Genomic DNA, 117106 nt, shown 5'->3' with positions numbered 1-117106 from the left:
TGCCGTCACATGAAGTCATCCTGCCTGCCTTGGCTTTGAAGATTGGCAAAATGGAGATCCTTTCAAGAAAATTCTCGTGTTGTAAATAATGCCTGAAAAGCCTATAGTGCTAGATTTAACTGTATTTGCAAACACCGCATCCTTCCCAGGCATACTGACATTCCCTACCAGGGAGCAGTCTTGGGTCCTGTAGTTGGAAATAGTTTTGGGGACAGGGTACAGTTTCTGAGAAGACTGCTCAGTGGGGCCAGGTGGATGGTGGGTTTTGGTCATGTGGTTGTCCAAAGTGCCCCAGAGAAGAGCGAGCAGAAGCAAAGGGCAGGGGAAATCCCTAACACTGCAGGGAAAAATCAAGAGTAGGCAGGGCTGTGTTCAGACCTATAAACAAGGGAAGGCCTTCCTGGTCAAAGTTCCCCTACAACTCTCCTTTGAGGTGCTCGGGTGTAGACGTATCATGAGGCAGGTCACGTTTCTAGCTAGTAACGTAACACAGCAAGTTAAGCCCACAAAAGAAAACTAGTCAGGCCCCAAGACTCTCGGAAGGCAGGGGTCAAGTATGTTTGAACTCCAAAGTCAGGTGTGCCAGCCCCAAGCCAAACTTGAAGGAGCTCACAGTTGGATCCCAGGCAGCCAGACAGCAGCTGAAGATGGGGTGGGGGAGTACGCCCAGGGCCTGGAGCTGGGAGAGCTTCACAGTGATGTGACCCTTGAAAGGAGGGGGTCCAGTACCCAGCCTCGATGTGGTGAAAACCCAAGGTGCTCCTCTGACAAGGTCTGGGGGAGGAGGCAGACTCACTAGAGGCTGCTGGGCTGGGAATTGCCTTAGGAAGGTTAAAATCATGCACTGGATGGTTAAATAAAGAAGCAGTATATCTTCAGTCTGGTGCTGATAAGCATTTGATGTTTTCATCCCACGTGACGCAGGCCCCTCCGGAGCCCGGGAGGCCGCAAGGGGGTCACTAGTTCAGGACTTCTCTCTCCACTAGCTCCTCCAGGCCATTGTGCTTCTTCCGGAACCATACCCTGTGGTGTTGGAAAGTCCTATGGAGCTGTTGGACCTGGGTCTCAGAAGCAGGAACTGACCTCTCCCGAGCTGTTCAGGAAAGAGCCACACTGCCAACAGCAGGCGGGGTTGCCCTCCCCCTCAACATGGCGTCACCCAGCTGGATGAGACCGTGAGAGAGGATCTGCCCATTTCCTTTCACTGCCCCCGTCTCTCCCTCAGCCTCTACGAGGGTATAGTCTGGAAACAACCACCAGGGATCCGCCCTCCTCTCTGGATCATCCGGCACCGGCCTAGAATCAGGCCCTTGGACGGCCGACACCACTGCCCGCGACACGGCCCACGTGTGTGCGGCCTCACCTGGCTCCATCCCAGAGGGATCTGTATTTGTGTGGTAAAGGGAATGAGGAAGGAAAAAAGCAAGTATTTTAAAACATCTTTATTGTGGGGGCACCTGGCTGGCTCAGTATAGTGTGCGACTTGATCTTGGGGTTGTGAGTTTGAGACCCATGTTGGGGGTGGAGATTACTTAAAACTAAAATCTTAGGGGAAAAAAGTCTTTATTGTAAAATAATATGGATAAGAGCTCAAAACTTCCTTATAAGCACCACCTAAGAAACAGATTTTCCCAGGAGCCTGTCCATGTGCCTCTGCCAATCACAGCCTCCCCTCCCTCAGAAATGAGCCACTACCCTGACTTAGTCCCAAGGGTCACCCCAACATTAAGGCTTTGTGCTTGGGAGTTTTATACATCTGCAGGATCCCCCTCCCGCCCTGTTGCAGAGCCCCCTAAGGAAACGGAGTGCCTGAGCAGCTGCTGTGTGCTGTCTTGCAGTTGTCTCGTATTTCCCAGGCAGGGAACGGGGAAGGACGTGTCTTCTCAGTTCCTAACTACTACCTGGGCAAGCATGGGATGAGAAGATGAGGCAGAAGCAGGATTCACTCCTCAAGCCTAGTGTTCCTTGCACACTCCTGAAATTTCCACTTCAATAACTAGTCTCTAAGGTAAAGCTGGTAGGAGGACAGGGCTTCCTTGGCAGGAGACCAATGCAGCCCCACCATGTGCTGTGTGAGGCCATGTTCAGCCCCTCCCCGGGGCGAGGCACGAGCCAGAGCGAGCAACACGATGACTGCGCATAGTGGCCTGAGTCCCTCACGACACATTCTCCTGAAAACACGATGGGATTAGAAGTGTTCCTGGAAAGCTTTATCAGGTCTCCTGCACAGGTGAAGAGGGCAAGATTTGAGAGGCCATAAGATTAGGTTCAAGGTCACCAGTGAGGCACTGGAGGAAATGAACATAAGCTTGGCTGTCCCGGGGGCCTCATGGCACCTAAAGGGCCCAACGGCTCCTGAGACCTCTGCTGGGCCCAGGCTGCTTCTGCCCATCTCCCAGTGCTCCGGAAAGCCTTTCCCTCGGCCACGAGGTTTCCTGTAACTTAGGGTGATGCTGGAATTTCCCCAGCCAAGCCACAATGCCTTCTAAGCCTTGTGACTTTGCAAAAACGTGGCCCCATTTCAGAGGGCCGACTTGGGAGCACAAAGTCATCTGGAAGTGGGAATGCCTGTCATGTGAGACCGGAGTGATGTCAAGGTGCACATAAGTCTCTCCAGAGCTTCCACAGTTCTCTAACGCTCTCTGTGAGGTAAGAACCTTCCTCAAGAACAGCCATCCCACCAGGGGCACTGAGAACAGTCCCCATGTGTGTGCTGCCCAACCCGGGGGAGCTCGCCCCCACCGATGACACACCTACACAACTGTGTCAGTGGCCCTGGTCTGCACTTATCCTGTCTAGACACTGGCAGCATCCGGGCCATCGGCCAGAAAACTCAAGTACCTGAGGTAAGGCCTATGTTCTAGGCAGTGCAGAGTGGTCAACCCCCATGTACTGGGAGGTGTGGAAAAGTGAGCGGGGCTGTGGGAGCAGCCTTCAGGAAGAGGGAAATCAGGCTGGGTAGAAGGGAAGGAGGGGAAACGTGGAGGCCACTCGGCCTAGTGAGGGAAGTGGCAGCCGGGACCTGTGAACCAGGGTGGAAAGACACCCCCACCCCTGCCGCGTCCTCAGGGACTTCCATCAAGGATCTGTAGGTGCCTGGAGTGGGGCCTTGGAAGGACTGGTGCCCAGGGTCGTGCTGCACCTGTACGAGAAGCACTCCTGGAGCCAGAGGGTGCCCAGCCGGGGAGGCCATACGAGGCCTATCTATGAACTCAAAAATTCTGTGGTAACTTTTCTTGGGGGGGACAGACTGGCTTCCAGCAGATAAGTCACTGGGGCCCCTAATGTAAGAAAGTTCCAAGAAACACTATTTACTGGGGGCTTGGGATGGACCTGGCCCCACAGGGCATCAGCCTGGCCCCTTCCCCCTCCCAGGTACCCCTCCAGGTCATCTACTGGTAGGCCCACCTCTAGCCTCGGCCTGAAACCTTGAGGCCCTGTGGAGGAAGAGGACACACACACTTGCAAGGCTGAGGGACACACTTGAAGGAACAGGCTTAAACTGCACCTGGAGAGAATTTCCGCTGGTGAGCACTGTGCTGTCCGTGAGAGAGCCTCTTGGGAGGTCTAGTCCTCGCGGATCCCAAGCCAGATTAAAAGCCGGTCTAGAAAGTTTACAGCTCGAGACAGCCAACTATTGCTGGAAAAGGGAGGAGATGGACAGAATTGTATTTATGACACCAGAACCTGTCTTGGGGGGTCAGTGGGTGTGGCAAGGACTAGTTTAATACGCCAGCTAGAGAAGAGACTACCCAGCGCATGCCCTCAACTCTTTGGTTCACTGCAAAGCAAACTTGGCTTGGCTAGAGCAGAACCACCCTGATCAAGAGGGGTCCCGGGCGGCGATCTAGGCCCTGCTCTGCCCTGTCCTAAGAGCCCGCCAGCTGCTGGCCTGCCTGCACTGCTCCTGTGAGGCATCCAGCTTGGTCACAACAGACCCCTCGCTCTCAGGAATGGAGACGGCCTCTCGGTGGCGGCCATACGATGAGATAAGCCAGGGCCAGGCAGGAAGGCAGTTCACTCACGGTCTCAAGCCTCCCCCCCCCCCAGTCTCACAAATCCTCATGTACCCCATTCCTGAGGACTGAGAACCCTGGCGCTTTCTCACCAAGTGAAACCTTTCCTCCAGCCCCTTCTTTTGCCCACTGGGGCTTGGGCCAGAGCAGAACAGGGTGACAACTTTCACTTCTAAAAGGTCCTAAGAGCAGCCATTGCTGTTTCCATGACGCTGCCCGGGGAAGCTGTTCCTGACTGGGGAGTGGGGAGAGGGCAGCACTGCCCCCTGAAGGTGGCTGAAAATGTGCGGGGTGCCTGGCTTACCCAGTGGCTGGGACTATGACTGGCATTTCGTGGGTGGAGATGCCAGACTGGCTGCATTCTCCAGAGAGTCCTACGCAAGAACTGTCCCGCCTGGAAAGTCATCTTGTTTTACATGAGGAAACACACCCGTGAGAAGAAACCATTGTCTTTCTCCAATTAAAAGAATTCACAAGCCATTCTACCTCCTCCATGCTTTCTTTTCCCACTGAAAGCTTCTCCCTGTTTAAAAACAAGACACGGGGCCAGTGTCAGAATCCCAGGGACATGGGCCGGTCCCTGGTGATGGCCAGCCGACGTGGGGTCCGGCCCTGCCAGGTGAGAGGCCTCCTTACCTGGGCATTTCAGTGTGGACGGAGCACCTGTCATCCAGGAGCATGTCAAAGCCATGCAGACTTGCTAGCAAAGAGATGAGACACAGTTAGACAAGGCCAGGCTGTGGGGGAGGCTCTGCATTCCTACAGGGGCTGGGCAAGCACCCCCAGTGAAGAGGCAAGAGGTGTCTGGGGTGGCCTGCTGAAGGGTTTGCCTGGAGTCCATGTGTTCCCCCCGGTAAAAGTAGTGAGAAAAATAGTGAGGTTGTGATAGGTATACACTGTGCCAACCACTTGGAAGACAAAAGGCCCCGAATCCCAGTAAAGGGGCAGTTACAAGTTCGGACCCAAAAGAGCAGGGAGTATGGTGATCGGTGACCTACAGCACTGAGGCTGGTGTCCTGCTCTTCATTAGCGACCTCAGCAGGGCCCTGCCAGCTGCTGCTAAGGGAAGGAATAGAGGGGACTCTCCACTGCCCCAGATCTTTGGGAGAACCATTTGTTTTTGTTTTTGTTTTTGTTTTATATTTTATTTATTTATTTGACAGAGAGAGGTCACAGTAGGCAGAGAGGCAGGCAGAGAGAGAGGGAGAAACAGGCTCCCTGCTGAGCAGAGAGCCCGATGCGGGGCTCGATCCCAGGACCCTGAGATCATGACCTGAGCCGAAGGCAGAGGCTTAAATTGCTGAGCCACCCAGGCACCCCAACCATTTGTTTTTTAAATAAAACACAATATGTATATGGCTCTTGGTATGTGCCAGGCACTTGTTCTAATTAAAAATACCAACTCATTTAATCCTCATAGAACTGAAGCAAAGGTTTGCACCCAGCCTGGGTCCAGAGTCAATGCTCTGAACAATTATACCAAGCTGCTTTCTGAAAGAATGTACAACGAAAGCTTTAAATCACTGCACATTCTCGACCCAGTAGAAATGCCTTTGGTAAGAATTTATTCTCAGGAAATAAGCACCAGCACCCAGGAAGAACCCACAGACGACAACGTACATGGAGCCCTGCACTAGTGCTGCTGGCAGCAGCCCCGTGGGTAGCCACGGGGAGACGGACTGCTGACGTGGGACACTCCACGTCATGTTCGTGCGGAACACCCCCCCACCCTCCACCTTCCCAAGCCCCAGCACCACACTCAGACATGTGGGGGGAGGGAAAGCAAGCAGTCAACAGGTGGGACGCTCGGTGCTTTGCACTAAGACCTGTGATAAGGCACCAAAAATACCAGCTGTGGAGCGATCAAAATCGATCAGTCTTTCGTTACCTAAGTATCTATAGAAAATCACCTTAAAATGTATGAAAAAAATTAATTTATTAAAAGCTATGTGCCAGCACTGTTTTGCTTTGCATAGATTATCTCATTTAACTCTCATCCTGATGGAGAGGAACTGTTTTTCTTCCCATTTTACTTAACAGAAGGGGTTTAGCAGGTCATCAGCGTTGCTGACAAGAGAGAGCAAGAATCTACAGGACTAGGGTCTCCGGGGCTCATCACCACACTGCACGGCCCTGGAAGATGGGAGTTGGGGTTTTCCCGCGAGTCTTACAAGAGCCAAGCCTGCCCCCTTCACAGCACTTCCGTACTTTGTGCAGTTTGACCCTTGCCTATCACCGGAGCTCTGACTGGTGAGCAGGAGGGCATGTAGTGCAGGCCTCAGGGCCAATCGCGGAGGGCAGGTAGATGCTGTGGGCTTTCAACAGAGGACAGAGCCTGAGAATCACACTCTGGGGGTAGTGGTGCCTGGTGGGAGTTTGGATGCGGGGAGAAGGCAAGTCCCTGTGGTTTGTACTTCGAAATCTGTATCCTGGCATGAATCAAAGCTGAGTTCTTTTGGGAACAGGACAGCACTCCTAACAGAACAAGCTCCTCCGTCCCTGACACAACTTGTGCGTGATGGTGCAGGCATGAGGTCCTCGGGGTTTGGGCCAGCAAGAGGCCGTCAGAGAGGAGGCAGGAAGATGGCCTTGTGATGGCATCTGTGCTTGGACATCAGAATGTGGGCGCCTTAGCGCTAGTCCTGCCCCTCGCTTAGCTCTTTAATCCTGACCTTCGCAGGTCATGTGAGGGGAATACAACCCACGAGACTCCAAGGGCCTGATTTTTGTGTCTTATCCTCAGTAATTTCTTCAATCAAATCTTTGCATTCCTTGAGCTAGTGCTGGGTGTGTCTAGAAGGAATTCATAAGAGGAGCCCCTCACTATCTTAAGGAAGGTTCATCCCCCAAGTTCTTACGCTGAAGCCTTAACCCCTAATGCCTCAGAATGTGACCGTACTTGGAGACAGGCCTTTAAAGAGGTAATTAGTTAAAATGAACCCATTAGGATGGACCTTATTGCAATCTGACTGGTGTCATAAGGAAAAGAGAGGACAGACAGAAGGACACCAGGAACTGGAGTGCACAGAGAAAAGCCCAAGGATGGAACCGTACCAACACCCTGAGCTCGGACTTCCAGCCACAGAACTAGAAGAAAATAAACTGCTTCAGCTGCCCAGTCTAGCGAACTGATACAGAAGGTTATATCCATTTCATACTTTGACCACTCCCTACCATGATTCAGAATGGCAAGTGAATACAATAAACCAAAAGGCTGTTTGGTTAATACTTTTAATTATATGATTATAATTATACAATTTTCACTATTCAATGTTTTGTATAAAACCAGTTACAATACACAAGATTTTCAAACTCGACAATACGTACCAAACTACATGGATATGCAAAGTTTACAGGCCATTATGAAGCTTTATCTTAAAAATACCTTCAGGAAAATAAACATTCATTCAACCAGTTCTCTTGGCTTTATAAAATATGATTAGAAATATACATTTTAATAAAAAAATCAAGACAATGATTGATCAAATATTGATTAATCAGTTACATTTTAAAACTTTTAATAATCTGTACATGAGTGCAGGTTAGATAAAAGTCTGTAAGTTATTAATATAAAACTGCAGTACTATAATCAGATGAACTTATCTGCTGCTGACAGTTAATTCTACTGGGCAATTAAGGAGGTAATTTCCTACACAGTATAGGTGAATTGTCCAGCCTTTTGGACATATCTGTAGTATTTCCACTTAGCAACACGAGGAATACTCAGATTGAGGGGAAATGGAAGAGCAGCAGCTAGCCTTACCAGGACAGCTTTTAGCAGGAGAGACCTATTAAAACAATTTTTTAAAGTCGTGTTTGATGAGCACTGCTTTCCAAAATGCAATAATTACTTGTAAAAATGTATGAAGAGAAACAGTTAAGCTACTTTTAGAACAAACATCAAAAGAGCGCATTGCTCATTTGTCATGAATGGTGGTGACTGAAGCAAAGGAAAGCGTCCAGAAGCTCTTGGCACGACCCCACTCAGAGCGCCTGATGGTCTGCAGAGTGTGCCGAACCGGCCATCAGGCTCCAAGGGCAAGCACATTTGCCTCGTGAGAACACTTGGGAATTCCTCTAAAAAATGTCTGGGCTCAAGAAAAGAGGTAGAAATCACCCCCGTGAGAGGGGAGGAGGGAAGAGAAGGAAGTGGGTGGGTGAAGGCTAATGGGGCCAAGTTTAGAACAGAAGAAGGCTGGAGATGAGAAGAGCAGCATGCCACCCAGAAGCGGCTACTGGGACAAGGAAGGCTACTTGTTTTAGTGAGGCACAGCTCAGGATTTACCCCTCTTCACGGACAGCTAAGAGAGATTTCTAGTTTTTCTTTAGCATTACAAAAGAGAAGTCTGTCTATACTTCTAGATACCCGGTTTTGCAGACGCCCTTCCTTTGGACTGTCTTTGACTTTGGACATGAGTCCCCCAAAAGCTTCAAGAACACCTAAAAATATTCATTTCTAATTTTAATCCCAGCGGAAACTATCTCAATGTCCTTTCAAAGCTATTTAAGGCTTCAAGTTTGAAGGAATCTCTCCATCTGACATGCCCTACTTCATATTCCATAGCAACAGGGTACTTCTTACAACAAGGGACTTAGAATCTCGGAAGACTCTGGGTGTGCTGAAGTTTCCGTTAGGGGAAAAAAAGAATCCACTCTTATTCATAGCAGGAAGAACTTTCCATCAGTCAGACCCAGAGACTTCCTGGATTCTACATACGCCCCCGGTAAATTTACTGGTGTGCTATGAAGTCGCCCTGAAGCACTATTCCAACTCCCTAGTGCGTTCTACGGAATGCTTCTTTATCAAATCACTAGTTTCCCATGACTCATTTCAGTGGGCCTGTTAAACACAAAGATTTTTTAGAAAGAGCCACAGTGATAGCAATTCTAGCTGGAAACTTGAGCAGCCAACACAAAAAGGCAATTTGTAAAATAAAAAAGTACTGTGGTTAATGCTGAAGCCCAGATTTTTCACTCTTAGCCAAGACACCAAATGGCTTATTCACTGTGAGGGAGACAGCACATGTAACTTGTTCTGATGTAGTAAAAAGCCAAACCAGGGACAGTTGAGATGGAAGTTTGATTTTCATAACTACCTGGATTATTTATGCAGGAGATGGCCTTTAAAATTGTCAAGGGAAGAATTGCCCTGAGAAGTCAATGTTTTATGCAAGGGCACAGTCTGAATACTTAGTATTATCTCTGAGACAGCAAACGGAATGTTTCTCCTCCCACCCAGAGCTTAGCAAAGAGGGGTCTTCCCATCCAGTAAGTGGGTCTTTGTGTCTCGTCACTTCCAGAGACAGAAAGCCACCTTTTTTTTCTGAGTCCCCAGTGCTCAAAAGCCGGCATGACCCATCCCTTGACGGGGAAAGGCCGCTTGTCTGACCAAGACAGTGGCACCTGCCATCTCCCCTCAAAGCCAGTCAACCTTATAATTTACTCGAAGAGAGTAAATAACAAAATGCAGCCATGGTCTTCCAGTAACTTTCTGCATTAACAGACTTTAATCTGTTTATTCCAACCACTTCTTACCACTCTAAGTTTTGTTAAAAAGGCAGCTTTTTAAAATGGAATTGCCTGCTCACCTGGTTCATTCATCTTGCAATGTGCCTTTCCATATTGTATCCCCTGTTTTCCAAACCAGGACAGGCAAAAATTGGTTAACAATAACTAAAGCCATTCACTTCTTATTATGGAGGTAACCAAAGTGACTGCAAAATATTCTTGTATTTTGGGCCCCATTTTTTTGTTTTAGCAGCAAATAAATTATTTTTGTGATTGCTTTGTATCACAGATCTGCTGTGTTTCTGTAGGGGGGAGGGGCGAAGGCACTCTGCAAAGAGTTAGTTGTATTCCCTAACCAAAGGCAACAGTGAGTCTCTTATTTACAAACAACTGAAATCCAGACGTGAATAACTGTTACTGAAATCAAAGGGTATGTGAATGGCCTTAGGCAGATCACATTAAAAAAAGAAATCCACAATGCTACAAAGAAAGACCCTAATAAAGCAGTAACTTTTTTTTCTTTTAAGCCACCATTATTTGGGATGGCTGTTTCCAAGGGAAAACACCAACAGTGCTGTTTTGGTTTTGTTTTTTTTTTAAATCATGTGTGGAAGGAAATATGATTTTAATTTGTAGGACTGGGCAACCAAACAGTGGGCAGCCTTGGCATTCTCCAGTTCCTCAATGACACACAGAGGAATGACTTACAGTAATCTTCCAACTCTGAAGCCAGTTTCCCCTCCCGAGTCTTCCTAGAGCTACTGCTCATATTCTCTTACCATTTAAGGTTGCCAAAGTACCACTTTTTATCACAACATCCAACAATCTTCAAACAGGGTTTTCACAGGTTCTTGTTAATAAAGCACTCTTTGGTGGAAGACAAGCAGCTTGGGTACTTAACAGAGATACCATTACAACCATGTTACAAATGTTTAACTGAAGATGGTTAAACCAAACAGTATTAAATTACACAGAGGATCATTTCAGTAACGCCTGTTTTCTCTTTATAAATTTTGACACAGGGTGAACAGAAAATAAATACATAAAAAACCTCCATCAGATCCTCACTTCTTCTGAAGGCCAGCAGCTAAAATGATTGCCATCACAGGGACACACGTACACCACACAAACTGGTCAGCTCTCCTGACAGCAGAGGGCTTTTGATATTTACACCTGAGACTAAATTTACAACAGCTTTTTTGTCATTAAACTCGAGACGTTTCTACAAAAGGTGAGCCGGGCCTTCTCCAAGTCACTGCTTGTGCCCAAACTCATGTAGTTATTTAAACTCCAGTGGACATTGTCTTCCTTGAATAAACTTCTTAGGTGGAAAGCAGCTAAGGCTTTTTGCAATTTTGTTTTGTTTCCAAATAAATTGTGCTAAGTCCTGCTGTAGTTTTCTGTTCCTAGAGTCTTCCTTCAGTTCTGGTCACAGGTTTTTACTTAACGCAAGACTGTTTTAGTCCTTGAAATGGAGGGACTACAGGGGGAGAAAAAAAAGGATTTTACCATGAAGGTTTCCAAGTGTCCCATATGTAGTTACCAAAAGACAAGGAAGGCAACATAATAAAAGTAGTGACATGCTAAAAAGTATACACTTTGTATAATTTTTTTAATGACAAGTATTTTGGAAAAGACAGTACAGTACCAACCATAAAGTAAAGACAAACGGGAGAGAAAGGCAGAGCAGAAAAAGGTTGAGTTCTGCAAAAAAATAAAAAAAATAAAAACAAAGAAAACAGGAAGGGTGGGCAGAAGCAGCAGAGCAATGCGAGTACCATAATGCCATTAAGGGCATTTGTTGCAAAGCATTCCTTTTCCTTCCTTCCCTCTGAGGAACCAGGCTGTGGGAAAGGTGGAAAGAATGAAAAGATAAAGAAGTGTTACTTGATTATTTCCAAAGCCAGAATTTGGTCACAGAAAAAGCTCTGGCCCCTCAAGCAGTTTCCAGTACAGCTCAGGCCTGCTGCCAGCAGGGCTCCCCCCCCCAGGAAAAGCTGCCCCGCTGTTGGAAACTGACCTGGACTGTCACCCCACCTCCTTCTAGCCTCCACAATTTATTCTGTCAACTTTGAACTCAACAGCAACTTTCAGAGAAGAAACTAAGCAATGGGTAGAGTCAGAGAAGCCAGTTCCCATCTGGAGGTGCCCTCAACTGGGTGCTGATGGCGCTCTAGGAGAGTAGCTTGTGTGAATCCATCACTTAGTCTCTGGAGACCCCAATGGAAAACACTGCGTTTCTATAAGGGTCCAGGTCAACTAGTGCACCCAAGTGGGAAATGTCTGGAATTTCAAAGGGGAATCAGTATCTCAGAAGATCAGAGGAAACTGACATTTTTTTTTTAAAAAAAAAAAAAAAGGATATTTAGCGACAACATTCTGGTGCTTCTAGGTAGATGTACTTTCAGAGATAATGACCATAACAGAAAGACAGGAGCCCAGAATTGGTGGAATGGACACTGAGATCTGAGACTGTAAGAGACAAGAAGCAGTGGCAGGCATGATGATGACAAAAGTCACAAATGAGAAGACTTCAAAAGCCCAAGAAATCCTGAATGTGGTACTCCCAACAGAAGGGCTCATGGAAGCACTCACGTTTTTAGAGGCCAAGGAAGGCACCCTAAGCATTTATCTTCCCCCACAATATAGATAATTAGCTGCAAAATACCTCAAAAGTCATGAACATTAGGTTGGTTTGACAGGTGGAACAGAAAGTGATGGTTCCCAATGACATAACGGAAAAAAAAAATTGAAAAAAAAATCACTTGTTCATGACCATTTTCTCAGAAAATGAAGGAAAGAAAAAAGGACTTCTCCAAGGAAATAGCACATGCTTGTAGAAACATGAACTTGATGGTACTTTTGTTGGGTCAAGACATAAACTGAACTGGATTGTACCCCATGAGATGACTGCAGGTCCTCAATCAGAGGCACAATGATGGAACTTTCAAGACTCTAAGAGAGCTCGTCCAAAATAAAGAGCACTGGAAAACAGGTCAATTCTCCACTGGATTTAGTCATTCTTAAAAGAGAAACAGCAGAATGATTTATAGCTCTAACAGCAATTGGGAGAGGTGGAAGCCCATTGATTTACTTCTTCAGACGTGAGAAAGGGCATGAGGAAGGTGCCACACGGAACTCTCTCTGCCCTGAGGGTCAGTGTGCTCCATCTACCACCACACACTCCAGCGCTCCAGGCCCGAACCACACACTGGGCCATAGCAGAGCCTAGCACCCGGGAGTGAGGCTCAGATGAGGCTTGTGTTCAATGGTTACAAGAGGGAATGAGCATCTGCCAGGAGAGAAACATGGGGGCACTTCTTCCCAGCAGCAAAGATTTATGACACCACGTAGTTTTTCAGCCTCCAAATAACCGCTCTTTTAATGTGTTTGTGGAAAAGTTGTCCCAAGTCGTACAGCCTCTCAGTAAACTGTCAAAAATCGAAAGAGCCAAATCAGTGGAAAGTGAGCTTAGGTAAGGTCTCCATCCCGGAAGCCTCTAGGAGGGAACAGAACATGGTCATGAAAGGTCAAGTTCCGAAGGCAGGACAGATAGGGCGAGGGCAATCATGTGTGAACATCAACCTGCAAAAAGAAGGCTTCCGAGGTGGGGTAACAGCAGACAGGCAACGCTGGCACCTTGGAGGTATTTATTTTATACTGAAAGGTATACTAGGTTCATCCTCGTATTGCTGTCTAAAGCAAAGTTTTCTATTCAGTACTTTACTCAACAATCTCATATTGCTTTGTCCTGAATCAGACTATGCACAAATGTGTCAATTCCCTCATTACTTCCAATGAAAAATGAGTATTATTCAGTAGGATAAAAGCAGCAGGCTACAGCTTGGCTATCTCAACTCTATTTCCTAGAAGCAGGAAATGGAACCTGTACATAACGTATTTGCCTTTGTTTCATGAGCTGTAGGTGGCTCACAGTTAAGGTGATGTGAACACAGGTTAAAGACCCAAAAGAGGCCAAGGAGACCCTGTGTGAAGGGAGGTGGGAAACACACTCAAAACCCAATTCTCTCTCATTGGTTTATTTCTTCATCCTTCCCAATCTCTGAAAGCCCACTCTGAGAATTTAGAAGAAGCCTTTTGGTTTTTGGCACTATCCCAAATGCCTGGAAACTGCTTTGGGTCATTTCAAAATTCAGTCAAGTGTATTCAGTCTGAACTCTACTTTCAACCCCTCAAAGCATCCGGTGCAGGGACCTCAGGCAGATGCTCACTGCAATCAGGAACCACCTCTGCTGAGAAGCACAAGTTTAGACCACTAGACAAGACCTAGATGGAAAAACTGCCGCAGGGCCACGCCCCTCAGAGGAATATGGTGTGACTAGGCATGCGTGGTCCCGGCTCCTGGGCTCTATTCCTCTGTAGCCTGAAGAGCACAATCCAGAAAAGCAGAAAGCAGAATTAAATGTGCAAGATACACTCAATTGTAATGGAAGCCTGAGTAATTATACCTAAAAAAAAAAAAAAAAAGGTCATTCAAAACATGTCTAACTAGTCCCGACTGCAGGCTTTTTATTTGAACTTTTAATAGTTTAATTCACCTAAAATGTCAAAGTTAAAATGCTCCCATTTCCCCCTACTTATTGTAAAAAAGTTGGAGAAAAAGAAAATGATAAAAAAGTAAAACTCCCTAACTGTCCTACCAGCTAGAAGAACTGTTAATATTACAGCATATTTTTCCATTACCTTATTTTCATACATGCATAGAAATGTATGTATATATATTTAAATATATGTATAATATACATAAACTTACATATTATACATAAATAGATGTATACATTTCTATACATAAAGTATATTGTACTTTTACAAAACTAGAGTAATACTTCATAATTTTTATGTGTAGCTCTTTTCACTTATTGCTTCATGAGCATTTATCCAGGTCATTAAGTTTTCTTTAAAAACATGACTCTTGATTCACTTGGCATAATTCAACAATCTTCAGCCCATCTCCTTTTCCTTGTTGTTATAAATACCATATTGGTATTATGTTATAATACCTAAATCTTTGACTTTCTGTCAGTATTTCTCTAATATTCTTCTCAAATAGAATTAGAGAATAAAAAATTTATGAATATTTGATACCTTTTAATGAAAAATTCAAAATCCCCAAATTATGAGTTGGTGTCTTCAACTACTTGAACTAAGGCCCTATCACATTCTTGTGTAAGTAAACATATGTAGTGAAATTATAATGAAAGAATGAGCAGAGGGGGAGAATGGCAGAACTGAACAATTCCTTAAAAAAACAAAACACACAAACACACGCACAAAGACACAGAGCTCTCCCTGTGGGAGAGCTAGTCCCTCAGGACTAGCAAGTCCCTCAGGATGCAGGCTGCTGACACCTGCCCGGAGACTAACTCAGCCAACCCAGAGCCTCAAAGATATGAGGGCAGAAAGTTAAAAAAGAAGCAAGGAAAATCATAAAGGATGCTTTAAAGTCTGGTTCAAACTATCTTCAGGTCGCGTGTGGTCTATTGTAAGAGAGGCACTGGGCCATGAGCACAGGACCACAGGTGTTGTCAACACCAGGCAAAGATGCACAAACACAAAAAGGGTGCCTGCCTTCCTCTCCTGAGATGACAGTAAGGTTATTTGCTCTTCCTTCAAAAGCGGACTGCTTCTGGAATATGCTAAAAGTGATATGTCTGCTTTCAGTTCATGATTAACCACCTAAAACAATAGTGAATAATGGATTTGGGTCATGGAATGCGTGCATTTTCTTGTCATAGTCTGTAATAATGAAGGAAAGGAAGATGCTGGGCTCCAGGCGAAAGCATAAACCCCCCTGGGTGTGTACTGTGGCTAAGAGACCAGGCCCTAGGTAAAGAAGGGTTCCAGACTCACTGACGTTCTCATATCCCACCATCACACTTATTTGCAGCTAATTCTCCAACAATTTTGCTGTATCTGATATACAAAAAAATTTCCTCCGAGCCTAACAGAGAGCTATGGAAATACAAAAATGTATTGAGTACGACCCTCTCAATTTTCCCATAATCTGACCCCGAGACCACATTTCCAGTGTTGAGAACCACCTCTGAAAAACAAAACAAAACAAAACAAACCCTTCATTAGCAATGGCCCAGATTTTCTTAGATGATGAACAAGTCAAACACATTTGATTAATTTCCTGTCACAGGGACTCTGCTTTCTCCTCTCTTTCTCTCTCCATTTCTATCTCCAGAAGATTAAACTGGAAAATCAATGCTTGGAACTTTTCAGAAGATTAGGATTCTTTTCTCACCTTTTAAAACTGCTTTTTCTTGAAGCAGATCTGGTGGTTCTTTTAGTAATGCCTGCACTGCCAGAAATGTTAGGTTCAGATGTTTTACAGCTCTGAACACTGGACTGAAGAATTACTCTGAAAACAGTTGGAAAAAAATAAGATTATATTCACTGAAACAATTTTCAAATACTTGACGGAGAAAGGCATCTTTGCACTTTAGTGCAAATTATTTTATTGAGAATTGATAGGATTTTCCACAAACACATTTGTCAAAAAAAGATCTGAAACACATTTTCACATCCAAGTCTTTTTCATTTCCCCATGAAGGTTACACAAAGATAACCAGAATTTACTTTAAGGAAACAAATCACCTGGCATTTTAACCAATTCCCACACCAAAGAAATCAATCAGTGAACAAATCTTTGTGCCCCAAAGTAAAAGCAGATTCTCAGAATTCTAGTCATAAAAACAAGAAATCATTTAAAAGCCCCAAATTCTAAAGAATATGAATATAAAAATCTATAAAACAGTCACTCTTCGGAGGTGAAATTATGGGCAATACACCCCAAATCAGTACTTACTTTATATAACATTTCGATTTTAAAAATATGTTCAAACAAACTTGAATTTTGTCTAGATTATAACTACTCACTAAATCACTAAGTACCATTAACATGAAAGCAAAATTGTTTGCATTTTGTGAATCTTGATTTAATTAAACTCTAAAATAATCTCAAGGAACTGATGCCTATGGGTGTAGGTTGCCCAGGAGGCAAATTCATGAGTCAGAAGAACACCCTCAGATAAAGCCCACATAAAGCACCTTGCTCAAAAGTAGAGGGTGTTTTGTAATTCCTCATTGAATGGTCACAGGAAAAACAGCAGAAAACATTAGAAGATTTTATGTGCAACCGTTTTCTTCATCAGATAATGACCAAAATGCTGAACTGCATACACACACATTTATATATACACTCAACTTTTATTTATCTGTAGGAGAAAACACTGCCTTAAAAATAAGCTTCCTCCTCTCATGTTCAAAGGAAGGTGAGAGTGGATAACCACTTAGGAGGACCCAGCTCATGAAGAGTAAACAGAAACCATGACAACTAACTAATACCTGTCTCCTATGCCTGAGTTACTGCCATGATAATTAATAACCAAAGCCAGGTCCTCAAAATGCAGCAAAGATCTGTAAATTCTGCGTATTACCCAAACCAAAGCATATTCAGCATTTAGTAAAATGTTTAACTTTTCTCATCACTTTAAAAAAAAAAAAAAGCAATGGGTGGCAGTGGACCAGAGAGGCAGCCTGGAGGCCAGCGCTTTCCAACCTATTTGGAGGGGGGGGGGGGCACTGCTCTCTCAGCTGGTTTGCTTTATCCCCATGGTCTTTCTCAAAGCCTACAAAACAGGCCTTCCGTCTCAGAAGGAAACTGAACCTGGGTAAATGAGCCAATGGTTGCCTTGGGATTTCTCACAAAGCTTTATCACTCTAACAACACAGAAAAGGTATATGCAGACAGTTTGATCAAAGAAGGCAACCAACTATATGATTTCCACCTCTGAAAACAAGGATTTAAAATTTTTTCTGATCATATCAAATGGGGGGGCATGAGAATATTTAATGGTCTCTACTAACAGGATTTGAATATAGAATTTCTCATAAAGCAAAACAAAGTAACCACCAAACTTCCACCACTATTTCTGAAGCCCAATCTGGGGGCCTTGCACCTGTTCTGCGAGGCTTCCGGGTTTTATCTCCATTTAGCCAAAGAGAGAAAATAAGACTCCTGTTGGCTTTTTTGGAAATACCATACCAACTTGTCAAATAATTTGAGGCCACTGATGGCCAAAAGTTTAGACAATCCCCACCCTGTAAAATCATTAACATAAAAACAAGAGCCAATATATTACTTGCTTTAGGAAATTTAAATCTTCATTTCTTAAATTAATTACTACTGAAATATTCACTATTTGAAAAAAGAATCGATGCTAAATTAAATTTCAGGCTGGCAGGAAACATTTTAGAAAGCATTTCTTTCTCTATAAAATTAATGTAAGTAATTCATATGGCTATTTTGAAAATAAAAGCATGACAGAAATCTGGAATGTATTTAATCACACCAGTAGAGATTCAGGTAACTAGTTATTTGCATGAACAACACAGCAGTTACTGTATCTGTAAGTTATGCATCAGTAAACTGGAAAACCCCCCAGCAAATACACTTAGATTATTACCTTGGTAAACTCCCACCACACCAAACGGTAGATCCACCCTCTCCCAAGGCATGTGGGAGGCCACTGCTTCTCACCTTGTGCAAACCAGGCCAATCACATGGCTTTGCAGAGCAATATTCTACATAAGTATTTTCTCCTTTCCCAGTGCCCCTAAATACTTCCCTCAAAAATAACTGTAAGGATTAAACCTGTTTACATCATTGTTACTGCTGAAGGCTTTTTTTTCTGTAAATTCCTTTCCATCTTTTCCTCAATCCGCAGTCCTCCTTTTTATGTCTTGCCTACACAACAGTTCACCTTCTTTTTGGCAACCTCTTTTGAGACCCAGTATTTCCAGACCGAGACTTGCAACTTGAGGCATATAGCAAAGCAAGTAACTGACAAGCCAGCTCTCTTACCTCTCAAGTTACAAAATGCCTTGAACATAAATGTTCAGTTCCAAGAAAAGAATCCATCAGTGCGACACCACACTATTTACACTTCGTTATCCACCAACACTAAACAAACTTTCCAAATGATGGGCCTGAGGCCCTATAACCTCACCTTTGCCACTGTCTCAGAGATCTGATGCAACCAACTGTAGTGTGGGATAGGCTGTTACCTGGCATGCCTGGAAAATCAGACTATCAGGCCATGCTATGTCATCAGCCAATAGAGGTGAATACCAGAAACAATACCCATAAGTAGTCCCCTCACAAGATAACTACAAGGATTATACCTGTTTACATCATTGTTACTGCTGAAGGCTTCTGTTTCTGTAAATTCCAAATTAATCGGGCAAGCTAAACTGAATACTCTTTGGGTCTACCTACAAATGCAATGGAAAATATCAGTAATAACAATAAAAAAAGATTATATCTTACACAGAATATTGAAAAGAAAGGTGTCTGATAGAGACCATTTTTAAACTCACCCTGGGAAAAGTAATACAACTACAAAGTGCCTCAGTATTATTAGCAATGATTCCACCCGTTTAGAACTCCACGTATCCGAAATACCTTTCCCACTTAGAACAGTCTGAGAATAAATCTATGTAGTGCATGGTGTTCTTGAGTCAGAATACACAGAAACCTAAGCTTAGTAAGAGGAATAAAGGAAAAAAAAGAAAAACAAAAAGATCTGTATCAGAAATATTGCATATCTGTCTACGCAATAATAAACTTGGGATTAATAAGATACTTGAGAAAATGTCATAATAGGAACATGTTAATTTTGAAAAGAATGGCATCTGCTGGATTTTTAAATCTTTTCTAGCCATCTGAAGACACTCCATGAAGCCATGAAGTACAAAGTACGAGAGTTGGTTGCAATGGAATTCCACTTTGGAGGAGATCCTAAAAGGAACTTTCATACTCCTTTACAACTCCCAAGTCCAAGTTGGAACAAGAGAATAAATTCTTGAAATATGAGCTAAAGGAAGAGTTTCAGAGAAAAAAAGAATGCAGCCTAGACATAAGAGGGTAGTGGTGAACCACAGTCTCACAGGACACACCCTCCTTCCTATGCTCTTAGTACACTAAGAGCAGCTGCATGGTGTTCCCCAGGGAAGCTTCCTGCCACACTCTACTGCAAAACAAAAAAGTCTGTTCACTGTTAAGGTATTCATTTCAGGGTGAAAGATAACAAGAGAATATAAAATCTGCTATAATCACATAATAAGGGCATTTTGATTACTTCTGGGAAAGGAAAATGGGAGAAAGTAAGCACAGGGGCAGTCATGCAAAAGCACGAGGCTGAACAAGGGACTCCAGTCTTCTCTGTTGTTCTATTTCCATTTAACATGATTTCTGAAAACTGTACTAACTGTATTCCCTACAGGGAAGGATGTGAAATGAAGCCAAGGAGAAGATTCTGCTTACTCAAGGCAGAAGACTTAGCAGGGAAGCAGCTGCGGCTAAAAGCACTGACTGCAACCAACGGCAGAGTCGGAGGGGAAACACCACACAACGCTCACTAGTTGCAAAAGCAAATGTCTACCAACAGCAGGAAATCAGTGGGCAAATTCTTTTTTGCTAGATTGAAAAGGATATGCTGAAGACATTTACTCTGGAAATTAGAGGAAATTGACTGAAAGAAAAACACCCCAATTATCCCTATTTTTGACAGGAAAAAGAAACTATAAATTGCTATTTCAAAAAATGCGTTAAGAGTAAGCACAACTTAAAAACAAAATTTTAGTATCCCTATAGGAAAGGATCAGGGAAGGCCTCCCCCCGCCACCATCCCATTAATTAAGAAGTTTCAGAAAAAGAACCTTTGAAAAGAGGCAAACCAACAAAGCTAGGAGAGCTGACAGTGAGAAAAACATGCACCATGAGAAACACACAGGCCACCAGAGATGACCGTATAGAGAAATGGAATGGGACACTTACACAGCAGCTATCTGTCAAAGGGTCCCGACGGCTACTGTGTTCTGAAACCATCAAGACAGAATAGCAGGATGGGAAGAATGTAGTCACAAATAATCCACCAGATGACAACACTACACAGTGCAGAGGTCAGCACAGCTAGGGAACATCTGGAAAGGGGTGAAGGGGAAAGAACAGATGTTCAAATTGGGAAGCCAAAATAAATAAAATAATAAATAAATAAAGCATGTGTGAATTTTAGACACCCTGTGATAGATACAAAGGGATGGGAAACAAGGATGGAATTTTGTCAGTTTATGTTGGGGAGAAAATGCTACCTTCAGTTTTAAATTGATTTGGTATTTGGCAACAAAAGATTAGATCCAATCTCTAGCTGGATAACTGGCCCTTGTTAATTTAATTGTATGATACAGAAATCAGAGTTGTACTTACAGGATTGAAATTCTTCGAGAAGCACAAGATATGCACACAGAAAACTAATCAAACCAGAGGATAAGGAGGGAAAACCAGCCAAACAACATGCAGCCCTGGACTGATCATTAACAGTGATTCAAAGGAGGCACAATTATAAATGAACACAGCACAGCAGCAGTGATCTCATTTCAATGCAGTCCCACACTGGATCATCTAAGAGTTAAGGCAAACGGCACACTCTGAAAATAAGGACTAGAGAAGCACCCCCAACCTGGGCAACACAAAATGAGGAAAATTTCCCCTACAAATCAACACAAGATAAATTTCCTCAGTTGTTTTACTCATTCATTTTCCTCTTATGGCCAAACTTGGCTTTCAGCTCAGTATTTCTTAATCCAGTGGTCTAGTTTTTGGCAGTGAAGAAGGAAACCTCACAGTCTGAAGAGTGGTGACTCCGTCCAGCTACTTCTAAATGGTCACCAGGATATATCTGTGACCAAACATAAAAGGCTCTATTGAACATTTGCTCTGTGCGAGTATTGGGCTGATCAAAGTCATAAATGACTCATCTGGCTTACTATGAGACCTTTATCAGTGTCCTTGTCATCTTAATCACTGAACAGGTACCCTATATGGTCTCTAGTGACCAGGGATTTCACTAAGGACGGACCTGAAATCCAATCTAACCTCACCCTGCAAGATATACCCGACAGCAAGTTACAGCTCATTTACTCCTTCCACAAAAACACAAACCTACTAATATATGTTAAGATTACAGGGGCTTAGTATTTAGACAGAATAGAATAACTGGCCTAGAAACACTAGAGGACTCTCTATCCACCCCAAGTTTCATTTGCAGTTACTGATTTAACAGTGATCTTAAAGGCAGAATGGTCTGAATATCCAAGTGTCTCCATCACAGATTTTTTACCGTTCTCCTAAAGTTCATGGCATAGGAATTATTTTCCAATGATGAGAGCACACCCATCCATACTGTGCTGCTAAGGAAGATTTAAAGCATCTGTATTTTCACCTTATTATTAAAAAAATTTTTTTCACCTTATTAAAGATCTGTATTTTCACCTTATTCCCAGGTAGGCTACAATGGACTCTTTATGCACCATTTCATTTAACACTGACAGAAATGAGCACTATGCAGAAAGGCGGCACGGATGAAGTTATAAAACCTACCAAATCTATTTTAGCACAGACAACAATATACTTGCCTTCACATCCCACAGATCCTGTCAAGGTCACAGTGCTACCTGATTTACTGTCTTCGTGGTAGTCGGGATCAGACAGACTCTCTGAGAAAAGGACTACTTTACAGTATCTAACAACTTTAACTTTCCCCCCTCACCTCCGAATACTGTTTGTAAAATAGAAAACAATAATTGGAATGCTATTTTTGAGTACTATAAACTTGTTTTTAAGAATCACCAGTACTAAGTATTTTTCACTAACTTTCCTTCTTATACGTATTTTCACCCTGGGATACCTCACAAGCCCAGGTGAATGTGATCACGTCTAGTGTCGCCTTCTGGTTTCCGATGGTATTTAGAATTTTAGGCTTCATTCATTGTTTTCTTTTACACTGCCACAAACCTGTCAGCTATGAAAGGGACTTCAATGGTCTCATCTGTAGAAAAGAGCAGCAATTGACATGAACTCTCTGGAACACATATTTACAACGTAGCAGACTCAGAGTCACTGAAGGAAATTTCCTAGAAGCCCTATTTAACAGGAACTTTTGACTAAGCAGAATTCCCATCCCAACTCCCAACCTGACTTTTCATCAGAAGCTTTTGAGAAATAAACTGATGTTGCAGATTCATAAAAACAAAACAAAAAACCTGAGCATGACTAAAAGCAACCCACAAATCACCCATTTTCTAGGGCTTATGACCATAGCAAAGCGCTGGACCAGCCGTGCGGGCGATACCTGGAAGCCTGCTAGCAGTGCTGTCACAGACCACACCCCTGGCCTAAAACCATGATCTATAGTCTGACAAGCTCCCAGGAGACTCAAATGCTCGGGGAAGAATGAACATTGCTTGAGGTGAGTACCTATACCTATCACGCCTCCTCTGGCCTCAGGAGGATTATCTGGAGGGACTATAATATTTCTAAATAAAAAGAACCATCAAGGCCTTGGATAAAGATTTTCTAAATTGAAATCAAAATGGCATCTGGAGTTACATAAATGACACAAAAGGCACCATTCTGAAAGCTTTCTCAGTAAGTGCAGCTGCCCCACACTGGAGAAGGCCCGGTGAATGCCTATAGTCCACACGGACACGTGTCCTTCACATGGCCCTTTTCAACTGCGTTCTTTTCTGTGCGTCTTTTAAGAACATCTCAAGGCAGGGACCCGTGACGACACATGCCTTCTGTGTAATTCTACTTTAGATAACAAGGAGGTGCCAGTGAAGAACCATTGTGAATTAAAAAGAAGGCCTGTTCTTCTCTGCCATGAACGTTTATGATGTCATTAGATGATTATTGAACAAAATGACATGTCTACATCACCCCCTCCAAAAAATCAAATAAAACAAAACAAAACAACAACAAAAAAAACCCCATAACCAGAGGGGTGCCTGGGCGGCTCAGTCGGTTAAGGGTCTGATGCTTGATTTTGGCTCATGTCATGATCTCAGGACCATGACACTGAGCCTTGTGCTGGGCTCCATGCTGGGCATGAAGCCTGCTTAAGATTCTCTCTCTTCCCCCACCAAAAAAAAAAAAAAAAAAAAAAAAGACATAACTGGAAACGATACCCCACAATGAAAAGGAAGGTTACTATAAGGAAGGAATACAACAGCATAAATGAAAACATATACTAAAGAATACACTAGAAAAAAGTACAATGCCAAGTCTTTAAATTCTACATATTTTTCTAACAATCCTAGATGGTCCATGAGGTTGAATCCCAACTAGCACTTACAGAATCAAGTACAGGTGAGCATATTATACACACTAAGTATAAAACTTCCTATCCCATACTAAACCTTCTTCTGTAACTTGAAAATAACTCCTCAAATGAAAAATTGATACAAAATTCTTATTTAATCTAGTTCATTATTGCCCTAAAATAATAGAACATAAAGCTACAATGTCATCCCTGATTAAATGCTACCATATCCAAACAAATGGTGTATAATAAATGGTGTATTTAAGGAAATACACAATTTCAGCAACTCTGGACAAATCTGTTATTCTGTGGTTTATATCTGCTGCCTCTCTCCTGAGGATGGCCCGTGGTGATTATCCATGGAGAAAAAGCATTCCCAAAACTGCTTTCCTGTAGCATAGAGAGGTTACAACACAAGACAGAGATAAAGGCAGCCAAGAGCTTCCTGGGCAACAACCCTGGGTTTTAAATAATGTCAATAACCATTTCAAAGTAGCATAATGGGCGTGCGACTATGGAGAAAAACAGACAGGAAAAAATGCTCATGAAGGACCTCATATACATATTACATAACATCAACCACACAAAGGAAACCAGACTCACGTGAGGGGAATAGTGTTTGTTTTTGACTGTCTTCTGCTTTTCAGGGCCCGCAGTCTATCACCTTGTGTCACTCCATGGATTTCGTCATCATCACTGTACTGTGTAAGTAAAGAAACACTGAGCTAGTGACTTAAGTTGCACATAGTAAGGCAGTAAAGCACAGCACCTACATTTATCCACATAGACACATACAAATAAACTGCTGAACTCAAAAAATTTTGCTGCTTTCAAAATAAAGCTACAGGTCGCATTTCAAGACAACCAACAGTTGACTTTACAGACACTAAACCCAACAGCACTCTTGTTATAAAACATACTGACTGTAAGGAGGCATCATGGGTTTTCAATAATGAAACAGTCTTCATAAAATTTCACAATCCACGTACCACCACTCACTACAGTACCACTACCCCCTAAACTCCTGATTCTTTAACATTTCCCAACTGAGAACAACTAGTTCCCTAAATTAACTGTCGCAAAATGGGAAGGTGGTGGGGAGGCACATGCAGAAGCGTCACTAGGTTCATCTAAAGAGCTGACTTCACATACCTCATTTTTCTGGTGCCTACTAAGCAAACAAACAATTTTAGTTTTATGGACATATGACCTATTTTGAATAAAAAGTTTCTAGAAGGGCTATAAGTATAAAAAAAAATGTATGACGATAATCCCTCAAAATGTACTTTATTATTTTTATCTACAATTTTCCCCATGCCCTATAAGGTCCTCAACAGCACTGAAAACAATGACAACAGCGTGATGGGGATGGTTCGATTACCAGTTCAGGTTCTTGCTTGTCTTGATTCTCGACCCCATTGATTGAAATGTCATCAACAGCCAAGAGGAGTTTTGAGACAGCTGCTCTGTGTTTTCCATTCTCCTGACCCCTTAACTTTTGACGAAAATAGTCACCATCCAACCAGAGGCTTGCTTGTTTCCTAGAGCATTTAAATAATATCATCAAAATATAGCTTTTCCAGAAAGACACATGCAAATGACTCTCTCCTACAGACTATCTGTTGTTACTGGAGACTAAGAAAAATCCTACTTCCGATAATTTTTCAGACCCAAGTGTCCTCTGAGGAATTACCAAAGTTCTCTACTTACATCACCAAAAATTGTTGCTGTGGTCCAATCACTGAGCCAGGTCTGCAGATTCTGACCCAAGCAATGGTTTCAGCTGCTGTCATCCTGTAATGCTTCATGATGTAGCAGGCTATTAGAGTGCCTGTTCGTCCAAGGCCAGCTAGAAAAAGAAACAAACCAAAGGGACCTGGTCTCATGTACTCCAGAATTGTGTTAGGCAGGTACAATTTTTTAGAAGGCGTCCCATGATTCTGCTTCCCTCAACAGCAGTTCTCAAGTTTGGATGCACACAGTAATTACCTGAGGGGTATTAAAAAAAAACACTGGGTCCAACCTCCAGAATTCTGATTTAATTCGTATGTGATACACCTGGACATGGAGATTGCTAACATCCCCCAGATAGTTCTATGTAGTCAACAGTGAAAATCACTTTTTCCAAGTAATGATTCTCAATGAGTACACTGTTTTCTACTCTGGGTTTTCTGTTAATGGTACCACCATCTTTCCAAATGCATGAGCTTAAACTTTTACACTTTTTCCCTCATCCAACAGTTTTTTCTACTCTACTTTTATTCCCATTTTCACATGGATTTCTTTTTTACCTCTATTTCTGATGTCCACCTTTACTCTCATCTAGACTATGATCATTATCTCCTGTGATGGTTAATTTTGTATGTCAGCCTGGCAGGTTTATTTGGAAGAGACTGACATTTAGATCTGTGAATAAGCAGATTACCCTCCATAATGTGGGTGGGCCTCATCCAATCAGTTGATGGTCTGAAGAGAATACAAAGACTGGCTTCCCTAAGCTAGAGAGAATTCTCCAATAGCCTGCCTTCAGATTTAAGCTGCACCTTTGGCTCTCCTGGGTCTCTAGCCTGCCAACTCACATGACAGAATTTGTACTTGTCAGCCTCCATACTCACATGAACCAATTATTTATAATACATCTCTTTCTTTATATATACAGCCCATTGGTTCTAATTTCTCTGGAAAACCCTCACTTAAGATAGATTTCAGTACTGCAAAATGCTGTGCTACTGTAACATATGTAAAAATAGAAAGGAGTTCTGGAGTTGGAACTGTAAAAGTCTGGAAGTTTTAAGGCACAATGTTGGAAAAAACAAGACTACATTGAAGGGGCTGTTGGTAGAAATATGGGTGTTAATGATGATTCTGGTTCTGACTCAGATGGGAATGAGGAACATGTTACTGGAAACCTTGTTAGAAAGTGTGTGTTGGGGGACAGGAGGAACCTGATTAAATTGTTTTAGTGCTTTATGTAAGGTAGAACTTCTGAGTGACAACCTTGGATGTTTAGAAAAGAAGATTTATAAGCAAACTATTTTTTTTAAGATTTTATTTATTTATTTGACAGACTGAGATCACAAGTAGGCAGGGAAGCAGGCAGAGAGAGAGGAGGAAGCAGGCTGCCTGCTGAGCAGAGAGCCCAATGCGGGGCTCGACCCCAGGATTCTGGGATCATGACCTGAGCCAAAGGCAGAGGCTTTAACCCGCTGAGCCACCCAGGTGCCCCTATAAGCAAACTATTGAAGTACAGCCTGGTTTCTCCTTATTACAGTAAAACGTGAGAGAAGACAGATGAACTGAAGAAAAAGTTGTTAAGAAAACCAGAAACTAAACATTTAGGAAATTCTAGGCCCATTCATATTGCAAATAGTGAGAAAGTATGTTCTGGAGAGAACACCAAGGGATGGTCTATGACCCATTCCATAAAGTGATTACCTATGGATCTAATCAGCCATCTCAGCAGAAACCAAAAACAGAGCTGGGATTGATTTTACCAAGCAGACACGCTGCCGGTCTGAATTAAAGGAGATACACACAGGATGAAATAAAGGAAGGCTTTCAGGTTTCTGGAATTCTAACAGGACTAATAGAAATATCTCACTGAAAACATGCCTCATCCTTGAAGAAAAGTGAAGCATGGCCCCAAGGGACCAACAAGGCTGTCACTGCCACTATAAGCCTGGGGGCAAGGCTGTCTACTCCTGGGTTTCAAAGGGTAGGGCCGGATCCATGGTCAGTGGGTCAGGCTGTTCCTGCCCACCACCTCAGGAGCACGGCCGCTACCCAACAGGGCCTGCCTAACAGGGAAGGAACCAGAGCATTATGTCTCGGCCTTAAGATCTAACAGCATTTGCCTTGCCAGGTTTTGGACTTGCTTGGGACCTGTCAGACCTTTGTTTTTCCTGATTTCTCTTATTTGGAATGGGAATGCCTACCCTACTGGTGTCCCACTATTGTATTTTAGACATGCTTAAATTGTCAGGTTCCACAGAGTGAGTTAGGGAAGAATTCATTGCCAAATGTCTGTTGGTGGGTGCAGAACCACCCTGAATGAGGGTGCGAATAACCTCAACTGCTGATTATAATTTAAAAAATGAAATAACCAGTGTTGGATTTTATTTATTTTTTTAAATTGTGGTAAAGTACACATGACATAAAGTTTACCACTTTAACATTTTTGTTCATGCATCATTTTCCTGTTTTTTTTCTGTGTTTCCTGTTAGCTCACTGCATTTTTAAGTTAGCTGTTTTAAATTCTTTGTTCAGTAATTCAAAGATCTCAGTTTCTTTATGGTCAGTGTCTGGAGATCATTTTAACCATTTTTAAGTGTACATTTCAGTGATATTAACCAGCTCACTGCTGTGCAACCATTACTACCATGGCCTCTGTGTACTTGAGACAAATGTGTATTCCCTCGTTGGGGGGCAGTGGTCTAAGGTGTCTGTTATTTCTAGTTGATTTATCGTGTTGTTCAAATCCTCGATTTCCTTACTGATCCTCTTATCTGGTTGCTTTTTTCCATTATTAAGTGGGGGAGAAGTTAAATAAACCCTAGTACACCACACAATGTATTAATACACAATCATTTATTCAGTAAATACTTACTAAGTGCCAAGACACTGCTTTATAGCTGCTGAAAACATAGGAACTTGTTTATAAGCTCTACAAAGATAGGCTCTCAGAGTCTGCTCTTCTCACTGACAAATTCTAGATCATATCAAACAAAAGGCACTGAATAGGTATTTGAGGAATAAATGAATTCATGTCTCTTTTTTTAAAAGATTTTGTTCACTTAAAGAAAGAGTGCATGCATGTGCGAGAGCAGGGGACCTCAAGAGAGGGAGAAGGCACGGGACTGACATGGGACTTGATCTCATAACCCTGAGATCATAACCTGAGCCAAAACCAAGAGTTGGACAATTAACCGACTGAGCCACCCAGGCACCTCTAAATGAATGCATTTCAGTGTGATAAGGTTGTGTAGGGTTACCAATGAATATAATTTAGATTATACTTTTCACATGAAATTAGGGTTTTAAAAGCATTTTGTATATGCACAGCTTTTTAATGTCAGTCGTACCTCAATAAAGTGGTTTTAAGAAAAAAGCAACTTACTTAAAGTACAAGAAGGGCAGCTTCATGTATCCTGGCTTATAATCTAAATGGGGATGGTGTGTTTCTAAACATACACACATGCACATCCACCATTCTTTAACCAACCCTGGAAACATACCTTTACAATGTACAGCAATGGCACCCTCTGCATTTTCACAAATATCTAGAAATTCTTTGACGATGGCATCGGTTGGGGTGCTACCATCCGCAAAGAAAAGATCATAGTGATCGAAACCAGCATTCGTAAAGCGTTTGGCGTCATACATCCTTTTATTCAGACGAATAATGGTAGTAACGTTGTGATTCTTAAAATATGAAATATAAGCCTCGGGAGAATGTTGGTGGTAACCTACATAAAGAAATTCACCAGATGCTGTCAAATGCAGAAAGAAAACAACAGATAACAATTTTACTTATAATTGGGTGGAAAGTATCAGGACTAGGGATTGAATACCAATTTGATTATAACTGGCAAAGCACTAATTTAAGAAGTTAAAAGCCAGGCAGAGTGATGTACTAAAATGACCAAGTTTATTTAAATAATTAAGACAGACAAGCATGGTTTAACTCTTTGGCCTCTTCCAAAGGAAAATACAGAATGGATACTTCTTATAATAACAGAATTATACTAGGTCCCCTATTTTCACATACCGCTTTCAAGTCTGGTTCTTGAATGAGGTCCACAGAAGGCAATAAATCGGTCTGGTATTATCCAATTTAAATCTCCATTTTCTGCTTTCTGCAAAGAGAATATCAGTACAATTCATTTTTAGACTTAATCTCCTGTCCACATCCCTTCTCAATACTGAGTGTCTGAAGGACTTCAAATCCATTTGTTTTAGCACAAAACTGTATATAAATGACCAGGAGACAAGAAAGTTAAAATTAAGCCTGCTATGAGTATTCCCAGGGAACAGTTAGTTAACTTCTCCTCGTCGTAATCGCTTTTCTTAAGACAGCATTTCTTTGGGATAGTCAGCTTTGGAAAATAGAGCTGACTGCTGCTACCTAAAATATAACTACATATTTTGGTTATTTTATCCACATAAATTCTCATGTGGTTACCGCTACTTAACAAGAAAGCGATTTTTTTTTTTTACTATGAGTGAATCCAGAAGCTTCCCTATTTTCCTTGAATGACTGTCTTCCAATATGAGCAATCTTGACTCCTTCAACAAAGGGAAAAAAACAAAATTCTTGATTTCCCCATATTTACACTTTACTTATAGAGAGACACACTTCCATCATTTTGTTAGCTATTTAGTAAGAGAGCCCATGAGAAATTTGCACTAACTCCACCAGGAAATTTGAAATTATAAGTACAGTAAGATTACAGTATATCTCTAGAAAAAAACACAAATATAAACTGAAATTTAAAACACTTTACTTCCTCTTATTAAGTCCTTTCAACTAAGTTACCATAAAAATTATTATAAGATAAATATAGCTAAACTTTAACAATAATAGAAATGGATACACAAAGATTTAAGCAGGAAGGGGAAGACACTTGATAGTGGAGGAGGAGAGAACTAGCAATAAGGGGCGCCTAGGTGGCTCAGTGGGTTAAGCCTCTTTCTTTGGCTCAGGTCATGGTCTCAGGGTCCTGGGATTGAGCCCCTGGGCTCTCTGCTCAGCGGGGAGTCTGCTTCCCCCTCCCCCCGCCTGCCTCTCGGACTACTTGTGATCTCTGTCAAATAAATAAATAAAATCTTAAAAAAAAAAATTGCAATAAAAACAAGATCAATTAGCTTTGCAATTGGGGTATACATATGTGCACTCAAGAACAAGGAAGAAATAAACTGGGAGTTGCCTGAGTATTTATAGGCCAGTCAGGTAATACAAATCCAATTTACTTGACTTAATTATCATTGAGGGGAATTAATGAGCCCATGTTCCATACTAAAAAGGCCTAAGCAGGAATGAGAATGGGCCCAGATATTTCAATTTTGAAAAGAAACCAGAAATCTGGAGTTTTTAATGAGAAACTGTTATTAGATTTCATTGAATTGCAGACATCACAGATTGTATTTAAGATGCATCCTGAATTCAGAGAAGTTAAAATGGGGAAAAAATAGGCATTATGGAATCAAAGAAAGACACTAATCCAAAATTTTTAAATACACCAGAAACTGAACAAACGACCCATGGTCTGTAGCTACGTAAACAGTTCCTTGGGTCTCAATGCAGTTTCACTGAAAGTAAACAGCTTTTGTCGGCAACCTTGCTATTCCCCACAACACTGCAATTTCTGCATTAGTGAGAGGGAAACTAATTAGCACCTATATTACTCCTTAGTAACATAAAGACACCACTCTGCTCCACTGAAGGATACCAACTGGCATTCTTACTAGTTTTACTTGCCTAAAAAGAGAAAGTATTTTTTATTTTAAATGTTTAATTTTATGAGGGTAAGCACAAAAATAATGGTATTGTTATATTTACTAGTTTAAGATGCAAATTACATATATATTGTACTTCAGATATGTACTCCCATTCCAGAGAAGATATGGTTGGCCTGAATGAATCAACCTGAGCTATGCTTTAGAACTTTGTACATCACAGTAGTGACTAATTGTAATTATTAAAACAATTCGGTTATACCTAACAGTTTAAAATAATAGTTACTCTAGAAATCAATTGAGAAAGGGCAGTAATCCAAGGATTCCAGATACTGCTGCACAGAGTGCTATCTGTGGAATCCCTCCATTATGAGTGAGAAAGTCTGCTCAAGGTAACCACGGTAGCATAAAGAGACAAGATTCCATGAGGACTCATGGTGAAGAGACCTTTAGCAAAGCATCTTACTATCTATTTAAAGGGCAGAATGGTAGAACCAAATTACTTATTCTCTTTTTTTTTTAAAGATTTTATTTATTTATTTGACAGAGAGAGATCAGAAGTAGGCAGAGAGGCAGAGAGAGAGTGAGAGGGAAGCACGCTTCCTGCTGAGCAGAGAGCCCGATGCGGGGCTCGATCCAAAGACCCCGAGATCATGACCTGAGCCGAAGGCAGCGACTTAAACCACTGAGCCACCCAGGCGCCCCCAAATTACTTATTCTTAAAAAAAAAAAAAACAAAAAAAAAAAACACTACATTTAAAAATGTAGAGGACATCTATTGCTTTGCTTTCCTAGACTTTCTTCTCTCTCTTTTTGTTTGGGTGGTTTGATAGGGTTGATCCCAGCACTCCACTCCCACTACCAAGATGGCCTACCTACCAACCACCCTCATCAGGAACACAGTCTGGTTTAGGGCTAGGTACACGACCTAGGCAGGCCAATGAGGAACTTGTCTTTTCTGATGACTTTGCCAAGAGAATAAATCAAAGCTGCTCATCACCATTTTTATCACTACTGGGCAGCTTTACCCTAATTTCAAATACTGGAGTACATTAATCTGGTCATGCATGAAGTTACACCTGCTCCTGGACGTTTTATTTATATAAGTCAATAAATTTTCCTTTTTTAGTTAAGCCATTTCTATTTACTTTCTGTAACTTGCAACCAATACCGTCTTGACTTCATATCAACAAAAGATTATGATAAAAATATTTTTTCCAGAGGTAATTAGATATATAATGACTACTCATCAGATCCTATGTTAAGGGTTTTATGATTTTCTCATTTACTCACTATATGAAAATCATCAACACTAAAAAAAAAAAAAAGAAAATTAAAGAAAAATGCCCATAAGTACATTCATGCAACTCTGAAAAGATGCATCAAATGCAGAAATCGCCATTAAGAACTGGAACTATAGAACTGGGGGTAAGAGGATAAAGACCTGATTTTTTTTTTTTTTTTTTTTTTTTTTACTCTATACACATCTAAATCATTCACTTCTTTAAAAAACAAGAATATTATCTCTGTAAGTAAAACATGAATAAAGGAGTTAAAAGCAATATCCTTGAAAACTTACTTCATAGTGTTCATATTCATCAAGGTTAAATGAGTTGAAATTAAGGAAGTCATACTGCATTGCCTAAAATCCAAAGGAAAGCTTTTAATAAAGATGTAAATAAGAAAACAATTTCCAATCCAATTTCCTAATTAAAAATTTCAGGAGGTACCCCAAAAGAGCATTAGTTATATTTAGATTTTGTTCCACATACTAGTTTTCAAAGAAGATGGATTATGTGTTTTAAATGCTTCCATTATCTGGAAAATTAGTTATAACAATATTTATTTTAATGAGATTTGATTTTTTAAAATTTTCCTTTATCAACTATCCTATCCATGCAGAGATAAATAAAACAAGTTTTCAAAGTAATGCTACAAAACTTATTAGCTCAACACCACTCAGCCTTCAAATCTAATGCCCAAGCAATGATCCCTAAATAAATAAAAAAGGAGGAAACTGTAGGTCAGCTTATTCTAAGTAAATCCCACCACTTCATAAACATTTTCATTTTCAAATTCTTTTGAATTTGGATTCAAAGATTTAATGTTCTTGATACTACTCAAAATTCAAAATTTTGAAAAAATTCTTCTTTCAATAAGAAGAAAAACCATAAAATTTCTGTTCTGTGGCCTCACTCTGAATTGCAGTGGGCAGATGACACTAAGCAAAATAAGCAGAGTATCTAGTTTCTGACACAAAGACCAGCTGGTGGCCCCTGAGAAGTGTTGTCCTTGGTTGATGATCTCCTAGCCAAGCAGTATATAATCAAGAATTTTTAATTGAAGTATAGTTGACATAGAATGTTTTATTAGTTTCAGGTGTCCAGCATAATGATTTGACAACTCTGGGTATTACCCAGTGCTCACCACAGGAAATGTAGTCACCATTGGTCACCATACAACGTTATTATATACTACTATTGACTACATTCTCTTCACTGTACTTTTCATCTCTTTGTATAAGCAAGAATTGTCAATCAGCAAAGGATCTTGGTTCATAAGGGGTGACTCTATAAACTTAACTTTCAAAATTTAAACTACTGAAATACGAATGAAAAATAAGGCTACAATACCAAACAAAAAACCCGTTTTTAAAAAGTTATTTAAATTCTAAGACCATGATGAATTATATTGCTTTGAATTCAAAATACTCAATATATGTCATGCTATTTGAACTACAGTATAATTCCTAACAGTTCCTAACAGAATGATACAAGAAAATGTAATTTGTAGGCAATTTCTATTCATAAGGAGAGCCCATTAGAAGCTGCATTAAAATTAAGTCATAATTATATTTGTTTTATATATGCAGTAACATTCCAAAGAAGCCACCAACAAAAAAATGTTTAAATTGAAAATCAGAAGCCATCAAATAAAATTAAATGTAGACTGAGGGGGGCGCCTGGGTGGCTCAGTGGGTTAAAGCCTCTGCCTCCGGCTCAGGTCATGATCCCGGGGTCCTGGGATTGAGCCCCGCATCAGGCTCTCTGCTCAGCGGGGAGCCTGCTTCCTCCTCTCTTTCTGCCTGCCTCTCTGCCTACTTGTGATCTCTGTCAAATAAATAAATAAAATCTTTAAAAAAAAAAATTAAATATAGACCAAGAAAAACAAACTTGGCCTATAGTTCCTGCTAATTAATTAGACTTTGGATGTAGTATCTGATTAAAAAAAAAAAAAAACTAAGCTGAGAAATAATGTAAACTGCTATAGAACGTTATAATAGACCATTTCCAAGGCTCTCTAAGTTTTTCACCTCTCCTTTTAAAGGAGAGAAGGGAGCCCTAGGATCAGGACAGTTATGCCTGCCTACATTAGCAGTTCCCAGGGGCCCATCTGGCAGGAACTGTAACTGCAACCGGAAGGGGTTCATTTCCATTTGCTGTCCCTCCATCTCTTGAGCACTTCCTCTGAACATTACTTGCCTAATCTGAGACCTGATGGAACTGCCTCAAGCCCATAGTAATGAACCCAACCAGCTCCATTTATCACTGGACTCAAACCCCCCCAAAAAAACCATTAAGTTCCATACCTTGTTGCCTAAGATAGGAAAAAAAGGTATACTAATTAATCTCTGAATTTGTTTACTACTTAGTTCTCAAAATTCTCAGAAAGCCACCTGTTTCATTATATAAGAAAGTAAACCCAGGTTTCTTTTGCCTCTGAAAATACAAGTCACATAAAACTTGAGATGTTGTTGAAGGCCATGAGCAACCGATTTGTAATTCTTGTTTCCTGTGCTGCCCTGACATTCAAGACGTATACCTGAGGGAGTGAGTGTTATAACCACAATCTGCTGCGTCCCATAACTCCAGGGGACCCCATTCATTTAGAATGTGATATGAAAGGTGTCCCTCAGAGTCAGAGACAGCAGGCAGCCCTGGTTATAAAACATGGGAGTTATTTTTAAATAGCTTTGACAAAGCAGTGGTGACCTACTTAGTCTTATAAAAAACCGAGCAACAAACTAATGGGCTATACAAATTCTTCCGTTGAACTAAAAATTGAATGCTTGAAGATACAAAAATGAAGTGTTTGTATCAGTTACTGTGTTCTAGAAATATCGGTTGTAATTAGGATTGGTGGATATCGGACACATAAAATACACAAATCAGAGAGAACTTAGAAACCAGTAATCTATTTACTTCTTGTTTTTCTCTGAAATCACAACACATTCAAAGCAAGTCTGGATTTAGCACCTAATTACGTAACTATCTCTTACTGTGCTCTGTTGTTCAAGAGGCTTTTCTCCAACTCATTCAGAGAAACACTCAGATTCAGAAAAACTTTTCTGGTTTGGCATCATTCTAACATTAGTGGGGAAATGGGATGTCAGAGGATACCTCTGACATCATACACATCTTGAAAGATCTTTGTGGAAGAAGGCCTAGCCTTCCTAGGGGCTATAGTTTTCAACTCAACACTGGGTGCATCCTACGAATCACTTACCTTCTTTACTGCATGAAAACAGTCGAGAAGTGTAATGTAGAAATTGCAACTTCCATAGGCAGCATCTCTGAAATCCCAAAAGTATTAAAATACATAGCTCAGTTAATTTAATTTTCTGTATTACACGTACATCAAGACAGAGCTGACTAGAATTCAAAATCAAACCACAAACTCAGAACCAGGCTCAAAAAAATATATATATAGATAGATAGATAGATAGATAATATCTATCTATCTTGCTTTTTGGTTCATTAAGTCAAGGATAGGTCACTGTTACAAATTTCACTGCAGTTTCCATATATTCCAGTAGAAACTGTTTTATAGATGTGGATTAATAATGACAACTTTCAAATTTCAAATGATCTCCCAAGATAATTTCTGGCCTTGATGGCTAGACTTCTGAAGTTTCTTCTTGAATTCTAATCAGTAAGTAGTATGTTCCCCTCTCCACAAAAGGGCAAAGCATTGCAATTTTTCTTCAAACTGGAAAATACCATATTAAACTGATATCAGGAAAGACTTCTTTTTGATTCTGTATTTACACATACATGCATGCCAAGTGTAAGTAGGTATTGTAGGTATACGTTCATCCATGTAGAGAAAACATATTGGGAAATCAAGGTAATGAAATACTAGATGTGAGTTAAAAAGCAGTCTGCTCCTAATAATACATTATATGTTTATAAAAAAGAAATTATTTTAAAAAATGCAAATTCAAAAACCACACATACACACACAAAAGCAGTCTGCTCTTCTCATTATGTTTTCAGTCTTTAACAAGTTAAATGAATAACTTCTTTCTGATTCTTAGAAGATCAGGGCACCAAGAAAACCACAGGAACTACAGGGTCAACCACTTTTGGTACTCCTGTGCAAGTGTTTAAATTAGTTTAAAGACAACTCCGCCCAATACCGCATCAACAGCTATCTGTAATCTTACCACAAATCTCTTAATGTCAGTTAAGAATTTGTCCAGAAAAATAAGGCCATCCTCCACTCCCACCTGCTTCTCCTTTCCAGCCACCCTGAGCCATTATAAAGTGAAAATGTTTGGAATTAGGCAAGATAAAAAGTAATTGAATTGTGATCATTCTAGAAATGCCAAATTGTGACTCTCTGAACGGTCCTTAATTGTTCCCCTGGTGGAACCAGGCTGCTACTGAAGCCATCATTATTAATTGCCAGCCTTGGTTTTATTACAATATTATAATCTTACCTGAAAAATTAAACAACACATTTAAAATTTCCAACTTACACAAACCTTTAGAATATACACTTTCATAGCAACATGAATAAGGAGGAAAAGGACATCCTTTTTACTTAAAATAGTTTTACTGTCTGAATTGGTTAGAATTATGGGGGTAAGTGATATGTTAGTTTACACAGGATGGCACACAAAGTCTTAAAACATGTTACTTTTTCCTATAACCTTCTGAATTTAAAAAGCTGCTCTTCCAAAAACTAGAAAAGCTCTCTATGCAGCTTAGAAAATGATTTTACCAATTGTTTATTGGCAATATTCAGAAAGGAGAAAAAGAAAATGACCCACAGGAGTTCTCAGTGTTGTTGTCCCTAGCCAAGTGGCATAAGCATCACCTGATTTTGTTAGAAATACAAATTCCCAGGCTCCACCCCAAGCCTACTGAGTCAGAAGTTATATGGGTGGGCCAGGTAATTTTTGTTCTAATAGGTCCTCCAAATGTTTGTGATGTATGCTCAAGTTTAAGAACTACTGACCTATAGAATCAACACAAAACATAGGTTTTATAGGAATAATTTTTTTAAGGAACAAAGAACATTTTTAGAAAGAGAACCTATGGTAGGGAAATGAAGTAATTTAGCCTAAACCAAACCCAAAATTGTCAGTGGAGGCACGCCTGTGGCTCACTCAGTTAAACTGCTGACTCTTGATGTCAGCTTAGGTCATGATCTCAGGGTCCTGAGACTGAGCTCTGTGTAAGGTTACTTGCTCTCAGTGTGGAGTCAGCTTGAGATTCTCTGCCCCTCCCCCTGCTTGCACGTGCTCTCTCAAATAATTTAAAAAATTACAGTGGAAATAGGGTGAACTCTCAAATTACATCCTCATTTTTTAACCACATTTTCTCAGTTACTTTTATTATCTTCTTAACCTACTGATAATTCCTCCCCAGCCAAGTTAAAGCCATGTTGATTCAGTCTGTGGTAACCTGAAATATTTATTCAATGCATATTTTGTGAGAACCTACAATGGGCCAAGCCCTGCTCTAGTCAATGATGATTCCACAAGCTTTAATCTGGGCTCAGCTAAAGTTCTACCTCATACATCATACTACCTGAATAGAAAACAAAAATTTTTCTTTACACATTCATGTATATTTCTTTTTTTTTTTTTAATTTTATTTATTTGACAGAGAGAGATCACAAGTAGATAGAGAGGCAGGCAGAGAGAGAGAGAGGGAAGCAGGCCCCTGCTGAGCAGAGAGCCCGATGCGGGACTCGATCCCAGGACCCCGAGATCATGACCTGAGCCGAAGGCAGCGGCTTAACCCACTGAGCGACCCAGGCGCCCCTCATGTTTATTTCTTAATACCGCCAACTTTAAACACACCCACACATCCTTCCTTCTACACAAGCAATCAGGTTTCCTCAAAACAGCCGAACAGCAGTTATGAATCTGGACATAAGGCTGCTGGGGGGGGTGGGGGAGCGGGGGGGGGGGGTGGTATTGTTACTAAGATCATTTAACAAATTTAGAAAAGTGGGCAGATGTGTGGCTCAGTCACTTAAGTATCTGCCTTCAGCTTGGGTCATGATCTCAGGGTCCTGGGATTGAGTCCCACATCGGGCTCCCTGCTCAGCAGGGAGACCTGCTTCTCCCTCTGCCTGTAGGTTCCCCTGCTTGTGCTCTCTCTCTCTCTCTGAAAAACAAAGAAAATAAAGAGAAAAAGACAAAGACAAAAACAAAACAAAAGAGAATCTTCTAAATAAATAAATATATAAGGCAGATGAGAATCAATGAAAAGATGCCTGGGTGGGTTGGGGCCTCTGCCTTTGGCTCAGGTCATGATCCCAGGGTACTGGGATTGAGCCCCACATTGGGCTCTCTGCTCAGCAGGGAGCCTGCTTCCCCTCCTCTCTCTCTGCCTGCCTCTCTGCCTACTTGTGGTCTCTGTCTGTCAAATTGAAAAAAAAAAGAATGAATGAAAAGAGTATTGCTGAGAAACTGCAAAACAAGGTCAAATACAAGCTTTAAGAATAACAGTTTTTGGAAGTTGAGGGAAATTGGAAGGGGAGGTGAACCATAAGAGACTATGGACTCTGAAAAACAACCTGAGGGTTTTGAAGGGGCGGGGGTGGGAGGTTGGGGGAACCAGGTGGTGGGTAATAGGGAGGGCACGTACTGCATGGAGCACTGGGTGTTGTGCAAAAACAATGAATACTGTTATGCTGAAAAAATAAATAAATTTAAAATCTCAAAAAAAAAAAAAAAAAAAGAATAACAGTTTTTGCAGCAGCTTGTATGCATTATAGCCAAAAACTGCAAATAACACAAGAATCCATCAAAAGGACCAAGGGCAAATAAACTGTGATAAGTTCATAGAATAGAATGCTACAAAAGCAGTAAAAAAAAGGATGAACTACGGATACTTGCCATAACATGGATAAATCTCACAGGCATTATGTATTTAAAAAGCTAGGTCCCAACCCTCCGTAATCCCTACTGTATGACTCTATTCATATGAAGTTCAAAGGCAAGAAAAACTGATGTGATAGAAGTCACCGTAGTGGTTACTTGGGGGATGATTACTAACTAGAAAGGGGCTAAAGGGAATTCTTAGGAATGCTGGCAGTGTTCTGTACCTGGAACTGGATGATAGTTATATACACATATGAGATTAGTAGATTTATTTTAACTATATTAAGATATACATTATATATTATATACATTGAGGGGCACCTGGATGGCTCAGTTGGTTAAGCTCATGATCCCTGGTTCCTGGGATTGAGCCCCACATCAGGCTCCCTGCTCTGTGGGGGAATCTGCTTCTCCCTCTCCTGCCTACTGCTCCCCCTGCTTGCGTGCTCTGTGTCAAATAAATAAAATCTTAAAAAAAAAAAAAAGATACACATTAAGAAAAAAACCAAAAATATGAATGTTCAATAAATGTTAGCTAAAGACAGGCACTATACTAGGTGTTTTATATGCCGGATGTTACTTAATCCTCATACCCCATTAGGGAGATCTTACTGTTATTCTCACGTATGGACTAGGAGACCAAGGCTCACATTTGTAAAGAACCATAGAGATGTTAGTGGCAGAACTGAGGGTCAAACTCCCCTCGGTCTAACATCAATAATCAAGCTATAAAAACTACACAATACTATCTCCCAAGAAAACAGAAAGCAAAGGTCCCCTTCCCCACTCTCAAAAATCAACTAAGAAGCAAAGGAGTATTACAGATAATACCAAAGAATAGCAGTGTATGTTCTTCCTAACAATAATAATCATAAGGTATTGAGAAAATACTGAACTACATTTTATACTATATTTTCATTTAGATGGCAGAGAAGTATCCATATAATCCACTAAGAAGTCACATATAGGTACATACAAACATGTAAACTCAGTGGTTAAAGAATTATATGTAAGTTGAATTAAATCTAATTAAGTATTGCTATGGAGCATAAAAAGTTTAACTACAAATGAATGCTATTCTTGTTAACAGCTATATTTATACTGTGCACTTAAAGAGTGGCAAGGATAAAAGACTATAATGCAATTTTTCAGAATATTATCATGCTTAAAAAATCATCAAAGCTTTATTAATTCTGATAGACCTACTTCCTAATTAGTAAGTTCAACAGAACAGTAAAATGTGGTGAAGCACCAGATTTTTAAATCTGCATATGCTGATACTTTTGTAAAATGCAGTAAGTATAAAATATGATAGTACTGCATTATTCATACCACAAAAGAACACAGTAACTTCTGTAAATAAAAAACTTTCTATTTAATAAAAATACATAAATTTTTTCACTTTATTATTTACAAATGAGAATGAATTACTAGAAAAAATAGAAGGAAAAAACAATCAAATACAAGCTCAAATTCTTCTAATATTTGATTCATTAAAGTACTGTTATTATAAAAGTCTCTAAAATCTTACTTGCAATTCCTATACTTGTCACAGCAAACTTCAGTAATTTTAAACACAGGTATGGCAAAAAGGCAACATTTATTCTGTTTTGGCCTTTGCATTTAAATTAATGCACATTCTCTTTTACATCAACAGTGTTCCATGGATCCTTACTTGGATTATGTGAAGTGTATGTGCTTGTTCTATTTCAGGACCTTATGTTATAAACTTTAAGAATGGCACTATTATAAAGGAATACCAATAGGAAGAACTCTACAACAAAATTAACACTATACACCAATGATCCTGTGACTCATAGACCACAGATACAAGCATTTCTTCTAAAGGAAGTATATGGTTGCTATAATATATAATAACACAGGTTGAGAAAAAAGGTAGAGCACTCTCCAGTTTAGAAAATAATCTTCATCTCTTCCTATCCTCCTCAAATAACAGAAGACCTAACATAATCCTTGCACTAGAAAGAAAGATGGTAGTACTAGGTTCAAAGTAATTCTTTTAATTTGCTAAATCACTTAATATACAGTCTTCAGTGCAATATAAAGCTGAAACAAACATCTATTTCATGGAGTAAGTCCATGGCAGTCCTACACTTACTGAGGAAGATTTTGCCTAAAGGTCAATGGGAAAAGCTTGTCTAAAATGAAGTCAAATTTATAATCATGTTTTTCAAAGCAAGGCCATCCCTTCAACATCAGGCATTCAAGGTATATGCAACAATACTAAAACTACTAACTTACGAGTAATAATGCAGTACTTAAAATTATCACAGTATGCAATCCGCAAAATTGTTTCACATGTTTATCTCATGTTAAGTGCCATACAATATTTCAATTATGTAGCTAAGTCAAGGATTCTGAGGAACAGGTAGAAAAACTTTGAGAACTTAAAGAAAAACACAAGCTTTTTCAAAATATCTTCAACACAATCACCTGGTAAGTTTGAGATGAGGATGAGGCTACCACCCGCTTATACACAGACACTACTTCTATACCACCTTGATGACAGAGCCATTTGGTTTTTCTAGCAGTGGTGCTGGCTACACGAGCAACCTCACCCACTCTCTCTGCTGGCGTATTGCTAGGACAAAGATGTTCCTTTACGCCACTGAAATTAACTCCTGCTTATCAGGAAAACTTATTTCTTAACTCTTCAGGGCTCAAACTCCTCAGTGGTAGCTCTGAGTGCTGGAATCCCCGGAATGTCATCTTATTACAAAGTATAGTTTCCATAAGTGGCAGAGGTTCTCATGCAGAAGTGATTCACTGCCACGAGGGACACCTGGCAATGTCTAGAGACATTCTGGTTTCCACAATTAATTTCGTGGAGGTGGAGGTGTTACTGGCAACTAGTAGGCAGAAGCTGGAGATGCTGTTAAACATCCTACAATACACAGGACAGCCCCCACAACAAAATGTCAATAGTGTCACTGTTGAGCAACCTAGATCTGTGGTGTTATTTGTACCCACTCTAAAATGACTATTTACCAGGTCTTCCCCCCACCTCTCTCCACTCCACACCCCGGCCAAAAACAACTACACCAAGATATTTCAAGACATTTCTGGCAAGGGCCTGATTGAATGAGTCTGTCATGTCATTCTTATATTTACCTGAAAGGGATATAGGACGTATCTCCACACATTAATATTCTATATGCTTCTTCTGGAGCTCTCCCCAAATATATAACCTACATTTGAAAAGAGAAGAAAAAGGCAGTTTATTTCTAAATGAAGATACAGTGTTGTCACTGCAAAATTTTGCACGATTTCTCTCCAATTAACTGAGCCTGGTTCTCCAGTCTTCCCAAGGGTCCTGAGTACCAGGTAGAGTACTCAGTACTTCACCAGTACCCAGTACCCCACCAGTGAATTTTTTTCCTTAAATCTGCCATAGCTAGTTTCTTTGCTTGCAGGAAGAGCACTGAACAAACAACTTCACAACAACTTTGTGGTAACAAGTATAGCATTTTTAAAACAGGACATTTTCTGTATCAGGACATTAGACGGAACACATGCTTTTAACCTCACCTCCTTCTGGAAAATCCACTGAAATGACCATAAAGAAGTGTGTAGGGGATGTGGATGGGAAATGGACTGAGACTGGGGAAAAGGTGGAGAAGGACATAAAGGCAGAGCAAGATTTTGATTAACTTTTTCATTGAGATTTAACTACTTGCAACACTGTACAGGTTTCCTATAAAACTGCATTTGCTTCCTATTTTCATTGGCTTCTTTTATCTTCAGAACTACATTACGCTTCCATCTTTAGGTGGTAGAGTTATTCCAAGTAGATTCTTTAGCATTTTGGATCCTCCATTGGTATTCCTGGCATTTCCAATAGTTTCTTGTTCTCTGCCCTGACATTTACAGACAATGTATATGATTTTTTTGGTGGGTAATTCCTTTCTCTCAATAATTCATTCATGTTGCTCCACTGTCTTTTCAGTGCTAGAGTCGCAGAAGTATTTTACCAGCCTCTTTCTCTCCTCCTCTTGCTTACAAGTAACCTATAAGAAACTTGGAATTCAAGGGGCATCTGGGTGCCTCAGTCAGTTAAGCACCTGCCTTCGGCTTAAGTCATGATCCCAGGGACCTGGGATCGAGCCCCAAGTCGGGCTCCCTCATCAGCAGGGAACCTGCTTCTGAGCCCTCTCTTCCCAGCTCCTGTTCTCTCTCGCTATCTCTTTCTCTCAAATAAATAAATAAAATCTTTAAAAAGAAAGAAACTTGGAGTTTGAAAATTTCACTGACATCCCCCTAAGTAAGTCATCCACAGTCTCCAATGAAGTTTGCCTGGGACCTTCTGACCCTCATTCAATCTGAAGGCACGAGCCTTTTTCCAACTCAGAATCTTCCTGCAGGGCAGGGCATTTTCAGCTCATGCATGGGAGGATGGGGAGGCGGCCACAGCATTAGATTTGGCATATACATCATTACATAAATTAGATTCAATGCTAAAGCTTACTTTGGGATAATATACTTTTAAATTTTGACCACTATGGGTAATAGGGAGGGCACGTATTGCATGGAGCACTGGGTGTTGTGCAAAAACAATGAATACTGTTACGCTGAAAAAAAATAAATAAATTTATTAAAAAAAATTTTTTGACCACTAAAAAGAAATCACTAAAGGGGTGCCTGGGTGGCTCAGTTGCTTAAGCGTCTGACTCGTGATTTCAATCCAGGTCATGATCTTAGGGTTGTGAGACTGAGCTCCGTGTTTAGCTCCACACTCATTGGGGAGTTTGCTTGAGATTCCCTCCTTGTGTTCCTCTCATGCATACTCTCTAAAATAAATAAATAAATCTTAAAAAAAGCAACAACACTAAATTATATATATACTAAATTATAAACTTTTTATCCCCATTAGTTACACATACGAGCTGTTTCCTCAACCTAACTGTGAACTCTTTGAAGTGAGGACCCATGTCTTAGGTTTCATTTTAAATTCCTGGTACATATACTATATATGGACTCTGATTCAATCTTTAATTCACTGAACTTAAATTCTTAAGTTTTAAAAAATCTTTGGATTAAGAGAAATTATAAAATCACAGATCCAACAAGAATCTTTGAAACTTTGAGGACATGTCTCAAAACTGGTCATTAACAGTTGATTCAGCTTCCAGAGAGCATTTTACCAATTTTCTGTTTAAAAATTTTTTTTTAATATTTTATTTATTTGACAGAGAGAAATCACAACTAGGCAGAGAGGCAGGCAGAGAGAGAGGAGGAAGCAGGCTCCCCGCGGAGCAGAGAGCCCGATGTGGGGCTCGATCCCAGGATCCTGGGATCATGACCTGAGCCGAAGGCAGAGGCTTTAACCCACTGAGCCACATAGGCGCCCCCAATTTTCTGTTTAAAGAATCATAATGGAGAGCTTTTTCCCAATGTCTAGGCTGTTTCTCAATATGGTTTAATCCTATTGACTCTAAAAAAGAAAAAAAAATACAAAATTTTAATTAACTATACAGAATCTTCTAACGTTTATCTATGGCAGCATACAAATCCATGAAAAAAGGTTTAAGAAAAAATAATTGATTACAAGAATAAGAAAATGCTTTGTTACCTTGTACCTAGTACAAATTTTCAAGTACAGTTATTGGTGACTCATATAAGATTGCAATTTATCGGGGCGCCTGGGTGGCTCAGTGGATTAAGCCGCTGCCTTCGGCTCAGGTCATGATCTCGGGGTCCTGGGATCGAGGCCCACATCAGGCTCTCTGCTCCCCAGGGAGCCTGCTTCCTCCTCTCTCTCTGCCTGCCTCTCTGTCTACTTGTGATCTCTCTCTCTGTCAAATAAATAAATAAAATCTTTAGAAAAAAAAAAAGATTGCAATTTATCACTAACCATAAGATAATCTATTATAATGTCATCATTTTTGCTATACATTAATTCCTCTTTTAAGCATCAACTTATCACATGACTTTCTATTTTATTACTTTTTATTTGGAAGAACAGCATGATAATTCTTTTAGGAAAAAAATTTGAAAATCCAACCCTCCCCCCCTTTCCAAATTTCCTCATTCTCTTATACTCTCCAACATGTTTGCTTTCTCTTCTAAGGTTTACTGTGTAACACCAGTAAAGTCTTTTCTTTTCTCCATTCTATTTTAGGACTTACTAGTAGACAGACTAGTAGAGGTCCAGAGACCTCTTTCAGATTCTCCCTAAATTTCTAGTAAGACCTTCTCTCAAATTATATAAATTTTTCCTTAAGTACCAGGTTAAAGATAATTCTTTTTTTTAAATTCTTTTTTTAAATTTTATTTTTTTTATTTGTTTATTTACAGCATAACAGTGTTCATTGTTTTGGCATCACACCCAGTGGTCCATGCAGTATGTGCCCTCCCTATTACCACCACCTGGTTCCTCAACCTCCCACCACCCCGCCCCTTCAAAACCCTCTGGTTGTTTTTCAGACTCCATAGTCTCTCATGGTTCATCTCCCCTTCCAGTTTCCCTCAACTCCCTCTCCTCTCCATCTCCCCATGTCCTCCGTGTTATTTGTTATGCTCCACAAATAAGTGAGACCATATGATACTTGACTCTCTCTGCTTGACTTATTTCGCTCAGCATAATCTCTTCCAGTCCCGTCCATGTTGCTACAAAAGTTGGGTATTCATCCTTTCTGATGGAGGCATAATACTCCATTTTGTATGTGGACCACATCTTCCTTATCCATTCATCCGTTGAAGGGCATCTTGGTTCTTTCCACAGTTTGGCGACCGTGGCCATTGCTGCAATAAACATTGGGGGTACAGATGGCTCTTCTTTTCACTACATCTGTATCTTTGGGGTAAATACCCAGCAGTGCAATTGCAGGGTCATAGGGAAGCTCTTATTCTTAATTTCTTGAGGAATCTCCACACTGTTCTCCAAAGTGGCTGCACTAACTTGCATTCCCACCAACAGTGTAAGAGGGTTTCCCTTGCTCCACATCCTCTCCAACACACGTTGTTTCCTGTCTTGCTAATTTTGGCCATTCCAACAGGTGTCAGGTGGTATCTCAATGTGGTTTTAATTTGAAGCTCCCTGATGACTAGTGATGATGAACATTTTTTCATGTGTCTGATAGCCATTTGTATGTCTTCATTGGAGAAGTGTCTGTTCATATCTTCTAGCCATTTTTTGATATGATTATCTGTTTTGTGTGTGTTGAGTTTGAGAAGTTCTTTATAGATCCTGGATATCAACCTTTTGTCTGTACTGTCATTTGCAAATATCTTCTCCCATTTCGTGGGTTGCCTTTTTGTTTTGTTGACTGTTTCCTTTGCTGTGCAGAAGCTTTTGATCTTGATGAAGTCCCAAAAGTTCATTTTTGCTTTTGTTTCCTTGGCCTTTGGAGACATATCTTGAAAGAAGTTGCTGTGGCTGATATCGAAGAGGTTACTGCCTATGTTCTCCTCTAGGATTCTGATGGATTCCTGTCTCACGTTGAGGTCTTTTATCCATTTCGAGTTTATCTTTGTGTACGGTGTAAGAGAATGGTCGAGGTTCATTCTTCTACATATCGCTGTCCAGTTTTCCCAGCACCATTTATTGAAGAGACTGTCTTTTTTCCATTGAATATTTTTTCCCGTTTTGTCGAAGATTATTTCACCATAGAGTTGAGGGCCCATATCTGGGATCTCCACTCTGTTCCACTGGTCAATGTGTCTGTTTTTTTGCCAGTACCACGCTGTCTTGGTGATCACAGCTTTGTAGTAAAGCTTGAAATCGGGTAACGTGATGCCGCCAGTTTTGTTTTTGTTTTTCAACATTTCCTTAGCAATTCGGGGTCTCTTCTGATTCCATACAAATTTTAGGATTATTTGCTCCAGCTCTTTGAAAAATACCGGTGGAATTTTGATCGGAATGGCATTAAAAGTATAGACGTTTTAACAATGTTTATTCTTCCAATCCAAGAGCATGGAACAGTCTTCCATCTTTTTGTGTCTTCTTCAATTTCTTTCATGAGTGTTCTGTAGTTCCTCGAGTACAGGTCCTTTACTTCTTTGGTTAGGTTTATGCCCAGGTATCTTATGGTTCTTGGTGCTATAGTAAATGGAATCGATTCTCTAATTTCCCTTTCTGTATTTTCATTGTTAGTGTATAAGAAAGCCACTGATTTCTGTACATTGACTTTGTATCCTGCCACGTTACTGAATTGCTGTATGAGTTCTAGTAGTTTGGGGGTGGAATCTTTGGGGTTTTCCATATAAAGAATCATGTCATCTGCGAAGAGAGAGAGTTTGACTTCTTCCTTGCCAATTTGGATACCTTTTATTTCTCTTTGTTGTCTGATTGCCGTTGCTAGAACTTCTAATACTATGTTGAACAAGAGTGGTGAGAGTGGGCATCCTTGTCGTGTTCCTGATCTCAACGGGAAGGCTGCAAGCTTTTTCCCATTGAGGATGATATTTGCTGTGGGTCTTTCATAGATAGATTTTATGAAGTTGAGGAATGTTCCCTCCATCCCTATACTTGGAAGCGTTTTCATCAGGAACGGATGCTGGATTTTGTCAAATGCTTTTTCTGCATCAATTGAGAGGACCGTGTGGTTCTTCTCTCCTCTTATTGATGTGTTCTATCACACTGATTGATTTGCGAATGTTGAACCAACCTTGCAAGCCAGGGATGAATCCCACCTGGTCATGGTGGATAATCTTTTTAATGTGCTGCTGGATCCTGTTTGCTAGGATCTTGTTGAGAATCTTGGCATCCATATTCATCAGTGATATTGGTCTGAAATTCTCCTTTTTGGTAGGGTCTTTGCCTGGTTTGGGGATCAGGGTAATGCTGGCTTCATAAAAAGAGTCTGGAAGTTTTCCTTCTGCTTCAATTTTTTGGAACAGCTTCAGGAGAATTGGTGTTATTTCTTCTTTGAAAGTTTGGTAGAATTCCCCAGGGAATCCGTCAGGTCCTGGGCTCTTGTTTTTTGGGAGGTTTTTGATCACTGCTTCAATCTCATTACTAGATATCGGTCTATTCAGGTTGTCAATTTCTTCCTGGTTCAATTTTGGGAGTTTGTAGCTTTCCAGGAATGCATCCATTTCATCTAGGTTGCTTAGCTTATTGGCATATAACTGTTGGTAATAATTTCTGATGATTGTTTCTATTTCCTTGGTGTTCGTTGTGATCTCTCCCTTTTCATTCATCATTTTATTAATTTGGGCTTTCTCTCTTTTCTTTTGGATTAGTGTGGCCAGTGGTTTATCGATCTTATTGATTCTTTCAAAAAACCAGCTTCTAGTTTCATTGATACATTCTACTGTATGTCTCGTTTCTACCTCAGTGATCTCTGCTCTAATCTTGATTATTTCCCTTCTTGCATGGGGAGTTGGTTTGATTTGTTGTTGATTCTCCAGTTTTTGGGTTTTTTTTTTAGATTTATTTATTTATTTATTTGACAGAGAAATCAAAAGTAGGCAGAGAGGCAGGCAGAGAGAGAAAGGAGGAAGCAGGCTCCTGGCTGAGCAGAAAGCCTGATGCGGGACTCGATCCCAGGACCCTGAGATCATGACCTGAGCCAAAGGCAGAGGCATTAACCCACTGAGCCACCCAGGCGCCCAGATTCTCCAGTTCTTTAAGGTGTAGAGACAGCTGGTGTATTCTGGATTTTTCCATTTTTTTGAGGGAGGCTTGGACGGCTATGTATTTCCCCCTTAGAACTGCCTTTGCTGTATCCCATAGGTTTTGGACCGAAGTGTCTTCATTCTCATTGGTTTCCATGAATTGTTTAAGTTCATCTTTGATCTCCTGGTTGATCCAAGCATTCTTAAGCAAGGTGGTCATTAGCTTCCAGGTGTTTGAGTTCCTTCTGAACTTTTCCTTGTGATTGAGTTCCAGTTTCAAAGCATTGTGATCTGAGAATAGGCAGGGAATAATGTCAGTCTTTTGGTATCGGTTGAGTCCTGCTTTGTGACCCAGTATGTGGTCTATTCTGGAGAAGGTTCCATGTGCACTTGAGAAGAATGAGTATTCTGTTGTTTTAGGGTGGAATGTTCTGTATATGTCTATGAGGTCCATCTAGTCCAAAGTTTCATTCAATGCTCTTATTTCTTTATTAATTTTCTGCTTCGATGATCTGTCTATTTCTGAGAGAGGCGTATTAAGATCTCCTACTATTATTGTATTCATATCAATATGACTCTTTATCTTGATTAATAGTTTTCTTATGTAATTGGGTGCTTCCATATTGGGGGCATAGATATTCACAATTGTTAGATCATCTTGGCGGATCGTCCCTTTAAGAATTATGTAGTGTCCTTCTGTATCTCTGACTACAGTCTTTAGTTTAAAATCTAATTTATCTGATATGAGAATCGCTACCCCGGCCTTCTTTTGAGGCCCATTGGCATGAAAGATGCTTCTCCATCCCTTCACTTTCAGTCTGGGTGTATCCTTAGGTTCAAAATGGGTCTCTTGTAGACAACATATGGATGGGTCCTGTCGTTTTATCCAATCTGCAACCCTGTGTCGTTTTATGGGCGCATTCAGGCCATTCACATTGAGGGTGATTATTGAGATAGGTTTTTATTGACTTCGTGTTGCCTTTGAAGTCTTTCTGTCTGTAGATTGTTTCTATATTTCTGTTCAATGATATTCTTAGGATTTTTTCTCTTTTATAGGACCCCCCTTAATATTTCCTGCAGTGTCGGCTTAGTGGTTGCATAGTCTTTTAAGCCTTGCCGGTCTTGGAAACTCTTTATCTCTCCATCCATTTTAAATGTCAGTCTTGCTGGATAGAGTATTCTTGGTTGCATGTTCTTCTCATTTAGTACTCTGAATATATTTTGCCAGCCCTTCCTGGCTTGCCAGGTCTCTGTGGAAAGGTCTGACGTTATTCTAATGGGTTTTCCTCTGTATGTAAGGAGCTTCTTTGTCCTAGCTGCTTTTAAGACGGTCTGTCTTGAAATATAATTCCTCATTTTAACTATAAGGTGTCGTGAGGACTTTCGAGAATCTAAAATCTTGGGGGGAAATCTCTCTGCCTCTAGTACATGAACGTTGTTTCCATTCGTGAGATTGGGAAAATTTTCATAGACAACTTCTTCCACTATATCTTCTAGACTTCTTTCTTTTTCCTCCCCTTCAGGGATTCCAATAATTCTGACATTGGAACGTTTCATGGCATCATTTACTTCCCTGATTCTGTTTTCGTGGCTTCTGAGCTGTTTGTTCCAGGCTTCCTCCTGATCCTTTCTCTCTATCTGTTTGTCCTCCAGATCACTAATTCTATCTTCTGTCTCAGTTACCCTAGCTTTTAGAGAATTTAGATTAGATTGGAACTCATTGAGAGCATTTTGAATATCATCCCTGGTGGCTTTCAGTTCTGCCCTAACATTGTGAACATCATCCCTGGTGGCTTTCAGTTCTGCCCTAATCAATTCGGTTTGGTCATCCATGGCTTTCTCCAACCTAGCTATTGCCTGGATAATTGTTAGTCTGAATTCCTTTTCTGACATATTGTCTATGTCGATAGCCATTAGCTCTGTTGCAGAAGGCCCATCCTCTGTATTTTTCTTCTGTTGGGTATTCCTCCTCCTACAGTTGGGAGGAGGGTCCAGTGTAATCTCTGCAAGTTCCCTCTGAATTCTTTTAGCACTAGTTGACAATTTAGCAGCTGTTTTGCTGGATATTTTCCCTCCTTTTTCTTGGGCTGAACTTATACTCTTTCTGGTTCTTGCTGAACACTTTCACGTTGGTCTCCATCAGAACTTCCTCCACTAGTGGTTGGGCTGTCATCAACTCTTTGTGCCTCAGTGGACATTTTAGATCCCTCGGCGCCTCCGCCACTGCCTGCGGCCGTTCCAGCTCTGGCTCCCCAGGCTGTTGCCCGCGGCTGCTACTGTGGCCGCCCCTGAGTCCTGGAAAGTGAAGCCACCGCCTCCGTGAGATGCTGCCGCCGCCCGGCCGTCCGCGCGCATGCGCCCGCGAGTGCCAAGATAATTCTTGTTACTCAAGATTGCAGTTCTTTAGTTTCTTCAATTACTAAACCTGCAATTAGGTATTATTTCCTTCTAACCTTCAAAACAAAAATAGTCTAATATATTAACTAATTTTGCAAGTTGGATGTATGCTTTGGAACACATGTTCAATTTAAAGAACACAAGAGTACTATAACATTTTCTCCTTTGGGGGAATAAAACCTAAATCCCTAGTAATGAACTTTAAAAAAGTTATTTTTAAATCCAGCTGGGGAATGTTTGTATATAATGTACATACATAGATGAAATGGGTATAATGAGATAAGCTGAAGGAAATTTATAGACTCAGAATAAATCTATTTTATAGTGCTACAGTCTGAATGCTTGTGTGCCCCACCTTGCAAATTCCTATGCTGAAATCCTAACCCCCAAAAGGTGATGGTATTAGTAGATGGGGCCTCTGGGAGACGGTTAGTCATAAGGGTGGAACAATCATGAATGGCATCAGTGTCTTATAAAAGAGGCTCCAGAGAGATCCTTAGCCCCTTATACCATGTAAGAGGCCTCACCAGACCATGCTGATGTACCCTGATCTCAGAACTCCCAACCTCCATAACTGTGGGAAATAAATCTCTGTGTGTTTATAAGCCTCCCAGTCTCTGGCAGTTCATTACTGCTACTGACAAGGACTAAGACACGTAACTATCAATGGAATATTTGCTACTAATCTATCATTTTTTTCTTTCTTTTTTTTTTTTTAAGATTTTATTTATACATTTGACAGACAGAGATCACAAGTAGGCAGAGAGGCAGGCAGAGAGAGAGAGAGAGAGAGAGGAGGAAGCAGGCTCCCTGCCAAGCAGAGAGCCCGATGCGGGGCTCGATCCCAGGACCCTGGGATCATGACCTGAGCGAAAGGCAGAGGCTTTAACCCACTGAGCCACCCAGGCGCCCCTCTATCATTTTTCACTGTACACCAATCCATCTTCCCTAGTCAAAAGGCCTTGCCATATGAAATTATTTTAAATTTAAGAAAAACCCTATAAATGACTCCTACATTAACACAAATCCCCAAATTAGTAAACTCTAAATCAATGCAATGTTATAATCTGTCACTGTGTTCCTGGCAGTTTCGAAGCTAGGTCCTTCTTAAATCCCTTTGGTATATTTTCATGAGAAGCTATGAACAAATATAGAATGGTCATTCTAATTCCACACTGCTCTCCAAAATAGGAAGCAACAAATGAGAAACAAGAGAGATATTAAACAGCTGTGGCAGCCAGCTTCTGAAACAGCCTTCATGATGCTCATCTCTTGGTATTTCTACCCTCCCAGGCAGCCCCCTCCCACAAGGATTAGGGCACCCATGTGTAAACAATGCATAAATGGCACAGTATGACTTCTGAGGCTAACTTATAAATGACACTGTGGCTTCTGCCATGGATCCCTCACTCTAGATACCTCATTCAGTGAGGGCAGTTGGGCAACCCACGTGGCAAGGAACAGAAGCCTCATGCCAATAACCACCATTAACCGGCCAGGGGTGTGAATAGACCATGTTTTAGCAGTGTACTCTCCAGCCCCAGGCAAGCCTTCAAATGATTGCAGCCCAGTGGGGTAATGTGTCAGGCAAATTTGTCAGGCAAAAAAAAAGGTAACAGGGTAGCAAAATAAACAGTGAATAAGGAAATGATCACTTCAGTTTGCTAAAAGTAGATAAATAAGCAAATAGATGACAAGTGCAGAGATGTAAATGTAAACAGGCCCCAAGGCTTAGAAAGCCCGTAGTCTCTCTTTCTCTGTCTCTTTCTCTGAGGTAGGTAATCTCTCTGAAGAAGCAAAGGCCGATCTCACAGGATGAATAAAATATGAGGAAAAAATACTTGAGAAGTCAGTAGAGTTTTTTGAAGTCCTAGTGCAAAGATCTTTTTTTGCTGAACAATACCATAGCCATTTCTAGGACTTCCACACTCCCATTTTTAAAAATTATCATCTGCCTGCCCCAGTCCCTGTGACAACTGCTAACCTTGGACTACTGATCTGTATTTCAAAACCTGGGAGGGGCTTGATCAGTGGTGAAGGAAATCAGTGGACTGAAAGAAAAGAATTACAGCCTGATCATTCAGTTTCAATCCTGACAATTCAGGCCTCAAATAATAAAACCCAATCAGTTAGACACATACTTCTTATTTCTTTTCTTACATACAACATTTTGAAGCTCAAGCTATGTACTCAGAGAGCCTTAAAACCATCTTTGTATGGTTTTAAAAACCAAAACATTACACAAATCATCCTGAGAATGAAGAATAACAAAGGGTATTTAAATTCCACAACAAATGTGGCAGCCAGATAAGCCAGTAAACCATTTTCAAAAATTTTTCACAGAGAAATGTCACAATATTTCCAGTATTAACTATTTTCACTTCAACCAGATGACACAGTCTTTCCTATGACAAGTCTTAAATGATCGTTCTTAAAAAAATCACTCACCAGATTAACACAGAATGTTTATGAATCAATGAAAGTTAGAAACAAGCTTAAAGATCCAACTGCTGAATAAAAAAGGTGAGTAGGGATAAGACTTATACAATTAACAATTTTATATGATAAAATAAATAAAGTAAAATCACTTTCACAGCTCCTGCACTAATACAAAAAAAAAATCCTAATCACGTAAAAAAAAAAATCATTTTAAAAAATCCTAATCATTTTTTTAAAAATCAGATAGCCTTAAATTTCAGTAGTTTTAACTTTTCAGTTTTTTTTATGTATATATGTATATAGATATATATAGTAGATTGGTAGAATGATCCTTGATTTAGATAAAGGGAAACTGCAAGTTTGGCATAGCAATCATGTATCTACCAAGGCCAGACAGCTAATAAATGTGAGGAAATTGGGCCTGGGTATTAGTGTACAAGGTTATATTACGTTGGTGTTAGGGATATTTTTTTAAAACAAAGCGAAAATCTCAATTTTTTTTTTTTTTTTTTTTTTTGCATGAAACCTCCTAATGTTTAAACGTTGGCAAAAGCAACCTACTATTTATAAATACTCAAGCTAGCAGGCCACTACTTTTCAACCTGTTATAGTCACTGGTCACCCAAAATCACACTGCTTGTTACTGGATAGAAGAGGGCCTACTGCTCAGGCATTATTTATAGACAAGAAACCATACTATCTAAAACATGTACTGAAACTAGGACAGGAGCCAAAATTCCAGAGAGCTTAAAGATCTACAATCAAAGCTCACAATAGAGAGCCATTTCCCTTCACTCTATCCCCAAATTAATACCACCCTGCAAGTGTCACAGGCGGCTGTAATACCAGTGGTCAGGCTCACGGGAGCAAGAAAGGAAGTGAGGCTGTGATCAGTTGTGATGCCTTCAGCTACCTCCACCACATGGCCTCTTCCTCTGGCCCATGCCGTCCCCTTCTGGGCACACCTCGCACTAACCAGCTCCTGGTTGCTATTTACAGCAGCCTGTTGCTATTTGCCCAGGAAGGTGTCTGTTGGGTGATTAGTGTTTACAAAGACTTGAGCTGTCACACCTGATTTTATTCTCCCATCTCTGGTGCCCCATCTAGACTGCTGTTTGCTGAACTAGATTTTTACCTACTGCTTTCTGCTCCCTTTGGTTTAACTTCTCATCTGATCCCTTCACCCTGGAGCCACCTTAAGCCAGCACTGACTACTCTGGGTCCAAAATAATTAAATCCTTAAGAAAAAGTAGACCACAAGTTCAAAAGGTCTTCATTAAATAACAAATTAAGTCCCTGAGCTTTTAGCATGACTGTTGAAGTAATCTCAAATTCAACACAATTTAGGATTCTACTCACAGACTGAATTAATAAAATCCTAGAACTTAATTAGTATAATTTTCGATGTAAATGTTTACAAGGGAAGCCATTCTAAAGGTTATAAAAACTGCTTAGAATTTAAAAATACTACAGAGTGATATTCTGAACAAGGAATCTACATGTTAGCAAAATTAGCTCTCCCAAAGTAATCTATTGAACATTAAAGGAAAGCAAATTTGTAAGCTATATACCAAGAGTTTCCTTGTATCAATTATTTTACACTGAGAACACTTTAACTACAAAAAAATGTTAGAAATGGTGGTTAATTTCCCAGGCTAGCCCTCAAAAGTCCATTTACCTATGGAAGAGCTGAATACTATGTATCTACAGAAAAATGTAATTGCTGGGGCAATAAGATTTGAACAAAGTTGATAACCAACAAGATAAAATGGCATCTTTCTTGTTTTTTAATATAAAGAGTAGATTTAAGATATGAAAATAGTGGAACGAAGCAGAAAAAATATAAAGAAAAATACATTCAGTGAGTGCTTAATTTGTGCCAGATGCTCTACATAAATTGGAAGTGCAGGCAGCTCAGTGCCCTCTTCCAAAAAGCTGTTTTGCAACTAGAAATTAAAGTTTGTACCTACTAATATAATAATGCATTACCACTTCCGTTACAAAATATACATGTAAAAAAATTACACAGTAAAGAGAGATAAAGTGACAATTATTTCTTAAATGATTATGTAGAGTAATTGTGCTTTAAAGAACCTCTGTTCACTAAAATATTAATAAATTTAAGTTAATGGTGGTTTGTTCTAACATTACCACACCAACAACAATCACACACAATTTATGGTCCAGGATTAGGTACTGTTTTGGACATTTTGGATCAATGGAGGAAATATGAATGTAATCCAGGTATTAATAAAATGGAAGAATGGGCCACTGACTAGAAAAAAAAAAGTGATAAAACTGTCCTGGCGAACATAAAACAGATGGTATTTTACACACACATATGCGCATGTCCTGCTTTTATAAATACAAAAGAGGGTTCTTTTTAAGGCAAGTTTCCTAAATTTCTCAAGGGTATAAATATGGGTTTTGACATGATATTTTTCACAACAAAATGACAAAACAAAGTTTCAAGCTTTTATTTTCAAAATACTCTCTTCACTATCAAGAGTATGTTTTGAAAGGCACTTGCTTTTCCACTTAAAATTTCACCCTTACTTCAAATGACAGGTTAAATACCACTACCCCCCAAATCTGCCTAAGTATTTGCCACCGACTTATCACAACAGGGTAAACTTACCACTCTATAAAATTATGTAATGTACTTATCTTTTTGTAAAAAGAAAAACTCAGGTAGTTTCTATATTTTTCGACTCTTCTACAGTGAGTAAGTGTATAAAAGATTTTTACTTTCACCTAGTGTGTTAACAAAGCTCCTACCATTTCAGATAGTTGCTGAAACCATTTATCAGGCCACACAAAGTGCAATACCTGGAAATACACACATCAAAGACAAATGAATAGTTAAGGCAATAATCTCATTTCTGCCACGCGTAGCACCTGACCATCTGACAAATGGGACTAACAGAGCATGGGCATATCAATCCTGTTTCAATAGCTGAGTATTTTGACTATTTTCAAAACCAAACCTCCTCTGTTTTAAGACAAAAACATAACTAGAAGGACTACACTTTATTCAAGCCTCCTCTACACTCCATATTAGATCCTTTTGAATACACAAAGATGGAGAGGGCAATTCTTTCAGAGCGTAAAAGGATGGATAGAGTCAGTCCATTCGGAATACTTCCTTCCAAACAGTTCTTCCTCCAGACTTTTTGTTCTAACATTACCACACCATCTTCCAGATGAATCACTAAAAAGCATTACTATTTCCAAAATTCCTCAACAACTCCAGAAAAGGTTATCGAGGCTGCAAACCAATTTCTAGGAAACTCACTCTTTCTTAAATTCTTTAATCAGAGGATTCAACAGACTTCAATCAGATCAAATCCTCACCTCAAATCCATCAAATTCACATTTGATGTTTAATATTTTGAGGTATCGATATCTTAACACTCCTTTGCTACTATTAATAAATTTCTTTTTCTCGGGGCGTCTGGGTGGCTCAGTTGGTTAAATGTCTGCTTTTGACTTAGGTCATGATCCCAGGGTCCTGGAATTGAGCCTGGAGCCCACAGTTGGGCTCCCTGATCAGCAGGGAGCCTGTTTCTCCCTCTCCCTCGGCACCTCCCACCCCCCACTCATGCTCTGCACACTCTGTAATAAATGAACAAAATCTTTATTAATTAATTTCCTTTTATTAGAAGTTTTTCTCCTGTTTTCTCACCTAGCATCATTTCAACTCCAAGCTTCTATTTTAGCCAACCAGTCACGGCTGCAAAGACTTTTGCTAAAGCCAAGAACTGTAATCCTCCTGCTGAGCTGGCTTCTAACTCAGCAGAGGAATGAACTCAACTGAATGTCCAAATTGCTTATCTGGCACTTTACTAACCAATCAAATCTGTGCTAATCTGAGACCATAAAATCCTGAAAGGACTTCTAACCCTAAATATATTAAATATAGAAAAATAAACTTCAACCTGCCAAAACGCAACCATAAACAAAGTCAAAAGGCCAACACCAAACTTAGAGCAAATATGACAACAAATTTTCAGTAAATGTGCCAAGGAGTCACTGTTTTATCACTGGCCATAAAAAACAACAGCAATAAGATCCTTATTTATAAAATTATCAAGTACTTTGTTTTTAACAAAACCCTTAGTTCCCACCACACTCACAACCACCCTCTCTAGGGGTTCTTGACACTGAAGTCACCATGTCTGGCTCCCCAAGACCCGCTCCCTGCCTCCACCATCTTGGGGATATCTCATCTGACCAGAAACAAATAAATGACTGACACAAGATCAGCCGAGCAGAGCTCTTTGTGTTCTATTCAGGAGCACATTCTCTTAAATGGAATGCCTTCAGCCATTTCCCCCTTGATAATGTAAAGACTTTTACTGTCACACTAAGGACCATATCTCCAGGGTCCCCTTTAATATTTTATAAACCCCAAGAATTCTGGCTGCATCCCTTTTTCTATAAAGCTGAAGTGATTTATTCTAATCCACGGGGCTTCTCACCCAGGTAATGGCTAAGTAATGGGGCTAAGTGGGCTAAGTAATGGCACCAAATGCCCCAGTTAAAAAAGCCACCTCTCCGTACTCTTTTTCTTAACTTGTATAGGCTATTCTGCATAGGCTTTTTTTTTCCCCCTGAGAATTTTTGCTGCTAAGCACAATGAACACCACGAGAGATGAGGGGGAAAAAATACCAAAAGCAACACATCTGGGTAAGTTTAAAAAGTCAAATTTTAGTAGCCCTAATCTACAACTAGTGTTTTCACACATTCAGAGATGGTAAGAAAACCTAGTGCTATTCCAGAAACTTTTCTTCTGTGAACACAGATGAAAACAAAAGCAAAAAAGGCCTTAATCACATTTCCTAATGATTTAGCTTAAACATAGAAAAGGAAATTATGAAAAGTTTAGGTGCAATTTCAGCCAGTACCACCAACTTCTGGTTTAATCACTGTATATTCCAAATTATTAAACTATATACCAGAAAATAATTTTCAAAAGGAGGAAGGCACGACAGAGGCAAGTAGCAAGTTGGGGGAAGAAAAAACTTATCTAAAGAACTTCAGAAACAATCCTCTTATTGTGGATGGCAGTAGAAGACACATCCACTCACTATTCTTCTCCAGTGAATAGGATAGCTAGCTTCCACACCAATAAACAAAAAGATAAGGGGCACTATTCTGGAGGAGCCCTCAACCTACTCCGGAAAAACTGTTGCTAAGGTACCCCTGCAGATGAATGTACTAGGCATTGATAAAATGTGACTCTAAAAACAAAATCTTCCATGATCCTTATAAATAAATGAAATTTATAACTCTTGTGTAAATATTGGCTATTCCAACTATATTTTCCAATGATTCAAATAAACCTCAGGATGCCTGGGTGGCTCAGCTAAGCAACTGCCTTCGGCTCAGATCATGATCCCAGGGTCCTGGGATGAAGTCCCACTTTGAGCTCCTTGCTCGGCAGGAAGTCTGCTTCTCCCTCTGCCTGCCGCTCGCCCTGCTTATACACGCTGTCTCTGACAAATAAATAATAAAATCTTAAAAAAAAAAAAAAAAAAAAAAAAAGACCTCTGAGTGTCTTATGTAACCTATATAGTATGTAAAACTTGTCCTACAATGCTAACTATATCCTCATGCTAGATGTTTTCATGAGAATGGAAAGAATCCATGAGAACAGACCTAAGAGTCACACCTTAGTTAGGAAAAAATGGCCTATATTCAAATTATAAAGCACTCTTACCTCATGTGATGCACTTTGATATTTTTCTAGAAAAAATATCAATTACTGGCCCTGACTCCACTTTCACAACTTCACTAAATGGATCATGGGTTTATAAAAACACAGTTTTGGGGGCATTATCTTCTAACCTTAAGTGCCATAACACATACTGTTGGTCAATTTTTTTAAAAAATGGGCTATTTAAAGAGCAGTTTTAGGGGGCGCCTGGGTGGCTCAGTGGTTTAGGCCTCTGCCTTCGGCTCAGGTCATGATCTCAGGGTCCTGGGATCGAGCCCCACATCCGGCTCTCTGCTCAGTGGGGAGCCTGTTTCTCCCTCTCTCTCTGCCTGCCTCTCTGCCTACTTGTGACCTCTCTCTCTGTCAAATAAATAAATAAAACATTAAAAAAAAAAAAAAGAGCAGTTTTAGGTTCAGAATAGCAAAGCTAAGTAAGAGGTGTAGAAATCTTCCATATACCCTGTCCCCCCAAATATGCACAGTCTTCCCTGTTGATCAAATCTTTAAAAGCAAAACATGTTCTTTCTGGAAAGAAATCAAGATATTATCAGGGCGCCTGGGTGGCTCAGCAGGTTAAAGCCTCTGCCTTCAGCTCGGGTCATGATCCCGGGGTGCTGGGATCGAGCCCCGCATCGGGCTCTCTGCTTGGCTGGGAGCCTGCTTCCTCCTCTCTCTCTGCCTGCCTCTCTGCCTACTTGTAATCTCTATCTGTCAAATAAATAAATCTTTAAAAAAAAAAAAAAGATATTATCTTAGAAAAAGTAATTTCCAAATTCCAACTGCAATTTAAAGTACCACTGTGGTATGCATTTTCACTAATATGTTGGGAAATCATTTAATACTTACCATATAACATCCAATAAGGAAAGCAGCATTCGCTTGTTTTCTCTGATCAGAGCCAGTAAAATGAATAATTTTCTTCCTCATCATTGTGATGGACTACATAAAGATAAACAGGTGTTAGTATTTTCTCTTTAATTTCAAGTTTTCTATAACTTCATTTTTTGATGAAGACAAATTTCAAACCTTACAATGTATAAGCATTCACCTTAGCAAGATCTTTAAAATGATTAACTTTGATACCCCAAAATACCATGTACCTTCCCATAAAAGACATGTTTTTGGATTAGAATGAAAGTACAGTTAAGGAGTGGGGAAGGGGCTTGGAGTATAAGCTCTGAAAAAATACACAAGACGCTGGAAAGGGCAGTGGGAGACTTTGCTTTCCTTCTCCTATTTTTGGCTCTAAATCAATTCCCAAAACCATTATAATTAAAAGGGTATATTAAAGCAGGCAGAAATAATTCATTGTGTTAGAAATCAAGATGATGAGTGGGGTAAGAGGCCAGGGGGAGGGTAGAGCAGAGATAACAGAGCAAAACTGGGCCCTTACTTGGTGGTGTTAATGTTGTTCTTGATTTGATAACCAAGATGATTACCTACATATATTCAGTTTGTGAAAATTCATTGAACTGTGCACTCAAGATCTTTATCTATTTCTGTACATACATCACACTTCAATAAAAAGTTAAATAGAAAGGGTATGGAATTTTAAAACCCAAAAAAGCACATGATTATAGTTAGCACCTCCTCACCTGTATTTCACTAACGTGTGCAGAAACAGATTCAGGTAAGCATAAGGGAAAGGATATATTCAATTCAAAAAGCACACATTTCTTGATTTCTGTGAGTCAATGATGAATGTGTACATTATTTTCCTTTAGTTGTTTACAAAGAGTAAGAGATCCAAGTTGATTTTAAAAAAAACAAAACCAAAACCCAACCAGCCATAGAGGAACACAAGCACAAGACACTTTAATTCAAACTCTCCACACACTTTTGTCACTAATTGAATAGGCAGTAATGTTTCCATCAGGTTGGGTGGTCAACACCCTGAAAGAAGTTGTTCTGGTAAATCATAAAAAATTAAAAGAAGAAAAAAGAAAAAAAAAGGACCGATATGCCAATATATTCTTGGTTGAGTCAAAGGATAAAAGGTGGAGTACAGGAAAGGAAAAAAAAGTCTTTCAAAATTAAAGCAAAGAAACACAAGGGGGGTGGCCTCAGGGAGGAAATTATTTTTAGCTTCCCAGCCCTGTATGAACAAAAGACCAGCCATTAGCAACTGGAAAAAAGAAGGAGGGTGTGGCCATAAATATACAAGACCATAAACATTTATATTCCTATTCAAGAGAAAAATAAAGTCCAGAGAGAAGAAAAACATTTATATTCCTATTCGAGAGAAAAATAAAGTCCAGAGAGAAGAGTCTCCATCTCTACATAAATCTGTAGGGCAAACACATATAATACAAAAAAGAAAAGGCAATGCTACAACTTCCATTTTGCAAATGAGTAACTCCTTTGACAGGTGCTTCCAACATTTACAATGGGGAATTTTAGGTTTGAGGCTCAAGGGGAAAGAAAAAAATCTGCCTTACTCACTCATAAATTTGCAATACAATTTAATTTTTAACTGAAAATAAATTTCAGGCGCCTGGGTGGCTCAGTCATTAAGCATCTGCCTGCAGCTCAGGTCATGATCCCAGAGTCCTGGGATCAAGTCCCACATGGGGCTCCCTGGTCAGCGGGAAGCCTGCTTCTCCCTCTCCCACTTCCCCTTGCTTGTGTTCCCTCCCTCACTGTCTTTCTGTCAAATAAATTAATAAAATCTTAAAAAAAAAAAGGAAATAAATTTTATTTCTTTCTGTGTATTAGGATGGTAAGTAATCAATTGGATAAAGCTGTTTTTTAAGAAATACCTACCCTTAAATCCAGTATTTTCTAACTTGAGAATTTACAGTGACTAATTTGGACTTGCTAAGCCATACATAAACATTTTTATTGATGTGACCATAACTTACAAGTTTTTTAAATAAAGGAATGGGGTCTGAGTTCAAAGTAACAGAAATACACTTTTGTAACTCTCATACACAGTCTTAAAGAGAGGCTGTTTGCCCCTGCTTTCCTTACTCCTTAATGGTATATATAAAGATGGGGGTGAAGAGTCACAAGGAGTACAAGTATCACGGGAGATTAAAGATAGAATGGAAGTAAGATGAGCCAATATTCTTTATAAAGTAATAAAGCACTCTGTCAAAGTAAAGGCAGAAAGAACAATAACCAAAGCAAGGGAAATTTCTCCTGTTAGGTTTCATTTCCATTAGATCAGACAGCAAGAGGTCTCACTTTATTAACCAATTTCTACTTTGGCTTTTCAAGCATCTGAGCATCACCAATCCAAACCAGAACAAAATGACTCAATCAGTCTTAAACCATTCAGTCAAAACTCTGAACAAGAAACATATACACACTATGATTATATAAAACAAAAATCACACGTATGTCCCAAACAACACTGCAGTGAAAAATAACCTTTTTTTTTTAACAATAAAAAAGAGAGGTGTGTTTTCCTTTCTTTTCCCTCCCCAGAATTAGGCTAATAATAATTACCTAAGTTAAATTTTAAGTAAAAAAGATTTTACCTTTAATTTCTTATTTATCTTGCAACAGTATCTGTAAACCATTGCCAAATTGAGTGGTCCAAAATCTGCGTAGAAGCTTTAAAAATGAAAAACAAAAACATACATATACATTCCAGATCCTCTAAATTTTATAAATGCCTTTTTGGAACTACAATATCCAACTACGACAAGAACGCATACACCAAATTTTTATCGGTTAACAATGTTAATGATACTGCCGTACTAGTGGTAAACTAGTGGTATTCTGGTAAGGAATGCCTACTGAAAAATATAACAAGGGCTTAAATCCAGCCTCAATAATATCTGAATAAAAAAGCTGTTTTTCCACACATTTTTCCACATTTTACTTATAACTATACTAGTTTGTATCTCATGTGTACTTTAAGCTGCTAGATTTCAAATATAACTTGTTAAATTTAGGAATGTTCCTTCATTTTGATATTTGCCCTAAGGGTCTACTTTATTACCAAGGGTTATACTACCAAGAAAAAAATACTTGGCAATTATCAATCAACAGATTTGTAATTTTCCGAGGCTATTCTATTTACAAACATACCTTTAGATTCTTCAAAATAAAAAAAAGTTACTAACAATCGTTTAAAAAATCAGTACTTACTTCTCATATTCAAGTTCATTATCTATGCTGAAATAATGTACATTTGATGAACTCTTTGGTCTGCTGTAGAGAATGGCAAAACAAAGGCGATCTGAAATGGAAAAATTGCAATGTTCCTTCCTTCAGGTTATTAAAAAAAGTTTCACATATCATGATGCAACTATTTTCAGATGAAGTCAAATTTTATTTTTTTTCATGCATGGTAAGGGTGCCAATGGGTAATTTCAAAGTGTTCTGCTATTTTGGTGGGTAACAATAAATAACCAACATTTTTAAAGGAGAAATTGTTTAAACCATAAACTTCAATAGCAATAAGTAATTTTTCACAGCAATATGGCTAGGTTTCTAGAGGAACCTCTCATTACAAAACTTTGGTTCCCCTGGGCTAAGAAATTTCAGCAAATAGCAGCATGCATTGGATAGGCAGATTACTTGTGCTATGTTTCAGTAGATTTTCAAGCCATCCTAAAAAATCGTTTCAATAGGAAACTGTATTTTTTAAAGTAAAAGCTAAAGAATGCTGTCAAAAATAGTTGCAAAATTAACGTTTACTTCTGTAGAACACAAACAACAAAACAAACCATAAATTGATTCGACTATTCTTAGGGATCACTACTTTTGTAGTTATTTTTACAATTAGACAAATTACCATTATAACAGAAGCAATGAGAGGTTTCTCCAAGATGAGTGAGATGAACCTGTGTTGCATAAATGCAGTCAGGCTGCTGTGATATTTAGCAAGAATGGTAAGGAGCAGTAATGCTCAGAGGCTCCACCCTTCCTCCCTTGCCTCACCCCCCAAAAAAGTTGCCTAAAAATCCACGGTGAAGCAGTCACCTGCAATACCTACTAGTGGTGCTAAATAGTGCTAATATAATACTTATTTACACTCAGATTGTAGCAAAATCAAGTACAGCCTTCAAAATAGTTAAAAAAAAAAAAAAACAACAACGCCAGCTGGCATCTGTTCCCCAAATGGTAATTTAAACAATTTGTCTGCAGTTCAACTCGCACAATTGCCGTATTTATTTCCTTGCAAACTCCTCAACTGAAATGTCTTGTAACCACAAACACTCAAACAGATGACGGAGCTGAGTCCTTGCTAACCACAAATGACCCTTGATCCCTGTGCATAGAGTGACCTAGGATTCTGCTCCCGTGAGTGAGTAGGGGCACCTCCTCTGCCAGTCATGGGTGGAAGGACACTAGGTTCCCAACTGCAAGCGTCTGTGCGGATTTGCCCCAAAGCAAGACCAAGCCTGGGGACGAGGAGTCCCGGGAGGCCACCCACGCCCGTGAGACAGCATCGGCCGGGCCCGAAGTTGAAGGGCTGCTGTTGGCCGGCAATAGGCGCCTCCTCGCCTCCCCCCGCACGGCCTGACACCTCCTAAATACGGCTGTCACAGCAGCTCCCGGGACAGGCAAGCCCCGCGCCACCCCACTCACCTTTGATCACCTCCACCACCAGAGCGGTCCCTGCGCCCTCCCGGCTCATGACTCCAAAGCATCTGGAAGGCGGAGCGGAGGGGAGGACCGGGTGGCCAGGGAACAACCAGCCGCTGAGAGAGGAGGCGCCCCGACCACACCCCCAAAGTTTAAAAAAACAGAAAGTTTAAAGGGCCGCGCCCAAGGGCAGGGCACAGCGACGCCCCTCGGTCGCCCTCCACACGGCAGACGCGGGCCAGTCAACCCCGGAAGTTCAAAACTTCGCAAACGTCCCCAAACGGAGCAGCGAGGGAGTGGGACGCAGACCAGACCCAGCCGCTGGGGCTGAGCCTCGGCCGGGTATTCTGCAGCTCCAGGCCAGGCCCCGCAGCAATTCTGCACTTAAAGTCGGGGCCTGCAGCAAAGCGCGGGAGAGCGGGATGCCAGCCTCGTAAAACAAGCAGCTCCAAAAGCCATTAAAAGGACTTGTTGGAAGAGACAGGCTCGGTGGGGATCTGCCAAGCGACGCGAGGGCCCTCCCACAGCCGCGCACTCAGCTGCTCTCGCCGCCGCTGCTAGAGGGCGCTCTGGTCAGAGAGGGACAGTCCGGGGAGGGGAGGCAGGGTGGTGGGCCGGGCCTTCGTCCAGTCCTTGGTCAGGTTAGGTCCCTCTGGGTGCCGGGCTTGCGCCAGTGCTGGCATCTCATCTAAAATGGGCTTTCCAAAACGGTTCCGGATTTAAAGGTAAGCCTAAAAACTGAGGCCAGGCGTTTCTTTAAAGGCCTTAGATTTCGCCTCAGGAAAGCACTGGGATGGTTGAAAAATATTTGGACACAATACGAATATGAAGCATCCATTTAAAGCATTTTCTAAATCTGTTTAACTGTGTTAGTCTCAAGTGAAAAAAAATTAAGATACAGTGTGAGTATGGTCCTGATTTTGTTATATATATTGGTGCTGGGGCAGAGGCTGGTTTTCATTTCCCCTTGTTCTTTTTCTGAATTTCCTATAGAGAAAGTATTGTTTTATCCATGAAAAAATTTGCAATGACTCTCCCTTACAGAGAAAAGCAATACAGTAACAACTCTTTCCCCTAAATTACTTATAGTCTCAATACAACATACACATTATATTACAGTATATACATCTTTGCCTCAAAAGTAAGCCTGCATACCTTCTAACCTTATTCTAAAATTTTTGGAGGGATCAAAGGTTTTAAATGTGAAAAAACAACAATGAATTATTTCTGTACTCTCCGACTGGGCCCTTCTAAATGAAACAAAATCTAAAAGCCATAAGAGAATCAACTACTAAATTGATAAAAATTTTTAAAATGGTCTTCATATCAAATAAACATAGTCAAGAGATAAACTGGGAAAATTTTTTTTTTTTATTTTTTTATTTGACAGAGAGAGAGGTCACAAGTAGGCAGAGAGGCAGGCAGAGAGAGAGGAGGAAGGCTCCCTGCAGAGCAGAGAGCCCGATGCGGGGCTGGATCCCAGGACTCTGAGATCATGACCTGAGCCGAAGGCAGCGGCTTAATCCACTGAGCCACCCAGGCGCCCCTGGGAAAATATTTTTTAAATTCATCTCATCTTGATGCTGAACTTCAGAATACAAAAATGCAAACTGAAACTAAAAGGTACTATTTTGCCTTCTGACTGGCAAAAATCAAGAGTTTGATAAGGCATCCTGTTGGTGAGTCTGTGGGGAAAAAGGCACTTTCTCTCACTTTTTCTATGGATAGGAATATAAACTGGGAAAACCTCCTTGAAGAGCAAGGAAGGGTAATTTGGTGATGTTCAAGACTGAAAACTGGCAAGACTGCCAAGACAGGGGGCACCTGGGTGGCTCAGTTGGTTAAGCAGTGGCCTTCAGCTCAGGTCATGATCCCAGGGTCCCAGACTGGAGCCCTACATGGGAGTCCCTGCTCAGTGGGAAGTCTGCTTCTCCCTCTACCCCTCCCTTCCCCACCCTTCTTATACATCTCTCTCTCACTCAAATAAATAAAATCTTAAAAAAAAAAAAAGATTGCCAAGATAGGCTCCTATTTAAATACTACCGTAGTATATGTAAGGTATGTATATACATTTGTATGACTGTATATGAAATCTTGCATAGCAAATATCCAGAAGGATATACAAGAAACTGGTAGTAGTGGATATCTTACAGAGAGAACCTGGGTGTTCAGAAACACAGAAGGGTAAGTGAGATTTATGCCTTTCTAAAAACTTTCAAATTCTGTACCATATATTACCTGTTCAAAATTATGAAGCTTTGAAAATGAACTTGCAAGCTAACTGTTTTTCCAAAGCTGACTCTTCATCAAGATACAAAACATGGTAAGCACATTACAAGACAACCTGGAAAATGTCCTTTGTGCACATTTAAAGAAGAGAACTAGTTAGTAACTTCTTTTGATTTCTACCTACATATATCTTGAAATCCAGTTTCTTTTAACAAATCCAAATAAAACTGGGTATACCTAGAAGGAAGTGGGAAGAGATGTTTATTATTACAGGAAAGAAAAAAAGAATCACTGGTTTTTGATGTCCAATTATCCTTGTAGAATATATTCTCAATATTCTATTGTTAGAATAACATTGCAATAACCTGTTACAGAGACTAGAGTGCTAAGATGAGAGCTATTTATTAGAAACCTGGAGTTAGAAACAGGGGTCTTTACAAAGTTTTGCTTAAAGGTTCATGATTAAAATTATAAACCTACTGTAAACCCACATATCTTCACTTAATGGTTCTGTTGTCAAAAACAGAAAACCAAAGTTTTAAAGCAATAAATCTTCTTGCCTATATATGCCTGTCACATAATGTTGCTTCTCTTTCTTCTCTGAATAACATGATAACAGTAGAAGGAAATAAAATCTCACCATTTTAAAATGCTAACAAAAACATTCAACATCCTCATACCAAAGTTGTTTGTTTTGACTTGGGTTTTTGGCCTCCAGTTTGCTACTTCTTCCTTTAATAACTGTGTTAAATAAATGAAAAACTTTCTCCTGTATGACAACTGTAGATATTTGGGGATAATTAATCAAACAGAGGGCTATGATCTAAACCAAGTGAGAAATATATGTAGGAGTCAGGTGGCACTGATAATACAGTATATACCACTTTTTTAAAGAAAATATTAAAAACTCTACTTGGACATAATAGACACAATGGACTTTCTACTATTTCTCTTTACCCTGGAACTGAACTGACTTCACAGATCCTGGAAGAGCAGCTAGAGACATAAGCAGCTTCCCTACAGTATAAGGGATCTCACCACAAGACAAGAAGAAAGGAGGATTCTTACACCTGTGGAACAAAAGAGAACAGGTAAAAAAATAAATAAATAAATAAACCACTCTCCACCTGAGAGAGAAGGCAACAGACATCAAGCTCTCATCTGTATTAGTCACACATCTTTGAAGGGAAGAAATGACCAATGGGCGCAGAGTATTGTATTAATATAAGCTCATTACAACCTATGAGGTAGATACTACTACTGCTACCATCAGTATTTTTCAGGAAATGAAACCTAACCTTAAAGAGGCAAAGTGACTAACCTAAGCAAGGTCCCCAAACCTGTGGTAAAGTAGCAGAATTAGGACAGGACACTAGATTGAAGCCTGAGATTTCTAAAATCCCTGCCTCAGAGACTTGCCCTAATATAAAGCATGAATAATTAAAACAGTATGATTTTAGAACAGCAAAAGATAAATATGGACCTGGGCATACATGAAAACTTAGTAAATGAGGAAAATGATACTTCAAGTCAGTCACAAAGAAGGCCTTATTCAATAAGGGGCAAATATTTAGATGTATAAGAAGAGAGTGAGATTCCCATCTTACCTATTATATAGAAAAAAAATACCAGATTACATAATTTTGAAAAGATGTCAGATAACTATTAAAATATACTGAATAGTTTTATAATTTAAATGGGGAATTTTGGGGGTGCCTAGGTCGCTCAGTTGGCTAAGCATCTGTCTTTGGCTCAGGTCGTGATCCCAAGGGTCCTGGCTATCCCTCTCTCTCTGTCAAATAAATAAACAAAATTTTTTTTTTAAATGGGGAATTTTCAAGCATGACATAAAACTCAGGTCATACAGGAAAGAAACAGAGACTTAGGGGAAAATATATAATAAAGGGTTAATCATCACAACAGATAAAAAGTACCTACAAAGCAATATAACAACCTAATAGAAAATAAAACCCTACAAAAGCTATAAATAGCCAATTCAGAAAAGTATACAAACGGTCAATGACATATGAAAAGAACACCTTCCCCGTGGCTGGCTCATCCTTGAAAAAAAAAAAAAAAACAAACTATTATCATGAACAGATTACAGAAGAAAGCCACATGATTATCTCATTAAATACAGAAAAAGGAATCATTAAAACCAAGTCAGTTCCAATTAAGTCTTTGTATAATGAGCCTAAAGGAGAACGTCCTTAACCTGATAAAGTGTATCTTCCAAATACCTCTACCAAATATACTTCATGCTTTAATTTTTAAGTCTCTCCCTGAAATAAAAAAAACAAGACAACAACTCCTATCATTATGATAACTGGAAGTTCTAGATAATGCCAAAGAAAAAAAAATGAGAGAGAAGAATTGGAAAGGAACCAACTGTCCTTATTTACAATCATTATTTTCCTTAAAAATAGAAGAGAATCTGTAGGCAAACTATTAAATAACCTAATAAACTTCTGTAAAGTTTCTAGATATAGATGGTTAACATACAAAACCCAAGAGTTTTTCTATATATTTGTAATAACCAACTATGAAATACAGAAGAAAAAAACATGTGTATATCCTCTATGAATATATGGGGAGATAAAGCAGATTTATAATTGGGAAGGTTCACTATCAAAAGATGGTGATTACCCTCAAACTAAAGGCAATTCTTACTAAATTCTCAATAGAGCTTTTCGTGGAATCTGACAATCTGATCCTAAAATTAATCTAGGAGATCACAGGGCCAAGAAGAACTGAGATCACTTTGAAAATGAAAACGTAAGGGGAGACATCTGGGTGGCTCAGTCAGTTGAGTGTCTGCCTTCTGATCAGGTCATGATCTGGGTTTGAGTCCCACATCAGGCTCCTTTCTCAGCAGGGAGCCTGCCTCTCCTTCTGCCTGTGTACACGCTGTCTCTGGCAAATAAATAAATAAAATATTTTAAAAAATAGTAAAACTTAAAATAATCTGACACAGACAAGAACAGACAAAAGGTAAAGACAAGAGGCCACATATACATGGAAATTCCAGAGATGGAATTACAGATCTGAAGGAAAATTAAGAATATTCAATACATGACATGGAGATAATTGGGTGTATATACTGTCAGAGACGGCAGGAGGGAAGAAGATCTGATCTCACGTCATATGCCACCTATCCCCAAAGAAGAAAAAAAATTTCAGGTGGATTAAAATCTTAGATTTGAGAAGAAAGTTTGAAAAGTTTTTAAAGAAAATATGAAAAAATAAAAGCAAAGGGATGGATTTTTTTTAAAAAACAAAACAAAACATAAAAAGTACCAACTATAAAGCAAAGGTTTAAGAAATTTGGTCACATAAAGATTTGATGCTTTGTTCAGTACAAGACCCCATAAACAAAAAAAATTTTTCTTTTTAAAGATTTTATTTATTTGACAGAGACACAGTGAGAGAGGGAACACAAGCAGGGGGAGTGGGAGGGAGAGAAACAGGCTTCCCTCTGAGCAGGGAGCCTGATGCGGGGCTTGATCCCAGGACCCTGGGATCATGACCTGAGCCGAAGGCAGATGACTGAGACACTCAAGCGCCCCCTCATAAACAAAATTTAAAAAGATAATTCACACACTAAGAGACAGATACATGCATAAAAGCAAAAGATGATTAGTATCAGAATTTAAGATCTACTATAAGTCAAAGAGAAAAAAAAGCTAATACCCCAATAAATATATGGGCAGAAGATGGGAATAAGAAATTCACAACAGAAGAAACCTAACTGCCCTTTCTCACTCTTCTTTTTAGGACCTATGAATATGAGGATGGTTTTAGTCTATGCTATGCTTTGTGATGAACTGAGATGGTTGCTCCGGAAAGGCTATGGCAACAACTAACCCTGAAATCTTAATGTTTTAGTTTACTCCAACAGAGGCTTATTTCTTGTTGGTGCTACATGTCCATCATCGATAGGGGGGTGGATGACATAGTCATCTAAGGATCCAGGATGATAGAGCCTCCATCAGTTAGCAGATGCACCATCTGGAATTTATCCTTGTGGCTGGTTGTCCAATTAGCCAGTGACTTGCTTACATAAGTAATTCCAGTTGCCTGCAGATCTAAATACACACAGATATAAACCAAGTCCCATAATTTTACCAGTAATAATGCCTACATTTTAAACTTTATCTGTTTAATTCCCAGGTTCCTCTATCAATTGGTCTGGAACTAAGGTAGGGAAAAGAGTAATCTTATCTGAAGAGATCCCAACATCTTCCCCCAATGTTACAGTAGTCTCCAAACTCACCTGTATTTCTGAAATATTTTATAAATGGATTTTTTAAAAGGAAGCCATTAGAAGAACTATGAAGGATTTCACACCTTCCAAATCACTAGAGCAAGAGAAAATGAAACTAAGAAAATGTGATCAAGGCACCAAACAGCTAGGAAAAATATGGCAAACAGAAAACAGAGTGAGATGGTAAGAGTAAGTCCAAATATATTAATAAAGTACAAAATAATTAAATTCATCTTTAAGATTTTCATATTGATTTTAGAAATATATACTGTTTAATAAAGACTACTAAAACAAAGCCTATAGGAATTTCATTTAAATGAAAGGATAGAATATGGTACCCCATTTATTGCACTTCACAGATACTACAATATTTGCAAATTGAAGGTTTGTGGCAAATGGCATTAAGCAATCTCTTGGAGCCATTTTTTCCACATCATTTGCTCACTTTGTGTCTGTGTGTCACATCTGGGTAATTCTTACAATTACATCAAACATTTTCATTATTATGTATGCTTTGGTGATCTGTGATCTTTGATGTCACTATTGTAATTGTTTTGGGATACCACAAACCACATCCATATAAGATGGTGAACTTAATCGATAAATGTGTATATTCTGTCTACTCCACCAACTAGCCTTTTCCCCATTTCTCTTCCCCCTCCTCAGGCCTCCTTTATGCCTGAGACACAACAATATTGGATTTGGCCTCTAAATGTTCGCGTGAAAGGAAGAATTACACAACCCTCACTTTAAATCCAAAGGTAGAAATTACTAAGTTTGGTGAAGAAGGCATGTCAAAAGCCAAGATAAGCTGAAAGCTAGGCCTCTTACACCAAAAGCAGAGTTGTAAATGCAAAGAAGAAGTTCTTAAAGAAAATAAAAAGTGCTACTCCAGTGAACACATTAATGATAATAAAAGTGAGAGCCTTATTGCGGATTTGGGGAAAGTTTTGGGGATATGGATAGAAGATCGCACTAGTCATAACATTCCCTTAGGCCAATGCCTAAGCCAAAGCAAGGCCCCATCTCTCCAATTCTGTGAAGGCTGAGAGAAATGGGGAAACTACAGCAGCAAAGTCTGAAGCTAGCAGAGGTTGGTTCATAAGGTTAACAGAAAGAAGCCATCTCCATGACATACAAATACAAGGTGAAGCGGCAAGTTATCCAGGAGATCTAGCTAAGGTAATTAATGAAGAGGGCTATACTCAACAGATTTTCAATGTAGATGAAACAGCCTTCTATTGGAAGATGTCATTTAGGACTTTCATAGCTAGTCAATGCCTGGCTTCAAAATTTCAAAGGACAGGCTGACTCTCTTATTAAGGGCTAACATAGCTGGTAACTTTCAGTTGAAGCTAATGTTCTTTACCATTCTGAAAATCCTAGGGGCATTGAGAATTATGCTAAATCTACTCTACCTGTGCTCTACAAATGGAAAAACAAAGCTTGGATGGCAGCACATCTGTTTATAGTATGGTTTACTGGATATTTTAAGTCCAATGTTGAGACCTACTGCTCAGAGAAAAGATCCTTTCAAAATATCAATGCTCAATGACAATGTTCCTGGTCACTCAAGAGTGCTGATGGGAGATGTACAATGAGATAAACATGTTCATACCTGCTACCAAAACATCCATTCTGTAGCACACAGTCAAGGAATCATTTTGACTTTCAAGTCAAAATTATTTAAGAAATATATTTTGCAAGGCTATAGCTGCCATAGATAGTGGTTCCTCTTATAGATCTGGGCAAAGTAAATAAAAAACCTTCTAGATGGAATGAATTCATGGGAAGAGGTCAAATACTGACATAAACAGGAGTTTGGAAGAAACTGATTTCAACCTTATAGATGACTTTCAAGGGTTCATGACTTGGAAGAAGTAACTGCAGATGTGATGGAATAGCAAAAGAACTAGATTTAGAAGTGGAACCTGGAGATGTGACTGGATTGCTGCAAATGGATAAGGACTTGTTCCTTATGGATGAGCAACACAAGTAGTTTCTTGAGATGGAATCTACTCCTGGTGAAGATGCTGTGATGACTGCTGAAATGAAATCAAAGGATTTAGAATATTATGTAACAGTTGATAAAAGCAGCCACCAGGGTTTTAGAGGACTGAGTCCAATTTTGAAGGAAATTCTGCTAGTAAAATGCTATCAAACAGTACTGCATGTTATGGAGAAACCATTCCTGAAAAGAAGAGTCAATCAATGGGGCAAACCTCACTGTTATCCTATTTTAAGAAATTGCCACAGCCACCCAACCTTCAGAACTACCACCATGATTAGTCAGCAGCCATCCACATCGAGGCAAGACTCTCCACCAGCAAAAAGATTTTGGCTCACTTAAAGCTCAGATGATGGTTAGCATTTTTTGACAATAAAGTACTTTTTCACTAAGGTATACATATTGGTTTTTTAGATATAATGCTACTGCATACTTAAGAGTCTGGACTATATAGCTAACATAACATTTTATATGCCCTGGGAAACCAAAAAGTTCATTTGATTTGCTTTATGGTGATATTCACTGTATTGCAGTGGTCTGGAACTGAGCCTGCAAAGATCTCCGAAGTATGCCTGTAGAATTCACACCAAAAAGCAATAAAAAGATGAAGATGTTTCATAATGAAAGATATAACTACCAAGAGATTACAACATACATCTTATGACAACAGATTTAAAATCCATAATAAAGCAAAACTAGTGAAAATAGGAGAAATAAATCCATAATCATAAAACACTAACATACCTCCAAAAAATAAGAAATTAGAAGTTTGATCTAGTAAATACAGAATACTATTTCCAACAGAGAACATAAACTGCAAATAGGATATGCACTTAAGTCATCATGTATCAAGGTTACAAGGAAATCACAAGAACTTCCAGAAAGCAGAAACCATACATACAGCCACACAATGACCAAAATATAATACTAGAAACATAGTGATCAAAGGATAACACAAAAAATCTATTTCTAAATAATGTGCAATACAGAGAAATTAAAACAGAATTCAACACAGCTATTTAATATTAATGTCAATAAGAATTCATATTAGGGACGCCTGGGTGGCTCAGTGGGTTGGGCCACTGCCTTTGGCTCAGGTCATGATCCTGGGGGTCCTGGGATCAAGTCCCCCATCAAGCTCCTTGCCCAGCAGGGAGCCTGCTTCTCTCTCTGCCTGCCACTCTGCCTGCTTGTGGTCGCTCTCTGACAAAAAATTAGAATTTTTAAAAAAATAAGAATATTAAAATCTGTAGAATATGGTTAAACAAAAATCTGAAGAAAATGATCTGCCTACAAAATGTCTCCTTGTCATCACTACTCATGAAAAAATAAACTGTACCTGATTGAAAAGCTGAACATAGTAATTCTGGTTCTCTACAGGATGTAGGATTGCATATCCTGACTCCCTTATGGTTAAATGAGCAGAGGTGAGATATATATTGCTTTCAGGCTGGCCCATTAACTTGATGGTACAAAATCCTGCATAATTTTCCTTCCCTCTGACCAGCAGCATTCAAGATTATGGCCATAATACAAACCATTTTGGAAAATTGGCAGTGTCCAGGGGTGCCTGGGTGGCTCAGTTGGTTGGGTGTCCAACTCTTGGTTTCAGCTCAGGTGTGGTCTTGGGGCTGAGGCATAGAGCCCCACCTTAGGCTCTGCACTTGGCAGAGTCCACTTGGGGTTCTTTCCCTCTCCTCCCACGCTCTGCTCAAATAAATAAATAAATCTTTAAAAACAACAACAACAAAAAAGATGGGGCACCTAGATGGCTCAGTCAGTGAAGCCTCTGACTCTTCATTTCTGCTCAGGTCAGATATCAGGGTTGTAAGATCCAGCCCTGCATCTAGCTCTGTGCTCAACAGGGAGTCTCTTCCTTGAGATTCTTTCCCTCTGCCCTTCCCCTTCCCCCCCACTCTCTAAAATGGATAAATCTTAAAAAAAAGAAAGAAAGAAAACTGTAAGTGTCCATAAAAAATGAACATCACACATTTTGATTTAGTAATTCCACTTCTAGATATATATATATATACAACAAAAACATATTCACTAAGAAAGATTAAAAAAGAGGTTCATAGAATCATTTGAAAATGACTGAAAACAAACCGATATTCAGAAACAGTAGACTAAAACACTGTGATACTTGCTTACAATGGCATATTAAATAACACAAGAATGAATGAACTATAGCCATGCACAATTATCACAGATGAACCTCACAATCACACTGTTTAGTGAAAGTAGCCAGATACAAAAGAGTACAGATCATATAATTCCATTTATATAGATCTTAAAACAAGACAAATCTTTGGCAATAAAAATTTGGATTATTCTTGGAAGAGTTAGTGATTAGGAAAGGCTACAAAGGGGTAGTTTCTGGGATATGGTGATGTTCTGTTTCTCAGTCTGTGTGTTATTTACCCATGATGTACACAAGCTGTCTCTATCAAGTTGTTCCTTAAGTGTACATTTCTTTGGATTACTGTGTACTATGTATTACTATTACATGTGTATATTATTAAAATATATGAGTTCACTTATGTCATACTCAATAAAAAGTTATATATGTACTAGCTGTGCTCCATGAGCCTGGGTCACAAGAGTAAGGAGATTTAGAACAGGTCTTACCTAATCAGTGATAGGTATGTGTCAGGAACACAAAATAAACCTTTCCTGGTTGAATTCCACTAAGATTTTGGAGTTGTAATCACAACATAACTAGCCTATCCTTATACTTATCCTCAGATGTTTAAGAAAAGTCTTACACTAAAACACAAAATATAAAAGCTATAAAGAGAAAGGATTTGATAAACTTACAGAAGACACCATAAGCTATTTTCTAGAAATGGGGTGGGGGGAGAAAGGAATACCGTAGCCAACCTGAAAAAAATATACAAAATAAGTACTTATACAAAATAAGTACATAATATTGTATTATAACTCCATGTATAAAATAAATATGCACAAATGCTGATACAAATAAGTGATTAAATAAATAGAGAAGAGCCAAATCTTCCTTACAGAAGAATTCCAAATAAAATATGTAGATACTTTCCTCCAAGAGGTGGAGCTTAATCCCTCCCCTCTTTGCGTGAACTTGATGACTTGCTTCTAAAGAACATACTATGGAAAGGGGAAAATGGCAACTTACCAGAGGAGAAACCTGGCCAACATTACTTTAACCCAAGTGGTCATGATTAACCAGGGCTGTCATGTGGATTTCATGTACCCCCTCATATGATGTGCTAAGAAGGGCACTTTGCTGTGGTATTCATCCCAAAACCCAGTGTAATCATTAGAAAATATCAAACACACCTTAAAAACATTCTACAAAATGCCTGACCAGTACTCCCCCAAACTCTCAAGGAAACTTCAAAGACTAAGATGACTAAGAAGATGACACTAAAAACAATATAGTATCCTAGAATGAATCCTGAAATAGAAAAAGGACATTAATGGAAAAACTGTGGATATCTGAATAAAGTCTAGCATATACTTAAAGCCTTATCCCCCAGTAGGACTATACTGGAGATAGGGACTTTAAGAAGGTAATTAAATGAGGTCATAAAGATGGTGCCCTAGAGTAAAAGAACTAAAGTCCTTTTAAGAATTGGAAGAGGGACGCCTGGGTGGCTCAGTTGGTTAAGCGGCTGCCTTCCGCTCAGGTCATGATCCTAGCGTCCTGGGATGGAGTCCTATATCCGGCTCCTTGCTCAGCAGGGAGCCTGCTTCTCCCTCTGCCTCTGCCTGCCTCTCTGCCTACTTGTGATCTTTCTCTCTCTGTCTCTCTCTCTCTGACAAATAAGTAAATAAAATCTTAAAAAAAAAAAAAAAGAATTGGAAGAGGGGCAACTGGGTGGCTCACTCAATTAAGCATCTCACTCTTGGTTTCAGCTCAGGTCATACATAATCTCAGGATCATGAGATTGAGCTCTGCGTTGGGATCTGCGCTCAGCGCAGAGTCTGCTATCCCTCTTCCCCTGCTCTCTCTCTCAAATAAGTAAAATCTGGAAGAAAAAAAAAAGGAAGGAAGGAAGGAAGAAAAAGAAGAGATACCAGAGATGGATCTTTCTCTCTGTGCACACAAAGAGTAAAAGCCATGTGAGGTCACAGCAAGCTAGGAAGAGAGGCTTCACCAAAACCAGCCCTGGTGGCTCCTTAATCTTGGGACTTCCAACATCCAGAACCGGAAAAAAAAAAAGAAAAAAAATAGATTGTTGTTGTTTAAACCACCCAGTCTGTGTATTTATTTTGGCAGCCCAAGGTGACTAATGCAGAGGGTAAAGTTGGAAGAAACTGAAACTAGTGAAGACTATACAGGAACTCTCTGTACTATCTTTGCAACGTTTCTACAAATCTAAAAAATTGCTTTAAAAAAAAGCAGCTGACTGGAAGAAAATATTTGTGACTTATGTAACAAAATATAAATATATATATATAAAATAAATATTAAAACTGCCTATGAAAGGGGCACCTGGATAGCTCACATGGTTAAGCATTTGCCTTCGTCTCAGGTCATGATTGCAGGTGTGGGGAGCCTGCTTCTCCCTCTCCCTCTGCCGCTGCCCCTGCTTCTGTGTTCTCTCTCTCTCTCTCTGTCAAATAAATAAATAAATAAATCTTTTTTTTTTTTTTTTTTTAAATGCCAATAGGGGCTCCTGGGTGGCTCAGTAGGTTAAGCCTCTGCCTTCGGCTCAGGTCATGGTCTCAGGGTCCTGGGATCAAGCCCCACATCAGGCTCTTTGCTCAGCAGGGAGCCTGCTTCCCCCTTTCTCTCTGCTTGTCTCTTTGCCTCCTTGTGATCTCTCTGTGTCAAATAAATAAATAAAATCTTTAAAAAAAATGCCTATGAAAACTGCAAACAGTCCAACAGAAAACGGAATCACATATAAAAAGGAAAGTCAGAAAACTAAATACAAATGACAAAAAACCACTGTGAGATGTTTAACCTAATTATTCAAAAAATAAAAATTATAAAACTAATCCTATTTCACACCATCAAATCGGAAAAATATTTTAAATACTGGTATCAGGGCGCCTGGGTGGCTCAGTGGGTTAAGCCTCTGTCTTTGGCTCAGGTCATGGTCTCAGGGTCCTGGGATCGAACCCCACATCGGGCTCTCGGCTCAGCAGGGAGCCTGCTCCCCTCTCTCTCTCTCTTTGCCTGCCTCTCTGCCTACTTGTGATCTCTCTGTGTCAAATAAACAAATAAAATCTTTAAAAATAAATAAATAAATACTGGTATCAATTAGGGAAAGGTTGTGGGGAAGTTGCTACTTTTATACAAATAAGGCATTCTGGAGGGCAGTCTGGCAGTGTCTGTTATGCACATATTCCTTGACCCAGCGGGTCCGCCTTCCTGATGTCTACCTCAGAGAAATGCTAGCATATGAGCACTAGGAAGCATTTGTGAAGATGTTTACTAATGCATTGTCTGCAATAAAACTAAATGGAAATAACAATTGCTATCAAAGAGGAATAATTACATAAACTAAAATTAAGTCATACTGTGATGTAAAATTAATGAGGCAGAGCACTATGAAATCTCGCCACAAGTACTACAAAGATAAATTATTTTTTAAAAATCTAGATAAACAATAGATATATGTAAAAACAGTGAAACAAAGCAGTATCTCTATAAGCAAATTTATACATATGAAAACAGAAAAGCAACTGGGATATCCAACCAACCAGTTAATTTACAGAAAAGGAACTGGAATTGGGGGGGGGGTAGGGAAAGAAATAGTTATTTTATAGTTATTACTTATGTCTTCAAGAACATCTTAAAAGTAAGTCATTTTTACTTAGTTTATACGTTATTTAAAATATAGTCTTCTGAGGAGTAAGGAAGGGATTGGGGGGTAGGGGGTTCTCATCATCTTTCCAGATCATCTCCCTCTCAACCTGGGTGGCCTAATTCCCTGTTAATAAGTACCCTGAAACAACAGCTATTTTCAGTCAGGACAAGATCTACTGTCCCAGGGTCAACATCAGTTTAAATAAAGCATTAGTAACTAGCCTAGCACTCTTAACTGGAAGAATGAGTTAGTAACACCTGCCAGCTGCCTTTCACCATCCTTCTTTATCTTAGTCTATCCTTCATCCCTGGGCTAGAGATTCAAAATTGTTTGACTCTCAGAAGTACTTTATGGGGAGATACTAAGGGGTGGCAAAGATAAGACAGCTCTATCAAGCTCTTTAGCCCTTCTCTTTAAAACAGAGGCTCTGAAATTTAAAGATTTTTTTTTAATTTTTTTTTTATTTTTATTTATTTATTTGACAGCGAGAGACAGGAGATCACAAGTAGGCAGAGAGGCAGGCAGAGAGAGAGAGAGGGAAGCAGGTTCCCCGCCGAGCAGAGAGCCCGATGTGGGACTCGATCCCAGGACCCTGAGATCATGACCTGAGCCGAAGGCAGCGGCTTAACCCACTGAGCCACCCAGGCGCCCCCTGCGGGGCTGGGGTGGGGAGTGGGTGGGGGAATCTCTCCAGCCCTCTCTCGCACATGCTCTATGTAACAAAAAGCAAAATTAATAGTTCTAGACTCTAGCTTTTCTTTGTCTTTGAATCTTGTAAAGTTACTCTTATCTGAGACTTCTAGTATATTTACTAAATTTATCAGAAGGTGGAGTGCATTATACAGATGAAATCTTTTGTTTTATATAATGGCACTGGGTTATTGTTAAATTTGCTTTCAAACTGCATAGACAAGTTCAAAATATACACAGTTTGGCTTAAGCTACACTATGGGACAAATCAGTTGATCTAGGGGCAGTTGCTCTTATCAGAAACTCATACTCCAAAGATAGCTTTTTGTAGGAAAATCACATTCCAGAGATGATACAGCTTTTCTGTTATCCATGTATCTGGAAAATTTATAATGAAACTACTGAATGCCAAGTGGTTTTTATTGGTAAAATGAGTACTTTTTTAATCAAAATAATAGTTGTTAGAAAGGGTTCTCATTGGTGAAATTAATGGCTGTCCACATATGTAGACTGTATAATCGGTCTATAAAATATTTTAGACAAATGGGGCGCCTGGGTAGCTCCAGCGATTAAGTGTCCTTTTTAAAGATTCAATTTACTTGACAGAGAGAGATACAGCGAGGGAGGGAACAAAAGCTGGGGGAGTGGGAGAGGGAGAAGCAGGCTTTCCGCTGAGCAGAGAGCCTGATGTGGGGCTCAATCCCAGGATCCTGGGACCATGACCTTGAGCCGAAGACAGATGCTTAACAACTGAGCCACCCAGGGGCCCTAACTGTCTGACTCTTGGTTTCAGCTCAGGTCATGATCTTGGGGTTGTGGGACTGAGCCCCACGTTGGGCTCTGTGCTCACCACGGAGTTGGCTTCTCTCTCTTCCCTCTGCTCCTCCTCACGTTAGCGCTAGTGCTCCATCTCTAAAATAAATTTTAAAATCTTCTAATATTTTAGACAAACATTCTATAAGAATCTAATGTGACTCTTAGATATAGTGTTTAAGACCACATGTCTAAAGTGGCCTGTGTCCAGTTATTAGCTGTGAGGATTTCTGGTTGACTGGTGCCAACTATAAGGTGAACAGAATCCTGTACCTGGAATATTGTCATTTCTGCCTCAGCTGAACCTGTCATGAAAACAGGGGTGGGAATACCTAAAAATTCAGGAGCTAAGCCCAAAGGAAAGGGTGTACCAAGATTTATGCCTGCTTGCTAAGAATATTTAATAAATGACTGTTGTGTAGAATTGTTTTTATCTGAGACTAGCTTTCATGATAACCCTATTTACCTCAAGTTTTCCTGAAGTTACTGTTATCTATCAGAAAGTCTTAAGAGCTATGCATGACAAAACTGGCTCAGGTCAGTTTCCAAAAATCTGATACAAAAATTAGATTAGATTTGGCATCACTAACATGTCCTAAAACATTTGGATCATCATAGTCATGGAAGTAAGACACAAGCCAGAGAAAGGAGGATACGCTGAAATAAAACAGTCAACTTCAGCCGACAGATATTTTTCTACGATTCCAAGCCAAGAATTTTAATAAATAAATTCTAGTTTATGTACCTAAATGAGCATTTCAAAAGATAGAGCGAATTGGAAGGGGGTAAGTACATGGTATATCTCATCTCAAATTTCTTGACAGTCAATGTAAAATAGATTTACTTTACTGAGTATTTTTAATATAATTGCCTAATCAGAAGTAAATTCTTATTCATAATACTCATTATCTCCAACAGTATTTCAAGGCCCTCCTAACAATATTTAGTACAAATCACAATTCTAGGCCACTAGTCCTATCAACAAATACGGGGGTTTTTTCCCTGTAAAGAAATATCAAAGTAAGATCTTTAAAAATTGTGCCAATTTGGCTGTAGTTTTTAAGAAAATGTTGTTGAGAGGATTTTGAGCACATATTAATTTTTTTTTAATGGGAAAAGCAAAAGATCTGAAGATACTTTATGAAAGAAGCTATACGAATGACCTAAAACCTCAAAAAAAGGGCATTCAATATCTGGAAAATGTAAAGTGAAACCACACTGAAATACTTACACCCACTAGAAAGGCCACATTTAGAATCATAACACCAGAGGCACCTGGTTGGCTCAGTCAGTAAAGCCTGCAAATCTTGATCTCAGGGTTGCGAATTTGAGCCCCACACCCACATTGGGTGTAGAGATTACTTAAAAATAAAATCTTAAAAAAAAGGATGACAACACCAATTGCTGAGGAATACAGAGCAATTAGAACTCTCAAACTTTCCTAATGAAAATTTTAAATGATGTTAAGACGATGGGACATAACATATACTTTCCCTATGACCCAACCATCCCACTTGTAAGTGTATATACAAGAGAAATAAAACGCATCTACAAAAAGACTTGTAGACAAATTATTTGTAGCAGCTTTATAAGAGCCCAAAACTGGAAACAAGAAATATCCACCAACAGGAGAATGGATAAATGGATTGCTGTACATTCATGCAACAGAACACTACTCAGTGAAAACAAAAGAATGAAGTGCTGATACCCCAAATAAAATGGATGCATCTCTGAAGCATTATGCTGAGCAAAAAAAAGACAGACACAACAGTTCATGCTATAGGATTCCAGATACATAAATTTCAAGAACAGGAAGAACTAATCTATACTGACAGAAATCAGAACAGTGGATGCGTGGGGTAAGGAGGAGTTGACTGGAGAGAGGCCCAGAGAGAACAGTGGGTCACAGGGGAAATTCTTCTTAAATTTTAAACTCTACACATAAATCTGTACAATTTACTGTACACAAGTTATACCGTACTTTTTAAAAGGTGGACAAAAAGAATCTTAACTGGTACACATTCATGAAATGATTACAATAACTATAGAGTAACTTATTTTGTATAGAATATAATTAAGAATTATCTGGACCTACGGGGCACCTGAGTGGCTCAGTGGGTTAAAGCCTCTGCCTTGGGCTCAGGTCATGATCCCAGGGTCCTGGGATCGAGCCCCGCATTGGGCTCTCTGCTCCGCGGGGGAGCCTGCTTCCCTTCCTCTCTCTCCCTCTGCGTGCCTCTCTGCCTACTTATGATCTCTGTCTGTCAAATAAATAAATAAAACCTTAAAAAAAAAGAAAAAAAAAAGAAATGAAAGAAGAACAGTCAAGGGCAGAGAAAAATTATAGTCATTTACTGAGTACATCCTGGGTAGGCACTTTACACACATTATCTCATTTTATTTCTCACCACAGTTTATGATACACTACCACTATCACCCCCATATTACAGACAGAGGCAGTGCAAGGAAGAATAAGTAACTTGCACAACTTGTAACAGTGGGGTAAAATAAAGCTTTTAACAAATATAACCAATGTATCCAGAATTAATTCATATATAAAGTAGCATATATACCAGGAATTGCCATATAGCATATTTTTTAAAGCCCCTTATTTCTCATTTTTATATTGCATTTGGGCTTCAAGGAAAGCCTATGGAAAAATAATTAAGTGGCTCAGGTAGGTGACTTCCAAAACTGCTTATTTTACATGATATGGCTTTCAAATTTAATATTTTAATTTTTTTCAAAAGGAAAGAGAGGCCAAAAACACTACAATCTGCATCATATAAAGAAATGCTTTGTTTGAGCTTTTCCAGGCTCAATTCCCTTCAAAGCTTTGCTTCCTTCAGGGGAGCTGTGACACCAGAACAAACACTCAGGGGGGTCTAAAAGGAACGCTGGAAGCAGCACAAGTTTGTGGAAATCTAAGAAAGAGTGGAATATTCACTGAAAGCCCTCAATTAACCCAGCCACATAGCACCATTCAGCAAAGGAGCATTCTGTCTTGCTTACAGGTCTTTTTTTTGACACAACGGATTTTTCACAGCAGTAACATTTAGCTCTCCTACAGCAGCTCTACATGGAACAGTAAACCTAAGGATCTTAAAAGAAATTTGTTTATACTTTGAAGTTGAGGAGGAACTAGCTCTTGTTTAATGTAACTTTGAAGTGGTTTTATGTTTTTAAAGTTGTTGTTTTTTTTAAAGAAGTTTTAGGAAGTCATTAAATATCCAGGAATTTAATGTCGATGCTAAATTATACTTATCATCTACTTTACAACAATGTGATTTTTTAAAATTATTTTAGAGAGAGAGACAGTGCAAGCAAAGGAGGGGCAGAGAGAGAGAGAAACTTAAGCAGACTCCCCGCAAAGCAGGATCCCCAGTGCAGGCTTGGTCCCACAATCCTGAGATCACAACATAAGCTGAAACCAAGACTCTTAACCTACTCAGGCACCCAGGTGCCCCAACAATGCGATATTTAGATTATACCTATGAAGCAGCTTTATGTTTTACAGCACTACTTAAGTACTTATAATTGAAAAACATTGCCTGAAAGCAGAAGTAAAATCCTACTGAGAAAAACCATAAAATGCTATAAATAAAATTTATACCTAAGTATATTTTGTTTTTGTTTAAATTGGATGGATATGTGCAAGAATTCTGTTAATGCTTAATCACACATTCTCAATTTTCCTCAACAATTCTAACTCAAATATTCTGTTCCACCCCTAAAACTAACCCTTGTATTTGTCAGATGCACTTATTTCTTAAGATTCAAGTAAAACAGGGGCGCCTGGGTAGCTCAGTGGGTTAAAGCCTCTGCCTTCAGCTCAGGTCATGATCCCAGGGTCCTCGGATCAAGCCCCACGTTGGGCTCTCTGCTTGGCAGGGAGCCTGTTTCCCTTCCTCTCTCTCTGTCTGCCTCTCTGCCTACTTGTGATCTCTGTCTGTCAAATAAACAAATAAATACATACATACATACATACAATCTTAAAAAAAAAAAAAAAGATACAAGTAAAACAGTCTCTGAAATATGGATTCTTGATCTCCAAGAGCCTAATATATTCCAGAAGAATACCTATACAAATAGCAATATTCAGATCAATCAACAAATAAAAATAGATGTGAAACTTATTTTTTTAAAACTGTGTATGTGTGTGATCAAAAACAGCATAACACAGGGATGCCTAACTGGCTCAGTCAGAAGAATATGCATCTCTTGGTCTCAGGGTTTTGAGTTTGACCCCCTAGTAGAGATTACAAAAAAAAACAATTTTTGAAAGACCTCATTAATAACTGTAATCAATCAGATATATATTTAACAAAACAACATAACAAAGAATTCACCATCTTAACCATTTTTAAGTATATAGTAGTATTAACTATGCACATGTTGTGAAACAGATCTCCAGAACTCTTTCATCTTGAAAAACGGAAGCTCTATATCCACTAGAACAGCAACTGCCTTTTTCCACCTCCCCCAGAAGGGCAACCACCATTTACTTTCTGTCTCTAAGAGTCTGACTGCTTTAGATACCTCATATGTAGAATCATACAATATTTGTCATTTTGTGACTGCCTTATTTCACTTAGACATAATGTCCTCAAGGTTCTTCAATGTTTTTGTTTATGACAGGACAGCCTTAAAGATTGAATAATAACCCACTTTATGTACATACCACATTTTTTTTATCCATTCACTTGTTATGGACATTTAGGTTGCTTTCACCTCTTGGCTACTGTGGAAAAATGCAGTGAATGTAAGAGTACATGAATGATTTCTTTGAAATCTGGTCTTCAGTACTTTTAGATATATACCCAGAAGTGACATTGCCAGATCACACAGTAGTTCTAATTTCAATTTTTAAAGCCCTTCATATTGTTTTCCATATAGCAGCTGCACCATTTCACATTCCCATCAGCAACGCACAAAGGTTCTAGGGAATGCTTGGGTGGCTCAGTTGGTTAAGCATCCAACTCTTGATTTTAGCTCAGATCTTGATCTCAGGATTGTGAGTTCAAGTTCCACATTGGGCTCCATGCCCCTGTGGAGCCTACATTAAAAAGCAAACAAATAAAAGCCTACATTAAAAGCAAACTTCTATGAGAGAAAAAGAATGCTGGAGTTTTATCACCACTTTGATCATTAAAAATTTTTGAGGCACCTGGGTGGATCAGTTGGTTAGGCGTCCAACTCTTGATCTTAGCTCAGGTCTTGATGTTGGGGTTGTAAGCTCAAGCCACATGTTGGGCTCCACCCTCAGCATGGAGCCTACTTAAAAACAAAGAAAGTGAGACACCAAAAGGTGTAGCCCTGGCACTTTTGTCAAATTTCTCTACATCCTCACCAACACTTGCTATTTTGGCTTTTTTCTTTTCTTTTCTTAAATAGTGCCCAACCTAACAGGTATAAAGTAGTAACTTACTGTAATTTTGACTTGCATTTTCCTAATAATTAGTGATGGTGAGCATTTTTTCATATGTTTATGTGAGAGGACAGGAAACATACATATTGGTCTCTGCCCCAGTTCCTGGCACATAGTTCCTAAAGCCGTCATCATTTCCTAAGTGATAAGAACACTAGGAATATCTTTTTTTCTAGTATTTGGTCTCTGATCCTGGTTCCTGACACAGGATCCTAAATTTCTAGAAATTTCCTGGGTGATAGGAATGTCTTTTGTTCTAATGAGATGACTCTGGATTAGGACTGGTCACCAGAAAGAGCAAGCCATATTACAAGCTTGGAATTTTCAGCTTTGCCCTGAATTCCTTAGAGAGAAGAGTTAGAAATGGAGTTTGGGAAGCTACTAGGTTGATGAACACATGGTAATACTAGAAGAATAGTGGGTCCAGAGCAGGCATGGAAGCTCCATCCCATCCCACATACCTTGCTCTATGTATCTCTTCCATCTAGATGTTCATCTGTATCCTACCTAAATTCTTTAAGCCCCTCTAGCAATTAATCAAACCTGAAGAGGAACACAGGTAACAACTTGGATTTGTGATTGGCATCTGAAGTGGGGGGAGGGCAGTCTTGTGGGACTGAGACCTTCATCTGTGAGATCTGATGCTATCTTCAAGTTGATACAGAGTCAGAATAAAAGTTCAATTATAGGACATCCATCTAGTGTCACAGAATTGTTTGGTGTGGGAAAAATCCCCACTTATTTGGTAACCAGAAGTATCAGAAGTGACATGTTATCTGTAAGAGTAAAAGAAACATACAGGAGGGAAACCAGAGGTCTTTTTCTAATATAGCTTATTGGCTCTTTGTCTTCTTTGGAGAAATGTCTATGCAAGTCTTTTGCCCATTTTTTTGGTTGGATTTTTTTTTTTTTTTTTTGATGTTGAGTTGGAGGTTTTTTGTTTTTTTTTTTAAAGATTTTATTTATTTATTTGACAGATAGAGATCACAAGTAGGGAGAGAGACAGGCAGAGAGAGAGAGAGGAGGAAGCAGGCTCCCTGCCAAGCAGAGAGCCCGATGCGGGGCTCGATCCCAGGACCCTGGGATCATGACCTGAGCCAAAGGCAGAGGCTTTAACCAACTGAGCCACCCAGGCGCCCCGAGTTGGAGTTCTTTACAGGAGTTCTTTATATATTCTGAATAACAAACTGTTTATATCAACTAATTTATCAGATACACAGTTTGCATATATTTTTCTCATTCTATAGGTTTCACTTTCGTGGTTTTGATGCACAAAATTTTTTATATCTGATACAATCCTATTTGTCTACTGTTGCTTTTCTTGCTGTGCTTTTAGTACCATATCCATAAAATCATGGTCAAATCCATTGTCTTGAAGCTTTTCCCCTGTGTTTTCCTGTAGGAGTCTTAGTTTCTGGTTTTACATTTAATCTTTAATCCATTTTGAGTTAATTTTATATATGATGTAATGTAAGAATCCAACTTCATTCTTTTGCATGTGGACATACAGTTTTCCCAATGCCATTAACTGAAGAGACTATCCTTTCACCATAGTGAAGCTCTGGCACCTTTGTCAAAGATCATTTTTTAAATTTTTTTTGAAGATTTTATTTATTTATTCATGAGAGACAGAGAGAGGGAGGCAGAGGCAGAGGTAGAAACAGGCTCCCACTGAGTAGAGGGAGCCTGATGAAGGATTTGATCCCAAGAGCCTGGGATCATAACCTGAGCCAAAGGCAGACACTTAACTGACTGAGCCACCCAGGCACCCAGTCAAAGATTATTTGACCATATACATAAGGGTTTACTTCTGAGCTCTATACTGTTCCATTGGTATATGTTTTAATGACAGTACCACAGTGTTTTGTAGCTTTGTAATATGTTTTGAAATCAGAGGTGTGAAGCCTCCAGCTTCCATCTTTCTCAAGATTGTTTTGGCTGAGGTCCTTTGAGATTCCACATGAATCTTAGAATTTTCTTCTATTTCTGCTAGATATACCATTGTGATTTTGATAGATTGTATAAAATCTGTAGATCACTCTGGGTAGTATGGACATTTTAACACTATTAAGTCTTCCAATCCACAAATATGTAATGCTTTTCCATTTATTTGTGTCTTTATTTTTTTTTAAGATTTTATTTATTTATTTGACAGAGAAAGAGATCACAAGTAGGCAGAGAGGCAGGCAGAGAGAGAGGGGGAAGGGAGGAAGCAGGCTCCCCGCGGAGCAGAGAGCCCACTGTGGGGCTTGATCCCACGACCCTGAGATAATGACCTGAGTTGAAGGCAGAGGCTTTAACCCACTGAGCTACCCAGGCGGCCCTGTGTCTTTAATTTCTTACAGCAATGTAAAACCGTAAGTTCTTAAAAGGCCATTTTGCTTCTCATTTATCAAACAAATCTATGGTCACCATTAGCTATACCAACTTACTCAACAGAGTTCAAAAACAGGTAGTTAAAAAGAATATTAATAGTCTTATTTACAAGAGCTGAAAGATAAAATACCAACACAATCAGAATGATCAATTCCTAAATTTTAATAATAAAAAACAAAGCCATGAGATAATCATCTACAATGTAAATGTAGTATTAATGAAGTTACAGTTAACTCCTCAGTCTTTATTCTAACATCTAAACAGTAAGCGCAATCACTTCTATCTTCTAAACTCCATGGTAGGCACTGTAGAGTCAAAGTTAAATAAAATTAAGATGGTTTCCATAATGAGCTCAGTTAAATGTTCAGGTTCTGTTTATACATGAAATAAAAGAGAAAAAAATCCTATTTATAACATCAACAACAAAGATTAAATACCTCGGAACAAGTTAAACAAGTGTAAGACACTGTATGGTATAAAATTTTAGCACCTTAATGAGTTACTCAAAAGAAGACTTGAGCAAACAAGACATATTATGTTTGTGGACAGAGTGTTATCATCCTAAAGACTTTTTCCTTCCAAGTTAGTTTTAAGTAACCAGCAGGATTTTTTTTGTTTATAGAATAGACAAGCTTATCCTTAAATTCATATGGAAAAATATGCAAGAATAAATAAGAATAGCTGGAGGGTTTTTTTTTTTTTTTAAACCAATGGATTTTTATTTAAGGAACTTCACATGTGATTCCTTTCACTGCGAATCAATCACCTTAGTTCCTCCAAAGCCTGGTCAGAATCTTCAAGACTGCCCTTTTTATAAAGAATTTTTGTTCAATCCACAGTTGTCATTGTCAGTCAGTCCACAATTCTTTTAGCTGAGCTTCTCTGATCATCACTTGAATATCAACACTTCAAAAATTCCCCACTTCTGGGGCGCCTGACTGGCTCAGTCCATACAGCACGCAACTCTCGATTCCAGAGTTGTGAGTTCAAGCCCCACTTTGGGTATAGAGGTTACTTAAAAATTAAATCTTAAAAAAAAAATTCCCCACTTGTAATCTTTAGAATTCCAACTTCTTCAAGCAACTTACTTCAGAGTCATAGAAGTTAAATTGTAGGAACCACACTGATTGCTATTTTGGCAAATCATCTAAAATGTATTATTACTCCTTGGGTTGCCTGGCTGGCTCAAATGGTAGTGCATGTGACTTTTTTTTTTTTTTTTTAAGATTTTATTTATTTATTTGACAGAGAAAGAGATCACAAGTAGGCAGAGAAGCAGGCAGAGAGAGAGGGGGAAGCAGGCTCCCTGCTGAGCAGAGAGCCCAATGCGGGACTCGATCCCAGGACCCTGAGATCATGACTGGAGCTGAAGGCAGAGGCTTAACCCCCTGAGCTACCCAGGCGCCCCATGCATGTGACTCTTGACCTCACAGTTGTGAGTTCAAACCTCACACTGGGTGTAAAGTTTACTTTAAAATACATACATATATAAATATACACACATATATAAATGCATATTTATAATATATTTTCCTTAACCATTTCTAATATTGAAAAGTCTTGTTACATTCACTTTTTACCCATGGTCCTAGCAAAAACTGTTAATAGGTTTCATTGTCACCACTGCAATAAATGTTAACTGTGATGGGAAGTATAACCAGTATCTCAAGGTAGCCACGAAAAGATTTTTTTTTTAAGAGATCTAAAAAGGAGCTAGCTCTCCCAGATATTAAAATACATTAAAAAGCCTCCATTACTAACACTGACTGTCCCTAGCAACTGACAGACATATATACATAGAACAGAAGTTCTTTTTTTAAAAGTATTTTATTTATTTGACAGAGAGAAATCACAACTAGGCAGAGAGAGAGGAGGAAGCAGGCTCCCCGTGGAGCAGAGAGCCTGATGCAGGGCTCGATCCCAGGACGCTGGGATCATGACCTGAGCCAAAGGCAGAGGCTTTAACCCACTGAGCCACCCAGGCGCCCCAGAACAGAAGTTCTAAAGTAGGCCCAGACACATACAGGAATGTTATATACAATAAGGATAATCAATCAAGATACATGTTGAGTACAGAAGTGCCTGTAATAGGTAGCCATCTGAAAAAATAAATAAAAGTGGCTCCATGTCTTCACAGCAGAATAAATTTCAAATGGAAAATGTATTTAAATGTAAGAAACTGAAAACATAAACTACATAAGAAAACAGAGGATTTCTACATCTAGCCAAGATAGAGTAACAGGAACCAGACTTAGCATTCCTATTAAAAAAAAAAAAAAAAAAGTTTTTAAAAAACCAGACAAATTACATTAAATAATGGTTTTCAACACTCTGGCTATTAGGCAATGGAGGACAATGATCTGAGACATAGAAAACAAAAAAGGTGAGCCCTGTAACTGCCCTAGCAGAGGTAAACAGAGGCAGAACCCAGCAGACTTCCCACATTGAAGAGATGGTGCAAACTGCAGGAAAACCAAGGCAGCAAGAGTTCATAGGACAGAGTACCAAAGAGAAGGAAACAGAGAGAGAACTCCAGAGATTTGGAAGAGTCCTAAGTAATTAACAGAATAAGTAAGTTAGAAAACTACTGGAGGCCCAGGAGAGAATCCTCCGAAAGGACTGGAGCATTCAGTGTCTGGCACTCATGGAGGGCTTCCGAAGGCGCTTGTTTTCACAGGCCATTATGTAAAAACTCCTAAGTCACACTGGATAAGAATACTCAGGAAGGTATTGTCTCAACAATGAATAATTAGCCCTGGACTTAGCATTGATGCAGGTCTGCCCAACAAATACAAAAATATCTAGCACCCACTGAGGTAAAATTCAGCATCCAACAATTGCCAGGGGTGCAAGCAAGCAGAAAAACATGACCCATATGAAGAGAATAATCAATCAAAATAGATCCAGAACGGATGCACAAGCTAGAATGAGCAGAGAAAGACACTGAAAGTTATTATAACTGTAGTCATATGTTCAGTAAGTTAAGTAATGAAAATATATGTCCACATAAAAATTTGTGTATATACGTTCATAGCAGCATTACTTGTAACAGCCTAAAAGCAGAAACAACCCACGTGTCCATTAAGAAAAGATAAACAAAAAGCAGAAACAACCCACGTGTCCATTAAGAAAAGATAAACAAAATGTGATATTATTCAGTCTTAAAAAGGAATAAAGCACTGAAACATGCTACAACATATCTGAACCTCACCAACATTCTGCTAAGAAACCAGTCACAAAAGATCACTAATCATATAATCCCACTTATATGAAATATCCAAAAATAGGAAATCTATAGCAACAAAATGTAGATTGCCTAGGGGAAAGGGAAGGGAATGGAGTAATTTCTATTAGGTAAAATAGGAAATCTATAGCAACAAAATGTAGATTGCCTAGGGGAAAGGGAAGGGAATGGAGTAACTTCTATTAGGTAAAAGCTTTCTTTCAGGGATAATGAAAATATTCTAAAAATAGATTATGTTGCCAGCTGCACAATTCTGTAAGTATACTATATACCCCTGAAACACAATTTTTTAAATATTTACAATTTAAATGCTATTTAAAATATACTATTGCAAAAAAAAAAAAAAAAACACCATTCAAATGTGCACTTTAAATTGGAGGACTGGAGGTGCCTGGGGGTGGCTCAGTCAGGTAAGCATCTGACTTCCGCTCAGGTCATGATCTCAGGGACCTGATCTCAGGGTCCTGGGATGGAGTCCTGTCTACCACTCCTTGGCAGGGAGTGGTAGACAGGCTGTCTACAGACAGTCTACAGACAGTTCTGTCTACCACTCCTTGGCAGGGAGTGGCCTCTCCCTCTCCCTCTGCTCCTCTGCCATCTCATGCTCTAATAAATAAAACCTTTAAAAAATAATAAATTGGAGGATTGCATAGTAGTTGAATTATGTCAATAGAACTATTATTTTTCAAATAGAGTAAAAAATATAAAGAGTAAAAAAAGTAGAGATACATAAGATAGAATTATGTCAATAGAACTATTATTTTTTAAATAGAGTACAAAATATAGAGTAAAAGAAGTAGAGATACATAAGATATAAAAATGGCCCACTTCAAGCTTTTCTGAAGATGAAGACTAATCTATAAAATGAGAAACACAATGGATGGGATTAATGGCAGATAATAGGAGAAGAAAACATTAGTGAGCTAGAATGAACATTAGTGAACCTATCCAAATGAAAGAGAAAAAAAAATCCCCCTAAATGAAAAGAGATCAGTGAGCTGTGGGACAGTTTAAATGGCTTAATATAAAGGTAATTATAATATTAAGGAAGTGGGGCAGGCAGAAAAAATATTTTAAAAAATAATGTCCAAGGGATGCCTGGGAGGCTCAGTTGGTTAAGCACCTGTCTTTGGCTCAGGTTATGATCCTAGGGTCCTGGGACGGAGTCCCATATCAGGCTCCCTGCTCAATGGGGAGCCTACTTCTCCCTCTGCCTGCCGCTCTCCCTGCTTATGCTCTCTCTTTCTCTGACAACTAAATAAATAAAATCTTTAAAAAATAGTAATAATGGCTGTAAACTTTCTAAATTAATGAATTCTATAAACCCACAGATCCAAGAAGTTCAACGAATCCTAAGCACAAGAAATAAAGAAAACTACCCTTTAAGCAAAATGCCCCATACCAGTTATAAAGAGAAAATCGTGAAAGCAGCCAGAGAAAAAAATTACATAATACACACAGAAACAAAGACAAGGATATCAGATTTCTTGTTGGAACCAATTTAAGTGATAACACAAGAGAGCAACATCTTTAAAGTACTGAAATTAAAAAGAAAATGCCAACCCTAAATTCTATACTAAGCAAAAATCTATCAAAAATGAAGTCATAATGAAGACATTTTTAGATATGATATTCAAAAGATCAAAGAGTTCATCACTAGCAGACCTGCACTATAAATAATGTTTAAAAAAAAAATATATCCTTCAGGCAGAATGAAAATGATACCAGTTGTCTGGATCTATACAAAAGAATGAAGGGTACCAGAAATGATACCTATGTGGGTAAATATATAGTATTTTTCTTATTTAAATCTTTTTAAAAGATGATTGTTTTAACAAAAGTAATAATGTACTGTGGAGTTTTTGTACTATAATATATGTATAAGTAAAATGCATGAGAACAATAGCATAATGGCCAAGACAGGAGAAATGGAAAGAAACACACAGGAAGTTCCCTAATAACTTTGTTGAGTCCAACTATGACTTAAAATACAGAAACCTTAAGAGAAAAGATTATCAGGTTCAGCTATAAACTTTGTATGGTAAACACACATCTCACCACAGCTGTAAGAAAATGAAAAAGTGAATGACAAATATAAAACTCATTTGTAAATCTTAACACAATAATAACTTCCCTAATGTTTAAAGAGCCTAATGCAATGCATGTAAACTGGAAACAGCAAACAGTCCAGTAAAAAAGTGGGTGAAGAATATTTATGGCCAGTTTTGGGAAACTCAACCTATGCTCATGAATGAAAACATTGAGACTATAATTTTCCACCTGTCAGAGTGGCAAAAATCCAAAAATTTGGTAACCCACCCTGTTGGTGAACTTTTAAACAACTTTTCTCACACACTGCAGGTGAAATGATAAATGGGTATAACTTCTACCAAAATTACAAATATATATACCTCTAACTCAGCAATTCACTTTTGAAAAGTCATTCCTATACACATCTGTACATATGACGTATGTAATAGGTTATTTAATAGAGCATTTTATTTTTTATAGCTAAAGACTGAAAGCAACCCTAATGAGTATGAATAAGGGCTTAAAGATCTTATGTGCATTATAAAGTGAAATTCTATGCAGCTATAAATATGAATGAGGAAGTCTTTATGAAATAAAATTGAAAGATCTCCAAGATATATCCTATTCCATCAATTCTAACGTGTATATTTTTTCACATTTGAATATCTCTGAAATTATGCTGTAGCTTAAGATCTGTGACTTAGTTATAATTGGCAGCATGTCTCCTTTCTTTGAAGTATTTAATATATTCTGTTGTGTTTAAAAATCAGTGAAATGTGGTATCAATGGAGAACAGCAAGGTGCAGAAGCATGTGTAGAATATGCTATCTTCTAGTTCAAAAAGAATCTATTAAATACAGTGTAGTCTTCTGGCTTGTATCCTGAACAAAAAAAAAAGTTGTTTATGTGAGGAAATCTAAATAAAGTCTGGAGTTTAGTTAACATCACATCAATCATGGTTTAAAAACTTAAAAATTTTTTTTTTAAAATAAAACAAAAAACAAAAAAACAAAAGTTTAAAAATTGTAACACAAGAAGTAACACAAGGTGTTGACGAGAATGTAGAAAAAAGGAACCACTGTGCACTACTCGTGGTTATGCAAACTGGTGCGGTATGGAGGTTGCTCAAAAAATTAAAAATAGGGGCGCCTGGATGTCTCAGTTAGTTAAGCATCTGCCTGCGGCTCAGGTCATGATCCCAAGGTATGTCTTGGGATCAAGCCCCACACCCAGCTCCCTGCTCAGGGGTGCCTGCTTTTCCCTCTCCCTCTGCCACTCCATCTGCTTGTTCTCTCTCTCTCTCTCTGTCAAATGAATAAATACAATCATTTAAAAAAATTAAAAACAAAGTACTATATGATCCAGTAATCATACTACTGGGTATTTACCTTAAGAATACAAAACACTAATTCAAAGGGATAACTGTTTACTGCAGCATAATCTACAAATGCCAAATTATGGAAGCCACCCAAGTATCCATCAATTGATGAATGGATAAAGATGTGGTATAAACATAATGGAGTATTAGCCACAACAGAATGAAATCTTGCCATTTGCAAAAAACATGGATGGATCTACAATATAAAGCTAAGCAAAATAAGTGAGTCAGAGAAAGACAAATACCATACTTCACTCATATGTGGAATTTAGGAAACCAAACAAAGGGGGGGAAAGATACAAACCAAGAAACTGACTCTTAACTACAGAGAACAAGCAGATGGTTACCAGAGGGGAGGTGCGGGGCGGGGGGTGGGGACGGCAAAATAAGTGAGGGAGACTAAGAATACACTTATCATTTTTGTTTTTTTTTAACATTTTTTTCAGTAGGCCAGCAACAGACTTGAACTCACAATCCCAAGATCAAAAGTCCCATGGTCTACCCACTGAGCCAGCCAGGTGTCTCCAAGAGTACAGCACTAAGTAATAAATGAAACTGCTGAATCACTATATTGTACACGTGAAACTAATATAACACTGTATGTTAACTACACTGGAATTAAAATTTTTAAAAATACATATGTATTTACCTGATATTAATAATATGACAGTGACAAGAAAAAAATAAAAACTATAAAAATGTACTTTATGAGAGGACAAAGGGGATAAAGAGAGGTTATTCTAAATAAAGCTTGTATTTATAACCAAAGAACCATGACAAGAATCCATGGCTTGGCTGGGGAAGGTCTACAACCTAAAATTCCTTACCCAATTTTATATAAATGAATTCATAGACATTTTCCTCAGTAAAGGGACTATAAGGAAATAAATACCCTATATATCCATACACTAGAATATGCATCTACTAAGAGATATACATTTGGACACATACTCAGAGGACAATGAAAGATTCCCCTATACTATATAAAGTGGAAAAAAGTAAGGATAGTATTCACAGTGTTTACTTTGTTAATGTAAAAACATCTCTCTATATATATAGTGATGTCTATGTATATAAATATGCAATGAACAATCTAAAAGGCTAAATGTGGTAACCATTAATGCTGTTCAAATATTTCTGGCTTCCTGCCCCTCAGTGGTTGGGTGGGACCTTGTGATTAATTCTGGTCACAGAGTTATGAGTAGAAACAAACATTTAATTGTTGATTCAAGACCCTCCATAGGCACTCTTTCATCAGGTATAAGAACCAACAATGTTAGAGACGATTGCTGCTCATATGCCTAGGTCCCTAAGCAATTAAATTAAAGCAGAACCCTCTGCTGACCCACAGTGGATGTGAAACAGAAAATGTTTAAATTTACCTTTTAAGCTGCTGAGATTGGCCAGGGGGTGAGGGGAGGTTTGTTATTACAATATAACCAAGCCTAAACTAACTGATAAAGAAAATATCCTTCCTAGTAGGATCTCTGACCATTTTCTTCTGTGTGGTCTTTTTAAAAAATAAGCTCCTAGGGCGCCTGGGTAGCTCAGTCAGTTAAGCTTCCTATTCCTACTCTTGATTTCCCCTTAATTCATGGTCTCAGGGTCCTAGGATGCTGCATAGGGCTCCATGCTTAGTGGGGTATCTGCTTGGGATTCTCTCTCTCCCTCTGCCTCTCTGCCTGCCCCTCCCCTGCTCATGCTCTAGCACATGCTCTTTCTCTCAAATAAACAAATCTTTAAAAAAAAATTAAAAATAAAAGTAATGAGCACCTGTATTTTAGAAAACTTATCTGGGGATAGAGGAGAGACACAAGTCTTAGCATGGCCCTTGCATCAAGCAGACACTGATCATCAGAGATTATTACTATCAATCTCAATCTAGAGCAGCCCGAAAACATCCTCCGTTAGGATCCCACAGCTCCCCTTGTTTCATTCCATGCTCACTGAGCAACCTAACAGCAGTGAAAAAAGCAAGGAACAGAACAATGAGAATAAAGTGCTGTATTTTGCATGAGAAGATACAAATATACATACATCTGTACACACATATATACATGTTTGTAAATACATAGCAAGTCTCTGGTGAGACACAGAAAAAGTTATGTCAATTTATTCTGAAAAGTGAAGAGAAGGCGCTAGGTGACAAGAGAAAGTGGAAATCTTACTCTGTGCCATTTACTCTTTTGTATCTTTTATTTATTTTTTTAAGGATTTTATTTTTAAGTAATCTCCTATACCCCATGTAGGGCTCAATCTCATGACCCTCAGATCAAGGGTTACATGCTCCACTGACTGAACCAGCCAGGTGCTCCTCTTTTTTATCTTTTCAATTCTAAACTACACACATGTATTATCTATTTAAAAAACAGATAAAATGGGGGCACCTGGGTGGCTCAGTTGATTAAGCGACTGCCTTCAGCTTGGGTCATGATCCTGGAGTCCCGGGGCTCGAGTCCTGCATCAGGCTCCCTGTTCAGCAGGGAGTCTCCTTCTCCCTCTGACCCTCTTACTCTCTATCGAGTAAATAAATAAAATCTTTGAAAAAAGAAAAAAGGGAAAAAAACACAAAATGAAAAGACTTTAAAAAAATACAAGCAACTCTAAGTGATGGAATATACTAAGTGTTATTTAGTGGGTCATATTTCAAAAATATAGAAAGTCTACTAAAGGGGCTTGCATGGACCAACGATGAATGTGTCATGAACCCAGAGTCATAAATGCACCTCAATAGCATAGAACATGATTAAAGGGCAAGAAAGATAGCAGCTCTGCTTTTGCAAATAAGCTCTATGAGCTGCCCACTGATGTTCAAGAAAATGAAGAAAAATTACTTCTAATGCTTCCAAAGTCAAGGCTTTTTTATAACTGAATCCTGATCCTATGTGAAAGCTTCAGCATTGTTAAAGTCCACCTCTTAACATGATTAGTAGTATGACTTATTTTTTCTCCTCCACTAAGAACAACAGACTGAATTACTGTTTCCAAAGAAAAATGAAAATGAACTGTACAAGGCTTTAATAATATGGGAAAAGCAGGCACCTGGGTGGCTCAGTTGATGAATCGACTTGATTTCAGCTCAGGTCATGATCTGAGGGTGGTAAGATTGAGGCCGGCACTGGGTGGCATGGAGCCGGCTTAAGATTCTCTCTCTCCCTCTGACCCTCCCTGTTCCCGCTGGTTGCTCTCTCTCGGGGGCGGGGGGGGGGGGGGAAGACCACAATAAACCTCATACATACATTACTAACATTAATTCATTACTTACTTAATTTTAAAATGGGTAAAGTATCTCAAAAGGTAGGAAAACAGGACTTACACTATATATGGTAAACTGTGAGTTCTCTCATTTGTATCAGCGTAATGTTTTACACAAGCAATTAAATTAGTATACAGATTCGTTTTGCAACTTTCCCAAGAGTTCCTAACACTTGTTACCTGGCCTTATCAGAAATAAATGACAGAGGTGCCTGGGTGGTTCTGCCAGTCAAGCATCTGCCTTCAGCTCAGGTCACCATCCCAGGGTTCCAGGATCAAGGCCCCCATTCGGCTCCCTGCTGAGCAGGGACTCTGCTTCTCCCTTTGCCCTTCTCCCTGCTCCTTCTCTCTCTCTAAATACTCATTCTCTCCCTCAAATAAATAAAATCTTTTAAAATTTTTTTAGAAAGAAAGGAAGAAAGGAAGAAAGAAAAAGAAAGAACGAACGAACGAACATAGGGGCAGTTGGCTGGCTCATTTGGAAGAGCATTTAAGTCTTGATTTCAGGGTCATGGGTTCAAGCACCAGGTTAAGTATAGGGAAATAAATGAAAACTTTTTAAAAAAAATAATAAATGACATAAGGTGGTTGACTTCACATTCTTTTTTTTTTTTTTTTAAAGATTTTATTTTATTTATTTATTTGACAGAGAGAGAGACAGATCACAGGTAGGCAGGGAGGCAGACAGAGAGAGGAAGCAGGCTCTCCGAGGAGCAGAGAGCCAGATGTGGGGCTCGATCCCAGGACCCTGGGATCATGACCTGAGCCGAAGGCAGAGGCTTTAACCCACTGAGCCACCCAGGCGCCCCTTGACTTCACATTCTTGCACAAACTTCATTTAGCTGGGGATGAGGAGTTTCTGGAAACGGAACTGCACAGAAACCGCGGAGTCTCCATGGAGATCCAGTCCTGGCATCCTACATTGGCAATGGCTCAGCTCCTCCAGCTAGTTCACATTCACTGAATTCAGGACTGTCTCTGGCTGTAATTCTTCTAGGTGCTAATCCACAGCTGTTAGTTAAACATCCAAGATACAGTGTTTATAAAGCCTTTCGTAAAAATGACAGAACTCCCAATTATCCGTAACTGTATGCTGATCTTTACCTAGTTTCCTTACACATTTCCCTCCAAGGGTCTCTAAACTTACGTCCAGCTCTTCCACTGCTTCTTTCGAACAAACCCACCCTGTCCCGTGCATACATTTTCTCAACATCTGCTATCAAAAACACCTCATACCCCAACAGGACACAACAGAGTGACAGTCATGCACTTGACTCAGGATAACAGTTGAGCACTAACTAGCTGAGAACTTACAATAGCACTAGGAGCACACACAAAAATTTAACAATAGCCTAGCTGATTCTGGAGACACACTGAAGAGCTGCTCCACTTAGACCCTTCCCCCACCAACACTTTCCAATTGTACCAGCATCTCCTGCAGGGGCCCATTTTGGTAGTCCTCACAGCACTTCAAAATTATCACTCACCCCCCCCTCTAAGTTACTGGTTAAAAAATATCCCAGTCCCCTCAATCCTTGTATGTTCTATACTGCTGTCAGATTTCCCCTATGGGATCAAACTCTAGTTAGTACAGAAGTAACCTGCCTAATATAATGAGCATTCTTTCCCACCCATAACCCTCTCACTTCCCCACTCCCTCTGGAGAGTTTTCTGGGATCATATCCCAAAGAAATTACTGTGTTGGAATCCTTGGCTCAGTCTGTGCTGGGGAAGCCAAAACAAGGCATTGACCACTTTTATACATGATTATTTATTCTTAGTCAAATTATTTTGAAGACAATATAATTACAACAAAGCAGCACTGCATAGAGTTATGTTAAATGGGGTGTGTAATAGGTACATAAAAAATTGACATTATTTAAAAATTGCTTTCGTGGCATAACCAACAAAACTTATTAATCCTATTCATAAATCTCTATAATTAGAATAACATTTCTTTTCTGGCCATTTTAAAATAAAGCCCTTAATCCAAAGTTTTGATTTGAAGAAAAAAAATGTTTATTGCTTAGCCTTCAAAAACATCCCATATACTTTTGGAAATTCGCAAAAGTATCATATTACAAAAAAAAAAAAAAAAGACTCCTCCTTGTGCACTGCTGGTAGGAATGAAATTGGTGCAGCCACTGTGGAAAATAGTATGGAGCTTCCTGAAAAAATTAAAAATAGAACTACTGTATGATCCAGCAATTCTGCTACTGGGTATTTACCCAAAGAAAATGAAAATACTAATTTGAAAAGACAGGTGCACCCCTATGTTTACTGTAACATTATTTATAATACCAAAGATATGGAAGCAACCTGAGTACCCATCATCCATAGACAAAGAAATAAGGAAAATATGGTGTGTGTGTGTATAGATATATACCTATATGTACAATGGAATATTACACAGCCATAACCCTTGCCGTTTGGTAGAACATGGATGGACCCAGAGAGTAGTATGCTAAGTGAAAAAAGTCAGACTGAGAAAGGCAGAAAAATTTAAAAAGAAAAAGAAAAAAATTCCTTTGCTGTTGTGCCTAGAAATGGCTGTCTTCTGAATCCACATGTTTAACCCCTAAAAATTTATTTGATCAAAATAATCTCAATATGTTCTAATAGATAAAGATGCTTTAAGGTTTATGATCCTTTTCCTGCTCTCCTGAGTAAGAGAGATTACATTAAAGTACTTCTCCATTTTGGAGCAAAGCTGTTGTTTAATTTAGGTTAAGTACCACATCTTGATGCTTGTTACTGGCAGAATGGGAGAGTACTGTGAGATAGGTCAAGGGGGCAGAAGAGGGTGTTTCCCCTCACACTGGAGTGCAGTCTATCCCCAATCCCAGCAGTCACCAACCCCTGACAACTGCCACCACAGTAGGGACAATGGTGCTGTCAGCAGGAAGAAAGCAGACTGGTGTTACAGTGATCAAGAAAAGTTCCTGCTGGTCCTGGAGGAAGTGGCGGGGGCAGAGGGGAAGTATGCTACACGGTGTTCAAGCCTCTTTTCTCATTCATTCAGAGACATCCATCTTTGATCCTTGTGACATTCACTGATAAGCCCCTCTGTGTGGCAGATTTAAGAGATACAGCACCACGTTCTATGGTCTCCTATCATTTCCCAGAGATCTGGGTCAAGTGTGAAATCTCCGCTGCAGCCCTAGAAGCAGCCACTGCAAGGATGAGACCATAAAATGCACTCACACGTATCCTGAGTGAATTTCTGCTTTCAACGCTTTCAGTCACAATAGTTTAAAATTAGAATATATTAATAGTGAAGTTAAAAATCCCAAACTCAATTGTGTTTGCTAGTTAAATCCTAAGCTTTTATTTGACAGTTTATTGTCAAAAGGAACTAAATGCATGTTAAGATGATTCAGTTTCATGTATAAGGTGCTTCTAACAAGCTACCTAATGACAGTATTACAATAAAAAAAGCAGACTGAGAACAGCTCGCAAAAATGTAAAACCATAACGTTAATTCTGTTATACATTCACGTCAAAGCAATTCTTCCTCAGCACCTATAAAAGAATGTGAAAATTAGAATGTTTTTCAATTCTCAGTTCAAGTCACACAAACCAAATCTAGTTCTTAAAATATTTGGCCATCTTCGTCCTTAGTGCCTTTAATTCAAGAAGCAATACTCATCTTAAAAGGTGCTCTGTAATTACTTCCTACCAACAAATAATGTATTTTTAAAAAACAAACAAGGTATCTCATTCTAAATTACATTGTCTGGGATGCTCTTGAGATTCAAATTAGAGATACAGAATTAATTGGAATGGAGACCTTTTACTTCGGCTATGTTTTAGTAGAAATAAGGTTCTTAGTAGAAATAAGGTTTTCAGTATATTAACAATATGTATATTAACAATATACATTTATATATTTACAGTATTCATAGATACAGTGCACTCACATATGGATATGACTAGTTATATACCACAACTAAGCTTTTTCCTCGTCTCTTTTAAAGTTTAAAACACACACCTACGCCCACACCCCCCACACTCCCAAGAGAAAGACACCTTAAGACAGATCATTTTCACCACACACTGGAAAAAATAATTCACTTTGTGTAGGAATTATGGAGTGACATTTGCATCACAAAATTCTCTCAAACTGACACTGTGTAAATGAAGAGAGCAAAACTACATAATGACTGATTCCTTCATTACCTGTCGTCACTGAGATGCTGACTTAATAGTCTATGCCTTCTCATTCTTTCAGGGATGTTGCGATCAATCTTCACATCTCTTCCCTTCCTCAATAACACCTGGCCCAATGCCTTGTTCAAGATAGTTGCTCAATAAATATTTGTTAAATGGATATACTAATTAATTTCATAGCACAATTCGTACAACTATAAATGAGTATAAATGAGCAAAATGCAGAGAATGATTCAGCTGCGATGGTCCTAAAATGGAGGGCTTTGCAGAATTCAGAATCTGTAATGATATTATAGCATTATGGATTGGGTATAAAAAGATCAATGTCATAAACTGCAGTGCCAAGAAAGTAATTTTACTTTCAAATTAGAACTTGAAGGAACAACAAATACCATCGACATTGGGAACAAGATGTTTTTCTTTTGTGAAAAGTACACTGGCAACCAAATTTTAATAGTATGAAAGTGAACTACCTGAGAAATGAAGTCAATATGTGATATTACACAATTAGAATAAATTTACCCAGCCTAGCTTTCTCAGCTTTTCAGACTCCAAGACAATGGGACCAAATCTTTCAACTGGTGAATAAAGCCCTCTAAGGGAACTACTCTCTAGAATGTAAACAATACTAAGAATTAAAGGAGCTGAATAAAAGACCAAGAGAATAAAGGCAGAAATTTTTTAAAATTAGAATTATTATATATACGGAGCCATATAGATTTGTTCTTTTGATAACTGGCCCTATCTGAAGCACTTGAAAATGAAATGGAATCAGAATACTTTTAATTTTTTAATAGAATTATGAAAGAGCTTCCCCATTCCCAAAGTTTAAGTTGGCATTTCATGAGATTTCCCTCTTGCCTAAAACAATAAGTAAGATACAAGCCTGTCCATTAAGCAAAGAAATGCCTAGAAAGAAGTGACCTCGCAGAAGAAAAAACAAATCAAGAATAGCTGTTTAGTTTTAACAACTTATTCTAAGCATCCTTTCAGCAAGTCTACAAAAGTGAGATTCAATTATAATAGAAAAAGTTCAGTATTACCAAAAATATCCACCATCAAAAACATAGCATTAATAATTAACCCAGTAAAATATCAAGCTGTCAGCATTACCTATACACAGAAACCAACAAAACTTTTCATATAAAGACAATTTCAACTTAAGTCATAAACATACAAAGGATACTCTACAGTTATAGAAAACTGAATCTGCTACCCAAGACTAAATTTAAGACAAGCAAACAGGAAGGGACGGAACCAAGAATGACAACTAACAGATTAAATCTACAATTTTAAAATCATCAGAAAGCACTGCAAAGTAGAGTCAATGATCTGAATACCTTTGTTGGAGCAGTATCCATGAAAAGCTATAGAAAAAAGAGAAAGAGAGAGAAGGGCGTAAAACTTTCATATAAACTAGAGAATCCAGATGAGACGCACACATTCTAGTTAAATATCCTTGCATTTAGGAAATTAAAATCAATTTTATTTTAGAAAATGTTTTCTAGTGTAATCCCTATCTAATATGGTAGTCAGCACTTCTAGAAATTAAGTGACTAACCTCAGAAGCTAAAAATCAAATAATATAAAGAAATGATACTTGAAGATTGGTTAGCTCCTGCCGAACAGTTTCCGAGTCACTTTTTTGCCCACAACCCCTGTGCCTACTTACCTCACTCATAAACGTGTCTGTCCTAAGTGAGGAATGGCTTTGAAATGTTTGAAACCAGTCTATCCACGTTTTTCATTAAACTGACAGATAATTATATAAAAGTAATTTTAATGTGAAAGACCTTAAAGGACTAAGATTAAAAATACTCTGTAGCTAGTATGGAAAGGAAAATAAAATACTGGCTACTGAAATTATTTTGTTCTCAATGTAATTAAAGGAAAAGATTTAAACAAGTAATTTTTTATGTCTAACTCCCACCCTTTCCAAATACATTGGGTCTCCATGCCACAAATTAAGCATGGAAAGGCCCACTGAAAGGCAATTTTGTTTTACTCAAAATAAGAACAAAAAAAATGTCCTACTGCCTATAATACACACCACCAGTATCAAATCTTTTGGATCTGTGAAATACTCTCTTAAAACAATATTCTAGGGCATAGTCATGCTTTAAACTAACCACTCTGAAAAGTTGATATTCTACCAGTAAAGAATTTAATATATTTGTTTTATTTTCCATAACCTTCTACCTGAGGCTCTCCCATGAGGCCTTTTCATCTTTACAAAGACATACCCCCCAATAAGCTTAGCTACAATTTAATATAAGGCTATATACAAACTCTTCAGTGCAGTAAAAATACATAACAGCCTCAAAAAGGAAGAAACAGCTCCTTTATTCTTCCTCTTACAGGGAATCTTTGAAGAGAAACGGTAACATTTTTCCCAAGGCAGAAAAGATTGTCAAGGCAGTGCTAAATCTCTTCCAGAGCTTTGACAAATACTGAACCAGCCTCATCTGGAGCCATTCTGCCCTCAAGATCACTCTTAGAAGCAGAGAATGGAACACACTTGCATTTTCACTATGCTGATTCACTGAACCTTTTGTGCATATACACATATGGGCAAAATGTTTGCTTCAGAGCTGGAAACTTTTCCAACCATGGTGACTGTCTCAGTCTGCCCTTGGTATCCTGGGCCACTGCACACACACTTGTAATACTAGAGACCGTTTATGGAGCCCCGGCTGTCAAAGAGGCACCAAGCCAAGCACTTCACACACATCTGCTTCAGTTCTTCCAACAACATTGGGCACTTTTAACTTTCAAACAGATGAGAGAAAAGAGGCTCCAAAAGGTTATTAATAATCCAGCTGTGTTCAGTCCCCCCAAAGGCCGGCACTAGCTGTCCCTGGTATCTTCATGCCCAACCAATAGAATTAACTCTTTAAATACCCTATGAACAGTTTTACATCCTCAAGGATTTCAACCACGATATGGCTCAGCCCTCTCTAAGATAGTTATTTCTCAGACCCTCCAAGTTTAATCTAGTTTACCCACAGACCGTCCAAGTTTCATTTTCTCAATTAGCACAGAAAACAAACTCCATGAGACCAGGGATTATCTCCAGCAGTGACCTATTTTTATCACTTGAGGGGGGGAAAAAAAAGCCTGGCAGAGTAGGTATTCATTACAATTTGGTTGAATGAATAAACTATCTAGAAAATCTGGGCCGTGATGACAGCCAATTTGGACAACAGCATGAATGGAGGACTTGAATTGTGTATGCAGTTTGCTCATATTTCCAAATTGACTAGGTAATTATCTAAATTCAACTTTACAGATGCAACTTACAGAGTATCTACTAGGACATCACCTACTAGTCTATGTAAACACAGAACTAAACAGTACATGGCCAATGAATCATTTATGTACAACTCTGCTGAAATAGCTTTATCTGTTGGAAAGAATAAAAGACAGGGAGGACGGCCTTGTCAAAAAGAAGGTGCATCAATTTGGCCAAAATTACTTATCTCTTGTGTTAAGTTCTGAGGGAAAAGTGGATGGTTGTGGTATTTCAAGGTGATCTCTTAAAATTCTTTCAAATAACAAAATACCTGTCCTGTCAATTCAGAGATCCCCAAAGACTAATCTCACAAACTTCCAGGAAATGACACTGGTACGCACACAATGCCATCCTTCCATTCTAAAAATCCACAGTGTGGTTTCACTCCAGCTCTCCCCCAAAGGAATTGGGGAAATTCATTCCCATTATTCAAAGGCGCAGAGAAATTACAGTGTGCACTGACTGGCAACTCCTAGCATTAGTACCATCTCTGTCATCCAGTTACTCCACTTTCCCTTCATCTCTGTGCCCAACCATTCTGTCCATTGAAACAGTAACAACACAACTATGTTAAGTTTTGTGTATGGTGCCCCAGTGCCTAAGGATTTAGACCTAAAACAGGTAACTAACATGACACCATTGGAAATAAAAGATGTTGAAGAATTAAGCACATAAATCAAGAAAATAAATTAGAACTAAGTCATAAGCAAGAAGGAAAATGAACACTACATACTTTGATGAGTTTCAATTATTAAAACTCTAAATACTCTACTACATGAAAGTCTTGAAGAAAAATGAATTTCCTCCTTGAATCAGTGCCCCAGGTAACTGTATTCCTTTTTTAATCAAGAAAAATATACTATGATCACAGCAAACAATGAATATGCAGGACTATTTTACATAGTAAGCATTCAATTAAATACTTCTTGAATTAATGAATAAATTTTCCCTGTCTAATAATGTCTAGTGTCAATTTTTTAAATCCTAAAAAGAAAATAAGGCAGGGTAAAGGCAGTGCTATATCTGTTTAATTTGATGAGTATATGATATACCATTAATTGGTGCTTTTAAATGACAATCCTGACCTCAACTAGAGCTTCTCCAATAAAATTATTTACAGTTATAATAGTCTTAAAGAGACAGACTATCATGACACTGAAAAAAAATTTTAACCACTAAAAATCTTTTTTAGCCAATAGTTAATACCAATTACTTTTACTAGTTGTTAAGTTTAAAAAAATAAAGAAGTAAAATAAATTTAAGTTCTGTACCAACTCTTAAATCCATCAGTTATCAAGCATAGGGATAATACAATAATTTCATAATCTTTAACATTTTTTCCTATATTAATGAAGAGGAAAGGAGAATGTACACTGTCATTTATAGCCCTATTTAAGGAATAAGAATAAAAATATTCAGACTTCTGACTGCAAGGAGTTTCATAGGAAAATCAAAAATCTATGTCCAACATTTTTCCTTTGGTACTTCTCCCATCTTGGGAGAGATCTAATTCCAAAGCCAATCAGAAACCCTCTTCTCTTCCCTTCTTCCCCAGTTTCCCTGATTGATCAAAACTCATTCTGATTATACCTTTACTCAGTATCTCTTTCACATTAATGTATACAGTTTACAGTTTTATTATCTCTTTTTAACATAATACACTGGAACTGCAGCAGGAATACAGCTTATGTAAAAATCCACGTCATTGCCCAGGGCAAGAGCTGAGTGAATGGCCAATGAGGGGTGGATGGGGTCCACATGGGAATAAACCTCGGTCAGCTCTTAATAAATGGCCAGTGTAGCCAGATGGTTGGCTGCACACTAAAAAAAATTGTTACCACATAACAAAGGACTACAGGGAACAAAAACAGACATTAAGCATCCTGTATTAAATATATACACTGGGGTTCCTGGATGGCTCAGTCAATTAAGAGACTGACTCTTGATTGTAGCTGGGGTGCAGCCCCAGTGGATTCTGTGCTCGCTGGGGAGTCTGCTTGAGATCTCTCTCCTTCTTCCTCTCCCCACCCTTGCAGGCACTAGAACTCTCTTAATCTCTCTCTCTAAAATCAATCAATCAATCTTTAAAAAAAAATGTATACACCACCATGAAATACACTGCAATCTATGGGAATGGAATTTGACTTAACAGATGAAATAGTTGTAATAAAAATAATAAGGGACTAAAGTAAAAAAAAATAATAATAATGTATTTAAGGACAGAGTGGGCAAAAGTGATAATGTGCATTAATTTTTGCAAACCAACCCCAATGGGAAAGAATCTTCACAATCCTGTAACAAGTGTTGGTGAGGATGTGGAATAAATTTCTGGTGGAAAATGCTGCTGGTACAGCAGCTTTGGAAAAGTCTGGCAGGTTAAACATGGCATTACCATGCAACCCTGCAATTCTACTCCTAGGTGTATATATGCAAAGTAACTGAAAACAACTCCATGCAAAAACTGGTACATCAACATTCACAGCAGCATTATTCATAATCACCAAAAAAGTCCACCAATGAATGGATAAACCTATATATATTTTGGCCTGGCCTCTTCACTTCTACTTTACTCTACAGATACAATCATACATATAGGTAGATATATACACTGATGCTACTGCTGCCATTTGCAGGGACTGAAAACCCCCCATATAACCATTTATTTATTGCCATTATATAAATCACAATTCAGCCATACAATGCAATACCATGTAGCCATTAAAAGGGCACTCTCCCTGCTGGTATGGCACAATTTATAGAAACTAAAGTATGCACAGAAAAAAGAAAGCAAATATTACTGAAGAGACAAATTATATTTATATATCTCCTTTCCTAATGCTCAACTTGAAAAATATTAAGAAGAAAAACAGAGAAAAAGTTGGGGAGGACGGGACCAGGTTGCCACTTGCTGAGGATGAGGTTTCAAAGCCTTCCCTCCAAGCGCAATAAAAAGTAATCTGTACCCTATATCCAAAGTTACTTTATTTTTTGTCACCCCATTACCCCGAAGTTAATTTGTCTTATTTATCACCCTGAAACAGACTGATTCAGTATCATTTTTCTAAGAAGCCAAGACTGTCACTAAGGGATACCTAGAAAAATTCCAAGCAAAGTTGACTCCCTTCTTACACTGAGACTGGACCCTTCCATCATCTGGGCATTTTTTATTTTATATAAAGCAACAACTCCTTCCTCAATATTCGGCTTAGCAATATTTTCTGAAATTAAATCACTCTTGTGATTCAGGAAAGCCCTCCATGAAGGAGGAAAAAGATCTAACCCAATGACTTGACTTTACAGAACTTCCTTTTTGATGGAGACAACCTAAATGCTTATCCATAGAGAGCTGTCTAAACAAATTATAAAACATATGTATTTAGGGTGCTCCTGGCTGGCTCAGTCTGTAGAGCATGCGATTCTTGATCTCGGGGTTGTGAGTCCAGCCTCGGGCTGACTATAGAAATTACTTAAAAATAAACAAATACAATGAAATCTTAAACACATTTTAAATCCGCATGTACTCTATAGTTTTATTTTTTAAAACCCTATCTACTTTGGCCTCAGCAGTAATTAAAATCGAATGAAGCAGTTTTGCATGTACTAACCATTCTAAGAGATAATACTGCAAAGAATAAACAATGTGCAAAACAACATGTAAGCTACCATGCCTGCATATGATAGAGAATACACAAGTGTACACGCATACAGTCTCTTTCTGGAAGGATTCATAAGAAACTTCAGTTGCCTCCAGGGAAGGCCACTAAGTGGCTGCGACCAACTTTTCACTATAAACTCCTGGCACCTTTGTAACGAAGCGTGCGTTACTTGCCCTAAAACTAAATGCTATGAAGCAAAATGCCTTTTAAGAGGTATAAACAACAAAGGCGTAAGGAATGTGTGGTGTCGTCACCCACCCCAAGCCCTCCTTGGCGAGGCTCTCTCCCTGGGACTGCACAGCCTGGTGGGACCCGGTCTCGGCCTCAGAAAGCTAGCTTCATCTCCACCAGCGCCACGCGCTACGGGGGACCCGGGTAGGTACCAGCCAGCCACCCGCTTAAGGCAACCTCTTCCTCCCTCCACAATTCGCAGGGGTCTACCACCCCGCGCCAAGAAACCTTCCCCTCCACTCGCAGCTTTATTAAAATGGACCTTAAGTTTCCAACCGTCCATCAACCTAGAAAACAATTTCTACTAAATTTGTGTTTGCCTGGACACTTTCTAAATTAATATTCTGACCACTCCAGCTCACCTGGCTTATCAATGGCTAAGGGCGGGAAACTGTTTATAAAAATCCCACACGCCAAGGCTCACACATGCCGCGCCACAGAAAACAGACTGCGAATTCCCTCAAAACCGTAGACAGCGATGCTGTTTACAAAGCGTTTCCACATACATCATCACGTTCATGCCTTCACAGGCTTTAGTGTCAATCCTGGCAAATCCAACAACTGCCAAATTCGATTTATTAGTCTTCAAGAACTGTAGAGTCAGCACTAATTAATAAAACCGCTATCAAAGGGCTGCTTTTCTACCTGCTGGCTGGCTGCGATTTCTCAGAAGTGACACCTCTGGGCATTCGGCACGCAGAGCGGCTCCCAAGCCACCAGTGTGACACATTCCTTGTGGAACGAGGGAGAGGAGCTAGCCCTACGAGGTCGGGGTGTGCTCGCGCGCGCGCTGGGGAGGGGGCGAGCGCGGAGCGGACCCGCGCGAGGACGTGGAACGCCGCACGAGGACTCCATTTCCTCCACAGCGGCCGAGGCTGGGCGAATGCCCAGCCAACAGGGCAGCTGCACCCGTGCGGGCGCGTTCCGCGCGCTCGGGGAATCCTCTGGAGTGATTCAGAGGTTCAGACTCCTGTGAGGGCCAACCGAGCTTGCAGCCCCGGGAGGCGCTATCAACCCGAACTCAGAAAAAGCCCGAGGCGCCGAGCTGACGCCAGCAATTTAGAAAGGTGACCCTCGGCCCATCTTGCCGGGGTAGGAGAGCGCAAAACGGATAAAGTTACATCTCGCTAACACCCGCAGATGGAAAGTCGGGGTAGGGGGACGCTCCCAGGGAGCCGGGCTGCTGGAGGGGGTGTGGCCGGTGGGGCTTTTTGGGGAGTGGGGGTGGAGGCGTGTCAGCCGGGCCCAGGGAGGCGCCTCCACTGCCTGGGAGGGTGGGCTAGGACCCCCGCGCGGGGTGCCGCGTGTCTGCGGCGCCCGCCACGCGCTCGCTCGCCGGCTCACCGGTGATGTCTAGGTACAGGTCGTCCTGGTGGTCCAGGCGGTGCAGTTCCTGCGACGTGGAGCTGCGGCTCTTCTTCACTCCCTGCGAGGACGCCGAGCAGCGCCGCGAGCAGGGGGGCGCGGCGGCCCAGCTCGGCCGCCGCTCGCTCTTCCGCTTCATGGAGGCGGCCGCGGCCCGTCAGGGGGCCACGACCATGGCCCCGCGCGTCCGCTCGCCCGCCGAGGCCCCCGCCAACCCCGCGCGCGGGCGCTCGGGGCGGCGGGCGCGGAACCGCGCTGCGGGGACGGCGGGCGCCGGTCGAGCCCGGCGGAGGCGGCGGCGCAGGAGTCGGAGGAGGGGCCGGGCCCACCGCGCCTGCCCCGCTCCCTCCTGCGGCCGCGAAGGGACCCGCTCCGCAGCGCTGGCTACAGCGCCTCCTGCCGCCGCCGGCGTACCCCAGCCCGCCCCCAGGTGCCCGCAGCCCGCTGGGGCGGCCGAGGCGATGGTGCTGTCGCCGGCGGCTGGGGCTGCCCGGGGTGACCGCGCGCGCCCACCGCAGCCGCGGACGCTGCTGCCGAAGCGCCGAAGCACAGTCGGCCGCGGCTCCCGGGGACCCCAGGAGGGCTGTACCGTGGAGCTTCATTCACAAAAAAGGGCCCACAACCCTCCTCGGGGCCCGCAGAATGGGGCTTTTCATTGGTCAGTGATGCGTGACGTCACGGAGACGGGGCCTTTCTACAGGCAGGTACCCGGTGACGCCATAAAGAAAAGTCTGAGTGGTTCCACCAATCAAATATAAAAGTGTGCTCGCGACCCTCCGCCGGCCCCCAACTTTTGTTTTTTTCTGTTTTTCTCGGGTGCCGAGACCCCAGGTCCCAACTTCCTTTAGTGAGTCGCCGAAGCTGTACACAGCCCCACCCTAGTAACTTGACTCCAGTTCTTTGGCATGTGTATTTTTAAAAGTATTTCAGGATTTTCCTTGTAATCGCGCCAAGTCAGAAGGATTCTTGCCACGGCTGCTGGCTTAGAAAAGAGTATGGAGTGATTAAATTGTCCGCCGCTCTCTAGACTTAAGGTAAAGGTGATACCACAACCGACCCACGATCCAAATCACCTACACTCTTTACTGAGCTATGGTATGCCCAGCATTCAAAAAGACTAAGCCAGGGCTTCTTAGGGGGTCGATAAACCTACCATGGAAACATGATATACCGTACGGTTTGTCTCGTAGTTCCTCTTGGAATCCAGTACCCGCATTTAATTTTATACACCAGTAATTTTATACACCAGTTGCTGAGTTTTTCTTACCTAAGGTGTCTACAGATCCAATTACTGAAGTATTGAAGCAAGTGGCGAATTTAATTCTTGAACTTTCATCCTGCAAAGTGGAGTCATATCTTTTTCTTCTGGGTTAAAATAATGCCTGATATTTCTGGAACTTAACCAAAACTCTCATTTTGGAGGGACTTTAAACAAATTTGCATGGTAGCATCTAAGAAGGTGAATAGACTGGAGGGCAATCTTTAGATTTCATAGCCCCGAACTTTACGTCTTGCAAGCTGTTCCTAATTTTTCACCAGCATTTTAACGTTTTATCCTGCAATTCCGCAGTCACTGCCAGCCTCTAGAAGAGAAAGATGAGTTTGAGTCAGTTCCCCTAGAAGCGTCTCAGAAATGCAAATTTTGATGGAGTACTTCTCGGGTGGGGGCTATTTGACTTCTATTGTTGAAGGCCTTTACCCTTTAGCGCTGCTAATTAAGGAGGAGAGGGGGCTGGGGAAAGAAGGTTCTGCATCACTGACTCAGCTGAACGGTCTGGAACTACAGATCAGCCACTTAGACCAGAAGCTTAGTAATCATGTTCTTTCATCCCCTGTTGCCCCTAAGGAAATCAGTGAAGGCCTTAAATTAAAAATGGTCTACCTGTTTGTCTTCAGGGGCAGCGATGAAGGGAAAGAATTGGGAGCTTGTGGAATGCTATGCAAATGAGTCGAAATTCAACAGAAACTTATCCTCCCAGGTCCTCTGCTTTCACCGGAAATAGGAGGCCTTTCTGGCCTTAGGGGCTCAACAGTAGAAAGGCCACCTTTTCCCATACTATGTGGGATTTTGCAGAAGTCTTTTGTTTTCTTTACTGAGGTATAATTGATATATAATGTTATATTAAGTTCAGGTGTTAAACATAATGCTTTGATTTGTATATATTGTGAAATGATCACCACAGCAAGTCTGGTTAACATTGAGTAGGTCTTGTTTTGAATAGATAATGCATGAGAATTTTCTTGATCCCTAGCATGAAAGAAATTCAAATATCCCCATGATATTCTGTTTATTTGAGGGTGACTTATCTAAATGTCAAACTAAGATTGAAGTGCCAGTAAGTTCACTTACAGCAGTTCATTTTCTCCTTCAAACTTAAGTATTAAGGCTGGAAATTCTAACAAAACATCTATGATTCCAATAAAAGAGAAAATATAATAAATACAAATAATTATGTTGTTTATTTTCATGTTTTAGAAACAGAATTTTATGGTTTTGTTACTATAACATCATTAAGAGAGATAATATATAATTACAGTTGGTAATTTTGCCAGAATGTCTTACATTCTTGGGAATAGGAAGTCCGCATGCAAGTACACACATCAAAATTTTAAACCCTATTTGTATTTTGTTTTTAGGTCATGTTTAGGTAGTGGTAGAAAAGTGGTATTTCTTACTGATATTTGTGTGTTCACTTGAGCAATTTGAGTCTTCCTGATGTTCAATAAGCCAATCTCTAGGCTCAGAAATTGGCCATAGTAAGTGTAGTTTAGTTCGCCTGGCTGATTGGTTAGTTCGTTGTTCACTGTTTGACCATTGATCATAAAATTTTAGAGCTAGAAGGCACTTTACATAATATTTGGTCCAAGGCTTCCCTTTCACGGTGAGGACATGGGGGTCCACAGAAGTGACAAGGGCAGGGCTGGAGTGAGAACCTAAACACTGTCTTCAGGATTCCAGCTTGTCTTTCCCCAGCCTGTCTGAGCTTAGAGAACAGATGCATCTGGTTGTGAGCCTCAGTATTATGGGCAGCATGGTGAAAAACAAAACAAGGAGGGAAGGGATTCTCTATATTCCTTTCTCCCAGATGAATTTACCCTGAAAAGAATTCAGTTATGGAACATTTACTTTTCTTTCTTTCTTTTTTTTTTTTTTTGGAACATTTTCTGATATGTATATTTAAAGATAAGTCATTTTCTGAAAGTTTGAAATCTTACCCTAAAATGAGGAGAAACTGGTCCATAGATACATTATGTTAAAATTTCAAGGCTTCTCGGGGTACCTGGGTGGCTCAGATGGTTAAGCCTCTGCCTTCAGCTCAGGTCATGATCTCCAGGTCCTGGGACTGAGCCCAGCATCAGGCTTCCAGCTCAGTGGGAAGTCTGCTTCTCCTCTTTCCCTCTGCTTGCTGCTCTCTCTCTCTCTCTCTCTCAAATGAATAAATTTTTTTTTTTTAATCTTAAAAAAAATTTTCAAATGATGAGGGCACCTGTCTGGCTCAGCGGGTAGAATATGTAACTCTTGATCTCAGGGTTTTAAGTTTGACCCCATGTTGGGTGTAGAGATTACTTAAAAATAAAAATCTCTAAAAAACTTTTTTAATGATACTAAGTTTCAATTTCAAATGATAAGTAAATTATGGCTTAATGATATGAAAATAAATAATTTACATAAGGTCAAATTTCCACAAAGCTAGAGGGTTTAGGTAGCAGGTATGTGGGAAAAAGGACACACACTAAAATCTTCACTAACTTTTTTTTTTAAAGTTGGTTTGGGGGCACATGGCTGGCTCAGTCTGTAGAGCATGCAGTTCTTGATCTCAGGGTTGTTAAGCTCAAGCCCCAAGTTGAGTGTAGAGATTACTTAAAAATAAAATTTAAAAAAAGAGTTGGTTTTATTTCATTGGATATTCTGGTATTCTCAGCATCATTCTGAAATCCCCCATGTTCCTGACCCTGAGACTGAAAAATCTCTTAGAATTGTAAAAAGGGGAGAAAATGGATATTTATTAAGCCATCACCACATGCTGTACACAGGTGATAGGGGCTTCATACAAATGCCCTGTTAAATATTATCATTTTGATTTTGTAGGTGAGGAATCCTTCATTTGTCAGGTCAAGCCAGTTATCCTAGGTCCCACAGTGAGTTTGGTTTGGAAAACCATGGCTCTTTCCTGGGGTCAGCACCATTCTTCACAGGTTAAGGACAGGGTTTGAAGGGATCTTTCCTTGTAGGTCCATTTCTGAAATAACCTGTATAGTTGTGTAAATGTCATACAGTTTGATGAATTTTTTTCCTTTTTTTGGACCTCAGGTCACAAGTTAACGTTGTAGTTGTTTTTTTTTTAATATTTTTTTTTTTTTTGGTCAGAGAAAGGGAGAAAGAGAAAGCACGAGCAGGGGGAGGGGCAAGCAGAGAGAGAAGCAGGTTCCCCGCAGGGCAAGGAACCTGAACCCGACTCAATCCCAAATTCTGGGATCATGACCCCAGCCAAAGATAGATGCTTAACCGACAAAGCCACCCGGGTGTCCCATAACACTGCAGATTTTTAAAACAATATTCCTGATATTAATTTGGGATTTGGGGTTAGGTACACTTCCTCCCACACAACAACAATAATTATAATAATGGAATGCTGGGATGGAAGGGGCTAGAGAATGGTGAGGATTCTTGTTATACTGAGTCTTGAGATTAGAGAATGATTAAGAATGCTTTCACCCCAAAGCCTAGGCCTGTGCCTGGGGCACCGAGTGAGCAGCACCTCGCTCATTCTCACTTCACCTTTTGAAAAATGCTAACACACATCTGACTTATTGTCAGATGTTCAGTGTATCAGTACAGTAGAATTTAGTAACCTGGGAGAAATGGAAAAGTATGCATGAGGATCAGCAGGCTGTCCTTGGCTAAATGTTTCTACCACGATTGAATGAATATATACGCTCATCCTCCTCATCAGTAGCTTCTTAAATGTAGGTATAACTTTGCCATAGTGGCTTTTTATCTCAAAGATTCTTGAGTAGGGGATTTTTCTTTTGCTTTGTTTTTATCCCAAATGACCAAATAATGCATGAATGTGTCTGTATTTTTTAGAAATGTAAATAAAAATCAAATATATTTGATATATATAATATATATGTAAATATTTAATATATATTATATATGTGTATGTATACCAAAAAAGTTCTCCTTCACCCCCATACCCCAATCCTATCCTCATAAATAACCACCTTTAACAGTCTGTATTCAGGGGTGCCTGGGTGGCTCAGTTGGTTAAGCATCTGCCTTTGGCTCATGTCATGATCCCAGGATCCTTGGATTGAGCCCTGTGTTGCTTGGGCTCCCTGTGGGGAGTCCGCTTCTCCCTCTTCCTCACCCTCTGCCCCTTTGCCCGCTCATGCTCTGTCTCTTGCTTTCTCTTTCTTTCATATAAATAAAATAAAAACAAACAGTATGTATTTAGATTTAAAAGATTTTTTGAATAAATTGTTTCATAGTATGTATATTGTTCTGTGAAGTGGGGTTTTTTTTGGGGGGGGTGTTGTTTGTTTTACTTAATACTGGATCCTGAACATTTTCCTTGGCAGTCTTTATAGCCAACTTCATTCACTCTCATGGCTGCATGGATTTGCCTTTTATGTTTTCCATAATTTATTTTCCTATGGATGGACACTCAGGTTGTATTCGGTGGGGGCACTATTACAAACAGTCCTGCATTGAATATCCTAACATATGTATAACCACAGAAGGTGGAATTGCTGGATTGAAGAGTATCTGTTTTTTAAATTTTGCTGGACACCAATAATATTTTAGAGTACCTGTTTTTGTACGCCCTTGTGATCACTAGATATAACCAATATTTTTAAGTTTGGTAGAAAAAGTAATAGCTTATTGAAATTTTCATTGCATTTCTCTG

General features: G+C 39.5%; 2 protein-coding genes across 14 annotated transcripts; both read right to left on the bottom strand.

Moving 5' to 3' along the window:
• Window positions 1-7233: 7233 nt before the first annotated feature.
• Window positions 7234-111333, bottom strand: CDC14B (cell division cycle 14B). 13 transcript variants are annotated; one of them, XM_046022545.1, is made up of 14 exons: window positions 111174-111333; window positions 63524-63614; window positions 62908-62983; window positions 60272-60364; window positions 42423-42499; window positions 35675-35741; window positions 32748-32810; window positions 29481-29568; window positions 28948-29202; window positions 25424-25562; window positions 25095-25254; window positions 24317-24414; window positions 20392-20537; window positions 7234-11004 (listed from the first exon to the last, which is right to left on the bottom strand). In XM_046022545.1, exons 1-13 carry the CDS (start codon window positions 111331-111333, stop codon window positions 20423-20425), a joined length of 1482 nt encoding a protein of 493 aa, XP_045878501.1. In that variant the 3' UTR covers window positions 7234-11004; window positions 20392-20422. The 13 variants fall into 13 exon arrangements, with proteins under 13 accessions (XP_045878501.1, XP_045878499.1, XP_045878502.1 ...); XM_046022543.1 differs by lacking the exon at window positions 20392-20537 and adding an exon at window positions 15796-15912; XM_046022546.1 differs by having other exon boundaries at window positions 28948-29178.
• On the bottom strand, window positions 44792-51209 carry LOC123953060 (ubiquitin-conjugating enzyme E2 E2-like). The gene is given in 3 exon segments (XM_046022971.1): window positions 44792-44802; window positions 50846-50935; window positions 50938-51209. Coding segments are annotated over 3 exon segments (231 nt in total). The 5' UTR covers window positions 51068-51209.
• Window positions 111334-117106: the final 5773 nt, after the last annotated feature.

The sequence above is a fragment of the Meles meles genome, chromosome 11 (genome assembly GCF_922984935.1).
Source record: "Meles meles chromosome 11, mMelMel3.1 paternal haplotype, whole genome shotgun sequence".
NCBI classification, from domain to species: domain Eukaryota; kingdom Metazoa; phylum Chordata; class Mammalia; order Carnivora; family Mustelidae; genus Meles; species Meles meles.
Note: the sequence above shows the minus strand (reverse complement) of the source record. Positions and strands in the feature narration are given on the sequence as shown.

Coding starts and splice junctions, on each gene's coding strand:
- CDC14B (XM_046022536.1), bottom strand. CDS start 111,333: ATGAAGCGGAAGAGCGAGCGGCGGCCGAGCTGGGCCGCCGCGCCCCCC. Junction 63,615..111,173: donor CCTGTACCTAGACATCACCG/GTGAGCCGGCGA, acceptor TTTCCATTTCAG/ATCGCCTTTGTTTTGCCATT. Junction 42,500..60,271: donor TCCTTATTGGATGTTATATG/GTAAGTATTAAA, acceptor TTTCAAATGTAG/GTTATATATTTGGGGAGAGC.